We start from the raw sequence: 144,179 nt of genomic DNA on the forward strand, positions 1-144,179 counted from the left end.
TTATCAGCACAGGGAAGCATGGAGTGCTCTAAAATGTCCTGGTAAACGGCTGTGCTGACTTTGGACTTGATAAAACACAGTAAATCAGCACCAGTAGATGACATGGCTCCGCAAATCATCACTAACTGTGGAAATTTCACACTGGACCACAAGCAACTTGGATTCTGTGCCTCTCCACTCATCCTCCAGACTCTGGGACCTTGATTTCTAAATGAAATGCAAAATTTACTTTCATCTGAAAAGAGGACTTTGGACCACTGAGCAACAGTCCAGTTTGTTTTCTCCTTAGCCCAGGTAAGATGCTTCTGATGTTTTATCTGGTTCAAGAGTGGCTTGACACAAGGAATGCTGTGACAGTTGTAGCCCTTGTCCTGGATGCATCTCTGAAGCACTGACTCCAGCCGTAGTCCACTCCTTGTTAATCTCCCCCAAATTCTTGAATGGGCTGTGCTTCACAATTCTCTCAAGGCTGCAGTTATCCCTGTTGCTTTTGCACCTTTTTCTGCCACATTTTTTCCTTCCACTCAACCTTCCATTAATAAGCTAGGATACAGCACTCTGTGAATGGCCAGCTTCTTTAGCAATGTGTCAGCAGTCTTCCCCATGATTGTGTGGCCTACTGAACCAGACTAAGAGACCATTTAAAGGCTCAGGACACCTTTGTTTTGAGTTGTTTAGCTGAGTGGAGTGGGATACCAGGAGTCTACAATATTGAACTTTTTCACAATATTCTAATTTTCTGAGATACTAACTTTTGGGTTTTCTTTAGCTATAAGCCATAATCAGCCAAATGAAAAGAAATAAATGCATGAAATCTATAACTCTGTGTATAATTAATCTGTATAATATATGAGTTTCACCTTTTGAATTGAATTACAGAAATAAATGAACTTTTCGATGATATTGTAATTTATTGAGATGCACCTGTACTGGTGAGAAAATAACACCCTTGGGAACAATTAATGTACATGTGAAATAAATAGGGGAAACAAATACATGGCTACTTTTTGTAATTGAAAAATGGGGTGTACCACTGTTGAGACATGAGTGGCTGAAAGAGATACAGCTGGATTGGCAGTCAATCAAAGCCATGCAAACCTTAGAAAAATCAAGCAACCACTCCATAAATAACAATTTTAAAGAGCTACTTTCACAGTAAGCACAGTTTTCATAATGGCTTTGGCACATTAAAACTTATGAAAGCCCAGATTGAATTAGAAGATAATGCAGTGCCAAGGTTTCACAAGGTGAGGTCAGTGCCATATGCCCTGCGCCCCAAACTAGAAGCAAAATTTCAAAGACTAGAAAGGGAAGGCATACTGACAAAAGTGGAATGGTCTGAATGGGTGACACCAGTTATGCCAGTCGTAAAGGGTGATGGCACTGTGCGCATCTGTGATGACTTTAAAGTGACCCAGTGTTAAAAACTGAACTACAGTATATCTCTTTAAAAACTGTCCTTGCACAAACCTATCTACAAAAGGAAATAGAGGACTCATCCAAAAAGTATTTGACTATTAACACTACTGAAGCCTGTACCAGTATAACTGTTTGGTTTTTGGAGTTGCTTCAGCACCAGCCATATTACAAAAGGCCATAGAACAAGGCTTACAGGACTACCTTGATAACATTCTTGTTACAGGGGTTGATGACAGGGAGCACCTAGAGAATCTAGGAAAAGTCCTGAATAGATTAGTAGGCTTGAGAGTTAGCTAAAATAGGTGTGAGTTTTTCAAAAACTCCATTGAGTATTGTGGACAGCAAATTAATAAAGAAGGCTTACATACATGCAAAAACATAATTGAAGCATTCCTGAAAGCACAGAAACCCCAAAATGTAACTCCATTGCAGTCATTTTTGGGACTGGTTAATTATTACCACAAGTTCCTTCCAAATCTTTCTACTGTATTGCATCCTTTAAACAGTTTGCTGCTCAGTGGTGCTGAACTAAAGAGTGTGAGTGTGCATACAAAGAGGCAAAATCTCCTGTAACATCTGTCAATGTGCTAAGTCATTATGACCCCAGCTTGCTTACTCCAGATTGCATGTAATGCTTCTCCTTATGGTATTGGTGCCATATTGTCACATAAGTTCACAGATGGGACGGAACAGCCAATTGCCTTTGCCTCAAGATCCTTAACTCCAGTAGAGTGTAATTATGCACAAATTGATAGAAAAGCCCTTAGTTTGGTTCGGGGAGTTAAGAAGTTTAACCAATATTTATATGGGAGACATTTTACCTTGCTGTTATCCATCTTTAATCCATGTAAAGGTGTCCCTGGTGTGGCTGCTGCACGACTTTAATGATGGCCATTATTTCTTGGGGCCCACACTTACACCATTGAATTCAAAGGTACAGAGCATCATGGTAATGCTGATGGTCTGTTGCGACTTTCATTGGAGTTGTCACGCACCAGGAATCTAGCAGAACCAGTAGACATGTTCTACATGGCTCAGGTAGACTCATTACCAGTCACATGCTCTGACATCTAGTGAGAGACGTGCTGCAACCCAACACTTTCTAAAGTTTATGAACTGACAGTTAAAGGCTGGCCATCCAAAGGCAAGTCAACTTTATCAGCCTACTCATCATCACTTGACCAACTGTCTGTAAGTCAAGGTTGCATTTTGTTGGGAATACGTGTTATAATTCAGCCAACACTTCGCACCAAGGTCTTGAGGTGCTACATGAAGGGCACTTAGGGGTGGTAAAGATAAAGAACATGGCTCACAGCTATGCTTGGTGGGCTGGCATTGATCACCAGCTAGAAGACACAAAGACATGTAATGGGTGCTAGCAGACATAAAGGTCACCAGCGTCTGCACCACTTCACCCCTGGGAATAGCCAACCACACCATGGCAGTTCATACACATTGAATATGCAGGCAAGTCTTTGATAAGATATTTCTTATTGTTGTACATGCCCACTCTAAGTGGCTAGAAGTTTTCTGTACCACTTAAGCAACTGAAATAAAGAATGTGGAACTCCTACATAACTTGTTCTTGCATACAGGAGTACCAGAAGAAATAGTAAGTGATAATGGTAGCCAGCTCTGGTGTTTAAAACCTTCCTCAGGAAAAATGGAATACAACACGTTACCACAGCACCGTACCCCCTTGCAACAAATGGTCTTGCTGAGTGTTTTGTGCAGTTCTTCAAACAGTCCATTAAGGCAATGTCATCTGAAGGAATATCACTATAGCACAAAGTGTCCAAGTTTTTACTGGCTAATTTGTAACAGCACCAATTCGACTCCAGGACAAACACCTGCAGTGCTTTTTCTAGGCCAGCCCCTGAGATCCCAAATGGACTTGATGAAACCTGACCTACGTAGGCAAATCCAACAGAAGCAGGCGATCTGGAATCAGAGTCAAAAGTCACAAACCCTGCGTACCTTTTGCGTGGGTCAGAGAGTTTTTGCTTGTGATTATGTACAATGGCCGGTCTTGGCAGGAAAGGTGTCATTGCGTCACAGACAAGACCATTGACTTGTTCTGTAGATATTGGGGATGATGTTGTCTGCCATCGACATACAGATCAATTGTTAGACACTACTCCTTCTGACAAAAACCAACAGGGAGAAATTGCACAGCCAACTTTATCACAGGACATGGCTGTAACAGTGTGTGATGGTCAGGAGTTCACAATCACCACAGAAAACCAGGGGACAATGCAACCTGAGAGTCAGGACTCAGTTGGTAGTTCTAGCCCAACATGCACTAGATCTGAATATCTATATAGTGTCACACACGTACGTATGGGAGGAGGCTAAAGGGCTTGAGTGAAGGCAGTTTGGAGGCATGCCGAGATGTGGCAGAGTACACTGACTCTTTTTCTCCCATGCCTGGAGATTCCACCTGGCTCTCTTGACATCACTTCCGGGACCAAGCCAATGGAAGTCGACCTCACCAGCTCCGGCCCCTTTGATGTCACTTCCGGCTGTGATCCAATGGTTGAAGACCACGTGCTCGATCCTTATGACCTCACTTCCTGTCTCCCCCTTTTAAAACCTGCCCCTTTTCCCTTTTCCCTCAGTCTTGTTTTGGACTCCGTTGTATGTACTTCAGTGCTGGTTATTTTGATAAAAACGACTTTTGCAGCCAGGATACCAGATTACACGGGTGGCTGCCCCAAACCTTTATCTGTCTATGTCTCGTTTTTGTGACAGTGGCGTAGCCGGCAGGATGGAGAAGTCCCAGAAGAGAAGGGAACAGGACCTGCAATACACCCAGGTGGGAGCGTACCGGGACAGAGTATTCAGGCGGGGAGGGTGTCCCGTGGTTCGGCGAGACCCGGTGCGGGCTCTGCTCCCGGCACGCATAACTAGGCCACCTAGAGATGCCAAGGAGTTTGCGGGTGGGGCTCACAGAGTTGGGCTGCCCTGGAGGGGCGAGGCAAAAGGGGCTCAGTATGCTCTTTTGGGGGAGAGTGCCTGCCTCCCTGTGAAACCAGAGCCCCATTTACCACCTAGGGGTGCCCCAGACTGGCAGGTGAGTGAAATAAAAAAATGGAGGTTGGACCAAGAGCAGCCGACCAGCAAACAAGCCTTGTCCTTCTGGGCAATGGTAGGGCAGTGGCTACGACCATTTGAAAACAAGCCCCACCAAATAATAGAGCAGGTAGCTTGCTATCTGCTCCTGAAAGCGCTTCCCCATGGCTTCACCCAGCCGGTCTGGGGCAAGCAGTTCAAGAACATATCAGAGCTCATAGAACTTCTGGAGACACAGAGGGCGGCCTCACACTCTGGGGGAGCAGAACCGTCCTTATGTCGAACTCAGCCGGGGTACATCCCAAGACCTAGCCCCTCCCTGTACAACCCGGAGCTTGTATCAGCGTCTGCGGTGCCGCGGGCGCGCAAACCGCTTGGAGGCAAGGAGGAATGCAGGTGGAGGGCGAGGAGGGGTTGGTGTGCTCTGGTTAATCCATTGGCGGTCCCACATATTGGCGTGGTGATCGTCAACGGACACAAGACCACCATTTTGTTCGATTCTGGCAGCAACATTTCCATTGTTGCCCGCCGCTTTGTGCTACCGCAACAGTGGCTAACATTTAAGACCGGTATAACCTGTGTCCACGGAGAAATACGCTGGTACAGGTCCGCCGCTTGTGTCATCAGTTACGGAGGATCAGTTCGCAAACTCACCGTAGCGGTCCTTTCTGATCCTCCACACCCGGTGATACTAGGGCAGGACTGGTCTAAAATTAAAAGCGGTGAGACACATACCACTCCCGGGATTAATTTGGGCCTCGTTATGGACGGAGATGAACTGTCTCAAGCTGCCTCCACGCTGTGTAATCAGCCGGCAGAGAGAGACGAAGCGGCCATCCTGGGTGACGTGACAACTCCCGGGCCGTCGCGTGCTGACACGTCATCCACCAACGTCGCGGCGGAGCGGAGGAAACCACGCCCATTGAGGTCGATGCTGACCCTCTCTCCTTGTTGTGGTTCCAATTTAAAGAGACGCCGGCTTCTTTTAGAAGGGAGCAATGGAATGACGACTCCCTGAAGTTTGCAAAAAATGCAGTGGTCCTTGTCAATGGCCAGCGCACTGATCAGTCGATGCCACAGGGCCTTCACTTTGTATTAGACAACGACCTTCTTTACCGTGTAGCAATGCATGACGGGCAGGAGAAAAAGCTACTGCTAATTCCGCGTACCTTCCGGCGGCAGGTCTGTGAGCTAGCACACGCCCACCTCCTAGGTGGCCACTTGGGCACCGAGAAAACTCTTGAGCGGATTGAGCTCCGTTTCTACTGGCCGGGAATCAATGAGGAGGTTCGTCGCTTTTGCGTTTCCTGCCCGGAGTGTTAACTGCGACAAATTCCTAGGAGGGACCGTGCTCCTCTCGTTCCTATTCCCCTGATTGATGTTTCCTTCCACAGAATCAGGGTTGACTTGGTTGGACCCCTAGAGCCCTCAGCCCGAGGACACAAGTACATTTTAGTCCTCGTGGATTATGCTACACGATACCCCGAAGCTGTTCCGTTGCGCTCAGCTACCTCTAAAGCCATCGCACGGGAATTACTAGGGTCTTTTCATGCGTGGGATTCCCAAAGAAGTCTTGACAGACCAGGGGACCCCTTCACCTCGGAGACGTTCAAGGAGACTGCCAGATTACTGAAAATAAAGCATTTAAAGACCAGTGTATCATCCTCAAACCGACGGATTAGTAGAGAGGTTTAATCAAACTCTCAAACAAATGCTACGTAAGGTGGTCAGTGAGGATGGAAGGAACTGGGATCAGCTCCTCCCCCTCGTCCTTTTTGCCTATCGGGAAGTCCCACAAGCCTCCACGGGTTCTCCCCCTTTGAACTACTGTATGGGCGACAACCTCGGGCATATTAGATATTTTAAAGAAGGCTGGGAAGAAGAGGCTCTTCCCTCCACAAACATATTAGAGTATATCGCGCAGTTACGCAATAGATTTGGAAAGATTCGGCCTCTCCTTAAAAGTCACATGGAAGAGGCTCAAGCAGCACAGGCCCGTTACTATAGCTGCGGCATGTCTCTTCGGGAGTTCCACCCGGGAGATCGGGTCATGGTCCTAGTGCCTACCTCCCACTCTAAGTTGCTTGCCCATTGGCAAGGCCCCTATGCAGTTAGGGAGAGGAAGGGACTGGTCGACTATTTGGTGAGTCAACCCAATCATCACCAAAGGAACGGGTTTATCATGTGAACCTCCTGAAACCGTGGAAGGACAGAGACCCCGCTCCCTCCTCCGGCCAGACCCGCTCACTCTTCGCTCACACACACACCTTAACTTTGGTACGGACTTAAGTCCCAGACAACGGCAGGAGCTGGAAACAGTTATCCGGGCCGTTCGGGAGGTAGTCAGTGAAAACCCCGGAAGGACCTCTCTGGTTGAGCACAACATTGTGACAGAGCCCAGGGTTATTGTCCGAGAACGCCCATATCGTCTTCCCGAGGCAAAAAAGGCTGAAGTGGAGCTTGAGATCAAGCACATGCTGGAACTAGGTGTGATTGAGGAAAGTTATAGTCCCTGGTCCAGCCCCATTGTGCTCGTCGGTAAGCCTGACGGGAGTTGGAGGTTCTGCAATGACTTCCGTCGGCTTAATCAAGTCTCCCAATTTGATGCCTATCCAATGCCACGCATGGACGACCTCCTCGAGAGGCTTGGACAGGCTCAATACCTGACCACACTTGACATGACAAAGGGTACTGGCAGGTTCCTTTAACGGACTCTGCGAAGGAAAAAACGCGTTTAGTACCCCTAGCGGACACTGGCAGTATCGTGTCCTTCCATTTGGGTTACACGGGCTCCAGCAACCTTTCAGCGTCTGGTGGACAAAGTGCTTCGGCCTCATAACTCATACAGTGCTGCCTACCTGGATGACGTGGTCATCTATTCCAGCACATGGAAGGAACACCTACAGCATGTCCAAGCGGTATTACGGACACTTGGTGAGGCCGGGCTCCGGATTAATCCCAAGAAATGCTTCTTTGGATTAAGCGAGGCCAAATATTTAGGCTACCTGGTGGGTCGGGTACCGTAAGGCCACAGTGCTCCAAAATTGATGCCATTCTGAAATGGCCCCATCCGCGAACCAAGCGGCAGGTCCAAGCCTTTCTCGGGTTAGCCGGGTACTACCGCCGGTTTGTACCCTGGTTCTCGCCCTTGACTGATTTAACAAAGAAGAGGGCCCCGAACATTGTGGTATGGACTGAAAAAACAGGCGCTGCATTTGGTGACTTAAAGCAGGCCCTTACGTCCGCACCTATTTTGATGGCACCTAACTTTTCTTTGCCTTTCATCCTCCAGACGGACGCTTCGGACACAGGCCTGGGCGCCGTGCTGAGCCAAAGTGTCGATGGTGTGGAACACCCCATCATGTTCCTGAGACGAAAACTGTTGGACTGGGAGACCAGGTATGCAGCGGTGGAAAGAGACGCTTTGGCAATTGAATGGGTGATTACTCAGCTTAGGTACTACCTGTTGGGCCGGGAATTCACCCTTGTCACGGACCATGCACCTCTATAGTGGATGGCCCTACACAAGGAGTCGAATCCACGGGTCACCCGGTGGTTTCTTGACCTACAGCCGTATAAGTTTTTCGCTCGTTCATCGTCGGGGCACTCTCCATGCCAACGCTGATGCTCTTTCTCGGGTTCACGACCTTTCGGTTAGGGTCGCCCAAACCGATGGGTCTGGGCTAAGGGGGGGGCCTTGCCACACATGTGCGCATGGGAGGCAGCTAAAGGGCTTGAGTGAAGGCAGTTTGGAGGCATGCTGCGATGTGGAAGAGTACACTGACTCTTTTTCTCCCTTGCCTGTAGACCATTCCCAGGAGATTCCACCTGGCTCTCTTGACATCACTTCCAGGACCGAGCCAATGGAAGTCGACCTCACCAGCTCCGGCCCATCTGATGTCACTTCCGGCTGTGATCCAATGGTTGAAGACCACGTGCTCGATCCTTATGACCTCACTTTCTGTCTCCCCTTTTTAAAACCTGCCCCTATTCCCTCCGTTGTATGCACTTTAGTGCTGGTTATTTTGATAAAAACGACTTTTGCATCCAGGATACCAGATTACACGGGTGGCTGCCCCAAGCCTTTATCTGTCTATGTCTCATTTTTGTGACAATACATACATATATACATACAGGTATATATATATATTTTTTTTGATATAGCTTCAGTGCTGCATGGGAGGAGTTCTTATGTTTATTGTGTTAATGGATCTACTTTTTGTGGTGTATGTATACTGATCATTATGTCTGCATATGTGCATTGATATAACTTCTCTTGTGAATACAAGAAGTTATAATAAAAAGAAAAATATAGAAAGTGATTACCTCACAGTGTTTCTAAATTTTATTTAAGGTAGAATGTTATGACACAACAATGCACATGCTGTCAACTTCCCTTACAGGTGCATATCCATTTGAGTTTCTGCAGTGTGTAGATCTTCATGGATCGGCAAGCTTGTGCACAGGGGCAAGACATGTTGAGTGGATGCAGTTTAGAACATGTGAAGGGTATGGGGGACAGGAAAGAGAGAAGAAGGAGCAGTCGAAGGAGCCCCAGAGTAGGTGAGAGCCACAATTGTTGAGTATGTAATCAACCATTATCTACACAAGTTTAGGCAGGGAGATGGGTGCAGCCTCAGTTGAGCTGGTCTACTGCGTACATTTCAGAATAAGAACAACTACTGTACATCCATGTTCAATGATACACCAATATTGTACCTATTAACTGCTACAGATGCAAATAATTGCAATAGAGTACTGTAAAGTATGCCATTATATTTAGTATAGTGATCAAGGGCAGTGAGACCCCCCATACAGTTGTGTATGTTGATGAGGCAGGCTTAAACCTCAACAAGTTTTGACAACATGGCAGGGGTCTCATTTGGCTCAGGGCCACAGAGGATGTACCTGGAGAGCGTGAAGGCAACATTCCCATATGTATTGCGATAAACGAACAGTGTTTGCTCCACTGTGTTCCAACTATTGGGCCCTTCAATACAATACAATTACATAAAATAAAGGCTTCTACTATTTTTGGATGGGTTATTTAATGCTCTTATTCCAACTGTTGTGATGGTCTGGAACAATGTAAGATTTCACCACTCTACTCAAATAAAAGCTTTGTTTGGTGTCCTTACAAGGATGTTCAACTTGTTTCTGCCACCATATTCACCCTTCCTTAACCCAACTGAAGAGTTTTATTCCAAATGGAGGTGGAAGTTGTACGAGCACCAGCCCTATAACCAGATGGCATTACTGGAGGCAAGAGAGCTGGGTTTGAAGACAAATCACCTGTAGCATGTCGTGGGTGGGTATGACATGCTAAAGGTTTTTTCCCTTGTGCCTTGAAAGACTAACTATAAGGTGTGATTTGGATTTAGATCTGTGGCCTGAAGCAGAAGGAAAAATGTCCCATGAGGGGTCTCTTGATATTGTTTCATTTGCAGACACCTTTGTCATGACAGCAGTATTCCAAATGGAACGTTTTGATGAAGAATACATTTTGTGGTATAAGTCCGTAAATGACAAACAAGGTGTAATTATTTGGTCATAGTATTATAGTGACTGATTAACTTTATGCATTTTGATGCATGCCATGAGCGTTCAGAGTGTTTAGCACATTTTGCACAGCTTTGGTCCTGCCAGCCATGCTAGATCTTTCAAATTGTTTTGGCGGATATTTACTCGATATCAGTTCCCATATTTATGCTGATTCCGCTTTCAAAGTTTCTTTAATCCATACAACTGATTTCTTTTCTTTTACTGTTTGTATAATTAATTTCCAGCTGTTCCACACTTTCCCTCCCTCTACTACAAAGTTTTTTTGTTCTATACAGGTTATCAAGGGTTTATATACTTTTGGCATATTGAAGGCATACAGTCTTCTATTTGTAGTTTTATATAGTTTAAATTTCCTCCAAATCTCCTGTCCTGCCGCTCCTTTTTTGAATTATATTAATATATATAGCTGTATACCTCAGCTTCAGGATGCTTTTGGGTCTGGAAAAATCTATTTGTTTTTACTTTCCTACAGTATTTTTGTTAAATTTTATATTTTGACCCTTTCACATATTGAGCTCCAGAAGAAATACAAATATTTTCTTTCAATTCTCTCAAAAATATATTTCCTTGGTAGATAAACTGATGGAAAAAAATAAATTTAGGAAGTATAATTGACTTGAGAAGGAGGACTTTCCCCTCATAACTAAGAATCCTTAGCTTCCACATCCCTGTCACTTGTTTTATGTGTCTGCACATCCTTTTTTAGTCTCTCTCCCGTTCCTTTTTCTTCCCAAACCATGTTCCTAATATTTTTATTGCTTCCCTATGGATTTATATTTTTGAATTACTTTCATTTGTTCATTTTTCTTGGACCCTACACTCTGTTTTCCTTAGATTTATTAAATTTGTTATGTTTAGTGTTTTATTTACAGAGACTACCTCCCCAGCGATGATATATCAGCCATGTACAATATGCATGTGGCTTCCTTTCCTCCACTTCTGGGAATTACTTTCCCTTTGATATCCTGGTTCTTTCTAATTATGCTTGCCAATGATACAATGCCAATGACAAACGAAATCATGGAGAGTAGACACCCTTGTACACATTTAGCGATTTCTATGTCCTTAGTTAGGTTCCCATTTATCAGCTCTTTACTCGTTATGTTTTTATAGCATTTTTGAATTACTTCTATAATCTGTTTAGGTACTTGGACCTTTTTCAAGGTTTCCCACAGAAAGTCATGGTTTATGGATCTGAGTGCCTTTTCCATGTCGATATTTAACTGCCCTAATGGTATGTCTTGTTCTTTTGTGTATTTCAGTATGTCCCTAATCAAAATCAGACTGTCATTCATGGACTGTCTGGGAACTGCACACAATTGTTCTTCTTGAATAATGCCAGAACTTCTCTAAAGCGGTTTTGCTATGACTTTTGTTAGTAGTTTATAGTCCCGGCATAACAGGGTTATTGGTCTCCAATCTGTGATCTCAAATCTGTCCCCATCTTTGGGACTCAGGGTGATGACTCCTTTTTTTCCCATGATTTAGGAACATCTTCTTTTAATATTTCCAACAGATCTTCTTTTATTAAAGCCAAAAAGTGATGTAGAATTCCACTGTAACACCATCGATACCTAGTGTCTTGTATTTCTTACAAGTCTTTAGTGCTTGTTTTAATTCGCCCATTTCAAACTTCCTTAACATTTCTTTCTTTTGTTCTTTTTGTATCCTCCCCTCGATCTCTCTTAACACTTTTTCTTCTTTTTTAACATCTCTACTTTTGAAGCTATACAAATCTTTAAAGAAGGTTTCTACTATCTCTTGTTTTCTTGTTTCTTTGGTTTGTAGATTTCCTTCTTTATCTTTCAGCCCCTCCAATGCCAATCCTTTTGTGTACATTTCTCGTTCTCCTTCAAGTACTGTACTCTATTTTGAAATTTTAGTTTCTCCTCCTTTCTTCTCTAGATGTCCATCATTTCTGTTTTTCTCTGTTTCACCTGTCTTCCTGTACATGTCCCTCCATTTTTCCATTTGTAGTCTTTTCTGCTCCTTTTCTCCTTTACTTTTTTCAATTCCTTTCCTTTGGAAGAATCATTTAGCCCTCAATTCCATTATTTCCTTCCATTCTCTTCTTGTTTTACACCCTTTTTTAGGTTTTCCCATCACTTCTATTTCTTTTCAAACTCCATTCTGATTTCTTTATCTTCTAGCAGGAGTGCATTTCATTCCCAAATTCCTTTTCCTCTATTACCTTTACTTTCTCCCTCACACCATGTTAAAATAACACTTCCAGTTTCCTCCTCCTTCTGCTCTCCATGTATACCCTTCCTTTTCGATTTCTCCATAATTATCTTTTATTTGGTAATATTTCATTACATTTATTAAGAACCTAGAGGTTTTATCCAATTTTCTTTTCTTCTTTACCTCAGTTTGGCAGTTGAAGTCTCCGGCTATGATAACTTCTTTTTTGTCTCGTATCTCTACCTTTAACCTTTTGAAGACATCCCTTCTTTCATTCGTATATAAGGGGGTGCATATATATTTAAAATATTATGCTTTCCTCCATTTACTTCAAATGTTAGGGTGACTAGTCATCCCTGAAGAATAATTTCAAAATGTATTACTTTAATATAATTATTTTTAATTAAAAACCCTATCCCCACACGTTTGGTTTTGTTTGACCCAGAAAAGAAGGCTTTCCCTCCTTTCCATCCTTCTTCTATTTTAGAGTATGAACTCTAGAATGGTAGGCCACATTCTTGTATGCATATAATGTCCACTTGTATCTCTTGGAGGGCTGTAAAAACAATTTTCCTTTTATTTTTCCTTTTTAATGCCTTCTTACATTTATTGAGGCAATCCTCAGTTTAATTTATTTGGTTACCTTTGGTTACCTATTTGGTTCTCTTGTCTTCTTCTGGCGTTTTCTTTTTATTTTGAGTGTGCAGTCTCCTCTTATTCGGTTCTTTCATCAGGGTGATTTTCGAGAACACTTCTACGGATTCTTTCCTTAGGAAGGCAGCCTTTGAGCTGGCCGCTGCACCCTCACTTTCTTTTCTTTCCATCTGCTTGTTACTTTGCTCTACTATTTGGTACCAATCCTTTATTTCTGCGTTCTTTCCGACTTTGCTGTCTAATGCTGTTATCAGTGGTGAACCAAGTAACATGTTGGTCATCTGTTCCAAGTCCTTGTGGATGTTCCCTAAGCTGTCTTCTACTCTCTATTGTCTGCTGCTCAGGGAGATGACTTTCCATATTCTTCTCTTCCTCTACTTGAGTCTCATCTGGGACCTCACTACTCTCTGTTATTTCTTTTATTTTTTCAGTACTTGAAAACGCATTACACTATTTCCTTCTACTTTGTCGCTTCATTCTTCTTCTTCTTCTTCCTCTTCTTAACTGTATGTTTATTGTATCAATCTTTTTGCATTTGTTTGCGTATGTTAATGGGCAAATCTTAAAACTATGGGTGTTTTCGCCACACAAGTGGCAAATTATCCTCTCCCAACAATTTCTTGTCAGGTGACCAAACTCTCCAGTTTTTACATTTCTGTTGTTAACAATCCACTGTTATGTACCCTTCTTGTTCACACTTTCTGCACATTTTTGATTGTACATTATTGAATAATATACCTCGTATAGCACCACTTTGTATAGTTGTCAGCAAGTGCTTTAAATCTTCTGCCTCACTAATTTTGAATTTCACTTGGAAATTGTAATACCCTGTCTTTATACCATGTTTGTCTCTTCCTGCCGTACCTCTCTCTATCTTACAAAATCTTTCCAACAACTGTTGGATATCTTCTATCCTTATTTTTTCACATAGCATAGCGATTGTAATGGAGTTTGTATCTCTCTGTGCCAAAGGCTGCATGACCGTATCTGCCAAAACCACTTCAACACCCCTTTTCTCCATTCACAACTTAACACATCTTTCAACTAACAAGTCTCTATTTTGGGGATGAACGTGATGACCCCATCTTTCCAAGTCTGTGGGGCGTCTTTCCCTTCTGCTACTTCTTAGAGGACTTCCAGTACTCCATTCTTAATTGTGTCATAGCATGTGTTGTAAATTTGGGTTGACAATCCATCGACTCCTGAGGTTTTACTTTGGCAGTTTTTCAGGGCTTCTTCGATTTCCTGTAGTGTTATTGGTTTCCCCATTTTTCTGTTGGCTTTCTTGTCCAATTCTTTCTTGAAATTGCAAGTATTGGGTCATTATGTGCATTGATGTCTCCTTCGGGCGTAAAAAGCTCTTAGAAGTACTGTGTTATTACCTTCTTCTTTCCTTTTGCCATTTTGATCTACACATTCTTTTATATATTCTTTCCTTCTTCTCTCTTTATTCTTTTGGAAGAAGAATCTTATACATTTTTCTCCTTCTTCCATTTCTTGGTCCTGGCTTTGTAATTTGATCTTCTCTTCCTTTGCCTGGTATATTTTTCCTATTTTTTCCTTTATCTGTTGAATTTCTTCCTCCATTATAAAGCCTTTACTCTCGAGATCATAGATATTTTCTTTTTTTTTTTTGCAGTTGTTGAGCCTGAAAGCCCTCCTGCCTTTCCTTTGGGAGCTAAAGAGGGTCCTTGTCTTCTCCTTAACAAGGTCCCACCATTCACTGGTTTGCTTATAAAAATCCTTTAACGTTACCCATTTTTTATATTTGTTTTCATACAGTATCTGCCCTGATTTTGTTATCCTCTAGCAGTTTTGTGTTTAGCTTCCAATAACTTTTACCCCTTTCTTCCTTTGTGTTTTCCTCCACATAGAAAACTTTTAAACGTGCGTTTCATCTACAGTATCTGTCTAACTACATACCTACCTCTTCCATCATTAATGGACCAGAAGTTCATCTGTTTTTTAGAAGAACTCCTGGAATCTCTGTGGTACTGGGATTATGCCACGGCCTGGTAGAGGGAACCCCTCACCTGTCTTGTCCGCTGTTCCCTGACTTCTATTTAATAGAGTACTGGGCACAAATTTTAGAACACCTCAGTTTTTCCAGTTTTCTTTCAAATTTTATCAAATGAAATGCCTAAATTGCTGACAAAGTATGCAATAAACTGACAGAGGTTTAAATGTAAAGTTTATCGTGGAAAAAAACAAACAGAAGGAAATTCTGGAATATTACAAATTGGTCTTCTTCAGGGAACAGCCAGTAGGTTACAACCTAAAGATTTTCTGTAGCAATTAAGGGAAATTAAGTTTTGCAATTTGAAGCAGGCAATTTCTGTTGATTACTTAAAAACCATCAGTCTGTCTTAAAGCAGAGTGGGAACAGAATGTGTTACCACACCCTCTGAAAAAAAGAAAACGGCAATTAACAACTGAAATGACACAGGGCATTATTACCCACAGAAGTGTAAGCCTTTCAATTATAGAAATTGAAAAAAAGTCAAAGTATCAATGAGTACAGTGGTGTCCAACACAATCCAAAGGCTATTGGAAAATGGAAGAAACTGTGATTGGAAGAGATCTGGAGGACCTAAAGCCACAACCCAGTCAGAAGACGAGTTTCTGAAGGTTACCAGCTTGCACGATAGGCGCCTGACAGCACTTCCACAGCACTTCCACTTCCCACTTCTGCAGGATGCACTGCAACCAGGACATTCAGATGAATAGGCAGGAAGACATAAGGCACTTCCTCTTCCTGGTACCTACATTCAAATGTATTGTTTACCTATTCAATTTCCTAGCTAATGCTGCCTTTTTAATAAGTTGGCATGATGTCTTTTCATTGAAGACATTTCAGACAATCTTTAAATGCTCAACTGGTGACATAGGTAAAAAATCCAAAACAGAGAGAGATGGAGAGAGAAATGTCAGATGAGAAAAGAGGGTGTTTGCTGGTGGGCAAGTAGATGAGCCATCTCATCAGTTACACAGAGGTTTGACCCATTTAGACACATTTTTCTTCTGTATTTTTGTATTGTTAATAAAAGCTATTTTCATTATACTTGTGTCACTCCTTGAATGTATTCTGGGTTCAGGTGTAGTTCAAGAGTCCCCTCTGTCTTTCTCAAGTACAGTATAGTCACAAATTACACAGCACCTATTTTTTTATTACAGTGTTAGTTTATTTTGTAGTGATTAGTTGGTACTGATTAATGTTTCTTATTTTTGTTGCTGATACATCATTCAAATAGCATGACTTTCAAATAAAACAAAGGTTCACTGAGGGCCATCCTTTAAAGATTTCTCCTTTAGTTCTCTTCATTTAAATTTCATACAACTTCCCTGATCTGTATCATTCTCACAAGAATCATTTTTGTTTACATTGAAACCCATAAGATTATAATCAAACCAGATTGGTCACCAGACTGGAGAATCTTTCAGTGGATTTCAGCACACAGCTGGAAGGGCTGTGGGCCAGAAGTTAGGCCAGGAGATGGTGACAAATCAAGCTGATCAACAGCAACACCTGGTGGTGGATGGAATTTAAATTTTTGCATCAACAGAGTGAAGTACAGGTAGAGTTCCATCATGGCCAAGGTTTCTCCAAGACATGCTCTACGACCTGTTAAAGACGAAAGAATCGGAATTAAATAATGAAATGAATTACATGATCAATTTAACAAATCAGAAGGAAATGTCTGACTCAAAAACAGTCTATGGCCATGGCTTGATCCAATTGGCCTGGTTTTGCAGGAATATTGAAACATGGCAGATTTAATTTTTTTTTTACACCGATCAACAAAAAAAACTGTTTAATGACAAAATGAAAACAGATCTTTGCAAAGTGGTCTAAATTAATTACAAATATAAAGCACAAAATAATTGACCACATATGTATTCACCTCCTTCAACTCAGTATTTAGAAGATGCATCTCTGGCAGCCACAACAATCTTAAGTCTGTGTGCAGAGGTCTCTATCAGCTTTGAACATCTGGATGCTGTCATTTTCCCCCATTCTTCTTTGCTCTGTTCTGTCAGGTTACATTAGCACTGTGAGTGAAAAACCTTCTCAAGTCCAGTCACAAATTCTCAAATGGCTTGAGATCTTGACTTTGCCACTCGAGGGAGCTCATATATAAACGGTGCATGTGCACAATAATGTTGCGTATGAACGTTTCCACGCTCAAATCGTGATGTATAAAACCTAAACTTGGCGTAAAGCCACGCACATTTCCACGGTACCTCATACCCTGGCGTACGCAAGTTTTCCTCTTGGTTTTGCAGACTGGCGGCACCCAGCATCAAAGCAGAGCTACTGTTCCTGTTTGGTTACCCTTTCTTTTTCAGATCCACATTCCTGACGCGGCTTTATAAATACACTGAAATTAACTGCATATTGCTTATTAGTTTAATGCATTTGATTGTAATTAACCAGTAGCAATACAATGGTCCACAGAATTGTCTAAATACAATAGCTGCTTTAGTGTTGTTACTCTCACTGCACCTTCTTCTTCTTTCAGCTGCTCCCGTTAGGGTTGCCACAGCAGTATTTATATCACTGTATCTGTGTGGGGAATCAAAGATCTACAGAAACTGAGAAAGAGAATTATCGGTATACAGCATCAAGCACACACTTCCTCAGCCATGCTGTCTATTGAGCTGCTTCTCACATGGCAAACGTTTCAAAGCCTTTCCTGTACGGACCTCGCGGTTCAGAAAAGAATTTCATCCCAAGAACTATAAACGCACTCAATCGGTCCATCAAGTGCACCTTTTAGAACTGTTTGTACTTATAAGTAGAATTACCTCAATGTAAACTTGCACTGCAGTTATAATATTGCACAACCTGAGCCACTTTATAAAGCGCGTATTTACATATGATGACGATATCATTTTTAAGATGAAATGCAGCAAAATATGTTTATTATATTATGCAGATAAAACTTTAACTTCATTTAAATAATCTATATTGTTAATAATTAAACATGCCAGGACACGGTGCCGCAGCGCTAGCACCGTTGCGCTCCGTTCACGGATTGTTCCTGCCTTGCACTGTATTCTTGTTTGTGATGGCGCGACACTGGAAGGATAGATGGATGGAATAATTAAATACGTACTACAAAGATATTTCAATGTTCCTTAAAAGTTTTGAAGAATCAGCTTTCTAAGCTTACAGATGGCTTAACGTCGATTACAGAGCTGATTGTGTGGCAATTTGGTATTTGGAGAAAGAAAAGTAAGGACAGGAATTGGGGGTTAGTACGTTTGAAAGAGACAGTACTGCTACAATAAAGTATTTCATCGAAGGTCGCGCATGGTGCAGCAAGTATCTTGCGTGAGATGTGAACAATCTCTGCGCCACCATGTTCCCATGTTTAATAACATGATTTAATTCCTATCATCATGAAAATGATATCACGTATTCATCTCAGTATTTAAATTATTCAGAGAGCTGTAATATCACGAATGAAATGGATTCTGTGTCCTGTCAGAGGAAGAGAAAGCCCGGAAGCACGTAGTGATTCACACACATTTAATGTGCTATTTACTTATGATGGGATTTGAGAGTCTAGTAAATTAAACGATTTTAAGATGAAGTTTATGATGTTCTACTTTAATGACAAAATAAACTACGTGATTAAAGTGGAAATTTCGAGATTAAAGTTGACATTTCGTGCTTTTTTCCACTGTGTGCCTATTTTTTTTTTTTTTGTCTGTACCCTAATAAGCTTCTTTTTTATTTCGGGCACTGTGCTACTTTGTGAAGTTGAGCTTTCGAGTTTCTCCGACACTCTGTCACTTGATCAACTTCCTTTTGTTGATTATATCACTGTTTAAACCAACAAATAGAAGAATTTCGGCGAATACCAAGTGGAGGCAAGGAAAAACGTACTATTTTCCCCTGTGCTTTTTCCATTGTCTTTTTACAGAAGGCTGAGCTTAAGGGCTATTTATATTGATTTGCATATTCAAAGAGGCGTATTTCTGGGAGGAGTTGGAGTGAGACAGTAGCATCCTGGAAAAGCTACCTTCCCCCAATCTTCCATCTCAGGGGCATCCCAGCCGGGATGAGCTGCCAGCTGTCCGCCACTATATATATATGGAATATGTTCATCCATCCATTATCCAGGGTACCCTAACTACAGAGCCACAGGGGTCTGCTGGAGCCAATCCCAGCCAATACAGGGCACGAGGCTGGAATCAAACCCCTGATAGGGCGCCAACCCACCGCAGGGTGCACACAAAAACACACCCACACACCAACCAACACCAGGGCCAATTTAGAATCGCCAATACAACTAACCTGAATGTCTTTGGACTGTGGGAGGAAACTAGAGCACCCAGAGGAAACCCACGCAGACATGGGGAGAACATGTAAACTCCACGCAGGGAGGACCCAAGAAGCGAACCCGGGTCTCCTAATTGTGAGGCAGCAGCACTACCCACTGCGACACCATGCCACCCGAAATATGTTCATGGAACATGATATCATTAAGAATTCATTTAGTATTTTAGAGATTTTTAATGCTTCCTAATCTTAGTGATAAGCTTTGAGTCAAGGATAGTAGACAGGATGCTGTCTACATACAGTAGTTAGTGTGCCAGTGCACTGTTTGCCCTCTAGGGGGCTGTCACACATGTGTGAGTAAGAGGCAGCTAAAGGGTAGGAATAATTGTAATAAAACATCCAACCAGAGGGCGGCGGAGTGTGCTGACTGATTGTCTCAGTCCCCTACTGACTTTTCCTGGGAAATCCTGCAAGGTTCCGGCACCTCAGAAGACATCACTTCTGGTGTGGGGCCCTTTGCTGATGTCACTTCCGGTCCAGACATCATCACTTCCGATTCCAGCCGCTTTGATGATGTCACTTCCTATATGGGCCTTTAAAGCCTCCATCTTTGTCTCTTGTAATCAGTTCTGTTTTAGACTTAGTCTTGTGAATATCTCTGTGAAAATTTACTTCAATTGCAGCCAGGATAAATTATACGAGTGGCTGCCCCAAACCTTAATGATATCTGGCGTGATTCATTGTGACAGGGCATACATCTCTACAAACCCTAACCTAATACAACAACCTAGGAAGAGCGACAAAGCAGATCTTGCAGATCTTGATTAATTTTAGGCTTAATGGCTTAATGACAGTAGAAGGGCCATTAAATTCTAAATTAAAAAAATTACTAGACATCCAGTGAAATTAGTATCTACGGACACTGTGAATATGAACAAGTGGAGACAAAAATGCATGCCTTTCTTGACCCAAGCACTGAAATATCAAGGACAAGTTCCATACATGTTTTGTGTATCCCACTTGATAATTCTCTTTTATTCATCATATATTTATGCTACCAGCAAATTTGAAGTATCCAATGAGCCTACCAAGCAAATCATTGGAATGTGGAGGAAAGCATGAACTGACATGCACACAATACAAAGACAGTGAACAGGCCCAATTTTGTGAGTTGTGAGCAAGCAGAGCAAACTACTGTTCCGGAATACCACTGGTATATTACAGACCGAATTAAAAAAGAAATAACTGAAAATACTCCGAATATTAAACTAACAATGCAGTTTGTGTATACTGGCCACAGAATGAATAATAGCAAGTTGATTCTCCTTACTCCTGATAGAAGAAACGAATGCCTTCTTATCAGCACTGCTACAGTTTATATTTGTACAATTGCTATTATTAATATGTTATGGCCACAATTATTACAATTCCATAACAAGCTGTTTTCAAATCAGAATTTGAACATTTCTTAACACTTACCTCACTGGTCTACAAAATGATTTGTTAATGATTAGTGTAAATAAGGGTGTAGTGGTGCCTCGGAGACTAAGGTTCTGCACTGGTATCTGGAAGGTTGCCAGTTCGAGTCCCGTTCTTGCCAGAAGAGATCCTACTCTGTTCGGCCCTCAACCTGAAAATTGCTCCAGGGGCGCTGTACAATGGCTGACCCTGTGCTCTGACCACTAGAGTTCATGTGAAACGAAATTTTCCCCTCAGGGATTAATAAAGTATTTCAAATAAAAAAAATCTATAGATGAGAAACACCGAGTGGTATCATACTTTCCAGAAAAATAAAGGTCGATGGTATGGAAATTTCTTTATTATAGCAACTTTGTGGTGTAGAATGTGTGAAATAAGCTGTTGTGTTTAAGTTTTTCGTGTTATGGGCATAGTTATGTGTTAATGGCGGCAGAGTGATTTTAGCTTCCGCCCTAATCCAAGATGTACTTATTTATTTTAACATACAAGGGTTTCCTGATTGGAAGATAAACCATTGGAAACCATGATTTACCATTCTCTGCCTTTTCCTCTAACATTTATGGCACTTTTGATTAATCATAAAGGCTACATTGTCCTTCATTTTGTGGTAAAGCAGTTTCCAGCTTCTAATTCAGGAAATACCATTGAGTCCTGACATTCATTTAGACAATTAAAAGCATACCTGCTGAAAAGGGCATGAAAGCATCTTTCTTGACAAACTTGCCATCGGCCTCCAGGAAGTGAGCAGGGTTAAACTCAAACGGGGTGGCCCACTGGGTCTTGTCAAAGAGAACCGAGGAGAGGAGTGGAATCACTTTTGTGCCCTGAGTAGAAAGACAAATAAAACCAATCGTCACATACTGTATGTGGTATCTGGAGAGCAGTGACTACTCTGGGTGAGATCTGTAAATACAGAAAAACTTTCACACATTTAGTAAACCATAGGCTGCATATGTTATCTTATGATAGTAAATACTTAAAATACTATTTTAACAGACTGAAACATTTTCATCAATTTTTAGTTTTCATTGTAATTACTTTATTCTTAAGCGTGTTCATCTTTTTTTGTTTTCAATTTTGTAATACACTTTTTCAAGTGATTTTTATGCTTACCTAATGTTTTGGATAGGTTGTTGTTAAAACCTCGGACTTTAGCAATTATTTTTTTCTATGAGTAATGTCACACACGTGCACATGGGAAACAGCTAAAGGGCCTAAATAATAGAAATTCTATGCCAGACCAGGGGGTGGCGGATTGTGCTAACTACTGTATCTCTCTCAGTCTCTTGCAGACCATTCCCGGGAAATCCCGCTTGATTCCGGCACCACTGATGACATCACTTTCAGCTCTGGCGCCAACGATGACGTCACTTCTGGTCACGAATACGTCACTTCCGTTTCCGGGGCCAGTGATGTCATTTCCCCTACTCTTGCTTAAAATGGCCAGTCAGTTCTGTTTTGGACTCTGTTCTATACACATTGCACTTATTTCAAATCAACTTTTTGCAGCCAGATGGGTGGCTGCCCCAAACCTTTATGATGACTCATTCTTATGAAAGTAGTTATTGAGCATTTTCCATTTTGGCACTTAAAATTCTTATTTTAGTTACACTAAAATTAATATCATTTTATATAGTTGTTAGGTTTTAGTGCAACAAGAGTGTCAAACTTTATAAAATTATCTGAAGTAATAACCATGTGAACAGAAGGGTACGTGAAGATCAGTTTTCAGCAGGGTGATAATGGCATTTCCAAACTATCATATTAATACAGAACGTAACAGATTAATGGCAGAACTAAAGTTAATCATCACGCAACAGTTCAAGAAATGAGGTAGCTTATTAGCATTGTTAGCATATGAATTGGGTCAAATGTACTGTTTGGGGAAGACCTACTCAAGAGAAAGTGGAGTGCAAACAGAGCGTTCAAGAATGGCAAAAACCTTAAAGCAGACATGGATTTAGTTTGGTGAGGAGCATTCATTCTAAAGCAACGTTCAAACATTTTTCCATTCTGGAAAGACAACACAGCAGTGGCTTATATATGATGAATGATGCATCTATCATTGACAGGTCTGCTGAGTCTGTAGATGGAATAAACTGATGTTTCACTTAAAAGTGGTGGTGCAGAAAGTGAAGAGAAATGGAGACAAGTGGAGTGTTCCTGTGTTTCTGACCATATTGTTCGATACATACTGTAATCCCAGAGCAACAACAACTAATTCGATCACAAACTTTAATGAAATTGCATCTTACAAATGGCTGTTGTGACTTTACACTCTTTAAACCCAGGACATTCCTGGCTTTTACTAGAATTCATAATAAGAAGTAGCAGTGTATGGTGGAGTACACATTTTGGACAGGGTGAAAATAGTGCCAGGACTTCATTTCCAGTAGAGCTCATCCACACATTCAAAGTACTACAAAGTTCCTGGGGTGGCCTGTATTTGTAAAACTGGTATGGCGTCTATGAAAATAGAAACATCATAACACTGATAGGAGAGCAACGTGATCACTTGCAGAGTATGACTCAGTAAGGGTAAGTAGTATTATGCGACAGAAACAGCTACCGTTAGTGTCTAAATGATTAAATGGTGACTTAGTTTATGAACTTGTGTCCATCTTATTAACTACAAGTCAGGAACCATTCCTGGAGGTAATGTGAGCCTGCTGCAGAAGATAACATACCTACAATTATATATTTAATTTCTTTCTTCAATCAATCAATCAATCAATCAATCAATCAACATTTATTTATATAGCACATATTCATACAAAAAAATGTAGCTCAAAGTGCTTTACAAAATGAATAGAAAAATAGAAGACACAATAAAAAATAAACATAAGTCAACATTAATTAACATAGAGACATTAATTAACATAGACTTATTCAAGTCCAATGAAGCTGTTTCAGGTTATAAAGTAAAGTACTAATCTTCCCTCTGTAATTCCATTAACCATCAAAATGAAATACCTCAAAATAGTCATTTCCAGCTCAATATATTATTTTGTAGGTTCAAATTCTAGATTTGTTCTCAAAATTACAAAATTGTCTCTGTCCAACTGCTCTGAATGATCACAATCATTTTGGTCTTGTTTAGCTGTTATTGAAATGAATATTGCTCCTCACATACTGTAAAGTTCATCAGATCTATGACTAGGACTACTGGGTACATATTAAATCTCTCGTCTCACAGTTTCTATCGAGTTACAGGAGACCTTATATTAAATATTACATTTTTCTCCATGATGGACCTAACAGGGCCTATCTATTCCAGATATGGAGGTTTATCATCATGCCTCTATTCCCTAGCGACGTTAGGACTAGATCTCCTCTCCTGCACTTTCATTTTCTTGGTGTCTTATTGACATAAATCTGGTTGCCCCCAGCAATTGTATGCTCTTCCTTTGGCTTTTTTAAAACTAAAGCCCTTCCTTTCTATGTTGGGCCCTCTTATTCCATACACTGTAAAAGTTTGAGATGCGGGTCACAAAGCTTTGGGCACAGCTCCCCTCTGGCACACCACACTTCAATTTTTCATAATGATGCCCTCTGAATTGGAGGGCACCCCATTTCTTTTTCTGCCTGGGCTGATCAGGGAGTTTAAATTCTTGGTTATATTTTCAGTGGCATGGGGCTACGTACATCTCAGTCTTGAAATTTGAGTTTCTCTCTTTCTTCTGTCTCTTTTTACTTCTAACTTCAGTTTATGTCAGTTCTTGGGACTTGTGGAGTCACCCTCTCATAGGTTTTGTCTTTCCCTTTCCCCTTCTTAAAAGTCCATCTCCTGACTTCATGTTGAGCTATTCAAAAACTCTGAGATCTTGTGCTGTCCTGGTTAAGATTTAAGATTTGAAATTAAGGAAAAAAAAATAAGATTAGCACCATTTAGTGGTGTAGTTCAGTATTACTTAGGGAACCGCCTGTCTTAGGGCAATGATGTCAATAAGCAGAACCTCAGAGAGTAGCAACAAATGAAGAGCCCTTGCTTGTCTCACTTCTTGTGCTTTAAATGTTCAGTTTGGCTTTTGAAGGCATTGTCGATATGGAGAAATATTTTATAGATGTTTATTTCTTTATATTAATGCACATTTGTGAGTCTGTTAAGTATTTAAAGTTATTTAGTAAAGTATTTTTAAAGAAGGCAGCACGGTGGCGCAGTGGTAGAGCTGCTGCCTCGCAGTTAGGAGACCTGGGTTTGCTTCCTGGGTCCACCCTGCATGGAGTTTGCATGTTCTCCCCGTGTCTGCGTGCGTTTCCTCCCACAGTCCAAAGACATGCAGGTTAGGTGAATTGGCGATTCTAAATTGGCCTGTGTGTGTGTCCTGCGGTGGGTTGGCACCCTGCCTGGGATTGGTCCCTGTGTTGGCTGGGATTGGCTCCAGCAGACCCCCAAGACCCTGTGTTTGGATTCAGCGGGTTGGAAAATGGATGGATGGATTTTTAAAGTAAAAAGTTCTAGCATCTTACTGTTGTTATCAGAGTTTTCAAAGCCGTAAAAAAGTACTTATGAGCGTACCTTTTTCATACATTCTTATCAGGTTTGCCAGAGTATGCACAGATAATGTTTGCCATTCATTTGAATGTTATTTTTTATATATATTTATAAAGAATAAGTTAACAGAGCAAGATGCAGAGGACAGGAAGATAATGGAAAAAGATGATCCACTGTGGCAACCCCTAGCGGGAGCAGCCAAAAGAAGAAGAAGATTTGTAAAGAATAAGTAATTCTGCCATTAAGTTTATTGTGTGAGTTTGTATGTAAGGATTTCTCACATTATTATGTTTACGATTTACTTGTAGTTGTATCCTATTCCAATTGGTTTCAGTAAAGAAAGCAAACTGGAAATTCTTGTCTGCATGGTCATTAGAAAGGACTGTTGACTCATGGAGGGTGCTTGAGGCAGAGGGTAGGACAGATCTAATTTTTCTTTTTTCAGGTTTTGGCCTAAGGCTGAATATTTTTTGCAACAAATTCAGTTTTCTGGAAAGCACACAAAGCAATGGTTTTACAAATAAATCAACATAAAATATTTACTTATGACAAATGTCACTGTGTTTTATGTTCCATATTATTGTGCGAAGGCAACTGGCCACCACATAGCTGTGTTTGTGCAGCTGGCCGCTGACAGCTGCCCGCACCTGGTGGCAGCTGCGGGCAGCTACCTTGACACACAACAGCTGTCTCAGTCTGCAGCAACAGATGCCTGAAACCGCAGCTCCAGTGTAACATATTCTGCAAGCAGCATCCTGCTAGCAAAGAAAGTCGAACTATAACGTAACAGCAAATTGTCGATGTTTACAGCTGATTTCCACCCTCTACACCTGGATGTCGACTAATGTCAAGCCCTATGTGTTGACATAAGTCGACACCTGCCCTGAACGAATTAAGACCCATCCCTTTAAATTCAATATGGCAATGAGACCAAAAATCCAAATTATCAGCACACCCAATTACAAATCATTCATCAATTAATATCACCTCTCACAAGTGCTTTCTCTTCATCCTTTCTGTCAATCTGACCAATTCTCTCTACAAAGATTGCTTTTTCTCCTGTAAATATATATCTAGTTTTGGGCCTTTTTTTGCTCACTCTTATCTCCTTCCAGCAGAAAATCTTTTCATTGGGCACTTTAGCCGTCTAACTAGCCCTTGCATCTTGCTGAAGAGAGACTGATTCTTTATCCCTGAGTCTGTGGAATTCCTCCTTTTACAAAGTTTTGCTTCTTGAATTAACAGTCACAAGAATCAATGGAGCTTCAAAAAAATAATCAGAATATTGCATCAGGAATAAGATCACCTCATAGCACCATCTAGATTATGTAGATCTTGATATGGCTGCGTTCACAGGGTTCTGAGAGGAAGGTGGGATTTGGCTTGATTTTTTCTTCTTTTGGTTTGGGTATTTTACTTATCAAAAACTGTTTCTGTAATTTGTATATTCTACTTTTTATCTTTACAATAAAAAAAAAACAGATCACAAAAATTTTTATATTAAATTTCTAAGATATGCATCCGCCTGAACCATCTGGGGGTACACAAATGTGAATAGCAATAAATATGACAGGCTGACAGAGATGGGAGTAGATTCATACCTGGTAGCATGGATCATGGACTATCTTAAAGACAGACCTCAGTATGTGCGTCTCGGGAACTGCAGGTCTGACATTGTGGTCAGCAACACAGGAGCGCCGCAGGGGACTGTACTTTCTCTGGCCCTGTTCAGCCTATATACATCGGACTTCCAATACAACTCGGAGTCCTGCCACGTGCAAACGTTTCCAGATGACACTGCTATCGTGGGCTGCATCAGGAGTGGGCAGGAGGAGGAGTATAGGAACCTAATCAAGGACTTTGTTAAATGGTGTGACTCAAACCACCTACAACTGAACACCAGCAAAACCAAGGAGCTGGTGGTGGATTTTAGGAGGCCCAGGCCCCTCATGGACCCCATGATTATCAGAGGTGACTGTGTGCGGAGGGTGCAGACATATAAATACCTGGGAGTGCAGCTGGATGATAAATTGGACTGGTCTGCCAATACTGATGCTCTGTGTAAGAAAGGACAGAGCCGACTATACTTCCTTAGAAGACTGATGACCTTCAACATCTGCAATAAGATGCTGCAGATGTTCTATCAGACGGTTGTGGAGAGCACACTCTTCTACACGGTGGTGTGCTGGGGAGGCAGCCTAAAGAAGAGGGATGCCTCACGCCTGGACAAAGTGGTGAGGAAGGCAAACTATGTTGTAGACACGGAGCTGGACAGTTTGACATCCATGGCAGAGCGACGGGCGCTGAGCAGGCTCCTGTCAATAATGGAAAATCCACTGCATCCACTGAACAGGATCATCACCAGACAGAGGAGCAGCTTCAGCGACAGACTGCTGTCATTGCCGTCCTGCTCCACTGACAGACTGAGGAGATCGTTCCTCCCCCACACTATGCGACTCTTCAATTCCACCCAGGGAGGTAAACGTTAATATTATACAAAATTATTGTCTGTCTGTTATACCTTCATTGTTATCACTCTTTAATTTAATATTGTTCTTTGTCAGTATGCTGCTGCTGGAGTATGTGAAGTTCTCCTTGGGATTAATTAACTATCTATCTATCTATTGTGGAGGACTGCCAGCTTCGTGCTCCGGCCCTCACCCCCAGGCCGCCAGGAGGAGCACTCCCGACAGCAGGATTGTGCCCCAAGTTCCAGCAGGGCCTCATGGACTATGTAGTGTTTATACACAGCCCTGCTGGATACCTTGGGGGCCACCGGGAGTCGCTGTAGGGGCGCTCTTATGTGCCTTATAACCCGGGAGTACGTCACGGTCACGTGACAGGAAGAAATGACGTGCTCCCGGGTTAAAGAAAAGGACTGTTTACCCTGACCCGGAAGGAATAAGGAACTGTGGATTGATTGGGCAGGAACACCTCTGGGTCAGGGTGTATAAAAAGATTGTGGGGAAGCCCTGACACTGAGCTGAGCTGGGAGGTAGAGGGGCAAAGTGTCTGGGCGAGGAGGAGAGAATATCTGTGTTGTTTATTTAATCTATGAGTAGTGTGCAGGGTGCTTTGTGCAAATTATTGTTAATTAATAAAAAAGTCTTGGACTTTTATCCAGTGTTTGGAGTCGTACCTGAGGGTCAGAGAGGTGGAGAAGAGCCTCTCTATCACACTATCTATCTATAATTATTTTCAGTATTGTTTGCCAAACAATTCTCACATTAAAGTGCTAGATGGTGCATGCATAAATGGTCAGGGAGATGCATTAATTTACAACTTGTTTGACATGGGGACCAGATTCTCTATATAAATATGTGAATAAGTGGCAAATGTTGCTTAAGTACCACTGATAAATGACACCTAAATTATTATGAATACCAAATTATCTTTTAAAATGCCAAAAGGACTACACTGATCAGAGAGACTGCAGAGCACTGCAGCTGCTGGCTGACCTTGGGGATTTTGTATCCTTGGAAGGTTGTATCCCATGAGGTCTGATGTAACAGGTTCAGCGGCACCACGTCTCCAAACCGCTGGATCTCATGAAGAACAGCGTTTGTGTAGGGCATGTTCTTCTTATCTTCGTACTGTGGACAGCGCTCATTTCCAATTACATTTTCTATTTCTTGCTGTACTTTTGCTGAAAGATAAAAGCTCACACTTTTAGGGCAAACATTTTTATAGAGAAAAGTGCAAGTAATGCATGCAGTATCTAATAAAATAACTGTGAAGTTAGATTTGAAACAATATCCACAAAATATTGCAGAATTTTCAAGTGAAACGCAAAGTTAGTACTGTGGTGCATGCAATTTCATTTTAAGCTTAAGGCGGTGATTGAATGCAAGACCATTACTGTGATTTACTCATCAGTGACTCCTGCTTGCTGAATTGAAGAATGCAATACGATGGTTGCTAGCGTGAAAGGACAGAGTGGCAAATAGTTTTAGATGATAGCCCGTGCAAGGTGATAACATCATTGACAAACTGTGTTACAGTGAACAATTGAACATTAGAAAGTAGTGAACTTACCGTGTCATAGTTTCTTGATTTCCCATTTTTCATCATCTCTGGCAAGTATGTCTCTCGAGTGTGACTGAGAATCTGAGACCCGAATGTGAAGATTTTTCACTGTAATTGTTTATTGCAGTCAGAACTGTGAGTTCTTCTTAATGACTGTGTGGAATAAATTACCTTTTTATATCTGCATCTTCCATCTTTATTGACTTTATTTGGGTCCCAGTTGGTACCAAACTATTAACAGAGCACTGTGACTAATAAGATTCTTTAATACCAACTGTGCAAATGAACAGCTTGATAAAAAGTAGCATATGAAGTACTGAAATCACATATGTGGGTAGAACTGACCAATCTTTAGATCTGGATTTTCAGTAAACTTCTTAGGTAAGTGCATCACTTGAAATATTCCAAGAGCAAATTAAAGGATATTAATATTTTATAATTATTTACAGGGCTAAACAGTGGTTCAGCTGCCTCGTACCTCCAGATCCCTGGCTAAGCTGTGTCTGCAAAGGTGTAGACTGTTACTTCAGTTGTCCTTCTATATTCCAAAGACATGTTAGGCTAATTAGCAAAGATAAACTGACTCAGGGAAGCATGTTAGATTTTTACTGTGTGTTGTGGTGTGAAATTTTGTATATACGTTGATAAATATTTTGTATTTCTTTATTTGTAACTTAGACAAAGTAATGCAGTTTTAGTATTTCATTGGTGAGAAGCTTTTATGTTTACAGAACCCAGTCTTTAGGATTTACTGAGGAATTTTATGACAGAGTTGGGAGAAGTGCCTCAAACTGGTTTCTCTGCAGAACAGGAAGGATACCTAGTTGGAAAGCTTCAGTTTATCAGATGGTCTTGGATGGTGGTGTGAAAAAGCAGTGTGTGGGATGGAGGATCAGACCAGCTTTGGCAAGAGGGGCTGTGTCTGGACTGAGAGTCTAACAACCATAAACAAAGCAACTACCAACCCCCACAGGAAAGCCAGTCTAGCTAGCTGGCAAGCATCAGCTCAACAAATGGCTTTGGAGGAGGTGGGAAAGGTATTGTGTGCCCCCATTGGTCTCAAGCATGGCTGTTTGAGATTGGTGTGAATCAGAAGCCATTCTGTAGCATGACACCCTATTGATGTAAGGATTTGGACAAAGAATGTTTAAATTTGCTTGCTTTATCCCTTCCCCTCTCTCTGTCACCATCACGATGAAGGAGCATCTTATACACCATGGACTAAAAAGAACACCACACTGAGAAGCTCAGCTCAGCAGCCATATTGATACAGGCATGTGGCCTGTTCTGAAGAAAGCTGACTAAAATGATGACTTAACTAGAGACATTTTAAGTAACTAACAAGTCCGTGTGCCACCTGAAATTACACATCAGCATTTATCAGGTTGTATGGTTGCCAATATTCACTTGTGGTTTGCTTATTGTTATCATTTTATAAATATTATCAATAATACATTATTTAAAAGTTGTAATGTAACTCCTGCTTGTCTTTAACTCTGTGTAATTGCCTGAGGTTATAGATGTAGAAGGGAAGGTGGGGAGAAGCTACAAAGTACAATACCTTATAAACAGTGGGATTTGAGGCATTCTGACAAAGGCTACCCAATAAAGAATACAAAAAGGGAGAAGAAGAGTAATATAGAACTCTACCAAGACAGAATACTGCTTAACAGGTTAGGGTTCAAATCCATGCCCAAGAATTGTTTGTATGATTTTTGTATCTTCTCCATGTGGGTATTATCCAGGTACAGTAGAACCTCGGTTCACGACTGTAATTCATTCCAAAACTCTGGTTGCAACCCGATTTGGTCGTGAACCGAAGTAATTTCCAACGTAGGATTGTATGTAAATACAATTAATCCGTTCCAGACCGTATGAGCTGTATGTAAATATATCTTTTTTAAAGATTTTTAAGCACAAAAATAGTTAATTATACCATCGAATGCACAGTGTAATAGTAAACTAAATGTAAAAACATTGAATAACACTGAGAAAACCTTGAACAGAGAAAACTAACATTGCAAGAGTTCACGCTATAGCCTTACGAAGCGCTCACTGTAAACACTTTTTAATTTGAGTTTTAAGCACAGGGAAAAAAATGAACATTTGAAAAATCCATAATTTATACAAAAACTAACCATAAACAACCAAGAAAACTAACCTTGCAGTCAAGTTCTGGCATGAAGGAAGTGAGGCGGAACTGGGTGGAGAGGAGATTACAGTTTTGAGGTAAAGTCCCTCTGCATGAGAACAATGTACTGTGGAGAGACTGAACACGTGTGTAAATCACTGGCGTGTACGAACGTCAAGGGAAACGAAATAGAGCACAAAGAGTTCACAGCGAATGTACAGGGAGAGAATGAACACGTGTGGAAATCATCGGCACATACGAACCGTAAGGGAAATTAGCTTGTTCATCACCCAAGTATGTGGTCGTCAACAGATGCAAAAGTTTGGCCAACTTTTTGGTCATAACCCAATTTGTACATGTTTTGAGACGTTCGTGACCCGAGGTTCCACTGTATGTAGGTTACCTCCAATTCAAAAATAATCTCTGTTAGCTTGACAAATAACGTTTAACTGGCCCTGGTCAATCCTGTGTCTGCTCTATGATAGACTGGTGCATTAATAGTTGCTTCCTAATTTCCACACCATGGCTTTGAGGTAAACTTTGGAAGGTTGCCACCTTACTTATCTGTCTAGACCACTGGTTCCCAAATTCGGTCCCACTGTGGCTGCAGGTTTTTGTTCCAACCAGCTTCAGTTTTTCATTGGACTCCTAGCCTAATTAAGTGAGTCATTATTTCCCAGTTTCTGTGTTTTGGAGTCAAAGTAGAAATTACAAATTAAGTATGGTAGATTTTTATTAAAATGTAATAAGCAGTTATATGGGGAATATGTAGTTTTTTTAAGTCATTAACAGTATTTTCAACCTAAGTTTTATTCTGCCTTTCCAGGAGTTCTGGTTATTTAATTGATTACTCACTAATTGGTGGGTCTGACACTGAAGCTGTTGCAGCTTTCATCATCCTGGGTGTCTGCTATGCTGGTTGCTAATTGTCACTGTTAGGGGTAAATGAAGGGAGCAAGCTACACAGGAAAAGGGGAAAATAAATGGAAAATAACAAAAGAGAGTTAAGCATTCATAACTTTAGAAAAAAATAGAAATATTTCTAAATGTCTTATAAATGTAAAAGTCATACTGTTGTGTTTTTCTGAATGCAGAATAAGAGAAGAGTAAAAAAGACCAGCGAATTAAATGAGATCAGTTGTTATCGATTATTGTCACCGATTGTGAAATCTGGTTGGAACCAAAATCTGCAGCCACAGTGGGTTCCCAGGACCACGTTTGGGAACCACTGGTCAAGACTGTCATGTGCTCTCAGGGAGGTAAATACCAAATCAGGGCGGAGTGGTGGCTCTGAGGCTAAGGATCTGCGCTGGTGTCCCGAAGGTTGCCGGTTTGAATCCCTGTCACTGCCAAAAGAGATCCTACTCTACTGGGCCCTTGAGCAAGGCTCTTAACTTTCAATTGCTCCAGGGGCGCTGTACAATGGCTGACCCTGTGCTCTGACCCCAAGGGGTATGTGAAAACTGACAAATTCCTAATACAAGAAATTGTATAAGGCAAAATAAAGAACAAAAAAAAATCGTTACATTATGTGTAATAATACTAAGACTTACCCTGAATGTCAGGATATCTCATCATCAAGAGCAATCCCCAAGCCAGAGTAATTGCAATAGTCTCTATTCCAGCAGCATATAGATTTACTGCAACAACTTCAAAATTCCTTTCATTAAAGTAGGTGTCCTGCGAAAGACCATAAACCTGTTTACTGTTGCTTTTGATAATCTAATATCATAAAATCCTTTGAGAAGTTAATTAAGAAACAGCTACTAAACAAAATCCAAAGTTATGTGGACCCTTTCTAATCAGCATGCAGAGCAAATACAGGGGTAGAGGAGGCCACAGCAACACTTCTCAATATACAGTACTGTTTGAGCATTTGGAAAGATCACAAAACCATACAAGACTGGCTTTTATAGATATTTTAATACAATCCAGCCCCACATTTAGTTGATAAACTCATCAGTTTCATATGGAACCTAACCTAGTATTGTGTATTTTGGACTTTTTAACCAACAAAACACAAAGAGTGACTGTTAATGGCTGCCTAAATGATAGCCTGGTATAAAACACCAGGACTAGCATTGTGTTTTTTTTTTAACTTATATAAAACATTTCATTTTAGAGCACAATTTTGACTTTGAAAAAAAAATTTGACTTGAAAAATACCAAACTTATACTTCTTTAAAGGGGAGACAGTGGATATAGTAGAGCACTACAAATAACTAGGGACAATGATTGATGGCAGGCTAAACTTTGACCTTAACAAAGAAAACATTTGTAAGAAATGGCTTTCTTAGGTTTATGTTACATTACATGACTTTTCATGTGATTTTCAGGCATAGCCTCCATTCACATAATCTTAAACAGTTGGAAGCAGTCAGTAGCACACCCCCGAGGTTTGATTTCCTCTATGGCTGGAATGGTGGGTTCTTTGCATGTGAAAGTTGAGAACCAATGAGCTCTCAGCTGGCAGAACAATGCATAGAATGTAGCAATAAGAAATAAACCCAAGCGCGGTTTGAACCTTACAAACAGAAGAGATGTTCATCTGTCTAATTCAGTGTGTTTTATGTACTAAAACAGAATGGAAAAAAGAGATGAGAATGCGTCTAACTGCACTACAGCTAATAACTCTTCATACAGTGACGGTGCAACACCAAGTCTGTCAGGTAGCACTGGGGCTGTGGACCTCACAATCAGAAGATAAGCTTGTCTGCCTGATGTTTCATGCATCCTAAAATAATATATAAGATTACATTCTCAAATCCATTAATTCAGTTTAATGTTGTGAATGGGTGGAGGAAAATGATTCTGAATATGAATCTCACCCAGCAGCACTGGGCGAATTGCAAAACTCAACCCTGGATGGCACACTCAAGCATGGCATGGCTTTCTTATCTATATGGGTCAATTTTGATTCACCACTCAAAGCAACGTAAACATGTTGGAGATGTTTTTTAAGAATGTAGGACATACAAAGAACAGGAAAATGTGCTAACTTCACATACAGAGTTACATGGTTCATTAGTAAATAGCACTGACAACTGTGCCTCCATGTTGACCTTTCTTGTAAACAAATTTATATTAAATGAAACACACTTTTGCATCCTTCATTGTCACCATGTTGACAAGGCTGTAGTTCATGTGAAATGAGAGGAATGGATACAATCTTACTTCATGGGGGGATCTTTTTACTGTTGGAGGTACATGTGTAATCTTCAATTGTCAAGCTGAAAAAATGGTGTCCGTCATAGAATAAATTGTGAGTTTTCTGAGCCACATTTGAATGATTGATGTAGATGAGAAATTTCAATATTGATGACTTTGGTCTACATTGATTTCCATGAGATCCATGGCATATCTCTGTTACTGGGGAAGCATCATGCAGTGAAACAAATATAACTTCTTCTAAAAAATTAAATTATTTTAACACTTTTGTCATTCTCCATTATTATTCTTTCTCAATTAGTTCAGCACTGACAGCAATGACACAATCTAGTACTACAGCATTTTAATCTGTTATTTTTATAATCTTTAATATTGTACTGATGAAATCCAAACTTGTTCTAAAAGCTCTGCTGAACTGAACAGTGCTTAGTGACTAGGTGGTTCTCTACGGGTTTCTTCACATGTTCAAAGAGAGCTGTGATCTAATAAAATGTTCTGGTTGTCTCCTTTCAGAGGGTTTTTTTATTATTATTATTGATATGGGGACTTCAGCATGTTTTTATAACTCCAGGCAGCAACATGAGTAATCACAGGGGGAGTAGAAGTTTTAGTTATGTTATCAGTGAGCTTTCATGAGGGTGAAGTTACAAAATAGACTTCTGCCGCTACCATGAGCAACTACCTGCCACAACATCTTCTATGTTTGTTGGTATTCATTGTTGTTTACTAATGTTTGATAACTTTTTTTTGGTAATATGAATAACAGAAGTTGTGAGGCTTGGTATTCACCTGCAGGCAACTGCTAGACCTGCACCCTTTGTCTCCAAAAGCACCAAAGCTAATTGCCAGACTGCCAGCAGAACTACTGTGTAGATGCCAAGGAAAGAGTACAGGAGCCCGGCTCCATAATAAGAGGAGAAGGTATAGACCCTACCTGACTTCTGTTGTCATAGGCAATGTAAGATCACTGGTGAGTAAAATGAATGAGCTCTCAGCACTGATCAGGAGTTAAAGGGAATACAAACTCAGCAGTCTCATCTGTTTCGAGGAGACGTGGCTTTGAGCTTCTGACCTTCTGAAACTCTGGACCATGTGTTTACAGTGGATGGATTTAAAATTGCATGGGCTGGCAGAATCAGAAGCAAAAATGGTATAAAGAAAGTAGGTGGACTTGCTTTTCTTGTAAAATTGCCCTTGGTATTAGTAAAGTATATCTAAGCTAAAGAAAAATAGAAATGTAAAAAAACAGGTGGACCCATGGGGGATGTTCAAGCAAAACTAAGGGTCACATGGTTATTACTATAAAATAACATCTTGTTAGGTATTTTTCAGCAAACAAAAAAAAAATAGTTAATTAATTAAGAAAAGAGTACTTCCAGAATTCCACTGTAAAATTTTCCAATTCAAGGATTGAGCATATTTCTTTTCCTTCCAACAAAATGTAATACTAAATATTGATTGAGCCTTAATGGGACATTCTCCATCTAAAAACAATATTTTAATTGTTTATAGAGTTTAAAATTGAATATAAAAGTGTTTTAAACCTGGAAAACAAAATAAACCTTAGTAAAGAAAGGAATATGGAAAAGAAATAATGAAACTGAATAAACAGTAAGTAAACAGGAAAAAATTGTAAAAATTACAAGAAGAAGAACCCAAAAGAAAACCGTAAAACAAATGCCAAATTTCAAGGACAAATTGCCAAATTCTAACCAAGAATACAAAATATAATATGCTCTAAAGGAGTGCAAACCTTACAACAGGAACTGATCCAAAGGCAGAAGCAACCAGGGTGAAAACAACATGGCTGTGGCTGCAGATGTCTTAAATAGCCCTCGGGTAACTTTGTTCTTAATGAGTACCTGAGGGCTGAAATTTAATTAAAGGCCATAACTCTAACACAATTAAGCTACTGAAATAAATTAAATAACAAACAAAAGATAAAAGATTATTTGTAAGCTTGAAAGGTAAATACATACTAATGAATAGTTGCAAACAAAATGAAACATTAAACACAAAGGCAAACAGGCAAAAACAATTAACAAAGAAAAAGAAAACAAATTAGAATGCAAAGACAGAGGGTTTTTCAAAAAGTGTTGGATTCTGTTACCTCCATCTGCTGTTTGAGCAAGAAGGCATCTGTGAAACTCCTCAAGTCATTCTTGTCCACTTTATCTTTGTGATCATAATAAGCAATATTAAAGTATTTTCTAAAATCATTTACATTTTCAGCAGCACGTTTGAGGTCTGACAAGAGAAATCCCAGGAATGGAAACATGTTGTAAAGCTGAAAATAAGTGAGATGTGAACAAGAAGGTAAAAGAAACTTAACAGATCTTTAGTAATCGTGGACTATTTCTTTATATGTATCTATATACTCATGTCTCCAATATGCTTTGGTTAATAAAAACCATTAGTTTTGGGTTTGGCATTATTATTCAAGGCTAAAATGGATCATATCATAACAAATGTCACATATTAATTTGCCTGCCTAGTTTTTACCAAGATACATTAAATCCCTATTAAACATTGTTATCTATACAATAAAACAAATTTAAATATCTCCAAAAGATTTAGATATTTTTAAATTAAAAAACAGAACTCTTGTCAGCCACATAAAAAAGTTAAACATGTAAAAAGTCATCATACATGATATAGAAATTCCTTCAGCAGAGCTGAGAAATCGCCAAATGTCTGGCCTTGCGCATTTTGATAACTCACCTGCAGCTGTGGACTGCCAAGAAATCTGCGGTATTCGTCTAAGTGCTTTTGTAATCTGTGCAAATCAGAATCTTTATAATCGAACTGCCTTCCAAGAACAATGACGGAAATGATGTTGGAGGTTGAAAATTTTAAGATGCTATCTGGACTAAATGCTTGGCCTGTTCGGGGGAATAAAGGGGATAACTCATGTAAAATAAAGTCAATGCTTTGACATTACTTGAAAGGTGAAATTTCCAGAACTAAAACTTGTTCTAACAGGTTTTACATAGCACATTTGTTTTTGTAATATCAGACACATTCTCTTGGAGTATGTTTGTGCTATTTTTCCAAAAAAACAGAACAAAAATAAAAACCAGAAGGAGCCTTTAATCATTCCTATCAGCTCCTACTCATTCCAGAGCTTGCAGGTCCCTACATGAATATCACTAGAAAAAGAAGGTTCCTCTTTCATTCAAGCAAAGCCTAAAACAAAAGTTCCTTATCATTTCCTCCCCAGCTGGGGTTCAAATTCTTGTTTAATATCCGTTTTGTTAAATGGTGATATTTTTTCTATCTTAATGTTGTTATTTACTTACTTCTGTGCATCTACTGCAAGTAGCTTTTGTTACGTGCCTTGTGTTTTGTGGGTGCTTCTCCAAGAGGTGTGACCACCTGGCCATCACTGCTGCAAGTCCTACAAGGGTGAGGATTTCCCACAGTTTCTAGTCATTCATTTGAATGCACTAGGGAATCTGCGAATGTGTCTATGTGTTTCAACAACAACATTTATTTATATATCACATTTTCATACAACAGTGTAACTCAGTGCTTTTCAAGATGACAACGAGCAAAGAGAAAGTTACAAGAAAAGAAAAACAATTATGATTAGGCAATAAAATTAAAGAATCAGTAACAACAAAACAAGGTATGGTCAAGTGGCCAGGAGGACAGACAAAACAAAAAAAAACTTCCAGTTAGCCTGAAGAAGAAAAACTAACTCTGCAAGGGTTCCAAGGCTAAAAGACCACCCAGTCCCCACTGGGCATTCTACCTAACATAAATGTTCTTAAATCAGTCCCCTTTGTTTTCATGCTTCACATGATAGGATTCTGTTGGTCTTGTGGACAGCTGGGGCTTCAACACAGGGGGCAGCATGGTGCCTTGATCAGGTAGTGGTGGCACAGAGCACCATCATAGAAGAACCGGAAAAGACAGCAGAGAATAGTGGAGATTAGAACAGATTGCAGATCCCTGAAAAATATAATAATTCTATACCCATATAGTCTATTGGGAATAGAAATAAAATATAAGTACAAAAAAGCCAAATTAAAATATTGGGTTTTTAGACGTTTTTTTACAGTGTTCCATAGTATTAGCCTGGTAAATTTATATTGGTAAGGTACTCCAGATTTTAGGTGGATGACAGGAAAAGGTTGCCTCACCACGTCTTTTAAACTTGGTACTTTGAATTATAAGCAGACCTCCATTCAAAGGTCTAAGGTTACAACTTGGAGAGTAGGGGGATAGGCATTCCAAAATATAGGACAGAGCAAGATCACTTAACGCTTCATAAACCATTAGTAGTATTACAAAGTCAATTCTGAACAACACAGGTAACCGATGTAACGACACTGAAACTAGCGAGATGTCTTCAAATTTTCTTTTCCTAGTTATGATTCTGGCAGCAGAATTCTGCACTAATTGCAACCAATTGATGCCTTTCTTAGGTAGTCCTGTTAGGAATGATTTACAGTAATTTAGTCGACTAAAACAAAAGCATGAACTAATTTTTCAGCATCTTGTAAAGTTATAAGAGATCTAACTTTTGCTATATTCCTTAAGTGATAAAATGCAGTTTTGTAATCTGGTTAATATGTGATTTAAAGTTTGGTCAAAGTCAATAATCACCCCTTAATTCTTTACCTCCACCTTGACTTTTTAACATAAGAGATCAAATTTTATTTCTAATATCCTCACTATACTCATGTTTACTAATCACTAAGATTTCTGTTTTCTCCTTATGTAGTTTGAAAAAGTTACTACTCATCCATTTGGAAATTACTACTAAGATATTGGATTAGAGAGCCAAGAGCATCAGGGTCATCAGGTGCTATCAATAAATGAAGCTGTGTGTCATCTGCATAGCTGTGGTAGCTCACCTTATGCTTTGAGATAATCCGAACTAATTGAAGCATATAGATTGAAATCACCACCTCTAACAAAGATTTTTATACATGTTATGTAAGACTGAAACCAATTTAAGATGCTGCCAGAGAGGGCCACCCATTGTCTAAGGTGATTTTTAAGAATACTGTGGTCTATGGTGACAAATGCCACACTCAAGTCTTAGAGAACAAGAAAAGAGATAGCCTCAGCCTGCATTAACCTGCAGATCAATTACTATTTTAACCAGTGCAGTTTCTGCATTATGGTTTGTTCTAAAATCTGATTGAAACTGATTAAGAATAGAATATTTAATTAAATAATCATTGAGCTGCTTAATAATGGCCTTTTCTAGAATTTCACTTAAGAAAGGCAGGTTAGAAATTTGTCTATAGTTGTCAAAGACAGAGGAGTTGAGATTATTTTTCTTGAGCAGACGTTTAACAACTGCAGTTTTAAAGCAGTTAGGGACGACCCCCGTATCTAATGAGGACTTCACTATGTCAGGTACATTATCAATAAGGACCCTGGAGACTTCTTTGAAAAAGCCTATTGGTACTGCAGCGTCAAGGATGCCATTCTACATAGTTTGGGTTGATCTATTCCTGTAAAAGAATGTCACTCACTTAAAAGGGCATGCTAGGGGTCAATTGGATTAATTTTGGGGGATGTACTATATTATTTCTAATGTCACTTATTTTGTGTTTATGACATACTGAAAAAGCCTCACAAGTTTCACTAGTAGTTTTTAGGAGGCATTCCATTGAGTGAGCTGAAAATAAAACTCTTGGATTACCTGCATTATCATTTATAATTTTAGACAATATTTTCTCTAAAATCATAAATGATGTCTCTGCTTGTGCTTATTGTGTTTTCTTTGGGATTTTTGACATTCTGATCTGTTTTTTGATCTTGCCATGGATTACTGTACTAGAGCTTTGTTTGCCTTGTATTGCCTTTTTAGCCTGTTTGTGTTCCACAGAGCTTCATGTTATTTCAGATCATTTTCTTTAAGAATAAATCTTTTATTTTATAATAGATTCTATATGGCGCTCTTTGTTACTAGCCTGTTTATTGACGGGATTTCCCCCTTTTTGGAACTGATCAGGACTTATCTACTTTGGATCTCACAAGCAGCACACATGTACTGATGTTTTTAATGTTAAGGGTCCTTTCAGCAGTAAAATAAAAATAAATTTATTAATAAAAAATACCTTACTCAAGGTAAATTTCTGACACAGGGAAAAAGTGTGGTTAGTTTTTATACAAAATAACATTTGCGACATCATACACCGATATATGCATCTAGCAACACAGCCTGAGGCATAGAAACTTGTCTGCTTCATTGCTGATGTAAATTTTTAACCAAACCACAAGCATTAAGAAAAAAAGAGGGCAACAGAATGCAGAAAGAAACAAGTGAATGTCCTTTAGAGAAATAAAACCATGCTACAGCCAAATTGCTCCATATTGACCTTGGTTTGATTGTTATATCCATCCATTTTCTAACCCGCTGAATCCAAATACAGGGTCACGGGGGTCTGCTGGAGCCAATCCCAGCCAACACAGGGCACAAGGCAGGAACCAATCCCGGGCAGGGTGCCAACCCACCGCAGGACACACACAAACACACCCACACACTAGGGCCAATTTAGAATCGCCAATCCACCTAACCTGCACGTCTTTGGATTGTGGGAGGAAACCGGAGCGCCCGGAGGAAACCCACGCAGACACGGGAGAACATGCAAACTCCACGCAGGGAGGACCCGGGAAGCGAACCCGGGTCTCCTAACTGCGAGGCAGCAGCGCTACCACTGCACCACCGTGCAGCCCTGATTGTTATATGTGAGTGTTCTTTTTAATTTTGCATTAATTTAGCCATTCAATTAACTTTAAGGTCAATACAACACCAACAACAACAATATTTATTTATATAGCACTTTTTCATACAAATAATGCAGCTCAAAGTGCTTTACATGATGAAGAAAGGGAAAAAAAGACAAAGTAAGAATTAAAATAAGAGAACACTAATTAACACAGAATAAAAGTAAGGTCCGATGGCCAGGGAGGACAGAAAAAAAACAAAAAAAACTCCAGACGGCTGGAGAAAAAATAAAATTTGCAGGGGTTCCAGGCCATGAGAACGTAAAAAGACCATGTCGCCAATTATAAATATTTCTACCTATACTATTTATGGATTGCAAATTCTGGTGGGGCTGTTCAGTCTTGGAAGTGTGAGAGGGAGACAGAGAGAGATGATCGAGAACGTCAAGAACAACATCTACAAGAGCCACTCCTCTACTTAAATCAATTCACCTGAGAACTTAAAGGTTAGTGAGTCTCCACAGGATCCCGGGTTGTACCTGCTGACAATGTTGGGGAAAGTGACTACACAACTCACAACTGTACACCTTGCTGGGAAATCCCTTAATGCAGAGACACCACTGATTTCTACACTGGTCACAGTCTGTTATGATCTGTTTCCAGAATGTTTTGTAAACTTTGTCATTTTTTTGGGGGATTTATTCTTTCCAGAGGTTTTGTAAAGTGTAGAATTCATCTTAATTTTATTTTTTCTTAACTTTTATTTTTGATTTGGGATTAGAGTTTTATTTATTTGTTCAGTTTTGGAAAGAGTTTTTGCACAAAGCTGTTTGAGTCAGCATTACATCTCTCACCTTTTTTGTGAATTATGCCTCTAAACCCGTCCCTTGTTTGCCAGTTAAATTGGTTTTCAGGTAGTTAGGAACTGGTTTTGCTTATTGTACAGTGAACTTTCCTTACCTATTTGGCATTGACATTTTGATTCCATAACATTGTTTATGGTTTTGTCCTTGGCTAGTCTCCTGGTAAACGTTTCATCCTTCATATCCTTATTCTAGTTTTAAACTACCCATGTGCTCTGCCAGTTTTTTTACCTTTGGCAGAACACAATCAACTGATCAGTTTTCCTGTTTGCGTCTGTCCATCCTTATACTGATCCAATTATTATAATTTCATTTTGGAATCTTTGGCTTTTTAAATGTAATTGGCATTGTTTTATTGTACTGAGATAGAAAAAACATTATTACCCTACTTATGTATGTTTTGAGTATACATCTAATTTCACTTTAACTTTGTTAGATTTTGGGGTACTTTTCTTGACATATTTTGCTAGACACTTTCGTTATTGCAATGTTAAACAAAGAAAGAAATGAACTGCACAAATATGCACAATGCTTTACTCAAGCAATTATCTTAAATAAAGGCCCTCCCACTTTAGCAATATTCTGATATGCAAAGAATCTGGGACAATTGCAGTCATTCTAAGTGCACCTCACCCCAGGCAGCCCACAGAAGGGGGTAAAGCTGGATGTTTATGGTTGGGTGGACGTTGATGACACACTGTCTCAGTCTCAGTCATTTTCAGAACTGATGCTTATTTAGTTCAGCCACTGTCCTCATGGCAGCCTTTGAACGGAGTGAGGTTGGATGTTAGTTTTCACAGCTGGTGCTGCCGCATCCTTGTGGAAGCCTAGTTGTACTTATGTGGTTCATCTGCTGTGGTTTACTTACCTTGTCACATTTGTTGCTCATTTATTTTCTCACAATATCCTGAGTATCACAGCCCCAAAAGAGATTGTGAACTAGCTGGATAAGACCGAGGAAAAACAAAAAGGCCATTTCTCAAACAAGAAGCAATAAAGTCTAAGTAAAAGAAAAAGCTTTACTAAATATTATTTAATGAAGGACAATGCTATTTTAGGGTTTTGATGACTAATGTTATTGTTCAAATAATTTTGTCTCTTTTCATGTCATTTCGTGTTAAATAAAAATGAGAATTACTTTTGGGGACAGAGAATGCTTAAAATATTTTCAATTTAAATTAATTGCAATTGAGGATTTGCTTTACAAAAAATCATTTTATGAAGGGGTTTTCAGGAACAGATTAGCTCCTTTTTAAAGTGGTGGATACCTGCCTATCTCTGCTATAAGCGACCTCTCAACTAAATCAGTATACAATCATTGAGATAGCCACTCAAGCTGAATGTTCAAGCTGCAGTTGCTTGACTCATACCTTCATGACTGTAATAAGTGTAAATTATTTTAAACTTGTAAGAACAGGGACTGATCTTACATTTACTTGTACTTTTGATACTGAAGTACACTTAATATCAGATACTTTATAACTTCTACTTGAGTAATTTGCTCATGGTTGAATTTTACTTTTACTCTCTTCAGAAAAGGTATCTTTACTTTTACTCAGGTATATCCATCCATCCATCCATTAGCCAACCCGCTATATCCTAACTACAGGGTCACGGGGGTCTGCTGGAGCCAATCCCAGCCAACACAGGGTGCAAGGCTAGAAACAAACCCCGGGCAGGTCGCCAGCCCACTGCAGTGGCTCAGTGGTAGCTCTGCTGCATCGCAGTAAGGAGACCTGGGTTCGCTTCCCGGGTCCTCCCTGCATGGAGTTTGCATGTTCTCCCCATGTCTGCGTGGGTTTCCTCTGGGTGATCTGGTTTTCTCCCATCGTCAAAAGACATGCAGGTTCAGTGCATTGGAGATCCTAAATTGTCCCAAGTGTGAGCTTGGTGTGTGTGTGTGTGTGTGTGCCCTGCGGTGGGCTGGCGCCATGCCCCGGTCTGTTCCTGCCTTGCGCCCTGTGTTGGCTGCAGGGCCGGATTAAGGTGGGTGCTATTGATGCTGCAGCATTAGGCCCATTCCTGAAAAAGGCCCAGATGAAAACAGACAAGAATTTTCCGGAAGCTGAACAGTTTTTCTTTGCTATATTAATCTCAAAATAATTCTTAGAATGAAATTTGGAGTCCGACTTTCGGATACCTAGACACAGCGTTAATTATACAGTTGATATTGTTCTTTGCACTGTGACGTAACTATAACGTTGTTGTGTTTACTGTTAACCGAAGATTTCAAGTTAATGCTATCAATTTTACGTTAAACAGTTTATTTAGTAATTTAGCCGCATTTTTTGCAATATCTTGGGGATTCTTGCCACTTTATTATTGTTCGGTAAGTGCCACGTAGTAAATTTTTCACCTTGAAATTTAGTTGTACTGTAAAAATCAATGGCTATTTAAATGGTTATCTGTAAAGGTAAAACTAAAAGCCGGCCCGCGGGCCAGGCATGTATGTTTAGAATTTTTAAACCCCTCGACAGGATTCTGGTCGATTATGAAATTTAAATCGTGGACAAATTTTTACCCTCAAGAGCCTGAACTGAGTCACTTTGACCCAATGTCCCTGCAAATTCATTGTTTCTTACTCTGTTTCATAAGAGAATTGTGAAATTTTGTGTATTTCATTGTTAGGTATTTTGTATTAAGTGCACTTTTCAGACAATTGCTATTGAATGTTGATGTTGCATAGTTTGATGTTAATCTCGAGTTGTTACGATACTACGTCGTTATTATTATTCATGTTCAATAAAGGCTGGCTGGTTGCGTCGCAAGCAATTAGGCTCCTCGGTCGGTCTGAGTGTGCATGTACGGTGAGTGTCGAATGCACATGCACCAATGCTGAGAAAAAATAGGCCGTTTTTGCGCTGCAGCATCAGGCCCAATTTCATCTTAAAACCAGATCACCCAGAGGAAACCCACGCAGACATGGGGAGAACATGCAAACTCCATGCAGGGAGGACCCGGGAAGCGAACCCAGGTCTCCTTACTGCGATGCAGCAGAGCTACCACTGAGCCACTGCAGTGGGCTGGCGACCTGCCCGGGGTTTGTTTCTAGCCTTGCACCCTGTGTTGGCTGGGATTGGCTCCAGCAGACCCCCCGTGACCCTGTGTTAAGATATAGCGGGTTGGATAATGACTGACTGACTAATTTATGCAACACTGGTAACAAGTAAAGTTGAACTTAAAAGCATTATTAAGCAAATAAAAACAACAAATATAATAGTTCATTTTGTTAAAATTCACTGATTTTCCTAAATGAACTGTCAACATTTTACAAGCTCACAATGATGCTGCTGTGTCTATACTTTGATGAAACTTTGCAGGCATTGTGTCTTTTCAGTTGTCTTAACCTGTCATGAAACTTTTAAGAACTTTCAATAAAAAACAAAAAGATTGTCGCTTTAAAGTGAAAACCAAGTAGCAGATTTCTTTAGGGGTGACTGAAAGAAAAAAGTCAGAGAAGACTCCAATTTTGTTCCATGTTGTTTTTCTTTGTTTTTGTCATTATTCCCCTCTCCTTGCTTTCGGTTTGTGTATGTTCTGTCCTGGGTTGTCTTTTTATTTGCACTTTTACTAATTAGGACTCTTGGGCATTAATTTAATCTGCAGTTACCCAAGAGTTCCATTTTTGACTCCTGCATATAGCAGTCATTTTGCTGTGAAATTATTTTGCATCTTCAGCTTTGTTCTTCGGCTTCCTTTTGTACTTCCTTCAGTGAAGAGGCTGATATTCTGTTGAGACTTTTTAAATTATGGAATGCTTTGATTAAGAGTTATACTTTACTTTTCAAACTGTTTCTTTTTTCTATCTTTCTCTTTTTCTATTTGAGTACTCTTTAAATTAAATATATTTTTCTTTCAATAATTTTGTTTGAACTTAGAATACTTTTGCTTTATGTAATACGATAAATTAAATAAATATAAGTGTAAGAGCCAATCTTAGGAAGTTGGAGTTTTGAGTTAAACTCATATTAATGTTTGCTTAATTTGAATAGAACATAAATTTCTTTCATAGTCATAACTTATGGTATAGTCTTTTCCCCCTATAAGTTAGTAAGAGACAGAACCTTCTTACTATAACTGAGTAACAGTGTGATAATAAGCTTAGTTGTGGTAAGAACAGATCCCAGTAAAGAGGGACTTGAAAGACTCATTTTCTACTCAGAGATGGGATAAGCATACAGTTTTCTGACCATTTTGAAATGGTTCAGAAATGTTAAATAAATAGTAACGATTTGAGATGTAACAAGGTTAAGCTTAGAATTGAACTTTTCTTAACATTCATTTCTCCTTTTTTTCTATTTTAATTTTGCTTTTTTTTGTGTGAACTGTTTTACTTTAAAACTTAACTAGACTTTTAAAAGCGAAAATATTTTGTCTGTGGAATCATTTCTGCGCATCAGGCTTTTGTTGAATCCCATTTTTTGAGTTGAAGCTGCTGAACTTTGGTCATTTTGGAAAAACGCAGCTACAATAAGTATTGTGTAGGGCAAATTATTCGATGGTTTCAGGTTACTTGAGAAATATTTTTCTTTAGCAAGACAGTTGTCTCTTATTTTATAAACTAAGACCAACTTATCTATGACTGTTCTTGAATAACCTCAAACACACTTTTTAATGTCATATCACCAAAAGTATAAAGCAGAGAAGCCAGTAATGTCATCCAGGAAGAAAATATGAATATTATAAAGGTCAAAAACTATTTCCCACATAACAAATGAATAAAATAGACATCAAAACAACATTAATTGCATTCTGATCCTGACACCATACCGGATCCCTAGTACATGACAACATTTCATATTTGGAGAAGAAAGAACATGATATATTGTAATGAATTTGCATATACTGTAGCAAAGACACAGTTCAAACTGCCAAATAGTGTACCGGAAATTAAATGTCAAAAATATAATAGAATCACTGAGCTGTTTAAAGCGTTGTGTTTTGTTTCCTTTTGCATCTGTGTTGTTGTTTCCACTAACATCCTATACTCAAAGCCACTTAAGTCTTTAGTCTCGCCCCTTGTCCTTCTCTATTACAAACACACAAATCTGCTGGCATCTTGCTATTAATTTTAAATAATATTGTGTATTGAGTGAGTGAAGAGCTGCTTGGGGAGGGCATTGGACAACTTAAAGTGCAAGCTGAGTCTATGAGAAATTAAAGATGTGTAAAAACACAAGTAATCTTAGTAATATTAAGAAAGTAAAGAGTTAATTTATTTAAATCACAGTAGCTGAAAATATTAATTGTATTTCACATTGAACATAAAATTTCTGGCAAAAAAACACACCATTATTACCTTTGTATGACTCAAAAACTTCCATCATTTTTCGACATTCTTCAACAATTTTCTCCTCAAGGCTAACTCTGCCCATCCCAAAATTTTTCAGTGTGGAGATGGTAAAACGACGCATGGCTTTCCACGATTCTCCTTTGCCAAACAGAATTCCTGATGAATGACAAAATATTGTTAAGAACAAAGTAAAGCAGTGTCTCCAAACAAGTCTTATACAGGTGAAAAAATATCACCTACAGTACGTTTTTGTTTTTATTTTGACTTGTTTGACAATAAACATAAAAGTCAAAGATAACATAAATCTCTTTTTGCTTTATCTCAAGGCATAGACAATTTCTTTTCATTAGTTAATTTCCTTCTTTCAGTTGTAATGCATTAGCAGTGAGCTGCCAGGTAGGAACAGATGAGGACACTGCAATGGCAGCTGAGATTAAAGCCAACATGCCTGTATGGAAAGAAGGGCACTGCCAGAGACATACTGACCTCTATGTGGCCAGTGCCCATGAAACAAATTACCTGCTGCCACCAGACAGAGAAATTAGCAAACTGTGAGGAAGAGGACAATATGATGTGGAGGGTTGGAGCAGGCAGCTTTCACTAAGCTATAACTAAGAGAGACACAGAAGCCATGGCAGCAAGTAGGTTGGTGTAATTCCTGCAGGCCTTAAGCACAAGTATTCAAAATGTTAGGCTCATGGTTTACTCTTCTCAGAACAAGTCCGGGGTGTTGCCAAAGTCTCTGTGGTGACTCCAGAGATTTTAAAGCTTCGGGAAGTTTCATTTTAAGTTTTGTTTCTATATTATCTCCATTTTGGAGCTGTTGGTTCTATATGATACCATGTAGTTGCTTGACACATGATTCACAGTGACTATCATATAAAAGATGATGATATTTCACAGTGCTTGGAATTTAATTAATTAAAGAAATGTTTTTGCAAGAAATAACTTGAATAAATGATTATTTTAGGAAAATGACCTTTGGTTTTGATATTTGCCACTTAAAATAATGACAATTGTAAATAATTTAATTGCCACATGACAGTCCTAACTCATTTAAATGTTACACTGATTCATACGTTAAATGGTAATTAAAGGATACATTTAATTTATTCAATATTTGCATATTTACACATTATCAGGGTTGTCAGATGCCTGCAGGCTTAAAGGCTTATGTGAATTTAATTCTCCACCGAGACATGAGGTGGCACTGTGTAATAACGATCGCCCCTCTCCTTTCCCTTCTGTAGAAAGGAAGACAGATATATTTAAACCCATGATGTCACTTCTGGGGTAGGACCACCTGGACTCACTTCTTCCTCCAAGAATCCTTCATAATAGAAGTGCTGTCATTTTGGGCAGTCCGACTGAACCTCAGAAAGACCTAACCTTTAAACAGCTTGAATAAATGTAATTCCATGCTGGACCAGGGGGTGGCGAAGTGCACTGATTCTCTCACTCAATTCCTTGCAGACCATTCTCGGGAAGTCCCGCCCAGTTCTGGGGCAACCAATGATGTCACTTCCGGTTCCGGCCCTGATGACATCACACCATCTAAAGGCAGCAGTCAGTTCTGTTTTGGACTCAGTCGTGTGAACATGTCTGTTGTATTTAATCAATTTTGCAGCTGGGAAATATTATATGGGTGGCTGCCCCAAAACTTTCCCAATGGCTCTTGGTCATTCTTGTGACAGTATATTATATATATATATACACTGCTCACAAAACTTAAAGGAACACTTTAAAGAAACACATTAGATACATCAGATCTCAATATGAAGTTGGATATCTATACAAATAACAACAGGGCAATGTCTTAGGAACAAAAGGATGCCAAGTCTTTTAATGGAAATAAAAGTTTTCTGCCTACAGAGGGCTCAATTGTGTAGACACCCTAAAATCAGAGTGAAATGAAGATGTGGCAGGCTAGTCCATTTTTTCAAAAACTTAATTTCTGCTACTCAAAATGCTTTTCAGTATCTTGTGTGGCCCCCACGAGCTTGTATGCATGCTTGACAACGTCGGGGCATGCTCCTAATGAGACGACGGATGGTGTCTTGTGGCATTTCCTCCCAGATCTGTATGAGGGCATCCCTGAGCTGTTGTACAGTCTCAGGAGCAACCTGACGGCGCCTAATGGACCGAAACATAATGTCCCACAGATGTTCTATTGGGTTTAAGTCAGGGGATCGTGAAGGCCATTCAATTGTTTCAATTCCTTCATCCTCCAGGTATTGCCTGCATACTCTTGCCACATGAGGCCGGGCATTGTCGTGCATTAGGAGGAAACCAGGACCTACTGCCCCAGCGTAGGGTCTGACAATGGGTTCAAGGATTTCATCTCGATACCTTATGGCAATCAGAGCACCATTTCCTACGCAGTAGATGTCTGTGCGTCCCTCCATGGATATGCCTCCCCAGACCATCACTGACCCACCACCAAACCTGTCATGTTGAGCGCGTTGCAGGCAGCATATCATTCTCCTTGTCTTCTCCAGACTCTTTCACGTCTATCACAGCTGCTCAGGGTGAACCTGCTCTCGTCTAAAAAGTACAGGGCGCCATTGGCGGACTTGCCAATTCTGGTGTTCTTGAGCAAATGCCAGTCGAGCTCCACGGTGCTGGGCAGTGAGCACAGGGCCCACTACAGGACGTTGGGCCCTCAGGCCATCTTCATGAAGTCTGTTCCTGATTGTTTGGGTAGAGACATTTACACCAGTGGCCCTCTGGAGGTCATGCTTGCACAAAGGAGCAGGTATCGGTCCTGCTAATGGGTTGAGGACCTTCTATGGCCCTGTCCAGCTCTCCGAGAATAACAGCCAGTCTCCTGAAATCTCATCCATGTTCTGGAGATTGTGCTGGGAGACACATTAAACCTTCTTGCTGCAGCACGTGTGGATGTGCCATCCTGGAGAAGTTGGACAACCTGTGCAACTTCTGTAGGGTTAAGGAATCGCCTCATACTGCCAGTAGAGATAATTACTCAAGCCAAAACTGGCACGAGTGGAAAACCAGCCAAAAAAGATCAAGAGGGAGAAACTTGAAATGACCTCCACATGTAAAACCAGTCCTGTTTTGAGGGTTTTCTAATTGTTGCCACTTTAGTGCACCTGTCGTTAAGTCCATGAACACCAATACAGCTGAAAGTGATTAACAATGACCTCAGCTGCTTAACCAACCAGAAAATTATCAGGCAGGTTTAATTGATTTCATGCCAGGCCCAATAAAAAAAGTGTTCCTTTAATTTTTGTGAGCAGTATATATATATATATATATATATATATTACTAATAAAAGGCAAAGCCCTCACTGACTGACTGACTCACTCACTCACTCACTCACTCACTGACTCATCACTAATTCTCCAACTTCCCGTGTAGGTAGAAGGCTGAAATTTGGCAGGCTCATTCCTTACAGCTTCCTTACAAAAGTTGGGCAGGTTTCATTTTGAAATTCTACACATAATGGTCATAACTAGAAGCTATTTTTCTCCATTTACTGTAATGGAGTTGAGCTTGAAAGCCGTGGGGGGCGGAGTTTCGTGTGACATAATCATGCCTCTCACGTCATCACGCAGTACGTAGAAAACCAGGAAGAGCTCCAAAAACCGCTGAAGAAAACATACATTATATAATTAAGAAGGCAGCGAAACAATTAGAAGCGAGCGAGTGACATATAAAACCATATTCAGCGGCTCATGTGAACTGACGAGTGCAGACAAAAGCAACAGTTCCAAAGAGTGCTGAACAAAAACTGAATTACACTGCTACGCTCAAATAGACAAACCACATGCCGTGGCGCAATAGTAGAGCGCCTCTAGCGCCGACGTCCGAGGTTTGATTCCCGAGAGGGGATGCACTGAGTATGTACGCGCTTCCCGATTCATTTTAGCCTTGCATCCCCTTGGTTTGAGACGTATGAAAAAATATGCAGTTAACGCAGAAAGACAGATCACCAATTGAAGCTTTATGAACAATGGATACTTTATTAGCGATCAATGATTGTTTTGGTAAAGCCATACTCAGTGTATTCATTAGATGAACGGTGAAGAAGTAAGAGTGAGGGGAGGGTAACTTATTGAGGCACGCAGGCAAAACCACAATAGCACGCAGGCTTGATGTACAGTACTGTAGTGCGCATCAACTCGATCTGAATTGTGCGATCACATTCAAAAAAATATATCTTTTCAAGTTCTGTTTAGTCCATATGTGTCAAACTCAAGGCCACGGGCCACAACCGCCCAGTGTAATTATATCCGCCCGAGATCATTTTATATACTGTATTATTGTTATTAATGGCCCAGGGATATGAAGCACTGGTAACACAATAAACTACAGATCCCATAATGTAGAGCTTCAGCTGCCTTGCCGAACACTTACCGCGTTAATCAAGTCTAGCTTATGATGCTGCAAGTTATTGCGAAGCTAGCCCACACGATGCGAAGAGAAAAGGTGATTCTGAACATAGAGCCTTTAAAAACCGATGGGAGGCTGAGTATATGTTTACTGACATTGCCGGTAAACCCGTGTGTCTCATTTGTGGAGCTAATGTGGCTGTAATTACAGAATTTAATCTAAGATGGCACTATGAGACAAAACATCAAGATAACCTGAAAGACCTGAATGCAATGCACAAGATACAGAAAGCAGAAGAGTTAAAGAAGAATCTGACACTTCAGCAGACGTTTTTACCCGTGCAAAATCACAAAGTGATTTCAAGTGAAGCTACTTTTATGGGAGACACAAATGCACCAGTGCAACTTGCCCCACTTTCCCTGTTGCCAAGTAATGTTGAACCAAGTCGGCACTACGGTGTTCCCAAATACGCACTTTGCTGATAAACTGAGCGCACTGCGCACTGAGTTCGCACGGCGCTTTGGTGACTTTGAAGAACAAAAAAAGAATTTTGAGTTGTTTCGCAACCCATTTGCCGTCGATGTGGAAACTGCACCTGTGCAGATTCAGATGGAGGTGATTGAGCTGCAGTGTAATGGCACACTGAAGGCAAAGTACGATACTGCACGGCCCGCACAGTTTATTCACTCCATTCCCGCACAAATGCTCCAGCTCCATCTACATGCGGCTCGAACCTTGTGCATGTTTGGTAGCACATATCTGTGTGAGAAGCTCTTCTCAGTCATGAAGACTAACAAAACAGCACACAGGAGTCGCCTCACTGATGAGCACCTGCAGTCCATCCTGAGAATCTCCACAACACAGAACCTCACACCAAACATAAACAAACTTGTTGCCAAAAAAAGATGCCAGGCGTCCAGCTCTGATAAAATGACATAAGAGCAAAGACAACTGAATGATTTGATTTGTTATTGCTGAAAAGAACAAATTTTATTTATATTTCCAGGTTTTGTTATGCACCATGTTCATATTTGAATTTGTATAATTTTGACAGGATATATTTTTATGGAGAGCAAAATCTTTTGGGATATTTAAAATTTAAGTTTATTTTTTATATAAAATTACATAAGAGTAAAGAAATTTGAATGTTTGTTCTTTTAACGTTTACTTTATTTCTAACTTGTATAATTTAGACAGGATATATTTTTATGGAGAGCAAAATATTATAAGTTATTTAAGGTTTGAGTTGATTTATTCCGGAATAATATTCTGTCGACTAAATAAAAATTCCTTCTATTTAAAATTTAAATAGAACTTGAACAAATACGATAGTTCATAATATCCAGGCAGACTTGCACGTAAGAGCGGGAGTCATCCGTTTTAACAAACAGCGTATTGCACTGATACGAAATAGCCTGCCCATTTAATTATTTAGGAATGGATAAATAAATTAAGATTTTGTACAAATAATGTTTTTCATTTTTCTCCCTTCATGGATTCTGGCACCCCCAGCAACAGTTGCTCGCACCCCAAAGACTGTATATATATATATATACAGTGGTGTGAAAAACTATTTGCCCCCTTCCTGATTTCTTATTCTTTTGCATGTTTGTCACACAAAATGTTTCTGATCATCAAACACATTTAACCATTAGTCAAATATAACACAAGTAAACACAAAATGCAGTTTTAAAATGATGGTTTTATTATTTAGGGAGAAAAAAAATCCAAACCTACATGGCCCTGTGTGAAAAGTAATTGCCCCTTGTTAAAAAATAACCTAACTGTGGTGTATCACACCTGAGTTCAATTTCCGTAGCCACCCCCCGGCCTGATTACTGCCACACCTGTTTCAATCAAGAAATCACTTAAATAGGAGCTGCCTGACACAGAGAAGTAGGCCAAAAGCACCTCAAAAGCTAGACATCATGCCAAGATCCAAAGAAATTCAGGAACAAATGAGAACAGAAGTAATTGAGATCTATCAGTCTGGTAAAGGTTATAAAGCCATTTCTAAAGCTTTGGGACTCCAGCGAACCACAGTGAGAGCCATTATCCACAAATGGCAAAAACATGGAACAGTGGTGAACCTTCCCAGGAGTGGCCGGCCGACCAAAATTACCCCAAGAGCGCAGAGACGACTCATCCGAGAGGTCTCAAAAGACCCCAGGACAACGTCTAAAGAACTGCAGGCCTCACTTGCCTCAATTAAGGTCAGTGTTCACGACTCCACTATAAGAAAGAGACTGGGCAAAAACAGCCTGCATGGCAGATTTCCAAGACGCAAACCACTGTTAAGCAAAAAGAACATTAGGGCTCATCTCAATTTTGCTAAGAAACATCTCAATTATTGCCAAGACTTTTGGGAAAATAACTTGTGGACTGATGAGACAAAAGTTGAACTTTTTGGAAGGCAAATGTCCCGTTACATCTGGCGATAAAAGGAACACAGCATTTCAGAAAAAGAACATCATACCAACAGTAAAATATTGTGGCGGTAGTGTGATGGTCTGGGGTTGTTTTGCTGCTTCAGGACCTGGAAGGCTTGCTGCGATAGATGGAACCATGAATTCTACTGTCTACCAAAAAATCCTGAAGGAGAATGTCCGGCCATCTGTTCGTCAACTCAAGCTGAAACGATCTTGGGTGCTGCAACAGGACAATGACCCAAAACACACCAGCAAATCCACCTCTGAATGGCTGAAGAAAAACAAAATGAAGACTGTGGAGTGGCCTAGTCAAAGTCCTGACCTGAATCCAATTGAGATGCTATGGCATGACCTTAAAAAGGCGGTTCATGCTAGAAAACCCTCAAATAAAGCTGAATTACAACAATTCTGCAAAGATGAGTGGGCCAAAATTCTTCCAGAGTGCTGTAAAAGACTCATTGCAAGTTATCACAAATGCTTGATTGCAGTTATTGCTGATAAGGGTGGCCCAACCAGTTATTAGGTTCAGGGGGCAATTACGTTTTCACACAGGGCCATGTAGGTTTGGATTTTTTTCTCCCTAAATAATAAAACCATCATTTAAAAACTGCATTTTGTGTTTACTTGTGTTATATTTGACTAATGGTTAAATGTGTTTGATGATCAGAAACATTTCATGTGACAAACATGCAAAAGAATAAGAAATCAGGAAGGGGGCAAATAGTTTTTCACAGCACTGTATATGTGTGTGTGTGTGTGTGTGTGTGTGTGTATATGTATATATGTATATATGTAGATATGTATGTATATATATGTTTATATATGTGTGTATGTATATATGTAGATATGTATGTATATATATGTTTATATGTGTGTGTGTGTGTGTGTATGTGTATATATGTAGATATGTATGTATATATATGTTTATATATGTGGATGTATGTGTATATATGTATGTTGTCGGGGATGCCAGGGGCCATGACCTGGCCGGGACGCCAGGAGGGACCGGAAGAGGGTCAGAGCCCTGCCTGGATCACGTGGAGTTCAGCCTTCCGGGTTGCTTTGGGGGCCACGGGTCAAGGGCATGGAAGCCTTTCCCTGTAGGGGCCCGTGGTCACCGCCAGGAGGCGCCCCGATGTCTTGGAGACCTGTTGTCCCAGCACTTCCGCCACACCAGGAAGTGCTGGGGGGAAGATCTTGGGTGTTACCCGGAGGGCTGTCAGGAGGACAGCCGGCACTTCCGCCACGCTGGGGCGTGGTCAACGGAGGAATGCTGGGAACACCTGCTGCTCATCCGGGCACTGTATAAAAGGGGCCGTCCTTCATACATTCGAGGCTGGAGTCGGGTGGAAGCAGGACAAGGCAGAAGGAGAGGATGAAGGCGGCCCAAAGAAAGGCATGGTGAGGCCAGGACTTTGGGATAGGAGTTTGTGCACTTGAGTGGGTCTGTGTGACCGAAGGACTGGGGTCTTTGTGACCAGAACAATTGTATATATTGTAAATAAACGTGTGGTGGTTGTGCAAAACAAGATGTCTGCCTGTCTGTGCCCGGGTGCCGTTGACATCTGGCGTAGTCGGCAGGATGCTGCAACAAATAAATTTGTTGTGGACGGCCGGGCGCAGCAGGGCACACCACCCACGTTCCGCGGGTGCTGCGTGCACACAGCCCCGCGGAGAGAAGAAACCCCACGGACCGCCAGGGGTTTATTTGATAGCCATACTTCCCTGATGCGGGCGGGCGGTATGCCTGGCAGGAGAGCACCGGTCTCCAGAGAGCGCGCCGTTGCTGCAGGCCGGGACGGCATGGCGTCGGAAGAGGCCCCGCCGAGGAGGTGTCCTCGGTTAGACAGGTCCGGGAAGGTGAGTTCCCTGCCTAGCGGCAGCCGGCCCAGAAAGGCCGGGCGTGTTTTTTCTCTCAGGCAGGGACTTCCCGGATTCACATCGGTGGCGGGCGCATGCTGGTCTGCGGGGCTTTGGTAACACGGCGGCAGCCGCGAGGGCTGCGGAGAGGGAGACACTGCGTTCCGAAGAGCGCTGGCAACAACAGGGCTGCCGGCAGGCATGTCGGCGTGGGGAAAAGGGAGGCAAGATGGCCGCGGACCGGATGTCCCTCCCTCTGACAGGCACGCGGTTGGATGGTGTGTCTTGGGTGCCCGCCAATGACCGAAGAGAGGCGGGACCAAGGAACGCTCGTCACGGGCGGGGGGAGACCTGATTGGGCGGAGGAGAGGGCCCACAGGAAGTGGCGACGCCGGAGGCTGACGTACAGGTAGGCTCCGCGTCGGTTGACTTTCTGTCCTTGCCGGCTGCTCTGGCGGAGCTGGAGGCGTGCCTTCAACCTGCAGAGCAGGTTGTATTGCAGATGCTACGTACCCTCCAGGCTGAAGTGCGGGATCTGGAGAAGAAGGCGCTCGCGGCCTTACGGAGGTTTCGACTGACAACGGGACAGCGCGGCGCTGGAATCTCCAGCCGGAGTGGTACGGCGGATTCGGTGAGTACATCCGACTCCGTACAGCATGCGGGAGGGTCTGCCGAAAATGGCTGTGATAACAACGAGCAGTTTCGAGTAAGCAGCCCCCGACAAATAGTGCGGCGCTAACGGCTGTATGCGCGGCGAGGGGGGAGTCCGAGAGGACGCCGAATGGACACGGGCTGCTTAGTGCCCCGGGTCTTAGCGCCCTCCGCCCCGAGTTGGCTGCGGCCTCGCGCTGTACTGTAGGGACGCAGACGGGAAAGGGGCTCGTGTTGGTTAATACAGAGTCGCATACCGTCAAGGCGTCCGAGAGTGAAAGGAGGATTAAGCGGTTGGGTGCCGCTTCCTCCAATATGCTGAGACGCGTTGCTGGGTGCACGCGTACGGCTGTCCGCCCTCTGCGGGGGCAGAGGGAATCCCTGAGGCCGGCGGAGAGAGCAGGCGGTGCCGGCGGCTCCATCATCGAGAGGGACATGGAGGCCGCGGAGAGGGTGCCGATCAGGCAAGTGCTGGGGTGTTGTTTGGAGGGGGGAACGCTGCCCGTGTGTGGCCCTGTATTCTCTTTTGTAGGGACGGACCCCGGGCAAGCTGAAGGAACCCCTTCGTTGCGGACCAGCCCTCTGATGTCGGGCCGTCTGCGGAATGATCTCTCTGCCGGTGCGCAGGTGCGCCCACAGCTGGAGGAGCCTACGGGGGAGCGAGTGGCTCGGAATAAAGGGGCGTGGAGGTCTTGGAGGGGGTGCCGATCGAGGAGGCCCCGGGGTGCCGGTAAAAGGGGGGAGCACAACCTGTGCGAGGCGCAGGGATGCACCAAGGGCTGGTGCTCCGATTGTGTCTCCGCCCCTGTCCCTGCTAGGAGTGCGGGGCCGGACCCCGGCTATCCTCAAGTAGGACCCATTTCGGGACTCTGCTGCCCTCGCGGGACAGGTCGCTCTTTCCCACGGGTGGTCTTCGCTGGCTGTGGGGCACTGTCGGGATGCCAGGGGCCATGACCCGGCCGGGATGCCAGGAGGGACCGGAAGAGGGTCAGAGCCCTGCCTGGATCACGTGGGGTTCGCCTTCCGGGTTGCTTTGGGGGCCACGGGTCAAGGGCATGGAAGCCTTTCCCTGTAGGGGCCCGTGGTCACCGCCAGGAGGCGACCCGATGTCTTGGAGACCTGTTGTCCCAGCACTTCCGCCACACCAGGAAGTGCTGGGGGGAAGACCTTGGGTGTTACCCGGAGGGCTGTCAGGAGGACAGCCGGCACTTCCGCCACGCTGGGGAATGCTGGGAACACCTGCTGCTCATCCGGGCACTGTATAAAAGAGGCCGTCCTTCATACATTCGAGGCTGGAGTCGGGTGGAAGCAGGACAAGGCAGAAGGAGAAGATGAAGGCGGCCCGAAAAAAGGCATGGTGAGGCCAGGACTTTGGGATAGGGGTTTGTGCACTTGAGTGGGTCTGTGTGACCGAAGGACTGGGGTCTTTGTGACCAGAACAATTGTATATATTGTAAATAAACGTGTGGTGGTTGTGCAAAACAAGATGTCTGCCTGTCTGTGCCCGGGTGCCGTTGACAATGTAAATATATATATGTATGTATATATGTGTGTGTGTATATATATGTGTATATGTATATATGTATGGATATGTATATATATATGTTTATATGTGTGTGTGTGTATATATATATATATATATATATATATGACAGCAACACTCATTACTTACAACTGTGACAAAACAATTACATTGACAATCATGTTACATTATTTTCAAAATGTTTCCTTTTCTTTTTCATTACTTCTTTAACCCACTACTTCTCCGCTGCGAAGCGCTGGTATTTTGCTAGTATATATATATATGGTTGAAATAGTTTTACTGTCAAATAATGCAAAGAGTATGCGACACTTGCTGACCAACCACAAGCATTACCTGGTAGGTAATCACCCATACAATCAGATTGTGATTTAGACTACGAATGCCTTGAATATACAGGTATATATTCGATAGCCAGGAGTTGGAGAAATTCCATCCCCAATACGCTAGGTGGTAGTGGTCCTCATATGTTTGGGATATGGAATCTGGAAAATTCAGCCCTGTAAGGGTTCCTACATAAAAATAAAGGGTGCTATTGGGGGAAGGACCTCCCTACTTTACTTATGGTCTGGAAGTGCACTCCAGAAGAGTGGCACTGGAAGCATTCCTGGGTCTAGTTGCCTTACATGGCTGAGTCAGAGTTGGCAGGCAGCAGACAACACTCAGTGGAGGATGGAAGGAGTAAGATTTGAAAGACTTGTTGTTTTGTATTTCTTTGCAGCTGATTACAAGATTATGGAGAGGTGCCTGAAGAATAAGAATAAGATCTCATTTTTCAGAGGCTCTCTTTCACCCTCTTGTGGTCGTAATATGCTCAGATTTCAGTTTGCAAAAGTACAAATTATATTGTGTATTTCCAAAGACAACTGGTGCTTCATTTTGAGAATAATAATTGAATAAGATTATGTAGAAAGAAGTCTTCACATCCTGATCCTTACTGTCTCTGTGCTTTAACGTCAGACCGCTATTCAGAAATTCACTGAATGTCATGTCTTCTAATCCAGACACTTAGACCCAGCTGAATGGCCAGGCACTCATAAATAGAAGAGAATCTTGTTTAAGTTTCTGTTGGGCCAAAGACTCTTGTTCTGATGATGATGATGTGCTTTTTGTATTTACAGTTGACTGCATGCATGAAAATAGAGTTGAACTAAGAGCTATTTTTCTCAAAAGTTTGAATATTTTGTTTTGAAATGCAAATCTGTGTTTCTTTGATTACAGTTCAGTAGAAATAAAAAAACTTGGTTTTTTTGGCAGCAAATGTCATTCTGCAAAACACACAGCCACATCAGAAAGACAATGCAATGCCCTGTATATACAGGCCCAGCTGGGCCGCAGAGTTTTTTGTTTTTTTTGTGTGTGTGTTCTGTAAATTTTGAAAGTTTGTGATCTTCCTATTATTCATCCATTTGTTTTTGGTTAAATAAATACCCTCATTTGATTTATTTTGGAATTGTAGTGGTAAAGCTATAAAACAGGCATTCACAATCTACCATGAAATGTGCTCAATGATAATCTGCAGCAGTGGTTCTTAAACCTAAGAAAACTGAGACGATACTGGGACCTAAGAAGAGGACTATCACCATAATTACAAATAACAATGGCCATACAATAAAAAACATTTCTATTCAAGCACATTTTTTACATGACTATTACTAAAAAAGAAAAATGGAAAGCAAACATTAATGCAATAATCAAAATTCCAAACAGGGAATAGATTTCTGGGGTATATCACGGCCAGGGTAAAAGCTTAGTGTACGGCTTAGTTAAGCTAAGAGACATACATCTTTCTTTGATTTGATTTCTCTGATTTTGGAAAGGATAGCACAAATGATTACTTAACTTATTTACTTGGCTTGTGACTCCAGATACGTAAAACGTATCTGAAATTATAGTAGCATACGGCGGTGTAAGAATAGGAATTCAGAAATCAAGAAGAAAGAAATACTTCTTGAAAGACGCAGTTGTGAATAGGTGTTTTGCTGGAGACAACGGATAATGAGTAGAAAGATCTAATCCTAGAAAAAGCCACGTACAACTGACCATGGCTGAAGACTTGTTGTTGTAGATTAACGCATATCTTTGCAAACGTAATGCAAGGCAGGATGTTGGGGTCGTGTTTGAAGTAATTGACAATGGTAGCATGGAGAATCTCGGAAAGAGCTTGTATTTCAGCTTCACCACCATAACCTCCAGATGTTGCCATGTATTGATAGTACTCCTGACTTGTGATAACTCACTGCATTGGAAAGAACAACAGGAAGAATGTCTCCAAATCTGCCACAATGTGATGCAACGAAATCTACTGCCCTATGTCGTAGTGAGGAGTGCATTGCCTTCATCAACCGTTTGTGTCAAGAAATAACCTACTGATAGGAACAGGCAGTTGCCGGATCCCGGAATAGAGATGACGTTGTACAAAAACCCGCCGACAGAAAAGATACTGTCGTTCATTTTATAACAAAGGCTTAGGATAAAACCATCGCAGTATAACGAAAATAGCAAGGAGTGCAACCAATGCCAATGGTTGAGATAGTACCTTCCTGTAGCAGGCTACGGAAAACATAGACATATATAGATAGACACTGAATTCACGGTGTTGCCTAGTCGACACGATATGTCAGCTCGTCCACCCTATTGTGAGTGGCAAAAGTGCCATTTAAACTAATACAGGTAGATGTGGAAACCGGGTTTTCTGATGAAAAAACAATAACGTTTAAAACAGTATCATTTACAAACAGCAGATTTTGGTGAATCATTTACATGCAATTATTTATATCCATTTATGCACTAATAATGGCAATTAAATAATAATAATTATTATTATTATTAAATAATTCCTCCCATATAAGTAACATTTCTCAGACTGCCTTCTTCCATCTCCGAAACATTTTTAGACATCATGTTCTTATGCAACACAGTACTGAAGTATTGGTTAATGCCCGAGTCACCTCACGTATAGATTACTGTAATGCTATTCTATCTGGCATCCCACAAAAACTTATCCATCGCTTACAATTTCTTCGAAATTCTGCTGCCAGGATAATAACCTGTCCTGCAGTGGGTTGGCGCCCTGCCCGGGATTGGTTCCTGCCTTGCGCCCTGTGTTGGCTGGCTCCAGCAGACGCCCGTGACCCTGTGTTCGGATTCAATGGGTTGGAAAATGGATAGATGGATGGATAATAACCTGCTGTTCTAAATCCACTGAACATATCACACCTATTCTCTCTCAACTTCACTGGCTCTGTGTTAACTACAGAATACAATACAAAATACTGCTCTGAACATATAAAGCTCTCCACAACCTCATTGATCTCCTACAGACTTGCACTCCTCTCACTTACTCAGGTCCTCATCTTCAGCTCCACTTTCTGTATCACACATCAAACTCTGTTCTATGGGAGCTCAAGCGTCTATCATAGTGCTCTTCAACTCGGGAATTCTCTTCCCTCACATATACGTCAGCTCGATTCAATAACACATTTTAAAACTGCCCTCAAAACTGGCATACCAATTGTGAATTTTGCACTGTTACTGCCAGTTATCTTTGTTTGTTTGCTAATTATGGGAAACAAATGGGATTTTCTAATGGCCTAATATAACCAAAACAATTGTTCAGCCTTACCTATGAAATGTAATCCCCGGGATCTGGTTTGGAGCGTACAGTGGTTTGTACAATCCCAAGCAGCACATTATTCATTACTTTACTCCACAGCAGTGCCACTTGCAATATGGCGGCGACGTTGACATACGATGCTGCTGGTCGTGTGGCGTCTAGTAATTCTATGTCTATGACGGAAAAGACTCCCAGGCACACACATGGCCGAAGTGAAAGGTCACAAGATCAGGCTAGATACAGGGCAGTGACGTAACACCAATGGGATCATGAGAGAGGAGCGGGGAACGCGGTAGTCTGAAGGAGAATTAGGAATCGAGAAAAGCAGCGTGGGGGTGTATGGGAGGCTGCAGGCAGCGTGGGGAAGGGTTTGGAAGAGGGGGAATAGGAATCAAGAAATGCCGTGTGGGCTGTGTGTGGGAGGGACCGGTTTTGAAGAGGAAGCAGGATGAACCAATAGGAACCGAGAAATGCCGTGTGGGCTGCATGTGGGAGGGACTGGTTTTGAAGGGGAAGCAGGACAGACCAGAAGTAATAAATATATAAGAGATTTACCTCACCTTAAACAACATTTTTTTTGTTTTAAATGACGTTTTTCAAATGAGCTCCACCATTAATGCATTTCTCTGAATGAATCCACAGATTGTTAAGTACAAAGGTAAACCAAAAAGTCAAGGCAATTTGAAATTTACACAGTAACTGCAACAGTCAGAAGCGTATGCACTACAACACGCTTGTGATGTCTTCTGGGTAGTTTGAACACATATAGCACGGCACTCTGCTGTTAGTCTAGTTGAACCCAATGTCAAATGAATGTGGTTTGAGGTCTGTGTAAGTGGCTCAGTCTGCTGCTGCTGTGACAGTCATTAGGAAAACTGGGATGAAAATGACAAGAAATGACAAACAAAATCAACAAAAAAGCAATGCTCTTAATTTGAAAATCATACATACCATTTCCTCTGGTGACTTCATTGTGCCATACAGTTTCACCTCGTTCTCCAAATTCATCTGCCCGCTTGACCAAAGCTTCCTTTACTGCTTTGTAGCCACATAAAATAAGGTACTTTTCAGGCCCCATATGAAATGTATACATATTGCCATATTTTTCAGAGAGCTAAAATATAATACATAACAGAAAAAGTCAGTAATTCAAAGATAGTTTTTGCTTCAACATCTTAGTACATATTGAATGGAGAACGTAAAGAATACAGAAAATCATTTTAGACAAATATAATGTCTTCTTATGACCTGAAATTAACAGTGTAAGGGACAAATATGTATTTAGTCATTTTGTGAAATTTATTTTTTAAATTCAAAAGGAACAATAGGAAAAAACACAAAAAATAATAAATACACAACACTGGATACAAAATATCATCTAACATGAAATAAAAAACACTTAAAGGTAGCCTTGGGCAGGATTCTTAACCAAGAAACAAGGGAGGGAGGTGAATCTTCAGTTTAAAAAGTCAATGATGTGTGCTGATTTTTCCAGACGTATCTACACTGTTTAACGATATTTTAACAAAAAAGCATGTGTTTTGCATGTTTTGAGCAAATGACTGGATAACTGACATGTGGATAATGCAGCCTGAGTAACATGATTTTTTTTTATTATTATTATTACTTACCACGCTTATTTTAACTTCACCTGTTTGTCTGGTACAAATCTTGTAATAGATATTTAACCCACTTCCTATTGTCCAAATGACTTGAAATTTTGCACACATACTCACTTCCGATGGCAATACATGAATCAATAATCAGTTTCACTAACTGATCGCTTAATCCATGTTAATTAAGAAATGGAATTTTCATATGAAGAATAGTTCAAGATTTCACCAATAGATGGTGCTAGTACAGTAACTGATAGAAATAGTAATGGAAGTGTTAAAATATTGATTACAAAATTATGCTAAAACAAACCCAAGACTAAAAGTTGAAAATATATATATATATATATATATATATATATATATATATATATATATATATATATATATATATATATATATATATATATATATATATATATATATATATATATATATATATATACACAGTATAAAAAATACTTTTTAAAAACCATGCTTATATTAAGTTAAAAAGTGTACTAAAAAGTAAAAAACAAGTGTCTCATACATTACTTGTAAAACAAAAGTGTGGGTGCTTTTCATCAATCAACCTTAAAAAAAATTTTTTAAAATCTTAGCAAAAGCTAAGGAAATCTGAATGCAAAAAAAGGATCAGATTTATAAAACCTGACGTAAACATATTTCTATGCAATTTACCTTTATAAATCACAATGCTCTTGCAAATGTGCATACTTAAATGTGCCTCAGACACTGCCTGGTTGAGGCCCTGAAACAACCATATATATGAAGCATACAGCAGAACTTCATTGGCTATTAGTTCACCCTTCCTCTTGATGCATCAAGAACCCAACACCTGCATTCAACAGTACTTGGTTGTTGTGCTCCACAACTGAGCACACAAGGTAAAGCACACCATTATAGCACCTCTGCTCTGCATTCTGGGGGGTCAGGAAAAGGTGTAAGACACCAGTGCCTGAGCAGGTATCCACTACCAATATGATTGCTTTCACAATGAATAGTACAAGCCATATGAAAAATTGAGCATTTAGCAAGTTACCTTACCAACAAAACAGTTATGACATACAGCACCATCACATCTGTCAAAGCTACAGGTCAAGTCAGGTCAGTTTGGGGAGCATGCACTGGTACAGTCCCAACTTCCAGAAATGACCATCCATCTGCCACAACCAGGTGTTACGTGGGCATCCCCTTGGACTGGTCCAGCCACTCGGGAACCTCAGCAATGAGCTGATCATCCTCAGGGGATTGTGACACATGGCTGTGGTGCCATAACTGATGCTCCCTCACAATGCAGGTAATGTACCTTACTCGGGACTCCATAAACAACTGCTAACACAAAGTCAAACCAGCAGTACCCAAGCATTCTTTGAAGAGAGACACAGTACCGAAAGAGTCTCTTGCAAACCATATAGCAAGACAGGAAGCACCAGGACTCTAAAGACTTGGACCTTCGTCCTTTTGCATAGATATTGGGAGCACCACACACCCCTTTCCAGCGACCTCATGACCCCCCATGCTCTCCCAATCCATCTACTAACTTCATAGGAAGAGTCACCAGAGACATGAATGTCACTGCTAAAGTAAGTAAACCTCTCAACAAGGTCAACACTCTCTCCACAGATAGACACACTGCTGATGGCTGTGCCTAAGAGGTCATTAAAGGCCTGGATCTTGGTTTTTATCCAGGACACTCACAAGCCCAGACACTCAGACTCCTCGCTCAGTCTCTCAAGAGCCCCAATCAGAGCCTCCATTGACTCTGCGAACACCACAGCATCGTCAGCAAAGTCAAGATCAGTGAATCTTTTTTCACTTACAGATGCCCCACAGCCACTGGACCCCACCACCTTGCCCAACACCCAGTCCATACAAGCATTGAACAGAGTAGGAGCAAGAACACACCCCTGACAAACCCTAGAATCAACTGGGAAAAATGCAGAGTTTCTGCCTCCACTCTGCACAGCAAAATCTCAAAATTTCCACTTGAGTCATGTAGTTTATTTTGTCATTAAAGTAGAACATCATAAACTTCATCTTAAATTCATTTAATTTACTAGTTTCTCAAATCCCATCATAACTAAAGTAGCACATTAAATGCTTTGTTTTGTATTTGATCTTCAATGTGCTCTATGTGTGTGAATCACTATGTGCTTCCGTTCTTTCTCTTTCTCCTACAGGACACAGAATCCATTACATTCGTGATATTACAGCTCTCTGAATAATTAAAATACTGAGATGTATACGTGATATCATTTTCATGATGATTGGAATGAAACCACATTATTAAACATGGAAGCACGATGGCACAGTGATTGCTCGATGAAATAATTTACTGTAGCAGTACTGTCTCTTTCAAACATACTAACCTCCAATTCCTGTCGTTACTTTTCTTTCCCCAAATACCCAATCGCCACACAATCAGCTCTGTAATAGACGTTAAGCCCATCTGTAAGCTTACAACGACGATTCTTCAAAACTTTTAAGGAACATTGAAATATCTTCATAGTACGTGTTTAATTATTCTATCAGTCTATCCTTCCAGTGTCGTGCCATCCTCAGCAAATATACAGCGCAAAGCAGGAACAATCCGTGAACTAGCTAGTGCTGCGGCATCGTGTCCTCACATGTTTAATTATTAACAATACAGATTATTTAAATGAAGTTAAAGTTGTATCTGTATAATATAATAAACATATTTTGCTGCATTTCATCTTCAAAATGATACCGTCATCATATGTAAATACGCGCTTTATAAAGTGGTGCAGGTTGTGTAATATTATAACTGTAGTGCAGGTTTACAGTGAGGCAATTGTACTTATAAGTACAAACAGTTCTACAAGGAGCAATTGATTGAGTGCGTTTAAAGTTCTTGGGATGAAACTGTTTCTGAACCGCGAGGTCCGTACAGGAAAGGCTTTGAAATGTTTTGCCGTGGCTTTGGCAGCATATACTTGATGCTGTATACCGATAATTCCCATTCCGATCTGCTGCTGCTGCGATTCCCCACTCAGATACAGTGATATAAATACTCCGAGTGGTGCAGTGAGAGTAATATAGAAAAAGATGATCCGCTGTAGCAACCCTTAAAGGGACCAGCTGAAAGAAGAAAAAGAAGAAGAAAACGGTGCAGTAAGAGTAACAACACAAAAGCAGTTATGGTATTTGGAATACTATGGTTATTCCCTGGGCCATTATATTGTTACAGGTAATCTACAATCAGATGCATAACACTAATAAACAATATGCAGTTAGTTTCAGTGTATTTTTAAAGCTGCGTCATAAATGTGGTTCTAAGAAATAAAGGGTAACCACACAGGAACAGTAGCACTGCTTTGACGCTGGGTGCTGCCAGTCTGCAAAACCGAGCATAGAACTTGCGTACGACAAGGCATGAGGTACCATGGAAAAGTGCATGGCTTTAAGCCAAGTGCAGGTTTTATACATCGCAATTTGAACGTGGAAACGTTCTTACGCAACATCTCTGTGCGTACGCACCGTTTATGCATGAGGCCCCAGGTGTAAGAGATCATCAGGAAACAACATGGCGATGATCTGAACCACTCTCGGTCAAAACCACCTCCATCCCAGAAAACAAAGCCAGATGAAATACAGTTCTCACCAGCAAAACAAGTGGACTTTCCCAATGTCCAGCTTCCTCTCTATCTCTTCTAAAGAGGATGGACTGGAGAGCGACTGAGGTGAGCAGGAAATTCCAATAGAGCCGGTGGGACAGATAATTTCTGTTCACCCAGGTCATACCCGATCAGTTCTTTGGCAGTAAGTCGAATGTCAGAGTGCTTGGCAATCAAAACAAAGCAAAGAAATGGATCTATTCAAAAATGATCAACAAAAAGAAAACCAAGTGCAAGTAGATCCGAGAGCAATAGATAGAAAACCCAACAGAAACATCATCTTGTCCAAGCAAAAAATATATATGTACATAATATATAATATGTAATATATAAACTACTTGTATAAAAAAGGCCTATATACTGTAAACTGCCAGTAAACAAAAAAAAGTCCTTCAGTGCAAATACGCAGCATTGTTTCTCTTAAAAGGAAACTAAAATACACTATGTACATCATGTTTGTCACTTTTGAGGTGTAATATGTTTGTTATATCAACGAACATTATATAACCTCTTGGTGTTAAGAATTACTATATGTGTGAGTTATCAATTACCTGGTTTGACTGCATTTCCCTACTTTATGAAGGGTGTAATTTCCCAGGTTTTCCAAAATGTTACATGAGGATGAGTCAGAGTTGCCATAAATATACACACATTCCATAGTACATGTCATTCTTGGCTGCAATTTCACTGATAAATATTAAGCACAGGTTGCAAACTTTTTGTGCATATAAGGAAATACTATACCATTCATGTAGCTTTATAAAAACAAAGCCTATTATGACCACGAGTTAGACCCTGGGACATGGTGTGATGATTTCCTAGACTTAGCAGGATAAATCTGGCCATGAATTGTGAAAGCACAAGGAGAAAAAGTGTACCTTGCATCAGAACTATAATTTGGACTAAAACATGTGCAGCAGTGATTTACTCTCTATGAGATTTTGCAGAGCAAGTTCAAGAAAAAATCAGACAAAAACCTGAAGAAAGAACTAAATGGATTCTGTTAAATGAAAGAGGAGACAACCTTATCTCATGAGTAAAGTAAACATACCATTAACAGTCACTCATGATGAATTCAAAGATAAGAAATACTTTAAGAGACAAATATCTTGTGGAATGAATGAGTTGTTGCAGTAGTGGCTGACCGGAGTTCACCTCTGGCTCAACCAGCTAAGATGGCTGCTTTCTGCAGTTGCTACCTAAGTTCTTGTCCCTGGAACTAAATGAGGATGACCTCTAATGGGAGCACTGCCCAAGCACTGAGAAACTGGCCACATTGGTGAATGGACTCAAATGTTCCAAGCCGGCAGCTACACCTCCTAGACCTGTGGCCTGGATAAATTACTTAAGTGAATCTTATAAATCAAGCTGTACCTCTAACAAATATAATTTTCCCCACAATCGACGGATTAAACATAGGCACACAAGCAGATATGTAAAATAAAAGATTAAGTATATTAAATGAAATAATAACAAAAATACAAATTTCACACACGAAAATAAGTAAGTATATATAAATATGTATATCCCTCCACCAAACTAACAACACCATATATACAATAACAAAACCCTCCCTTGTCCCAGTAACATATAACAAACACAAAACACAAATAACGAATAATGGATATGGAAATGCCAATGATCATGAATTTGAGTCCGAGTATAAAACTGTCCTGAATACAGAAAAGCTAAAATTTAACACATTACAACATGGTTTAAACAGAGACAAGAGTTTTATGGCCAAATATGAGAATTCTTTGCATTTCTCAGACTGTCCCAGACAACAGACCCACATTGTTTTGAAAAACTCATCAGAAACTTCAAAAGACTATTGCACGGTTATCTTATCAAAAGATCTTGACTGTACACTGTTCTCCCCGCTTGCTAAATGAGTAGCATGGATTAATTTTTTGCATCTAAGATGTCTCACTTAAAGTTTTTCCTATGCTGTATCTGTCCTAGTGTCTATGTTGCACCTTGCCTGAAGAAGGGGCCTGAGCTGCCACGAAGCTTGCATATTGTAATCTTTTTAGTTATCCAATAAAATATGTCATTTTGCTTAACTTTTCATAACATCCATAATGGCTAACATGGTACAACACCCTAGTGCTAAAAATAAAACAACAAATTGAATCTTGAAAAGATTCTTGAAAGGCACACATACTGTTTAATGTGGGTTCTTTACCTCCTTGAGAACAATCGTCACAAATGAGGAATTCATTTCTACTGCACGGGGATTCTTTCTTTTTGATGGCTCATAACACATGCAACTCACTTGAATCAGGGTCTTCTTTGGAAGTTTCATATCCAGGATATTCAGGTTGCCAATCAGAGGCAGTGGTCGGGGGCCAGGTGGGAAGCTGTATTTGGAATCTTTAGACGAAGTCAGCAAGAAACAGCAAAATATTACAAATACAAGAAAACACAGTAAATATGATGTTATGGTATCTCCAAGCAGTTCACTGAAACTGGACAGCATTCTGGCAAGCAGCACAATCTCCTCATGCAGAATAAAGTCGGCGCAGCTCAGCACTCGCTACTGGTAAGTGCAGTCATTTTAATAAGGGCAGTCTCCACCTCTCCAACTCCTGACAAGCTGCCAACTTTTTTTTAAAGGAATCAGACCTTGCACAGAATATGTGAGGCTTTCAAGTGCTTAATAATCATTGCTTTATTACAGGGGTGCCAACACTTTTTCGGCTTGTGAGCTACTTTTAAAATGACCAGGTCGAAATTATCTACCTACATTAAAAATTATATATATATATTGTGGAATGAGCCCCGGACACAGACAGGCAGACAACATTTTCTCACCCAACACACACATATTTATTTATAGTATTTACAGCATTTTAAAGTGCACAACCCAGTGATTCCAGCACCAATCCCCCAAAATCCAGGCCTCTCTCTCCAGTGCCTTCCTTCAGGCCACCTCCACTCTTCTCTCACAAGACTCCCATCCACTTCCACCCGATTCCAGTTCAGTTCCAAATGAAGGGAGGCGGCCCCTTTAATGCAAGCCTGGATGGGCTCCAGGTGCTTCCCGACACTCCTGCGGACACTCCTGTGTGGCGGAAGTGCCGACTGCGCATCCTGAAGCCCTCCGGGTGTCCCCAGTCTTCTTCCCCCCAGCACTTCCTGGTGTGGCGGAAGTGCTGAGGTCCAGGGCTCTCCAGGCACCGGGGAGCCTCCTGGTGGTGATCACGGGCCCCTACAGGGTTGAGCTTCCAAGCTCTGCAACCCGTGGTCCGTATTGCAACCAGGGCGGTCGCCCCCTTGTGGTCTGGAGGAGGCGCAAGCCCTCCTCCGGTCCTACTGGGCATCCTAGCTGGGTACCACCCCCAGCCGTGTGCCACAATATATATATATATGTGTGACGATCAATAAAGTGCAGTCATTCAAAGTTCAATAAATAATCCATAAGAAAAAATGTGGAAGTAAAAACAATAGAAAAAACAATCCTTTAAAATCAACGGGGTTCAAATAACGCTGAAAGCAGTCTTCTAAAAACCAATGACAAGCCTGGTGCTTTTCTATACTAGCGTCTCACCTGCTTCTCCTGACTAGGTTTTGCAGCAGGCGAGACGCTCTCTGTAGCTGCCCTTTTCAACTCACACACAGGTCTGGAGACCTCCCGATCCTGACTTCGATCTGGCACTCATCCCAGGCCTGAGGCTTGGGCTCCTTAGTCTCCAGGACGCCCACACCAAGGACTACAACACCAAGTCTCCCGACTCCTGCTGCCGCCCCGGCCTTACGCGAACAGTCTTCTCCTTCTCTGGTCACTCCCGCTACATGATCGCTCAGCGGGAGCGACTTCAACTCCTGGGTGTCTGCCTAACACCCAGACTTCCTCACAGCTGTCCACGAGTGCTCGTTCGCTCGCTCACTCGCCCACACGTGTGTGTCTCTCTCTCTCTCACTTCTGCACTGACTTATTCCCTCACTTCCTGTAACCTCCGTCTCCTTCTCTTTTTGTTTTTCTGAACCTTTCCCCAACCGACTCGCGCTTCTTTTATATCAAGAGGGGATATAGCAGCTGCAGCATATTAGCCACAGGAACAATCACGGATGTGGGCAGTCCCTCACCTGTGCACTAGGTGAGAAACGCCCACACCGCAGATCGTCCTGCGGCTTGCCACGCCCCCCATCTCTAAGCCGTGAGCACGGTGATTATTTATTTAAAACTGAAACGGCCTTTGCTGGAAGAGCTGTGGACCCATAACACCACAATATATATATATGACGAGGTTGCCTGGGAGGAGTGGTGGTGTAAGGTGGAGACTTGTTGGTAAGGAATAAGTGATTTTGGGACTGTGTATTGCCTGTGGGGTTCATGTGGAAGACGTGCCCCACAGGTGAAGAAAAATAAAACGTCTTTGTATGTGTTAACACGTGCCTCTGGGTCAGGCTGTGCCAGGTCGGGAGCAATAAAAGCCCAAATATCACAATATATATATACATATATATACAGTCGCCTCAGACATTATGGAAAGTGGACTGCCTCTTGTCATGCCTGAGGGTCCTTCATCTCCGTTATCTACACTATTATTTTCATGATTTGGGAAGCTAGTATACGGCGTGGAGACAGTCGGATTGTCTTTTTTACCATCCATTACCAAGCCTTCCTTATACATAGGAGCAGTATTGTCTTTACCGCTTTCCATTTGGGACCAGTGACATCCTAATATTACGGAGTAGGGAGGGTCTATAATCGCCGCTACTGTTAGCAATTTCATGACTTCTCCCATCGTAATTATACATGAAGCCGCTTTATAATAATGGCTGTCCCCGTGTATACATTTTAGGCTAATTCGATGATTTTGCCATTGTCGCAGTAAGACAAAACGGCGAGCAACAATAGATATGTTACTCCCGAAATCAAATAACTTTGTAACCATTCAAAATAACTGTTCCCGTACATGGGGATGACAAGGGGTTAACTACGGCACAATACCTGTCTCCCTTTCCCAGTGAACAATCCATCCCTCCACACTTGAAACAGCTCGTTGGTTCTATAGTATTACGGGTGGGCTCAGGAAAAGGTACACAAACCAGTCGGGGTTGGCGAGAGAACTGATCTGATCCTTCCGATTTACAGACCGCCCAATGTCGATCCACTACCTCGACAAGACTATCCATAGAGGTTATGTCTTGCTTGAGGACTTGCTGGGCGAGTTTCTTGGGCAAAGCGTTGATGAAGGTTTCCATAGTTCGTTCCACGGCTGTAGCCATCTGCCCACTTTACCCCAGACTTCGTACACTTGTGTACATATGGGCCGTTCGGGGTCAAACCTCCATTCGCGCCACTCTCTTCCCTGCTGTGCCACTGATACACCGTAGCGTTTAAAAATTTCACATTTTAGCAAATCATAGTTGGCAGCCTGCTCCTCAGTCAGATCATAATAGGCCCTCTACGCTTCTCCCATCAGATAGGGTGCCAGTATGTAGGCCCATTCTGACTGCGGCCAGGCATTTCGTTTAGCAGTGCGCTCGAAGATCAGGAAGTACGATTCCACATCATCCCCTTTGGTCAAATATGTTTATAACGGTGGTACTGACTTGGATGTCTCCACTCTTACCGCTGCGGCCGCACGAGCCTCCGACTAGGCCAATCTGGTCCTAGTATCTGCCAGCTGGATTTTGACCTGTTGTAATTCGGCCGCCAAGGTGTTCAGTACAGCATTTATGTCCTGTCCCTCTGACATCCTGGAACTACTATCCTGCCGGCTACGCCAATTGTAAGAAATAACTCCACAAAATCCAATATTAAGTGTTGGGGAATTGCCCCGTGTAATCTCTTTGAGATTTGTTGGTCAAGATGATAATGAATTATCAGACAAATATAGATGAAAAGTGGATGGTTTTTATACAGAGTACAAAATGGCTACAGGAAATGAGTAATCGGAAGTGACGTCATCAGTGGGGACCAGAAGTGATGTCATCGGGAAGGGACAAGAAGTGACGTCATCGGGAGGGGACCGGGAGTGTCTTCATCATCGGAGGCCGGAAGTGACATCATCTGGAATAGACCGTTAGTGATGTCATCTAGAGGAGCCGGATGTGATGTTGTTGATGAGGAAGTGGATAATGAACCGTCTTCTGGATTATTGTCTGTGGATGGTAGGATTGATTCATTTTTCTTCTTTAGTTCTGAAGGGTCAGAAAGAGAGGCATTACTACCATACAATAACCCCTCATCTGTTACGTATTCACTCACCATTGGGCTTGTTGACTGTCTCCGAAGCGCCGTCTGTGACACACATCAAAAACAAAATCTTTCATAATCAAAAAATATTTTTCATGAAGCAAAACATATGAAATAATTTGCTGTCCAGTGATTAAATTGGACTATTCTAAATAGGTAGATGCATACTGTATAATAAAACTTTGAGGAAAAATTATAAAAACAATTACACACTAATTAGGCAGTTTATTTGATACTAGCAAAATACTTGTGCTTCGCAGCGGAGAAGTAGTGTGTTAAAGAAGTTATGAAAAAGAAAAGGAAATATTTTAAAAATAACATAACCTGATTTTCAATGTAATTGTTTTCTCAGCTTTGCTGTCATCAAGGATTTGATTATCATTATTTCTTTCAATCAGGTTTGTATTTGGAGGACGTGTTGTTATGAAGTTACATTCCATGTTTGTCAACCGTTGTAAAGATAACAGGTTTCATTCATCGAAGTGTTCACTACGCAAATCGCTACTCGTGAATGTAAGATGTTTAACAGGCATTCCCGGTATTAACTTGTGCTAAACGTACCATGGTGTGACATAAGGGGAGCTGACTGTAAAAAGGCAAGGAGGCGCATATTTTGAACGAAAAGGGAGAAGACAGCGAAGGAGTAGAAAAGTGAGAAGAAAAATTGTTTAAATAAAGAGCTAGGAAGGTGAATGGAAAGAAGCAGCTAGCGGTAAAGCAAGGAAGGCTACATTGAGTAGCCAGCTCATGATCATTGCCGCCCCCTGCAGCACTGCAGCCTCACTGTCTCTTGGATTGAGCCGTTGCACTAGACTAGCCCGCAAGTGGCAGCATTGGCCTCTGTGTGTTTGCGTGCAGCCAGTTCAAGCTCAGTTGAAGTCAGTGATTTACGGAATTTCATCAGTTGCACCTTATACATATTGTTCCAGTACTTCTTAAAATAGTTTTTACAGTTCATTGGCAGTGTGTAAAATGATCAGTGTTGCAATAATTGTGATGTTCTTTGCATGAAAAAAAGGTCGTTCCATTAAACTTTCATTCTTTCTTTGTGAATTGTGACATTTACTTAAAAAGTGCAGCAAAAAAGTATTTGCCATCCAGAGGTGCATTAACCCCCAATTGTGTGGCAGTTTAAGGATTAAGTAACTACAAGTCAGTGTGCCGCCTGAAACCACATACTGCTGTATGGTTGCCAATATTCAAATGTAAATTGCTTATTTTTATTATTTATGAATATTATCAATAATACATTATTTAAAGTGTAACTTAACTCCTGTTTGTCTTTCAATCTATGTAATTGCCTGATGTTTTAGATGTAGAAGGGAAGGTGGGGAGAAGTTACAAAGTACAACACCGTATAAACAGTGGTGAGTCTATGGGATATGAGGCATTCTGATAAAGTCTACACAATAAAGATGACAAAAGGTAAAATAGAGTAATATAGAAACCTACCAAGATAAAACAGTGGTAGTGTGGGTGCGATTGAGGTGGAGTCCTACCCCTGGGGTCCGAGATACAACAAGAAAGATGACGGGAAGATAACCAATCCAGGATGGTCTGACTGAATCTGCTTGAGGTAGTAAGATGGGACTCGGAGGGTTGAGGACAGCAGCGGCTGGTGTCTTCACCAGCTGAGCGAGCAATGGGTGAGCCTGGGATCTAGACGGAAATGTGCTGGGCTCATCTGGTGGAACATTTAGGTCTTGGTGACTGTGTTGGTTTTGCTCATTTTAATTTTGAATTTTACCTCAAGGACCATCACTGTTTTTAATGGATTATTTATTTGTGAAGATTGCACTTATTAACTGCTGACTGTTTTTAATTGCTTTAATAAAAGCATATGAGCACCTGCTCCTTGCTGTACAAATGTCCTCATTTGCCTGGTTTATTCTTTGTTATGTTATCAATGATGTTGGGTCTAGAGACTTCCAGATGGTACAGGTAGCATGGAGTAAACCCACATCGGCACATATATAAACACTATATGGACAAAATAATATGGACACCCCTCCTAATTATTGAGTTCAGGTTTTTCATTGTTAAGTGGTGCATTAAATCTGCACATAGCCGTGCAATCTCCTTTGACAAACACTGGCAGTAGAATGGACCATATTGAAGAGCTCAGAGACTTTAAATATGGCCACTTTGTCATAAGACACCACCATTGACACAAGTCAGCATGTGAATGTGCCCCCATAGATCTGCCTTGGTCAAATGTAAAAGATATTATTGTGAAGGGGAAGCACCTGGAAACAACAACAGCTCAGGCATAAAGTGGTAGACCACTCAGACTCACAGAGCATGGGTCAATAAGTGTATAGTACAGGGGTGGGCAAAGTCATTCCTGGAGGGCCGCAGTGGCCACGGGTTTTTGTTCCAACCCAGTTGCTTAATTTGAAAACAATCCTTGCCAGTAATTACATTTCATGGCTTGTTAGTGCTTTAACTCTACTTTGAAGTGTAAAATGGATGGATAATTCTCAATCCTTCACTTTTTTCTCTTCTCTTTCCTTCCAAGTATTTAATTAAACCAAATAGTGCACGATAAATACACACAGGTGTAAAGGGTAACGAACAAAATGGATAACTGCTGGTTTCTTTTGTCATTTGCATCTTATTGCCAATAAGGAGCAATTAAAAACCAAGAATGCAGCTGTTTAAGACTTAAATAAACAATAAGGGTTCAAAATCTTAACGAGGGAGATAACTAAAGTGAAGAAGAAGTGTTTCTAGGGCAATAAGTGCTTCTTATTAAGCAATTGGGTTGGGACAAAAACCTGCAGCCACTGCGGCCCTCCAGGAATGACTTTGCTCACCCCTGGTATAGTACATAAAAGTTGCCAATCCTACATTGCATCATTCACAAAAGAGTTCCTAACTGTCTCTGAAAGCAAACTCAGTTCAAGTACTGTGCATTGAACATCCAAAACCATGTGGAAAGCTTTCCCAGGAGAGTAGAGGCTCTTGCAGCCACAAGAGGGCCGTGAACTCCACGTTACATTAATGTATGTGGTTTAATAACCTCCACCTGGTCGCTGCTTGTGAGGAGATTGTCTACCACCCTGTGCTTATTTGCCTGTTTTCTCAGGCTTCTCTAATTTTCCTCTCACTTCCCAAAGTTGCACAAGTCAGGTTAGTGGATAACTCCTAACTGACCCTGCATGACTGAGTGGGAGTTCTGGGAAACGTTGCTCATTTTTGGTTTCCTCTCTGTATCTGATACTGCAGAGATGGGCTCCCCTGTGACCATTAAAGGAATCAAGCAGATACAACAAATAGATGAATAGATTTCAATTGAATTAAATTCAACTGAATTTTTTTTTCTTTTGTATTTATAGGGAAATCTGCTATGGCTGCACACTTAATTAAAACAGACCAAGCATTCACATACATCTTCAACAAATATATACATTACCAAACAAATCAATTCACATGTGGTAGTGGCCATGGGTATGTCGGAGAGAATGTCAAAACGTTCACAATAAAAAGTGAAATGTGTTTCAAACTGAGTTGGAACACCTGTTAGCCTAGAAGCTATTTAAATAATGTTTTAAAGATGTAATGAATTAATGTCTAGTAACTTAAAATTTGGCATTTCAGAGTTGTCTGTGTTAAGAACATACTCAATGTATGTTTACTGATCCGACCTATCTGAAGTCTTGCATTTTTGACAGTTCCACGTAAAATTCATTAACTTCAAGAGGCTGTCAACTTTTATAACAGCAACCCAGAGTCATTTTACGTTCAGCACAGCACCACTAGGTGGCATCACTACGGTAAGAGACCCCATAATAGCGGGGTTAGTACAGCACATGTCTGTCATCTTACTTCTGTACACTTGGTGCTGTGACAACCTGAACATTGCTTCTTCCGAGACGAAACTATTCGCTATACATAGTTCTGTTTCCAGGGAATTGTTTATTAAAAATCATGAAAACCTTAGCTCTGCATGTCTTAAAACCTAACGACTGAAATGTTCCACAAAGATTCTTCTGAATAAAGATGGTTAAAACGTATGTAATCGTATTTATGATTATCAGACATGTTTCCATTGATCGTATTCTGTCTACTTCAGTTTAAAGGTGTAGCTATAATAGTCTTCACCTAAACCACGGGCAACTGCCAAGAGTTCACATGGTTTAAGCATCCCCTCCCTCCATTCGTATTAGAAGGAACCTGTATGGTCTTGAAAGGGTAAAAGGGTTTATTTACTTTCTTTTTGTATTGCAGGCTTGTAATAAGTCTTTTTATTTAGGCACCATTACCACCACCCAAAAAAAAACTGCCTCAGCAGGTATTAAGTGCTAGCTATGACAGCATTCTTTGTTCTAACTAATAACACCACAGCATTTGACTGTCCTGTGCAACTTGGTAAACATAACATTAATACTAAAAAATATATATTAAATGAACTTGACTCTTTCTGCACCCCAGAGGTGATGCGAAAAGACAGTTTCCTCTTCGGGATTAACAACGTAAATCAAATCAAATTAAAAAAAATCAGAATGTTAACTAATTGCTCGTGAATCCTACAGGCGACCACAAAAAATAAAAGCATCGTTTTTCCAGCCCCCTGTGAAGCCGAGATTACTGCCAAAGTGCGCCACTGTGTCCGGCTGCCGCCCACAGGCTCAATCAAGTGGTTCTTTAGGCACAGGTGAAAGCGCAAGCCCCAAATCAGTCCTTATTGCTTGCGCCGAAACCGTTACCCTGAGTCAGTCCTATTCTAATTCGGCTCCCTTCTTCTCGGGTGAAGCTCTCCTCCTGTATCCCATTCAGGACATGTATTAATCAGACCCAATCACACGAGTCCCGTGAAGGGACATACCTTTCTACTGCAGACAATTGCCCCCAAACGTCTGCCAAATCCTGGTTAGTAAACATCGTTAATTACAGGATTTCTTATCGTACACCATTCATTCCCTGGAGCAGCGGCTCTTAAACGATTTCTTTTTTCTCACCACCCCAGAAACATTATCCGGTGGGGGGTTCCTGCTTGGAAACTCGCCCCGGACCAAAGTTGTTTGTGCATATAAACCACGTGGGGTTGGTTTCCACAAGTCAACTCAGACTACTTTTACGGACAGTCGCTTATATACGGTCTGCCACTAGGTGGCAGCATAACCCCTTAACAAAAGTCCAGTTGCACTAAAGCTTCACCGACGAATGGCGTCCAAGAGGTGTGTTTTAGGCAGGTTAGCGGCGATCCATCCCGACATTTCTCATTTACTACATTTGTAATTCAAGATTTAGCGAGACCCAACTACAGATTTCTACCCACCCATAGTTTAAGAAACGATGCCCTAGCGTGATTAGCATGCCTCATGAAACATAGGCTTTATAATCTTTATATTGCAAAGCACTGTACTCTGGACACGTATTAACAGTATTAATACAAACACAAACAATGTGCCTTTATATTGCTATATAAAGAAATCAAAGTTGTCTCATACGCTTCTGGTGTTACCGAAGCCACAATATGCTGCATTCTACAAGAAGCGCTGTCAGTTTTCTATTCTCTGCTCATCTACAGGACTCAAAACCCGGGGGCTGCAGGTTTTCGTTCAATTCAGCTTCTGTTGTCACTTGGACTCCCAGCCTAATTAAGTGAGCGTTTATTTCCCAGTTTCAGTATTTTGGGTTAGTGAAGAAATTACAAAAGTGTGTTAATACATTTTAACAAAAATTAAGCAGATATATGTTGATAATGTTTTTTTTTTTTTACCCTTTATCCATTCTGCCTTTCCATTACTCGTCACAAAATGAAATGGTGCGTTGTTAAGTAATAGTCCAACGAACAACCACACAGCCCAGCAAAGAATCATAAAATGCAATTAAAGAATCAATTTGTAAGAGTGTACATAAAATGGACTATAATATTAATATGTCACAGCCTCTCATTTTTACATATTCACGCTTTTCTGAAACATACTTTATTTCATAAGTTAACTAGTTTAGGATGGAATTTGGGCCAGTACTTAAATGTATAATATTTTATGTATCTCACTCTAAGAAGAAAAGTTAGAATTCTGTCTTTTTTTTCCCCAAAAATTATTAATTAGGCATAATATTCATGAGCATTCTTAGTCACAGAAATGGATTACATTTTTAAATTAGTTATTTCACTTCTGTCAAAGCATATATTATTTCTTTAATTTACCCATCACCTTATACTTGTGCCAAAGCTTAGCTTAGCAGCATCATGGAAGCCTGAAAGAGTTGCCAGCAAATTACATACATGTGACAATTTAGAGTATCAATTAGCAGAATTAGTGTAAGTGAAAATGTATGTTGCCAGTCAATAATCATTTTATGTGTCATTTTTTATAACTAGTGACATTGCTTGATAAACTAATTTACCTTACACAAGAAAAGCGATTCCTCCAATACAAAAATTATAGTATAAATGCAAATGAACAAATTTGCACAGATCTCCATGAATAATATTGTATAAGAATGTTCAATATTTACCAACTAACTGATTTCTACTCTGCCTTTTCGTTACTAATTAAAATTAGTGGGTCTGACACTAAAGCAACTGCAGCCTTTCTTCGTTTAGTGTTGTTCACCAGGGTGTTTACTTTGCTAGTTTTACTATTAAGATACAATGAAGGGAGCAGACTACACAGAATAAGGTAAAAAAAATAATAGGAAAACAACAAAACAGATTTAAGCATTTACAGCAAAAAATATATTTTGAAATGTCTTATAATATAAAAATCATATTGCTGTGCTTTTCTAAATGCAGAGTAAAAGAAGAGAAAAATAGACTAGCTAACTAAAATTAAATCAATTATTATGAATTATTATCACTTGTTGTGAATCTGGTTGGAACAAAAACCTGACGTCACAGGGGGTCCCCAGGACCGAGAGTGGGAACTACTTTCATAGGTGACCTCTTTTTTGGTTCCACAAAAACCCATCCACTTGAAGGTTCCAGAAACCTTTATGTATTAACATCTGTAACGGGCTCCATACGGTAAATAACCAATAACAGATGGTAACAGTTTTGCGAAATATCAATAGACCATTATTTTAAAAAGACCCATTGTGTATAAAATAACATTGTAACAATAACAGGCTAAGTGTCCTTCAAAGTAGCCTACCACGCATTAACGATTTCGGTTTATATATATCCATTATCCATCCCGCTATATCCTAACCACAGGGGTTAGCTGGAGCCAATCCCAACCAGCACAGGGCGCAAGGCTGGAAACAAACCCTGGGCAAGGCGCCAGCCCACCACAGTATATATATATATATATATATATATATATATATATATATATATATATATATATATATATATATATATATATATATATATATATATATATATATTAGGACGTTTTTGAAAGCAGAAAGAACCAACTTCATATTCAAAGAACACTTCCGAGAATGAAACGGTGCTTTGTCAATTAATAGTTCTGTAACGGAACCATTGAGTGCCATTAAAGAACCAGGATTTTTCAGAGTGCTGGCGCTATTGATTTGGGACAAGGGGCTGTTCACAGTGACAGAGCAGCGCACCGCCTCATCCTAACGACTATACTGTGATTTCAGACGAGTCTATATTGTAACCAAGAAATGCACAGTTCAGCTTGCAATATTCAAATATGGATTTTTAGCGTCATTGCTATGGAATTCTGCGGAGAGTTTGGGACTGGAGTGGAGGCAGACAAACGAGAAGGTGGGGCGCCCTTTTGGTGATTTCCTGTTGGCGTTCGATTTTAAATTCACCACAGTCGCCGAGATCGAAAGTAAGATTTTACAACACCCAGGAGATCGGTTCGGCTCCGGAGAGCACTGACATCAGACGCTGCCATTTTACGCGTGATCAGCTGCTTCGGGTGAGGGTGATTAATTTTGGAATCACTTCTAAAGCGACACGGGAATCACAAGCATTCTGCAAGACATCAGGTAGGAAACGAAACGGTAGTCGTGTGTAGTTGGTTCATTATGCGAAGCTACTAATTCGCTCCTGGCTACTTTTATGCAAGCCCGTCCTATGCTAATAAAAAGACAGACAATTGTACAACATATACTGTACCTTAATCCGCGTCATTAGAATCCATCATTTATTTGGAAAAATAAATATTCCACATTTTTCCACTGCATGGGTGCAAAGGGAAACATAGCGTCGGGTCACCTTCATTTTCACAGTTTTGAAGCAAATCTAATTTCTTTGTTAAATTGCATTTGAGTTTGTCCGGGCCCAGCCCCAGTACGTATAAGTCAGACTCACTGGCAAACTTGGCACACTTTAATGTCTAACGAATGGTAATTTTGACATTGAGTGGACAGTGCGCAATATTTCATCACGTTGGTCCCTCTGAAATTTCGGTTTTTGTTTTGACAAGATGTTCTCCTTTGTTAAATTGCACTTGAGTTTCTCTCGTCCCAGCATGGGGCAAGTTGAATGGCAAACGTGGTACACTTTAGTCATTTCTATATTGTATGCATAACGCTGAAGTAAATTATAGTTTGAACTTAATCAATGAGATAAACAGGTAACCATCTGAAGAAATGTAAAATGTCATGAAGATTCGGTTGAGTATATCCATCCATTCTTATTGCAGAGCAAAGAGCAGCCGTGCGGAAGCCTATTCAGTGACTCACTAACATTAAATGTTGTATTATCTGGAGATGCCATGACATCCGCAGCATTTACCATCACGTGCAGTGGTTCTTAAACGGGAACTCAATTTCTTTCAAAATTCACAAATCAAGATGAGACGCAGTTCCTGAATATTAAAATAAAATATTTATGCTCATAAAAGTGACACATTTTTTCTATGGTTGTTTTTAATTATATGTGATATTTCAAAAAATATGCGTTATTGATATATTTATTTATTTAACCACAAAAACATGAAAATATTATTGTTTTTTAAAACCATGTTAAAAACATAAGAGTTAAGTTAACTGGTTACTCTAAACTGACCTAGTGCGAGTAAGCGTGGAGGTGAATCTGTCTGTCGGTTAAGTACTGTATTAGAGGTCTACACATTGAAGGGGCGGCTGGATGACGAAAAAGGGTGTCAAATAGATAGCAGAAGAAATCCTTAAAGACCACTAAAGTCCTTGCGCTGTCACGGTATAATCAAAACTCTCGCTGTATTTGCGCATTAAACGTACATTTTCCAAAGTCCGATCTAAAGCAGATATAATTAAGTACTTTTGCATTTCACTTTATTATTATTATTATTATTAGTAGTAGTAGTAGTAGTAGTAGTAGTAGTAGTATGATAGCTTATTGATTAAGCGCTTAGCCGCAAGTTTGTATGACGTTAACGATGCACTTTCCAATATGTACTTCATATAGTAAACCAAACAATTCTTTCACTGTTTTAGTTTTTTGAAGTCGTGCATGGTCCTTTAAAGCAACGTTGGATTAAACCAATTAAGCAAAATAAGCTCATACTTAGGGCATCACGGGAAGGGGGGCACCACCACCACCAGATAGATAGATAGATAGATAGATAGATAGATAGATAGATAGATAGATAGATAGATAGATAGATAGATAGATAGATAGATAGATAGATAGATAGATACTTTATTAATCCCCAAGAGGAAATTCACATACTCCAGCAGCAGCATACTGATAAGAACAATTTTAATTAAAGAGCAATAAAAGCACAGTGCAAGTTAAAAAATGCAAGGTGGAGAAAGCAAGGCAGGTTTAACAGTCTATAATCTTGTATAGTGTTAACGTTTACCCCCCCGGGTGGAATTGAAGAGTCGCATAGTGTGGGGGAGGAACGATCTCCTCAGTCTGTCAGTGGAGCAGGACTGTGACAAAAGTCTGTCGCTGAAGCTGCTCCTCTGTCTGGTGATGATCCTGTTCAGTGGATGCAGTGGATTGTCCATTATTGACAGGAACCTGCTCAGCGCCCATCGCTCTGCCACGGATGTCAAACTGTCCAGATCCATGTCTACAATAGAGCCTGCCTTCCACACCAGTTTGTCCAGGTGTGAGGCATCCCTTTTCTTTATGCTGACTCTCCAGCACAACACCGCGTAGAAAAGGTTGCTCACCACAACCATTTGATAGAACATCTGCAGCATCTTATTGCAGATGTTGAAGTCACCAGTCTTCTAAGGAAGTATAGTCGGCTCTGTCCTCTCTTGCACAGAGCATCAGTATTGGCAGTCCAGTCCAATTTATCATCCATCTGCACTCCCAGGTATTTATAGGTCTGCACCCTCTGCACACAGTCACCTCTGGTAATCACAGGGTCTGGGAGGGGCCTGGGCCTCCTAAAATCCACCACCAGCTCCTTGGTTTTGCTGGTGTTCAAGTGTAAGTGGTTTGAGTCACACCATTTAACAAATTCCTTGATTAGTTTCCTATACTCCTCCTCCTGCCCACTCCTGATGCAGCCCACAATAGCAGTGTTGTCAGTGAACTTTTGCACGTGGCAGGACTCTGAGTTGTATTGGAAGTCCGATGTATATAGGCTGAACAGGACCGAAGAAAGTACAGTCCCCTGCGGTGCTCCTGTGTTGCTGACCACAATGTCAGACCTGCAGTTCCCGAGACGCACATACTGAGGTCTGTCTGTAAGATAGTCCACAATCCATGCCACCAGGTATGAATCTACTTCCATCTCTGTCAGCTTGTCCCTAAGGAGCAGAGATTGGATGGTGTTGAAGGTGCTAGAGAAGTCCAGAAACATAATTCTTACAGGACCACTGCCTCTGTCCAAGTGGGAGAGGGATTGGTGTAGCATATAGATGATGGCATCCTCCTCTCCCACCTTCTCCTGGTATGCGAACTGTAGAGGGTCGAGGGCGTGGCGGACCTGTGGCCTCAGGTGGTGAAGCAGCTGCCGCTCCATGGTCTTCATCACATGTGACATCAGAGCCGGAAGTCATTCACCTCACCAGGACTTGAAACCTTTGGGACTGGGGTGATACAAGATGTTTTCCAAAGCCTCGGGACTCTCCCCTGTTCCAGGCTCAGGTTGAAGATGTGCTGTAGAGGACTCCCCAGCTCCAATGCACAGGCCTTCAGCAGTCATGGTGATACTCCATCTGGACCTACTGCTTTGCTGGCACGAAGTCTCCTTAGTTCTCTGCTTTGTGGATGGGGGTGAACTCTCTCTGTCTCTCCTATGCTGGTATCAGCAGAAGGATGGGTGGAGGGTGCAGAGGTGAGAGTGGGTTAGGGAGGTCAAACCTGTTGAAGAATTTGTTCATCTGGTTTGCTCTCTCCATGTCTCTCTTAATGGTGGAGCTGCAGCCAGTGGTGATCTTCATCCCATCCCATCCCACACTTCCTTCATGCTGCTATTCTGCAACTTCTGCTCCAGCTTTCTTCTGTACCGCACCCTGAGCTGGACTCTGTGTTCCTTCTGCACACGCTCATGCTGATCACTGCGTTTAAAAGCCATTTTCTTCTGGTTAAAAATGTCCTTGATGTCACTTGTAATCCATGGCTTGTTGTTAGTATAGCAGCGTACTGCTCTTACTGGAACTACAATGTCCATACAGATGTTGATGTAGTCAGTAGTGCAGTCAACAACCTCCTCAATGTTCTCACTATATGAACCCTGCAAGATATCCCAGTCCGGAGTCCCAGAGCCTGCTCTGCCTCAGGGGACCACTTCCTGAATGAGCGTGTGGTTGTAGGTAGCTCCCTCACTCTTGGTTTGTAGTGAGACTGAAGCAGAACCAGGTTATGATCTGCTTTCCCAAGCGCAGGCAGCGGGGTGGTGCTGTATGCGTGTTTAACGTTTGCATACAGTAGGTCAATAGTCCTATTTCCCCAGGTGTTACAATCCACATATTGTACTGGGAGAAGGCAGGTAATGTTTTGTCCAGTGTCACATGGTTAAAGTCTCCAGAGATTAGCACAAGTGCTGTGTTTGTAGATTAGCAACAGTGGTGTGGATGATGTCACCCGCTATCTCCACATCCGCCCAAGGTGGGATGCCACCAGGAAAGGCTCTCTTTCTGGAATAACTGGACGTGATAAAGGATGACATGGATCAGTGTCAAGTTTCCTTTTCAGGCTCACAACTCTAGTTACAGTTTAAAAATCTCATGTTATGTGAAGACAAAATGGAAGGAATTCATGGTCATAGTTTAGAAAACAGTCAATAATAGCACATTGACCAATTTAGCATTGCCAATCCACCCAACCTGCATGTGTTTGGACTGTGGGAGGAAGCTGGAGCACCTGGAGAAAACATCATAGAGACATGGAGAGAACATACAAACCCCAACATCCAGGATGTGAACCCCAGTCTACTTATTGTGAGGCTGCAGCACTAGCACTGTGCCTTCCATGATAACACATTTCAATCCTCTGATACTGAAAATGCTCTCTTGGTTATGTATCTTGATTTAGGGCCTTTAAAAACTTTGATCATGCCATTTGGTAGCATAGTCCAGAATTCCACTATGCTTCATCATGTCCTTTGCTCTCAAGTTTTTAAAATATTTTTATCAAATATGAGGATTCTTGTAGCTTTGTCACTCCCACTCAACTAAGATTATAGAGCACTCTAACATTAAATTCTAAGACTAATATTACAGTACATAACATATCCTTCTTACCCCTTTGCTGATGATACACAGATCTAGGTATCCATTGTCTGAAAACACTTTCTTGCTTTATAAAGTCATGAGTACCATAAACCTTTTATTATATTATAGGACAGAAAGCAACCGTTCCTGACACTACATAATAAAATCTGGATCTGCTCTTAGTCTAAGAATAGCCATTTCCAAGGCAATTAGAACAATTCTTTGTGATAATGTGGAATCAACAGTCAATGATAATGCCTTCCCACTCTATGATACTAAAAATGCTCTGGTGATTTCATTACTTAACTTAGGGTCTTTAATACCATTGATCATGACACTTGACTGTACATAGGATTTTTTTATTTTTTATGATCAAGTTTTTATTCAATAGAATTCATTACTAAAGTATCTATCTATCTATCTATCTATCTATCTATCTATCTATCTATCTATCTATCTATCTATCTATCTATCTATCTATCTATCTATCTAAATTGTGATATTTTTTAAATTTAGATTTAAGATAATATTGGCAAAAAGAATATTAATCACTGAATGGCCAACAAATAGGAATTTGCCCTAAGGGTATGCAGAACATAATTGAGTCTGCAGATGTCTAAGTGAACCAGAAGAGGGAGCTACCTCCCAAACAAATAATAAGAATGAATGGGTTAAGGAAGTGAAGTATGGCCAGTATCCTCTGCCACCTGGCCCCTTAGGAGCTCAACATAATGGTGCCATTTCTGATTGTAAAAGCCAGATGACCCATTGAAATCCATTATCTAGAGTTCATAAAGGAGAATTCCAACAAATGCAGATTTCCAGACTGGAAAGGAAAAAGAGTTGTCAGATCTCCAAAAGAAGGCTAAGTCTTTCTTAGCAGTAATTGTTTACTACTTATGAGGCCTTTGCTGGAGGGAGAAGGCGAGAAAGAACAGAGAATTTCAAAAGAACAACAATCTGAGGGTGAAAGGAATTTCAACAGATACATTTGAGGACAGAAAAACAGCGATTGAGAGCCAAAAGGCAATAATATGGGCATTCACAGAATGTAAGTAGAAAGGAACCTGGGATCTTCAACAGGATAATGTGGAACTTTTATTATTTGGGTGTAAAACAAAACAACAGAAAGACAGTATGGGGGTGTGGTGTCTGGGGGGATAGCAGAAGTGCAGAAGTGATTGAAGTGGAAGTGCTTGAGCAGACTGCTGGCAACTATGTTTATAGATTGTTATTTACTTTCATTCCAAATCTTCAGTGGTGGGTCAAGGTTATACTGACTCATGCCATGATTTAGCGTTCAACAGGATAATTAGAGTTTTCTATTAAACAGATTTGTAACAAGTGAAAGAGATTTTGACCAGTCAAATCAGTACAGCTGGCAAAGTCACAAGCATAGTGTATACCCGAATATCTCTTTTATATATCACTACATTGAAAGGACACAACCACTCTGAAAGTCAAGGCAAAACAATATTAAAAACCTGTAACTTATCTCTGAAAAACCTTTGTTTCTTTTGTTTGCATTAATGCTGAATGTCTAGTCTGATCTAAGCTTGGATGTTTTGCAATGTGAATTGCCTTGTCACATATAACAAACACTGTGTTGCTTGTCAACGTTTTTTTTCACGCCCACCGAAAAAAAATATATATACAGTATATATTTTAATAGCATGTCAGATCAGACCACACATCACAGAATTAATTGCTAGAGAGTTCCTGATAATAAACCCTTCCGGCAATTGTAATAAATTTTCCTCCATAAAGAGTACATTTCTCACATTCGTGAAACAAAACAAAGAACTGGTTTCTTTCTGTTGGAATGCAGTTTGCATTAGTCTCTGATCCAGCTACTGTTAGTCCATGGACTGGCTGTGAAACTATGAAATCTCATTAGTCCTTTTGTATCTTCAAGATTCTCTGGTCTTGTTTATAATGTGTAATGTAAGAGGTTTACTGATAAGTAGCATGATGTTACTTCTGGAATCTGAACTGAAGACTGGTGACCCATTGTGTTGCCTTAGCCTATCCCATCAATGCTGCTTGAATTCAGTAGTATTCGAGAACAGCTGCTGTATCCGTTGCCCTTTGCTAACACTAACCAACCTATATACCCAACCATTCATTTTCTTGCCCGCATATCCAAATCAGGGTCACGGTGCCTATCCTGACAACATTTGGTGCAAGGTGGGTCATCATTTCACTAATACTAAAAGTATATTGACCAAACAAAACCAGATCAATTATATTTGATTGGATGAAGTTCAGAGAAAAACAGTTTTAATGGAGTTGTACTACATAAAGACAAACAAAAAACTTTTTGGATATTCACCAAATTAGTATAGGAGATGCTAAGCTTGAGATGTTCTTTTCATGCATCTTACAGCTTGTGCTAAATACAGTTATAAAAATTGGTTTTCCTGATTTTGATAGACCTACGCCTTTTACCAGATGACAGGAGAAAAAGATTTTGTATTTTACTCTGTAAAATATCAGTGAATCACTAATGAAGTAATGAGCACACCATGCAGTGATGATAAAGTTCAAAGCATTTCCAGAAGTGGCCCTTTTGGTGATGGTCTTTGCTTTGTAAGACACTCTCAAATTCTATAATTGTGACAGACTGAGCAGTTAGCTTTCTTAACTCTAACAGATGTGTTCACATTCCATTTTGAACGGGATGGTGCAAAGGAACTTGAAGATTTTTTGCCGCTGATCTATCACTGTATAACATAGCTCTTATGTTGCCTTAAGTACACAATGAATACTCTCTTTTATTTGAAGTTTCATCCCATATTACTTGGGAACCAGAAGCAGACCAATTTGTTTATCTCCTTTTTGGGGTATCAGCATTTTTACAGAATCCAGATTAAAGGAATCTGAAAATCTAATATCTCAAGAACTGATTGATAGCCATGTTGATCAATGTATTTACAATATTGTAAGGAATAACAGAGTTAAAAGCAGGGCTGTAGACAATATATAGGATTCTGGCAAATGTGCTGAGGAATTAATTCTAGGTGTTGACAAATATCATAATGGCAAAATATCTTTCGATTGACCCTCCATTGACTGGTATGGGTTGTGGAAGACGAATGTTCTCTTCGTTCCCTTGTACTAATTCATGTCTGAGAAGTAAGCTTTACGAAACCATGTAAAAGCATGCTTTGTTTTAGCAAACAGAAAAATATTTGTGCAAAGGACTCAAGGTCTAAGCATTCCACACATGAGTCTGCCTTATCACGTTTTTCCTTAGCTTACATCTGAACGCCATAACAAAAGGGCCAAGAAATCAAGTTGCACAAAGGGGCGTTGAAAGGGCTCAAGGATTATGTATAATAAACATGTTGACTGTTACATTTCATGATGATATTAAATCACGCGTTCTAGGGGTATAAAAACTTGCCCCACCCAACAGACGGGGTCCAGAAGAGCCCTGATGCTGTCATTTATTATTGAATGTCTGCTTTTCTGAAACTCTTCTCACTGTGACTCTGCAAAATAAAGCTGCTTTATAACCACACCTGCTGTCTGGTCTGAAGACTTCGTCCACAGGGTCCAAGTTCATTTTATGCACAAAGCTGGGTAAAGTGTAAGTCATTCCAATACCTTCAGTATGTTATGATCTACCAAGCTCTGAGGACTCAACCAGCATGCTTACCCAAATGGTAGACCAGAAGGCTCCAATGAGATATCTAGAACCAGTCAGTCAGTCATATTTATTTATAAAAGCACATTTAAAAAGAATGGATGTTTCGCCAAAGTGCTGTTCAAAGGAGCATTAAATTAAAACAAAGTACAAACAATCACAGAGAAGCAGATCAATAAAAACATCCAAATTAAAACCATCTCCCATGACCCATTATACACAGTGAAAGGCAGAAGAAAACAAGTAGGTCTTAAGCTGAGTTTTAGAAACTTCCATTGAGGATGAAGACCTGATGTGGAAAGGTAGGCCATTCCAAAGCTGAGGGGCACCAACTGTAAAAGGTCTGTCTCCCCGGACTTCAGGTGAGATCTTGGAACTGCAAGGAGTAGCTGTCAAGAGGACCTCAGTAAGAGTGAAGGAGGTCGCAGATGTATTTTGGAGCAAGACATGCAAGGCTTTAAAAACAAACAACACAATGTTAAAACCAATGTGACACTGCACCGGTACCCAGTGGAGAGAGGCTAATACATGACAGATATGATCCTTTCTTCTAGACCCAATTACAAATCTAGGGGCTGCGTTTTGAACCATCTGAAGGTGTGACAGAGCAGAACTGGGCAATCCCACATGAAAGGAATTACAATAATCCAGCCGAGACATGATAAAAGGCATGAATGACTGTTTCCAAATCCTTCTGTGAAAGAAAAGATTTTAGTTTTGAAATTTTCCTCAGTTGGTGAAAACTGGCGTTTAGTAATGAAGAAATTTGTTTATTAAAGCTTAGTGATGACTCAAAGACGATACTGAAGTTCCTGACATCATTTTGAGTGATTTTGAATTTCTGACAAGGAGCCTAATTGAGTGTTGATTTTAACTGTGGATGTGGCAGATCCAAAAATAATCACATCATCTTTTCATCTAATTATAAGAAGTTTTGCACCATCGAATATTTAATATCCTCAAAACCTTATCTCAGCTTTTTTACTTATGAAATGATGTCAGGATTAGCTGAGGTATAGGTATAGCTGCATGATAAATGATGTCATGTTTTTGAAAGGTGGTCCTGAGATGGAGCAGATAAAGGGAAAATAAAAAAGGAGCCAAAATAGGACCTTATGGAATTCCATGTATGAGAGGTGCTGGCTGAGTGCAGACATAGATCTACCATTAAGGAAGGACTCAAATCATTTCAATAACCAAACTCATGATATGGCACACCAGTTTCCTGCTGTTATGTTCAGCCTAAAAATGCACAAATATTTTTGTTTTCAAAAATTAAATATATATTTTTGTGTTGTTTTTTTTTTTGAGGTCTGTTAAGGGTTCGCTTTGAGTCTGGAGTCTCCCTTTCTCCCAGGAGTATCACTACACCAGTGATTCATACATATCATACATCATTTAATAGTGGTGTGCATAAACCAGGTAAACAAGCATTTGTATAATCATTTAGTGTTCAATTGAGCATTGAAATGGACCGAAGGTGTGACCTTAGTGACTGTGAACATAGCATGATCATTGGTAGCCGGGCTCTCCCAAATAGCTGTTGTCATGGGCTTTTCATTCAAAACTGTTTCAAGAGTTTAGTAAGAATTACCAGTGGTAGATGATCCTGTGAGTCAATAAACAGCTTGTGGATAAGCGGAGTCAAAGGAGAATAGCACAAATCATACAAGCGAAGAAACAGACTAAAACAGGGGAATCCCATCCAAGTTTAACATTGGTATGCATTATGTCATGAAATAATTCACTATTTATTGATCTACAAAAGTCAAAGAGCATTTGTAAAACAAGAAAGTGTCTTTAGTGGTCATAGAATCATTAGAACCAGGCTGTGGAGGAATGAAATACTGTTAATTAGTCATAAAATACAGATTCCTTTTCCATTATGCTGATGAAATTGTAATATTTAGAGTAAGAAACAGCATACATCCATGAAATAATCCTGTTTGGTGTCAACAGTACAGGCTGGTTGTAACAGTGTGGTGATGTGGAGAACACATTCGAGCCCCCCCATCTACCCAGTGAAGAATATGTGAATGGAAAGATGTATGTGAACATTGCTGCTGGCAGTGTTCATCCTTTCATAGTTACACTTTATCCACTCTCTGATGAACATTTAGTATTACATTAACATATAAAAATAATGCACCATGTCACAAGGTATGTATTGTCACTGAATGGTTCAGGAAACATGATATAATATTAAAATATAATAATAATGCACCATGTCACAAGGAAGGAATTGTCACTGAATAGGTCTGGAAACATGACAGTAAGTTTTCCGGTCCCCAGATCAATCCCACTGAGCCTCTTTGGGATGAGGTGGAAATGGCTGTTCAATTCACTCATTTCTATATGGCTCGACATTCATGAGCAATGGATCCATCATTTTGTAGGTCATGCTTAGATGAATTTATGGCACTCCTAATACCAAAGAAGACTCAACATGGCATTAGATAGGTGTATGTAATTAACTTACACATGCCTGAGAAGTAAACTGAGACAGATGTGCCTTGAAACACTTCTCTTTCAAGCCTTCAGTACATGTCAAAACAATACTATGAGAAGCAAGTTAGAATCTGTTGTATAAACAGACATTTTCAAAACTGTCCCGGAGGTCTAGATTTTGTAAATCTCTTCAGATGGGAACTAATAGACTCAATTCAAAACCGACTACCATTCAGTCCTATTTTTTAAGCCAATAATAGATAAGACCCTGTCAACCATGACCTGAATTAGATTCTAAGGCTTTAGAGTGTCTAGACATATGAATTGTTTGAACTCATGGGTATCACTCTGCATGTAATCAAACAGTAAGACTCACTATCCTGTTACTCTCCATTCATCCATTATTGAACTTGTTTATTCAGGTAAGGATGAAAGAGACTGGAGCCTATCCCATCAAAAATAACCATAAGGGAGAAGTCAAAACTGGATGAAATGCCAGCCTATGTCAGGTCCCACTTATATACTCAGCCACACCCTGTCACACAAAGCCACTTCAGGGTCAATTACACCTGCACAGACATCTTTTGTTATGTACTGTATATCTGTGCAGGCCTCAACACCAATTGATTTGGTTTTAATGAGCTATTTAAACACATAGAGTTGAATTTGAGAAACTTTTTATATTTTTTACACTTTGGCCTATTGTCTTCAATTAAATATCAAACATTCATGATGTAATCTCACTTTACCTTTCTAACTGCTGCTTTTCTTTTTGGTTTTAACTGTTTTATTATTACTTCATGAAACCTCACCCTGAAGAGTCTCCCAAAAATGAAATGATACTCAGGGCAGATTTTTACATTTTTCTCTCTTTTCCCGTTTGGCTATCTGAAAAGTCAGGGTCTCTGGCAGTCTTTTGATTTCTGTATAGATGAGTCACTTGCATGAATCATTTTCTTTTCTTAGTTTCATTTTTAAAAAAGGATTAATCGGGGAAGTGAAATGAAACTTGATTTATCTGTTTATTAAACCCACAAATAAGCAGATGTTTACACAAAATTTGGGATAGTGCTTCTCAGGAAATAGTAAATACTTCACATAAGATGTAATCAACAATATTTCAATTTTTTAAATGTTGTTGTGTAAGTAAAATGAACGTTACCGAGAAAGTTTTGCCAAAAAATTGTATTGTTAGTTATTTATTATATCTCACTATTATAAAAGTAAATCCTGAGACAAGACTTTCTCGGAGATAATTTCAACTCCCGCGAGAGATAATTTCATGTCTCATGAGACGAGACTCTTTGCCAAGAGATTCTGACAAGTCCAGCCCTCCTCTCAAACAATCCCTCGGTCCACTTACTTCTCATTCGTGTGAATGCTATTGTCAGACACAGTTAATGCGCTCTCCGCTGCAAGTGGGGTCAAAAATAAAAGACAAAGAGTAGAAGACAAAGTAGAATGTCATAAAGAGGCTCAAAAACATTGGCCCGATACACATGCAGAGCAGGTTAGAAATTATGAAAGTACTAAAATTCTAAAGTCTCAAAAAACTGATAGTAAAGATCACATTAGCGCTAACAAATAGAAATTATTACTCGGTGAAATAATGGAACAGTGAAAAGAGAGAGCATATATAGACATAGGTGATATGACATAAGTATGTAGATATTGTCTGGCTTTAAACTTTAAGTTGGACACTTGTAAATCGTCTAATTCGTGTTGCCATCAGGGAAAAGTAGTGTTTCTTTCCAATGAAGAGACCTATCCACGAGAATTAAAAGATTTGTTGTTTGGTGAAAGTGAAATAAACATATGCGAGTAGCAGAAATGCAAAGTGGCTGGACCATAGCGCCCGCCCAGGAGTTGGCGAGAGAAGCAAGCAGGGGGTAGAGCCCCCCGTAATATATAACTCAATGTATTTTCCTCAGAGTAAGTGACTGATATTCCTTCTTAGTTTTAAATATATATATATATATATATATATATATATATATATATATATATATATATATATAGATAAGTGCTACAAAATACCTTGTGCAACCATTATTCTAATTAACTGGTTCATTAATTCACTTAGTTTCAGAAACTAATTCCAGTACAGAGTCACAAGGGGCAGGAGCCTGTCGCTATATAGGGAGTATAGGGAGAACCTGTCACGATCAGGCCCTTGTTTCAGACTTTTAGTTGCATTCACATACATTGCGTGAAGCTCCTATTGGAAAAGCATCTGTCTGTCTGTTTGTCCGTTCGTCCGTCTGTCTGTCTATCTGTCCATGTGAAACAAACACTCCCTCCCAAACTGTGAACCAATTTTGTTAAGATGTGGCACACTTATTCTTTAAAAAAATTTGTCGAGGCAGTTTTCATTGCGATATCTGAAACTGATTTTGCTGTTCTAAGTTTTACATTTTCAATACTTCCTATTGAAAAACATTGGTGAAATTGTGAATCTTTTCTATCTTAAAATGGAGAAACATTCTGTGCGACTTCAAATGGGAATTAGTTTTAACTTTATTTGACAGTGGCTGCTTGAACTTGTATATTTTGTGTATTTTCCTCTTATACTCATCTGTCAGTTGCTTGGATGCCCAATGGAAGTCAGACAGACGTCGGGCAGAGCACATGCGCAAACAGCTCACACTGCAGCGCCCTCTCCTGCTGCTTTAGAAAACTTAACTAGTAGAGTCCAAAAACTCACTTCTTTAGAAATAAATGAAAGGGAAAGCAATTATGTAAGCATACAGAAGCCTATATAATATTATCTGCAGATTATTATTGTACCTGCAGCTAAATGACGTTTGAACTAATTAGTTGCACAAGAAAGACACAGCTGCCATAAGTGTTATAAACAGAGGAAGGGTTTAAAAATGGACAGTGGTGTCTGGAGGTGGGGGGCTTCAGTGGCTTAAGCCCCTCATGTCTGGTGCACAGCCCCTCATCTTTCAGTCCCAGATATACACATAAACAAAAGCAGCAAGTCCCTGATCTTCTTGCCCATCATGTACTATTCTTGTTCCCATTATACAATAAATCAGTTCATTTCCAAGTTCTGACTTATTTATAATTTTAACAAATTAATGTGTTTTAACTAATATTATTAGCTAAATGAAGAACTTATTTCAGTTCCTCTTCTCCTTTCATAGGGTGATATTTATACAGATTTTATGCTAGTATTGGTCATTTGTATTAAGTGATATTTTTCAATTGCTAATTATTGGATGCTACTCTATTGGATATACTTTCAAAAATGTTATGTTTAAGAAAACTGAACAAATATTAGTAACAGACCCTCCACCCCTAACACACATCAATCACTTCCATGTTCAGGTCACTTGAATTGCAGTCTACGGTGTATGAAAGCTACTGAGCAATCACAAGCCTCTTTGTTCTCTCTTTTTAACTTCATTGTAAAGTGTTATTAAAAATCACATATTTAATGTAGTCTACTAACACATACTGTTATAGCTATTACTTTTAAATACAACTTGTTGTTACAAAACTATTTAATAAACAAAAATGTAATAACTGACTCTGGGATGAAATAAATAAAACTGTGTAATTCTCCAACTTTAATATCATTTAATGTAGTCACCAAATGCATCAGAATGTTACGCCATTCATACATTGTCTGACTTGTCATAAATTCTCTTTTATGTTTAAAAATGATTTAGTCCTTGTTTTCTTGTTTGTGACAAATCCACTGTTACAATAGGATAAAAGTAGCCTGGGTGCCAAGCCATAGGTTCATGGGTTTCATTACACATAAACCTAAAAATTGTTTAAACAGTATAAAAAAGGCATCATCTTTATGAAATTGTTCCTCCCAATGACTCATCTGTCCAGGCACAATCCTTACTAAAACACCAAGTCTTACAGCAGTTTATATTTCCTAAAACATTTCACACAAGACAAATGTTTATAACGCAGTAGCAAAAGACTCTCTTCTGAACACTATTGGGTAATGCATAGTGCCTTGCAAAACAGTTATTACACCCGAAAACAATATATTTTAATAGTCATTACTTCCACAACAGTTTAAAATGATAAAATGCAGTAAATGGCAATAGTGATCCTCAAGGTAAATTGACAAACTATGCAAACCAACCAGAGCTATAGAAAAACACTACAAAATGGTACAAAGTAATACATCAGGGTAAAATGAAAAAAACATGGGAAGCATTTTCAAGGATAGTGGACTAGATGAATACTGGACAGTGAGGAAACAACACACTGAATAGCAGGAACCATGGAAGCTCATAGATAAATGGACAATGATAAAAGGGTTAGAGAAAACAAGATCTGAATGTTAATTTTAAGGCAGGGAAGCCTGTCAAGTAGATCAAGAAAGAAAATGTCAGAGAGAAGGAGTCACAGATCAGAAAAGAGTGTTTACCAAAGGCCATGTTACATTACATGACATTTCCAGAGATAATCAGTCATATCCTTCATTTACACCAGAGGTGTAAAACTCCGATCCTGGGGGCCTCAGTGGTTGCTTGTTTTCCTTCTTGCCATTTTCTTCATCAGGGACCAATTTCTGCTGCTAATTGACTTCTATTCCCTTCATTTTAATGTCCATGTTTTTAAAAACTCCATCCTCAGAATTGATTTTGTTTTCAACAAAAATGAGATGTGAAGTGAGCCAACAGATGACCAGCTAACTCCAACCTATTTCTCTCCAAGCAGTTTCTAAATAAGAAGATGAATCTTGTTGTTAATTAAACCTGATATTTACCTCCATGGCTTGCTGGTGCTCTCATTCTGCCACTGCAGACATTTCCAAAACAGTCCATTTTCTTTTTTCTAAGAGAACCATCAAAACGATTTATGCACCTGAGCAGATCAACATTACTGAGACCTTCACCTTACTTTATTTTAAAATATTGTATGATGGATTCAGGTTAGCTGGTCATATGTTGGTTCATTTTGTGCCTCATTATTGTTTGACTGGCAATTAAGGAAAAAAGAAAGTGGTCTGTGTCTTGAATAACATGTTAATTACAAATAAGGTAAAAAAAGTTAATTAGCAGCAGAAACTGGTCACTAATTAAGAAAATGGTTAGAATGAAAGCTTGCAGCCACTGCGACCCTCTGTGATTGGAGCTGGACGCCCCCGATTTACACAATCTTAGCGACATGCTCCTGTGAAGCCAGTAACGTATTGTGACATGCCTGGCAACACCCTCCTACTAATTTACAACTTGTTCTGACAAAATCAAACAAGTTTATCAACAGTAGTTGACATGTCTTACATACCCAATGACTAGAAGCCACATGATGTGACAACATCTTAAAAGCTTCAAAACAGATTTTAGTTAGTCAGAAGGCTGCTACCAGAAGGTCGTGACTAGATGATGGGTTTGTATGGTTTAAGAAGTAAAGACCTTTAGGGGTTTTGGAAGAAACAACTTTGTAAGTCAACCAAACAGTCTTGAAGACAATCCATTTTGTGAAAGAAAGCCAGTGTTATTGTGCTACCAGAGGGGCATTGTGGTCACAGCAGTTGGCGTGGGCTAAGACGGTGATAGGAGAATTCCAAATGGCTCTAAACTGTTGATACTTCACATACCAAGACCATTAGGGTCAGAAGTCTAGGAAATAAGAGATACACACAGGGTATGTGATCTAAATATTATGGTCAGACAATGGACAGTGTATTGCAATTAATAAAATAAAACTTTATAGTAGTAGAAATAAGGGATTCAAAGGTCCAGCTACTGTCAAGTGCATCACTGAAACAAGTCACAGTGAATATGAGTTAAAGGCCTGATTTCTGTGTATATTTAGCCTCTTCATTTTCTTGTTCACAGATTATTCCAGTACACACCTTTAGCTGCATTTGATAGTAAATTGTGTGCTTCTGAGAGATAACCTTGGCTGAAACTTTGGAGTGATGAGAAATCTGTACCCCTAGCTACAGAACTGGACTCAACGAGATGTTTCTTGTTTTTATCTGCAATCAGTGTTCAAGCCCACCCCTCTTTTATCCTGGGTGTCTAAGTAACAGCATGGTTGAGGTTTCGTCTTTGCGTAGCAACCTGAATAACCTCAGTGCACAAGTACAATTATCTGATCACCTTCATTTTTGATTATCTCTACAGCAGAAGATAAGAGATTTATTTAAGAGTCCAAATAGTTTTGTTTTGTGCATGTTGAGTCATAGAAAAAGGATTTTGGCCATTTAGTCACAGTGGCTGTTGAGGTAGTCAGTCAGGTTTCCCAAGGCAAGTGAGCATCCAGGAAATGTTTTTCACCAAGCGTTGGGTACTGAATGAACAAAAAGGTAACAAGAAGTCACTGTTGGCTCCACTGTATTAGACTTGGAATCCTGCAATTCCCAGAATGAATGTGTTAACAGTAAATGTTGGCCAAGATAAACTGTCCTGATCAATTCCTTTTTTCTTATGTCCTTACTAGCAAAAGTACGAGATCTCATAGCAAAATAATGTTTATCTGCTCGGCTTTAAGAAATTCCAGGATGAGACAAACAAATACAATGGGAAGCATAAACATCTGTGGCACTTTTTTCTGGATTAAAATAGTGCAATTTGTAACTCAGCCTATGAACTCTTCTTCAGAAGGTAATGTCTTTGATTCCTAAACCTATTTTCTATTTCTGTTAATCTGTTAATAAACATCGCCGTTGGAGGCTGTGATCAATGGCAACAAGTATGCTGCAGCTTTAATGTCAGCTGAGCAGCAGTAGCCTTTGTCAGCCTTCAGGGCACAGGGGTTGCTGTTTTTCACTCCATCCTGATCTAAGGCTGATTTTCATCTTTTACAGGACTCTGGTTTTAATATTTTTTTAATTTGTTTCTGTTATCTACAGATAAGTTAATGTTCCCTCATTATGTGTTCCACAAATATGAATGTGAGCAAAATTTAAGACCAATGAATACTTAGTCAGTCAGTCAGTCATTTTCCAACCCGCTATATCCAAACACAGGGTCACGGGGGTCTGCTGGAGCCAATCCTAGCCAACACAGGGGGCAAAGCAGGTACAAACCCCGGGCAAGGTGCCAGCCCACCACAGGGCACACACAAACACAGACACCCACACACCAAGGTCTCCTAACTGCGAGGCAGAAGCGCTACCACTGCGCCACCGTGCCGCCCTGTGAATACTTAAATGTTTCTAAAAACTGGTTTGATTCTGGAGAACAGACACAAATTTTAAGTCACCCTTATGCGTGTTTGCAGACAGGTTGACCATTGATAATCAGACTCTGCTAATTCTAGTACAGTTGTTGAGATTTGTCATTTAGGCCGCATTGGGTCAAAGCAAGAAGCAACCCTTTCAAGATCGACAGATCATTACATCACATAAAAAATTAGGCGCACATCCACTCTCATTCATTAAAAAAAAAAAGTACACTTTCAAAGTCATCCATTTAAGTACAAGTGGTGCCTCGGTATACGTCTGCTTTGGAATAAGTCCAACTTGGTATACATCCTGTTTAGAGGTGAAATATTTTGCTTGGCATACGACCTTTGTTTGGAATACGACTCGTGTGCTAGAACAACACGTGTGGTATGCCGGGCGCGCGCCTTCAAAAAAAAAAGTTTTAACCTGTACAGTAATCCCTCACTATATCGCGCTTCGACTTTCGCAGTTTCACTCTATCGTGGTTTTTATATGAAAGCATAACTAAATATATAACGCAGATTTTTCGCTGCTTCGCGGGTTCTATGGATAATGTGTATTTTTACTTCCTGTACATGCTTCCTCAGTTGGTTTGCCCAGTTGATTTCATACAAGGGACGCTATTGGCAGATGACTGAGAAGCTAACCAATCAGAGCACGCAGTTAAGTTCTCCTGACTGAGAAGCTAACCAATCAGAGCACGCAGTTATGTTCCTGCGTGCTGAATGCTGTGTTAACCAGGAAGTCTCGTCTCGCTCATTCAGCATCAACGTGTTTCGCTGTGTAAAGAGTTAACTTTTGTGTTTATCTTTGTGCATAGTCACAAAACGATCTGCTACTGCTTCAGGGGCCGTGCCCAAGTGCAAACAGAAGATGTTAATGTTTGCCGAAAAGGTAAATGTTTTGGATTTGTTGAAGGCTGCGATTCTTTTTATTTAAAAAGTAGGAAAGGAATATAAGATCTACGGCCACAGTGTCCTTTTAACCAGGGAGCAAAACGAGTTGTAAGTGGATGTAATAAGGCAGTAGTCTGTATGGAATCTGCTTTAGGGATTTGGATTGAGGACTGCCAGAAGAAGAAGAACGGCAGTGCTTCACATTTGCCTGAAGAGGCTCCTTTGGAAGAGCTGTAACGCTCTCCTTTGTTGTGCAGTAAAATTAAACTCATTGTTATCGGACAAGTCATTTTCATTTAATTCATCTAATTGCTTTTGTATTTATGTATTTTAGTATTAAGCAGTGTTTAAATTATTTTATACAACCCCATCAATGTATAATATGCCAATAACAATAGGATTTTTTTTTTCATGGGAACGAATTAATCATTTTCCCATTATTTCTTATGGGAAAAATTCGTTTGGTGTAAGTCCAAGGATCTGGAACGGATTAAGGACATATACCAAGGTACCACTGTATTTTCTATTGTACGGTAGTTAGAGCCTATCCAGAGAAAACCTAAGCACAAGGTAGAGAACAACCACAGAGTGGTCTTCAGGTCATTTCAAGACACAATCAGGCACACAGCTACACTCTTTTTGGGTTCACCGACAAAAGCGCGATAGACAAATGAGCGCCCACAAAGCCGGTAACTGGTTTTCGACAGTTTTGCGCGCCGACAAAATCGCGAGAGAGGCCAAGAGAGTGGGACGCCCTTGCTGCAATCCTTCCTACATATGCAGGGCGTGATCTTAAGGACTATCTGCGTGCCGTGCTGATGGCATGCCGTGTCTCATAATATTGACTTCTAAAATAAACATTATTATATATGCTTTAAACTAGTAATTCATATTTAATGAAACTTTCGCGATTTTGTTGGCGCTATTTTGACGGCGCGTTTTAACCGGCGCTATTTTGTCGGCGCGCATATGTCTATCGCGCAAATGACGGGTCACACTCTTTTTGTCCATCCATCCATCCATCCATTCATTACAGGATCACAAGGAGATGAGGCTTGTCCATGAGTGTAAAGCGGGGATCAACCCGCAATAGAAAGTCACCCCACTCTGTGCAACGGCACACACACATGGGCACAGATTAAAATCTAGGTTCAGGTTAAAATCTAAATTAACTTGATGGAGTGGCATGGAAGGAAAACTGGAAAAACAGGGAAATCCAGTCATAACAAGAACAAACGAACTCTGGCACTAGCCACTGTTCAACTCTATCACTGAATGGAGTTGTAAATACGTTATAAATAAAGTGACAATATGCATAAACAGTGCCTTAAATAGGGGTCACCATGTAAGGCACTAGATAATAAGGATGTAATTAATTAATAGAAGTCAAGCATGTGTGATCCATGAACACAAACATTTATTTAGTGAGAATAATAAGTGATATCAATGCCAACATCTGACTTTCCCAGGTTTTCAAATCTGTGCTTTTAACTGCTGACTTTCTCCATTTCTGTCTAGTGTGGAAGTTGTTTGACTAATACACAGTATGGGTTGTTGTCTTATCAATTACAATTGTAGAGAGCACTACATACCAATCCAGAGTCAAGTCTTTGTTTAACAGAACCATGCTTTGAACTTGAAGATGCTTATTTCTGGTTGCACCTCTTGTGATTTATATCTTTTTTTTTCTCATTGGACTTTTCATTCTTTCTAGATTTTGTGCAAATCAAATGCAATAACAGCACCAATGTTCGATATGGTGAACATTTTATGCTTTCCTGCTCTGCTGAATTCTATCAAAAAATATCTGATGTAGATGTGACAGTACAATGGCGTTTTGAAAATAACTCTCCCTGGAATGCTTCTAAAAGCAAAGCAAACAATATATCTTTTAAAATAAGCAATGCAACCTTTACACATCAAGGAACCTATGAATTAGCTGTTCAACCTATGAACATGTCAGCATATAGAAGAAAAATAAATGTTGCTGTTCTCGGTAAGTATGAAATAACTCAAATGACCTTCTTGAGCGTCAATAGTAGTATGATATGAATTGACTTAAAGACTTCCTCACATAATCACCATAAATACTGTGATGTGTTTGAAGGTGGTAACTTCAGAGAGTGCAGACCACTGCGTGGATATCTTAAAATGATAGGGTGCTTGAAGAGTGGGCAATGTTAGAAGTAGATGAAGCTGTATGCCAAAGAACAAAAAAATGAAAGGAAATGCTATCCCAAAAATAAAGGATGCTGTGTTATCTCATTATTAGAATTGTGGTCCAGTAGTTAAAAAAACTTAAAGCCCCAGGTTTGCAGAACCCTGTTTAGTAAGTAAACCTTTACTTTCCTAGGTACAGACCCTATGGCTGTTATTGTTCACCAACTGGAGCTGTTGATTTTAATTTTTATCAAGATATATCGTCATTATTTTCATCCTTCTTCTTTAACTGGTGAGAGTTAGGGCAACTCACTGAGCTGGGCTAGCTTGGCCATCATGTCCCTTCAGGATTTCACAGACATTATCATGCCAGTTAAGAGATATAACCATTTTGTCTGACCATTGGTCTTCTCCCAGTTGAACCATGACCAGTCGCAGCCTATCTACATGCCCAAAGCACCTTAACTGGCAACTCTCAATCCCATAACTGCTATAATCATTATCCAGATGATTCATTCTAGCTCTGTTCTTACAATGTTAGAAATCAACTGCAATACAGAGTTTACTTAACCATAAATTGAAAAAGTCGTAAATTCAGTTGATGCTACTTCTACTATTTTGGTTTGCCTCCAGGTTTTATTGTCACACACACTTATTAAAATTCAGATCCTTTAATTACTTAACTAATTACCACATATGACAGTGTGGTGGAACAGAAGTCTTCATTGCTGCCTCAAAGTTCCAGGAAATGTTATATTGACTACAGTGAAGTCAAGTTAAGCCCATTGCCTCCTGGTTGTGTTTATTCAGTCCACCACAGACTGTTAACTGATGACTTTGTATCAATCTCTCACTGTTACAGCAAGCATGACAGTCCACTGCTCTGAAGATCCTGTAAAGATCTCTTCGAACACATGCATCGCAAATATCAGTGCAGATGCCAATCACACACTAAAAATATATAATATAAACTGGAAAAGTCTAGAAAAGAATGGAACGATTAAATGGGATAAGACTTTTACAAACTTCCAACAGGAAAAACTGCCTTTAAATGATTTAAGAAATGTGCATGAGAACATCTATTATCTTGAAGTTAATACATCCTCTGGCATCTTCAATGCAACTACAGGAAACAGAGCTGGTAAGACTTCTTTTTTGTCCACGCCTGCTGACTAGGTTTAGTAAATTCTTTTCAATCCATGACTTTTTATATCTCTCTTATGTTCACCCTTTAAAATGTATTTTAATCAGACTAATGACTAACATTTGTAGCATGTGGAGTCTTGCAGCACTTGGCTCCCTGACTCATGTACCTTATGAGTGGAGTTTACAGGCTTGTACGAGTTTCCTAATTTGTATAAAAATTAATTCCCCCACAATGAATGAAGGCAGGTCTGAGCATTATAGAAAAGAGCTCAATTTATCAATGACTGGATTACTGAACACAGCTTTGAGTTTTAAAAACTTAATTTGAAAATCGCTGCATAAAATTTGGGACATCCTGAAAGTCTGTGGGATTCTCCCAAAGTTGCTGGGTATCATGGCCGGCCTGTACACTGGTATTGTGAGTGCTGTGAGAGTGGGGGCAGAACCTCTATGTTTTTCACTGGTTGATTCTGGGGTTTGTCAGAGGTGAGTTCTTGCTCCTACTCTGTTCAATGCTTGCATCGACTGTGTGCTGGGCAAGGTCATGGGGTCCAGCGGCTGTGGGGCATCGGTTGATGAAGAAAAATTTAGTGATCTTGACTTTGCTGAAGATGCTGTGATCTTTGCGGAGTCAATGGAGGCTCTGATCAGGGTGCTTGAGAGACTGAGTGAGAAGTCTGAGTGTCTGGGCTTGTGAGTGTCCTGATAAAAACCAAGATCCAGGCCTTTAATGACCTATTAAACACAACCATCAGTAGTGTGTCTGTCAGCAGAGTGAATGTTGACCTTGTCAAGAGGTTTACTTACCTCAGCAGTGATGTCCTGGTCTCGGATGACTCTTCCTCTAACGTCAGTAGACGGATTGGGAGAGCATGGTGGGGGGTCATGATGTTGCTGGAAAGGCGTGTGTGGCATTCCCGATATATATGCAAAAGGCAAAAGGTCCAACTATTTAGAGTCCTCATGCTTCCTGTTTTGCTATTTGATTACAAGACCTGGATGCTATTCAGTGACCTGAGATGAAGACCGGACTCCTTTTATACTGTGGCTCTTCTGAGAATCTTTGGGTTTGACTTTGTGTCGAATGAGTGGTTGCTCATGGAGTCCTGAATGAGGCACATTACCTGCATTGTGAGGGACTGTCAGTTATGTCACTACGGCCATGTGCCGCGATTCCCCAACCTTGATACTGTAACGGCCGACCCCTTTACCCAGCCGGCAGCTGTGACAAGACCTGTGGCCTGGATAATTTACTGAGAAATAATCTAACTATCAAGCCGTACTTCTAACCAATTAAACTTTTCCCCACAATCGACGGTGTAAATGTAAGTACACAAAAACAGGATGTAAAATTAAATGGATTAAATGAAACAAGACATGCAAAAAACAGAAAACAGATATAAATATCCCTCCACCCCAGCAACAACAAGACACCACCAAATATAAATACAACCAAAACCCTCCCTTGCCCCTGTAACATATAACACACAACACAAATAACAAAATGACTGATGAACTGAATGATTGTGAACTTGAGTCCAATTATAAAAATGTCCTGAATACGGATGACTGAACTAGCGGTAAATGCGTTGTTTGATTTTCCCGGCGTTTGGAACAACCTCACCGTGATTCCTCGGCGTATGGTGGATGGCGAATCGACCCCGGGGTCTCAGCAGATGGAGGTTGAAAGACAGTCCGGCAAAATGAAAAGCAAACTGGTGAAAAGACGCGATGTGAAAAAGCAGCAAGCAAGTTGAAACGTGGTTGAAACAAAATGGTCTCCTTTCTCCTTCTTTTCTCCTTCCCTCTCTCTTCTCTTCTCCTTCATGATTACTTAAATAGTCTATGTGACGGCTGTGATTGATTAATTAAGAACAGGTGTTTTCCAGGTTTGCGGCTGTGGTCTCCTTCCATCATCCGTCCTCCTTTACGGGGACGGCATTAACTGATACACATACAAACAGCAAACGGGACAATGAAACGAGACGCACTCAGAACTGACATTTAACACTAACTATGTGGCCCCACTACAGTGCGGTTCGCAGGATTGTCATTGTTGAGGACCCAAGTGACTGGACTAGGCCAAGGGGACACCCATGTAACACTTGGCTGCGGCAGATAGATGGTCATTTCCGGAGAGTGGGACTGGACCGTGTGTCTGCCTAGGTGGGTGCCAACCAGAATCCTGAGCTATTTTGTTGCGTGGTGGATGCAGCAACTTGATGTACCAGTGCATGTTCCCCAACCTGACCTGACCTGCATAAAATGTTCATTAAAATTTGTTAATTGTGCACTCACCACCAGGTACTTAGTGTCTTTTGAAAGATGCTTGCTATTCATTTGCTGACCACCATAATTCTTTTCACAGCAACAGCCCTCTACTTTAATCTGATTTACAGTTTTTAGATGTTTATTTTATTGACTTATCAATGTGTGTCATGCTCAGGGTAGAATCCTTTAACCCATCAGTTATTTCTGGCTCTTGTCAGGATTCAAGAAATGTATTTTTTGTTGTTTTATTTCACTGTTCCTACTAAGAAGTCAAGCAAAATGACACCTTTTATTGGCTAACTAAAAATATTGCAATTTGCAAGCTTTCGAGGCAACTCAGGCCCCTTCTTCAAGTAAGAGGTAATCAATTTCTGTCCCTACTAGTTATTACCACGATTTTGGGTACTGTTTGCTATGATGCCTCATGTTTTAGACATATGAGCTACTTGCTGTGCAACAGTAGATTAGATAACCAGTATTAATCCCATGAGAAAATTCAGATGTCATGCTGTTTGAATATTTTTGACCATGTTGTGAGTTAAAAGTGTGTGAACTTTATTTGTACTGTTTAGAGAAATTTGGAGAATATTCTAAAATTACATTGGCTTGTTTTTGAACATTGAGTTTTGTGACTTTGTTTTCGGATCTCAGATATGTAGCTCTTTGGCAACTGAAACATCAACATTTGCCTTCTTAAAACTCTGCTTCTCAGTTTTTCTGGTCTGTATCAATTTGTTTAATAATAATAATACATTTTATTTATACAAGGTGCCTTTCTGAGAAGTCAAGGACACCAAGCAAACAATAAATAAATAAAAGACACAATTATAAACAACTAAAAACATCAGAAAATATAAAAATTAAAACCAAACATAACCACTGTGATCATAAAGAAAAAGCCATTTTAAACAAATGCATTTTAAGTTTACATTTGAAGGATGAATATGATATGATATTTCTAAGCTCGGAAGGTAATGAATTCCAGAGCTTGGGAGCAGAACGGCTGAATGCTCTGCTCCCCACGGGCGAGAGGGATGGTCAGATGGATGGAGGAAGAAGATCTAACGTTACGGCAGGGAATGGCAATATGAAGAAGGTCAGACAGATATGGAGGGGCGAGGTTATGAATGGCCTTAAATGTTAATAGCAGAATCTTAAAATCAATTTGAAACTTAATCGGGAGCCAATGAAGCTGCTGCAAAACCGGAGTAATATGGTGAATAGATGAGGTTCAAGTAATGATGCGTGCTGCAGAATTCTGGACTAGCTGAAACTTGTGAAGAGATTTATTAGAGAGACCAAAGAGGAGTAAATTGCAATAGTCCAGCCGAGAAGTAACAAGACTATGAACAAGAAAGGCAGTGATATGGGGAGGATGTGATTAAAATTATGTAGGTGGAAGTGAGCAGACCGGGTGATGTTATTAATGTGAGATTGGAAAGACAGAGTACTGTCGAGGATGACACCCAGACTCTTGACCTGAGGTGATGGGGAAACAACAGAGTTATCAATAAAAAGAGAAAGATTATTGCCCGTTTGGATAATGATGATTTTGAACCAATGAGGAGAAACCTCGGTTTTGTCATGGTTTAATTTAAGAAAATTCAAAGAAAACCAGGATTTAATCTCAGCAATGCAGTCAATAAGCGAAGGTGGTGGAAAGGAAGAGGTGGGTTTACTAGCAAGGCAGAGCTGGGTGTCATGAGCATAAAAGTGAAAATTAATGTTATATTTATGAAAAATATTGCCAAGGGGAAGAAGGTAAATAATAAAAAGAAGAGGCCCCAGGGCACACCTGAAGTAACAGTGAAGGGTTGGGATGTGAAGGTTTACTTGAGATCATCTTGATCACAAAAAATTTCAGGTTCCTACACCACCCTATATTGTGGAAAACAGAATCAGAAAATGAATTAGTGAAGGGTGAATCTTAATTCTTCCTAGGAAGAAGAAACCTGTGAGAGGTAAATGTGGAATTTTTGTCCACAATCAAGGGTTGTTTAAGATTAACTCCTATTTTATGTCATTTAATAATCATGTCTGCTTTCTTTCCTTCTTTCTTTTTATCTACATTAATGAAATACTATTTTTTCTCCCTATTTCTTACTCTGCAATTCCTTTACAATATGAAAAAGGTGGTAAACTTTACTTTCAGCCTTGAAAAAAATTCTGCTTGAAACATCTTTAATATTGTGTATTTATTTCACTTGAAATGTTCAATTCTAATAAAAATTTTCTGTCTTTTAAGGATCACTTAAAAATGGAAAAAATGAAAGGAATAATTTTGCCCTGTTTCAAGCCCTTTTATTATTCCATGGGGTTGTCATTATTCTTCATAATTTCCCATGAAACAGAGGATCTACTCAGCAAAACCTTAAATTGACATCAGGCGAACGCTGTCCAGAATACCAGACCATAGGAGGGGCCACAAGGTTCATCTTGTAACACTTTGGCCAGTAACTTTTAAAACTGGTCTTTTGCATTAAGGTGTTTTTGACTTATTCCTTGTTGCCTGGTGACACTGAGAAACCCGAGAAGAGGAGCAGAACTAAAAAACCAAGGTGCTTAAATGACCGTGAAAGTGCTTTGTGTTCAACACAAGAGACAGTTTTCAGGGTCCTGCTGCTTTAATTGCTTTCTGCAAGGTTTATTATGTCAGTGGGAGGCATAGAATGATACTCACCATAATTTAACATTGCTTTTTTAAGAATCTTACTTAGGATTTTTTTATTACTTTGTCAAAAAATGTATTTCCAAATGTGAAGTGACTTTAATTTACTATAAATATTATCTGTGATATTGAAGACTCACTAAATATGTCACTGCTTTGACTTTTCTAAGCTGCACATCAAGGTAATAAAATGAATCTTACAAGCCTGGTGTAAGACAAACTGCAGATTAACTGGTATGCATTAAATTTAACAGTATAAAAGAGAAGAGGTGGAGCTTGGGGGAATTGTAGGCATTGTTTTACAGACCAGGTAATATAACTGCCTAGGAAGCAACCTGTCTAATTTACTGCCACACTTGCACAGTGGAACTGAGAAAGAATGTGTTCTTTACTGAAATGCTCAGCCTGAATCCTTACATTGCTCTGTCTCTGTCTCTGTATCAGTTTTGTATTATGTTCTTGTTTGTGTGTGTTTTCCCACAGGTATTTTGGGTTCTTTTAATACTCCAGAGTAGTGAGTGTCAAGAATATGATTTAAAAATACTTATTCCTGTCCTTGTTTTTCTGAGTGAACTGCTGGAACAGAAACTGAAACCAAAATACAAGAAGGGTTTGACTGATTTGGTAAACTCATGTTAAGGAGAAGAACAAAACCACAGTCATTGGATCTAATAGTCAGAAACCATTTCTCATACTTCTGCAAGATTGAGTCTTATTTATTCAAGTTCAGACGGTGTAAATCTGCAACTCCTTGGTCTCAAATAATCTGGAGACTACAATGTCACCAATTGCTGTAGGCGTTGCTGCATCACTGTAACAAGCGTCCCTAGAAATCAGTGCAAAACAAGTGACAATGACTTTACCAAAATATATAACATAAAATATAAATAAATATTAATTTCAAATAATGCAAATATGAACAAATATTCTAAACCTTTCTGAGTGGTTTCAAACATCTTTAAATTCTGCCAATAACTGGTAAGTCATGTATCCATCATGAGAGAGTCTGCCTAGTGATAGGCTAGGGTTTGTTTTTTGCTTTGTTCCTATTGGTACCGAAATAGGATCCTGATTCATGTATCAATTTCATAGTGTTAAGAATGAGAACAAGACAAAGATGAAGAATTGGGGTGATGCATGGTGAACCCCATGTAATTGACTGATAAATTGACCAAAAACAATCAGCAACCAGTGCTGATGACTTCTTTAGATGGGAATCATAGATTGACTGACTCCTTCTGGTGGTGGCATTCTTAAATATGTTCCTGACAGGAAAAGGCAGGCGTGTTGATGGAAATCATCATGGTTCCTCTTGCCTTAAATAATCTCTTCTGAGGGTAAAAAGGCGAGACAATGTGAATGACAGCTCCAATCTCTGGCTTAGAATGGTATTGTGATAGTGAATAGGCTCTGAAAATGTTCCTTATTCTTGCATGTGTGTTAATAATTTGAGTGGGTCAACAAGAACACCAATTAGACTTGATAAATACAATAGATAGATAGATAGATAGAGAGAGGTTAGGAGCCTGCACTGATACAGCACATTGCCGCACCCACCACATGACAAACCATCTCAAGATCCCAGATTAGGCTCCGAGTGCAGCCATGTGATAAAAAAAAGCAATAACTAAACTTGACTTGAGAGATAGTTGCACTGAATTATGGCAGGTCCTGGTGCTGTTCTATAAAGACATAATTTCTACTAAAGTAATTCAGTCAAAAGTGAGGCCTTTCTACAAGAGATATGATCTGGGAAGAAAAACGTTATGATGGCAATATAGAGTTATTTAACACAGCTGAGATGTAAGTTAAAGCTCTAGACATTTGTGACAAAGACTGACAGACTTACTAAGAACAAGATGAGCATAGTTGTCAGGATTTATTATTCTAGAAAGATAAATGTCAGGTTTATTGTGTTGTGTTGGAAATGGTGCAAAATTTGGTACACTTTTAGAACAATGGCTCCAGTCATTCCAATGAATGTCAGCAGTGAGCTCATTCTGGGCAGAGCTGCATCTGGGAATGATGTGTAGGTTGAAATGGGCTTCATCAGTGGTTATCTGATGTAAAGTACTTGTGCCTATGAGTTATTAACAATGTGAACGTCAAGTGGGAAAACTTTTTTTTGGACATCACTATGTTTAGTCACCCAGCCCTTATGATTGGCAAAGCAAAAGAAGACAATTTAAGAGTTTTGAAGAGCCAAAAAAAAACAGTTTGTATTGGCTTTAAACAAATGATGTTTGACTGAAATTATTTCACGTGAAGAAAAGAAAGCGTGCAATCTGTAATCAGGATAGCAATGTCATTGTTCTGATTCGATTTTGTTTGTAATTTTTTCAGGTTTAATTACAAATCTTTTTCAGGCTTTTTTCTTGGTGGTGAGAATTTTCACATATCTAATTTCTCCCTTTTAAATATATATTTAGAATGTATTTGAAGATGTTTATACATTTTCATGCCATCTTCAAGATCACATCTTCATTTTCACTAAGGGAATTGCCATTTTGTGAAGTGTGTGTCCTGTGGTTCTTAGGTCAATCGATCAGGACTTCACAGCGTATGAGATTAATAACACAATGGAAGGAAAGGCACCGCACACTCACTGGTCAATCAAGATTCGATGGAAATGTTACTAATGGTGTGTGCTCAGCTTTTGCGTATCAACATACTGCTCATAGGAATCCTTGCTTTTATTCATCAACAATGAATTTTGGTTACTGATTTTTTTTGGAAGAATCATAAGACAAGTTCCTGGTTTCAAACTCTTTCTCAATTTTTGACATTTTCTCTTTTCCTGGTTACTACCATCAAAGCATAATAGTTGTCTCTCAAGAAATGGTAAATTGCCTGTATTTATTTCAGAGGAAAAATGCACTTATTACTGAGAAACTTAACAAAAAATTGTATGTAGGTATTTGTACTTTAATCAGCCTACCAGAGTACTTGCAAATCTGTATAATGTGCTGTGTTGATGCATTATTATTATTATTATTATTTTCATGTTTTTTTAAATGAATGTGTTTGGCACGGAGGATTAAGCCGCTTTTCCACTGCATAGTACGGCACGACACGGTTCAGTACAGCTCACTTTTGCGGGGCTTTCCACTGGGAACAGTACCTGGTACCTGGTCCTTTTTTTAGTACCACCTCAGCCGAGGTTCCAAGCGTGCCGAACCGTTACCAAAATGTGACGTGTAAACTCTGCTGGTCACTGATTGGCCGGAGAAAATCGTCATTACTGCGTCACTGGCTATTCTTTTCTTTAAAGGTACAGACACGCGGAAGTTTGAAAGTTCTCCAGCCACTGAGTGTTTGTAAAACCGGGAACAATCACATCCCACCACTCTGAAGCACGGTTAAATGTCCAAACAGATGGTCTTTTGCGGCGACTTTTTTGCAAAATGTGGAAGATCTGTAATATACAGAATCAGCATTTTAATGTTACACTGGCAGTTAAGTTCATTTTATGCTTTGCAACAGTGATAAAAGTTAGCTAGTGATGTGCTTTTTTTAGATGCTTAACCTTGCGTCGTCGAGCTAAAGTGTTGTCGTTGTCTGCGTGTTGTTGTAAAGTTCCACGGTGTCACTGCAGTAGAGGCGGCGCAACTCTAACGACACGTGAATAATCCCACCCACTCTAAAGCGGTACTAAACTGCAGTCGAAACGCAAACCGAGCCGAACTGAGCCGAACCAAGGTGAGCTGTACTGAACCGTGTCGTGCCGTACTATGCAGTGGAAAAGCGGCTTTAGTCTAGCACAGGGGTCCTCAATCTCAGTCCTGGAGAGCCGCAGTGGCTGCAGGTTTTTGTTCTGACCTGGTTGCTTAATTAGAAAGCAATTCTTGCCAATAAAGCACTAACAAGCTATGACATTAAATTAACTCTGCTATGTCGGGTCATTCTCATATCCTAGGTTTTCTTTCCCTTTCTATCATGCAAATGATTTGAAGGCTAAAATGGACGAGTAATTCTCAGTCCTTCACTTTTTTCTCTTCATTTTTCTTCCAAGTATTTAATTAAACCCAATAGTGCAGATAAATACACACAGGTGTAAATGTAAATAAGCTAAATGGAGAAATGCTGCTCTCTCTTGTCATTTGCATGTTATTGATAATAAGGCGCAATTAAAATAGCTGTTTAAGACAAAATTAAGCAATAAGGGCTCAAAATCACTAAAGTGAAGCAGAAGTGTTACTTTAGCAATAAGTGCTTTTTATTAAGCAGGTTGGAGCAAAAACCTGCAGCCACTGCGGCTCTCCAGGACCGTGATTGAGGACCCCTGGTCTAGCATGTTTCTTTTCCACTTTCATTCCACATTTCTCTGTTGCCTTTCAAAATGGTAGAACTAAGTGCTTTCAAGCACAGAATACAAATAGTAATTAGACATTTTAAAAATTGTCTCAAATACCAAAAGTGACACCTTAGTTTTCACTGCTTCATTTTACAAGCACATATGACTTTAACTTGCCAGTTTAAGCTTTTAGTTAAGCCTTTATTTTAGTAATTCATAGAATGACCAAAAAAGTTGTACTGGGTTAACTGGGTTAATGTACAGTCTTAAGTTTTTCCCTTTTATCTTTGACATTTCTCCAGATACTGTAGTGCTCCACATCCCAAAGGTGTGCTTGCTCAGTTAGTTGCTGACCCAATGTAGGTTCTCTGTGAGTACGCCATGGGATGGACTGGCACATTTTGATCCTGTCATGTTGGCAGAATGTGCTCAGGCTTCCCACAGCCCTATAACAGAAAAGGCAATGTCAAGAGATAAATTGTTAGTTTCATAGAAATGTTTTTTGTGATTCTGAATGTTAGATGCTACTGTCTTATACATTACTGTTATATTTGTAGTGCTAGGGTGTTGTTTCCATGTAGTAGCGGTACATTTCTTGATTACATCTTGCCTGAAGAAGGGGCCTGAGTTGTCTTGAAAGCATGCATATTGTAATCTTTTTAGTTAGCCAATAAAAGGTGTCATTTTGCTTGGCTCTTCCTTACTGTTATATTTGTAAATCTGTGCTCTGAAGCTGTCCAATTAAAGTGTGCTATAATAAATAAATTGATTCAACAATATTGTAGTTTACACCACCAAGACTGAGCCTCAAAAATGCCATCTGCTCAGCTCTGGAGGACAGTGGTGGCCAATCTAGCAACTGTACAGCCAATTTTGTACTCCCCTACAGGCCGCACCTTGATTTCCCACTTCTTTTAGTTTGACCACAAATCTTTCCTGTGGTACCTTATCAAAAAGTTTCTGAAAAAGATAAGTAATGTCATATGGATACTTTTGTTGCTTCCTCATAGAATATATAGCGCAATGTGTGGAGTACAAGTCCAAGGTGGGTTATGTTCAAGTTTTATATCATACTGATGAGGCCTCATCTGGAGTACTGCATGTAGTTTTGGTCTCCAGGCTACAAAAAGGACATAGAAGCACGAGAAAAGGTCCAGAGAAGAGCAACTAGGCTGATTCCAGGAACAGAAGAGATGAATTATGAAGAAAGATTAAAAGAGCTGAGCCTTTTCAGTTTAAACAAAAGAAGATTAAGAGGAGACATGACTGAAGCATTTAAAATTATGAAGGGAATTAATCCAGTGGATCAAGACTGTTATTTTAAAATGAGTTCATCAAGAGCACAAGGACACTGTTGGAAACTTGTTAAGGGGTAAATTTCAAAGGAACGTTAGGATGTTTTTCTTCACACAGAGAACTATAGACACTTGGAATAAGCTGCCAAGTAGACAGTAAGACTTTAGGGACTTTCATATCTCGACTTGTGGACAGGACTGGCAAGCTTTGTTGGGCTGAATGGCCTGTTCTCGTCTAGATTGTTCTAATGTTCTAATGAACAACCTGCACTACCCAACAGTGTTGTCTTATAAAGTGTCTTTCTGTACTGTAGTGGGAAAGACTACAAGGCATTTCACAAGAACAATACAATTGTTTGAAGTGTGTACCTTGGTGGGTTAAGCAAGATGATTATGGAAGCACAGTGAATCAGTGAAGGGGATTAAACCTGTTAGTTTTACAGTTCAAAGTCTTACAAAGGGCGGCACGGTGGCGCAGTGGTAGTGCTGCTGCCTCGCAGTTAGGAGACCCGGGTTTGCTTCCCAGGTCCTCCCTGCGTGGAGTTTGCATGTTCTCCCTGTATCTGAGTGGGTTTCCTCTGGGTGCTCCAGTTTCCTCCCACAGTCCAAAGACATGCAGGTTAGGTGGATTGGCGATTCTAAATTGTGCTTGGTATGGGTGTGTGTGTCCTGCGGTGGGTTGGCGCCCTGCCCAGGATTGCTTCCTGCCTTGTGCCCTGTGTTAGCTGGGATTGGCTCCAGCAGACCTCTGTGGTTGGACAATGGATGGATGGAAGTCTTACAAAACCTAATAATGTTCTTTAATATAGTGCCTTGTCACACACATGCTTTTGAGACGTTTTACAGGCGCAAATAGTGTTATTTCTCAGCCAGACCAGGGGTTGGTGCTGTCATTTGATCCCTTCTTCCCTTGTCGTTCTGCAGACCATACCCCTCAGTGACATCACCACCGGCCCACCCACTGATGACATCACTTCCGGCACAATTTGGTGACATCATTTCCAATACCCAGAACCCATCTACCTGCCACATTCGTTCCTGTTCCACCCTCCATAACTCCACCCCTTCCTCTAATCCACCATATTTATAGCCCAGACTCATCCTATGAGTTAGTTCGGTGTTTGAACTCTGCCTTGTAAAGACATGTTTTCTTTATTTTGATGATTTTTCAGTATACGATGTGGCCATCCCCAAACCTTTTGCTGTCTTCTGCCTGTTTTTTCCATCCATCCTCTTCCACTTATCCGGGGTCGGGTTGCGGGGGCAGCAGCTTAAGCAGAGAAGCCCAGACTTCCCTCTCCCCGGCCACTTCTTCCAGCTCTTCCGGGAGAATCCCAAGGCGTTCCCAGGCCAGCCGGGAGACATAGTCCCTCCAGCGTGTCCTGGGTCTTCCCCGGGGCCTCCTCCCGGTTGGACGTGCCGGAACACCTCACCAGGGAGGCGTCCAGGAGGCATCCTGATCAGATGCCCGAGCCACCTCATCTGACTCCTCTCGATGCAGAGGAGCAGCGGCTCTACTCTGAGCCCCTCCCGGATGACTGAGCTTCTCACCCTATCTTTAAGGGAAAGCCCAGACACCCTGTGGGGGAAACTCATTTCAGCCGCTTGTATTCGCAATCTCGTTCTTTCGGTCACTACCCATAGCTCATGACCATAGGTGAGGGTAGGAGCGTAGATCGACTGGTAAATTGAGAGCTTTGCCTTACGGCTCAGCTCTTTTTTCACCACGACAGACCGATGCAGAGCCCGCATCACTGCGGATGCCGCACCGATCCGCATTCATTCTTCCCTCACTCGTGAACAAGACCCCGAGATACTTGAACTCCTCCACTTGTGGCAGGATCTCTCCCCCAACCCTGAGAGGGCACTCCACCCTTTTCCGGCTGAGGACCATGGTCTCGGATTTGGAGGTGCTGATTCTCATCCCAGCCGCTTCACACTCAGCTGCGAACCCATTCAGAGAGAGCTGAAGATCACGGCCTGATGAAGCAAACAGGACAACATCATCTGCAAAAAGCAGTGACCCAATCCTGAGTCCACCAAACCGGACCCCTTCAACACCCTGGCTGCACCTAGAAATTCTGTCCATAAAAGTTATGAACAGAATCGGTGACAAAGGGCAGCCCTGGCGGAGTCCAACTCTCACTGGAAACGGGCTCGACTTACTGCCGCAATGCGGACCAAGCTCTGACACCGGTTGTACAGGGACCGAACAGCTCTTATCAGGGGTCCGTACCCCATACTCCCGAGCACCCCACAGGATTCCCCGAGGGACACGGTCGAATGCCTTTTCCAAGTCCACAAAACACATGTAGACTGGTTGGGCAAACTCCCATGCACCCTCCAGGACTCTGCTAAGGGTGAAGAGCTGGTCCACTGTTCCGCGACCAGGATGAAAACCACACTGTTCCTCCTGAATCCGAGGTTCGACTATCCGACGGACCCTCCTCTCCAGAACCCCTGAATAGACTTTTCCAGGGAGGCTGAGGAGTGTGATCCCTCTATAGTTGGAACACACCCTCCGTCCCCTTTTAAAGAGGGGACCACCACCCCGTCTGCCAATCCAGAGGCACTGTCCCGATGTCCATGCGATTTTGCAGAGATGTGCCAACCAAGACAGTCCTACAACATCCAGAGCCTTAAGGAACTCCAGGCATATCTCATCCACCCCCGGGGCCCTGCCACCAAGGAGTTTTTTGACCACCTCGGTGACTTCAGTCCCAGAGATGGGAGAGCCCACCTCAGAGTCCCCAGGCTCTGCTTCCTCATTGGAAGGCATGTTAGTGGGATTGAGGAGGTCTTCGAAGTACTCCCCCGACAACGCCCAGTGAGGTCAGCAGCACACCATCCCCACCATATACAGTGTTGACACTGCACTGCTTCCCTCCTGAGACGCGGACGGTGGACCAGAATCTCCTCGAAGCCGTCCAAAGTCGTTCTCCATGGCCTCTCCAAACTCCTCCCATGCCCGAGTTTTGCCTCAGCAACAACCGGCCGCATTCCGCTTGGCCTGCCGGTACCTATCAGCTGCCTCCAGAGACCCACAGGACAAAAAAGTCCTATAGGACTCCTTCTTCAGCTTGACGGCATCCCTCACCGCCGGTGTCCACCAACGGGTTCGGGATTGCCGCCATCACAGGCACCGACCACCTTGTGGCCACAGCTCCGTCAGCCACCTCAACAATAGAGGCACGGAACATGGCCCATTGGACTCAATGTCCCCACCTCCCTCGGGACGTGGTTGAAGTTCTGCCGAGGTGGGAGTTGAAGCTACTTCTGACAGGGGACTCTGCCAGCCGTTCCCAGCAGACCCTCACAACACGCTTGGGCCTACCAGGCTTGACCGGCATCTTCCCCCACCATCGAAGCCAACTCACCACCAGGTGGTGATCAGTTGACAGCTCCTCCTCTCTCTTCACCCGAGTGTCCAAGACATGTGGCCGCAAGTCCGATGACACGTCCACAAAGTCGATCATCGAACTGAGGCCTAGGGTGTTCTGGTGCCAAGTGCACATATGAACACCCCTATGCTTGAACATGGTGTTCGTTATGGACAATCCGTGATGAGCACAGAAGTCCAATAACAAAACACTGCTCGGGTTCAGATCGGGGGGGCCATTTCTCCCAATCATGCCCTTCCAGGTCTCACTGTCATTGCCCACGTGAGCATTGAAGTCTCCCAGCAGAACGAGGGAATCCCCAGAAGGTACGCCCTCTAGCATCCCCTCCAGGGACTCCAAAAAGGGTGGGTACTTCAAACTGTTGTTGGCACATACACACAAACAACAGTTAGGACCCGATACCCCCACCCAAAGGCAGAGGGAGGCTACCCACTCGTCCACCGGGGTACACCCCAACGCACAGGCTCCAAGTCGGGGGGCAATAAGTATGCCCACACCTGCTCAGCGCCTTTCACTGGGGGCAACTCCAGAGTGGTAGAGAGTTCAGCCCCCCTCAAGGAGATTGGTTCCAGAGTCCAAGCTGTGCATCGAGGTGAGTCCGACTATATCTAGCCGGAACTGTATGTTCAATTTTCTTATAATAACTATTCATGGTGGCTCTAAAATCCGTACTGACCCCTACTCTCTTTTCTGTTTCTTTTTCCAGTTTCTTTGTGGTGGTGGCCTGCGCGTCCACGTCCCAAGAGCCAGTTTCTGTAGCCGAGGATCAGACCGCTAAGGTCCCTGCCTTCGGCCACCACCCAACTCACACTTCACCCAACCTCCTTGGACCCTCCCGTAGGTGGTGAGCCCATGGGGAGGAGGACCCACGTTACCTCTTTGGGCTGTGCCCGGCCGAGCCCCATGGGTGCAGGCCCGGCCACCAGGTGCTCGCCATCGAGCCCCACCTCCAGGCCTGGCTTCAGAGGGGGGCCCCGGTGACCCGTGTCCGGGCAAGGGAAAAAGTCGTCTAAAGTTTTCTTTCATCATTGAAGGTTTGTTGAACCGCTCTTTGTCTCATCCCTCACCTAGGACCAGTTTGCCTTGGGTGGGCCTACCAGGGGCATAAAGCCCCGGACAACATAGCTCCTAGGATCATTGGGACACGCAAACCCCTCCACCACGATAAGGTGACGGTTCAAGGAGGGGTGCTTGTTTTTTTATTACAGCTTTTATGTAGTGAAAAAGAGCTCAAGGCAGTGGTCCTCTAACTTAAACTATCTAATAATTTGCTTTTATGTAATTTCTTTCCTATGTACATTTTACTACAAAATAGATTACAGGTACATTATGTTGTAATTATTTCCATTTCTTACATGTGGAGTACAGTTAGGAGAAATGCTTCACCCAGGGTCATACTGAGGGAAACAAAAAGGATTTCAGCCTACAGCGCAGTGCACTACAATCTACTATTCTGCATCACCTTTAACTTCCATTTAGATTTCTTTTCCTTAGTAATCTTCATCAAAAGAAAACTTACAGGTTCAACGTAATTATTTCATACTTCCACAATTAAAATTCTGTCAGGAGAGGTGGTCACATGTAGAACTGAACCTGCAGCACTTGATTCACTATGCCAAAATGACACTAGTATTCCTTGACACTTAAATATACCTGGAAGGGGGCCCACAAAGAAGGGTCTTAAATTATTAATGAGCATTCTTGAATACAACCAAAATCCATATTTCCCATGTAAGTGCTGTCTAGATTTTTCCATCAGTTTTTCATCTCAGATTGCTATCTTTTTTCATCTTTCCTCAAATCTGCATTTTTATGAGAATTATCAGGATAGTCAAGTGACATTTAGATCAGATTTGCTTTGTGTGTCCCGTCAGAAAGTGGCTTCATGATATTTAGCCTACAGTCACAGTGTCCATCAAAACAAAGAATTATGTTTCAATATAATAAATAATAATGTTTAGGATCTAATCATAAAACAGAAAAAATATATACAGAATATTTTGGGACAGAGAGTATTTCACTAACTAGTGTACAATATAATACAATTAATATAAAACAAAATTTTATATAGTTTTAAAAATGTAATCATTGTTTAGTAATAAATGTCACCTTTTATTAACCTTTTCCATTGCCAGTTATTATTTTATTCTTTTAAAAAGATCATTCTTCAATGATTTCTGCAAGTACGACTCGTCTTAGGAGTCCACTGCTGTTTGCATGCTATGCACACAATGTCTATTTGTCCGCAGCTTGCCGTGGAACTTTGAAAAACAGACTGTAGAACTCATAATGAAATTAAGGGAAATTCCAAAACTTGGAATGTTAAGATGATTTTAGAGCAGATGTAGGAGTGCTCTGAAATGTAAGTTCTGCTGTAAAATTGTTTTTGCAAATGACTTTTTTAAAAAAATGAAATGTATAGATGAAATGACTCTGTATACAGTACACAGTTTATAAAAATATATATTATTAAAATATCTGAAAAGGATTGGGTTTCCAAACAGAATGCAATTTGAGTAAAAGAGAAACTGAGCAACTAAATTAACTAAAAGTGACTAAGGTGCTATCTCAGAATATACTTTAGAAAGAAATCAGAATACTAATGTAGTAATCAACAGTGTGCATTCACATGCATTCAAAAGCAGTGGCGTAGCTGGGAAGGGGGGCAAGTGGGGACATCTGTCCCCAGGCGCAGCATCCAGGGGGCTCCAAATTGATGTTACTAAATTTTAGAATGAAATGTTTTCCATTCTTAAATGCACTAAAAAGTAAATACAAAACATTTGCATACTCAGTCCATCACTCCATCAGTATGAGGATATCTTTTTCCTATGTTTTTTGTCTCTTTTTGATTTCAAAGCACGTATTAGTTCTATATACCCAACAGACAATAATTTATCCCTTCTACTACTCTAACATGCTTGACTCCCACCCAGAAACATTTTTGACATTTGACGTTTTGACACAACTGACATGAGGCATTAGTGTATCATTATCAAAGCTGTTGCAAACGCCATTTCTGTGTGCCAAGTGATTTGTGTTTGATAGAAAATTGATTGGGCTGTGGTGAAGTATTCTAGCAGATGGCTGCAAAAGGTTAGACATTTCCCCCATCATATTTTCGTACGAATAAATTGTAAGTAATGCAGTTTTTATAAATATATAATTATTTTGCTTTATAATTTGCTATATATGTGGTGGCCCGGGGTAAAAGACCCCAACAGCAATTTATTTTGGTTTATTGTTAAGTTTGTCACACCCCTTTGGGACCTCCGGAGCACAACAACACAGAGGGACCACACCCACACGTAGCGGCAAGTTCAAATACACATTTATTGAATGAGCAAGTTTTTCTACCCAGGTGGTAAGTCTCTCCCCTTGGTCCGGGCCCCCCCTCCAACCCACCCGTGATGAACACAGCAGTCCAAAATAACCAAAACAACCCTCAGTTCTTCTTCACACAGCACTCGAGTTATATCACCCTGGGAAAGCACAGCACTCAATTCTTATAACCACAACACTCAAATTATATCACTCAGGGGAAACACAGCACACTATAAATACCATTAAGGGATGGGGGAAGCATAAAAGGGGAAAAAGGTGAATAACTAAACTCCACAAACAATAACACAATACTTGAACATTAAGAAATAAATAACTAAACAAACTTAAACAGTTCTTGGGCCTTCGTGCTCTCACGCGAGGCCCTCACTTAAACCAAAATAAATAACTAAATACCAAAAACGTCTGGCAGCGCCCAATGTCCCCTGTGCTCAAATGCTCAGTTCCCAGTTCTCACAAGTCCCGATTCTCCAGTGCTGAGCACCTTTCCTATAATCCACCACGGTATCCAGTTGCAGCAGTCCTGTAATGGTATCCTTCCAACCAGCCAATCACTGTTGCTGCTCCACACCGCCATCGCCATCTCTCCTCCATCACATCACAGACCCTACGGCAAAGAGCCAAAAGAAAAACCCTCAGACCCTCTTTTCCCCCTCCTCAGCCATAAGGCCAGAGCACACACTCTCAACTCGCTATTAGCCACCTCCCTTTAGGCGGACTGGGGATCGCGGGAGTCTGAGTCGCTCTCTCTCTCCGTTCTGGTCCACCCGCCATCCATTCCGTCAGCCTGGTTCCACTCCCAATCTCTCTCGGCGTCACCTGATCAGCAACTGTTCTCGTTCACTCGCCTTGATCGGGTACCTGGACACAAAGAGAAAAAAAGGGACCAGTGGCGGTTTTAGGCATGGGCGAACGGGGCAGCCACCCGGGGCGGCATTTTTTCATGACACGTGGCGGGCGGCACACGAACTTGGAGGAAAAAAAAAATCATCTGTGCCGCTAAGCGGTTTTCTATTATCTATGATACCTGCGCCGCCCCTGCTGCTGAAGGAGCCGCACAGAAGCTGAGCGAGCGGAGAGGAGAGGGGATGAGGGGCGGTGGGGGGAGGAGGCGCAGAGTACAGTTCACCTCTCCCAAATGAAGCGGACAAGGAGGGGGGCTAAACTATGTCAGTGACACCTGACTTTCTTACAAATAACGCACATTTCATTCAAACTATTTTAAACACAGACCAATAATTGGCACATTTTTATTTATTTATTTAATTGTGTGAAATGGCTAATAAAAATAGGTAATAAAAAACGATTATGATGTGGAGGTGAATTAGTTTAGTCTTGACTTCTGGTCGTGAGTGACAGTGTTGGGGGATGATGGGAAATCTGTTGATTGCCGATTACTTAGTAAACACAGCGATGGAGAAAAAGGCCAAAGCTGTCAGGTGCCCAATTTAGGAAAAAAGAAAAGATGATGAGGAGAAACGGGCAAAAGATAAAGGTTTGCAACAATATTCTCTCTGTATGATTAAGGAATTCATGTCATTGTGTTAATTAGTGGTATAACGTTAACTCTTACTTTGTTAGCCTTCTTGCTTATGATGCATGCTATGTTTACCTTGCTAAAAAAAAAAAACACAGTAAAAGCCTAATATACAAACCATCACAGGAGTTGGGAATTCCTTTTGACGACTGCAGAGGTCAATCATATGACAACGAGGCAAACATGAAGGGCAAAAATAAGGGAGTTCAAGCCAGGCTCTTAGAAAAGAATCCCAGAGCTCTGTTTGTGTCATGTGGGCGCATACATTAAATTTAGTTATGTGTGATGCTGCTAAGGGATCTGTGGATGCTATGAGCTATTTTGGTGTACTGCAAAAGCTTTACACATTATTTTCAGCCTCCTCCCAAAGATGGTCCATTCTGAAGAACCATGTGAGCATCACCTTAAAGATGTGGGCAGAAACAAGGTGGGAGAGCAAGGTCAAGAGCATTGAGCCCACGAGGTACCACGGAGCTGCCGTGAGAGAGGCTTTAATTGAGGTGAGTGACAACACCAAAGACCCTGCTATAAAGGCTGAGGCCCAGTCTTTGTCTGAGGAGGTGGGGTCGTACCGCTTCAGCATCTGCACGGTTGTTTGGTATGACATGCTATCTGCAATACAGCATGTCAGCAAACTCATGCAGTCTCCAAATATGCATGTCGACCTAGCTGTGAATCTTTGAAGAAGACTGAGCAAGGTCTCCAGAGCTACAGGGCAAGTGGCTTTGTGACTGCACAGATGGCGGCCAAAGACATTTGTGAAGAAATGAATGTGGAAGCTGTTTTGAAACAAAAAAGGCTGAGGTCCACAAAGCGCCACTTCTCATATGAATCACATGATGAGCCTGAGCCTTTCAGTGATGCCCTTAGGAAGTTGGAGATTGGATTCTTCAATGTTGTTCTTGATGCAGCCCTGTCAGCCATCGCGGAGAGATTTACCACATTGGAAAATCTGGAAAACAAATTTGGGGTTTTGACAAATTTCCCTAGTCTTGCAGATGAGGAGCTGGCAGAGCAGTGCAATGCACTAGGTACCACATTGCACTTCGAAGGGCATTCTGATTTGGACAGTAGAGAGCTTTTGCAGGAAATCAAGAACTTCCCTCACCTGCCATCAAAAACCATGAGCCTCCTTGAGCTTATCACTTTCATGCACGATAAGGATCTATCTGAGATCTACCCCAACTTTTGGACTGCTCTCAGGATTGCACTTAACCTGCCAGTGACTGTCGCTCAAGCAGAGAGGAGCTTTTCCAAACTGAAGTTAATCAAGACATACCTGAGGTCAACCATGTCTCAGGAACGGCTCACTGGCTTTGCTGTCATAAGCATTAATCATTCAGTAGGGGAGCATATCTCATATGATGCCATTATTGATGACTTTGCATCTAGAAAGGCCAGAAATGTCAGATTTTAGTTTCAGTTTGTGTTTTCTGTTCTGCAGTGAAATAATTTAATTTTCTTTAGTGTGATTTATTCTATATTTTATTTGTATATTATTCTTAATAATTTAAAATATTTTTTCTTAAATAATATTGGTTTGTACAGAGTATAATTAAATTATGAGCAGTTTATTTATTTATTTTTTGCAAAAATTGGTCTGTTACGGAATGACGGAATTACTACAATAAAACGTGTGGTGTGTACAAAATGTGTAGTTTTGTCATGTTATTTTTTGGGAGGGGGGCGCCGGGAGGGAGTCTCGCCCGGGTAGCAATTTAATGTAGAACCGCCACTGAAAGGGACAAATATCCCGTGGCCGCTACCCCTGCTGCCAACGCCGCTTTTCCCTCTGGACTTGGACCACTGCGCCATAGTCCACTCTCTTCAGGTCCTGACGACATCGCCCTTGCAGCCAGCAGCAAACCACCTTACAAAAATTCCAAACATTTAGTCTCTTCGCAGCAGTTCGGGACACCTTTCTCCCAAGCGAGCACCCCGAACAAACAGCAGTGACCATCTTAAATCCTGTCTCAACCCCGCCCCAACTACCTTGTCAGTGATTGTCCAGCGAATCAATTGCATTAGGGGCGGGTTCACACAAGACCTGCATTGTTGTCCAAGGCGCTGCCAGGGTAAAATTAAAGCAACATGCACATAAAGATAAAGAAAAAGAAAAAAAAAAAAATGATGCTCCTCGCACCGGGACACAACATATACTTTCTTTAAAATCATTTTTAAATGTGAAAAACGATTTTTTTCTTACAAAAACTAATGACGGATTTAAATTTTTGTTTTTCAAGGTGGTGTTATCATTTTTGGAGACTTATTTGAAAGTATTTTCTTAAAATACTATTATTTTGAATACATTTTTTAAAATTTTCTTTCCCTTCCCCATTGCATTTTGGCAAACAGGAGGGGGCGCAAAATCTTCAGTTGTCCCCGGGCTGAAAACCCTAGCTACGCCTCTGTTCAAAAGCATTCACAAAATAACCTAAAGTGTTATGCAACAACCATTTTCTACATAATTAAGTTCCCTTTTTAACAGAAATTAATATAATTAACTGTATGTCCAAATAACAAAAATCAGAAAAACAAAATTCAAAACTTGCTATGAATTTTGTTATACAGCTCCACTTTTTCCAGATGACCAAGACAGTTAGGATGAGCTCTTATGAGACTTTTTCATAAAATGCTAAACAGTCCTGAGGGTGGGAAAACAATTACTTATATACTGGGCCAATCAGGAGCCATGGTGTTAGGATTTGGCCTTATCATTAGGGAAAGCAACTGTCACTCATATGCTGCAGCAAATAAACATGAGCCACATTTTCACTTGGCCTTGTCTTTATATCAGATCAGAAGGTGGAGCCATTTTATTAATACAGTCCAACATTTAAATATTATTTAATGCTTATTTGAAAGTTCCATGGCCATTTAGTTTAAACCAATTTCATTTCATTTGTCACAATTCAAGAGATTTATTAATTAGATTGTATTTGGCTGTTTCCAATCATTTCCCTGTCACCGACTAAATGAGTCGATAGCAGACCTATTGCAGGGGGCCATTGTCAAGCCTACACTGTTTTCAGCATTCGGCCCACTGTTGGGTTACAAGCGGCTGAACACCCTAATGTTGCCAACTTATCGGCAGCTTTTAAATGTCAGATCACAGATGGGAGTGGTGGTCAATTCAGTGAACGTCCAATAACAACATTATGTATGAAATAAAAATAAATATATCTGCTGAAAAGCAGCAACAGGTCTGTTTTCTGTAGGCAATGCTCTCCAGCCACCCATGGATCGACTGCCACTGGATGTCACTACAGCCACTAACGGTCCACCAGTAGGCCACCCAAAAGCAGATGTGAAAAATCTTAGTAGCAGAAACTCACTGCTGGTGGGCCACTAACGGCCAGCTGGATCTTTGGTAGCAGGGATTCTTCATTTATTTTTGGATATACAGTACATGAAATTTGCTGAGAAGGGCAAAATGATCTATTAAAAATGATGTGAATAATTGCCTGTACACTATAAATCCAGCTAGCCCTATAAGTATATAAATATGCTTCTGATATAAGTATAATATACAATACAATATAACACAATTTATTTTTGTATAGCCCAAAATCACACAAGAAGTGCCGCAATGGGCTTTAACAGGCCCTGTCTTTTGACAGCCCCCCAGCCTTGACTCCCTAAGAAGACAAGGAAAATGTAAGTAATAAAATAAAAATATGTGCGTAATGTGCTCAAACATATACTGATAATAAATGCTGGTACGCCATTTAAAAGTAAAATTACTAAATCCAAACAAAATTCATGTTTGGACTTATAAATATTGCAAATTTATGCTCTAGGAATGTTTCTCAAGTTTGGCTTTAGTAACAGTTGTAATTTCATGTTCCCATAATTTTTTTTTTTTTTGGACATCAACATTTTAAGAATATTAAAAGAACCTCAGCTATATAAGTTGCAGCAGAACATTCTAAGAAGCTAATGGGAACATTTGTGAATGTTCTGAGAACATTCCCTGTTAGCTGGGTACTGTATTTTTTAAAGTTTAACTGCTTTTAATGTGCTTTAGGGAGGCAATTCAACAGAAGTTCAATATATATAACTGTTTTGCTTAGGATCAAAAATGGACCAGATGTGGTCTTCGACCTTACAACCATACGATTTCTGTAAATACCTTAATTAGGTGATTATCACTTGAACTGCCTTTTTTTCTTCATATAACTACCTGCTCAGGAAGTTTAGAGCATCACATACAGTGCATGCAGATCAGGCTGATTAACAAGTTGCTGGATATCATGGCCTGTACACTGGTACTGTGACTGCTGTGCAGAGTGGAGACAGAACTTCTGCAATTTTCCCAGTTGATTCTGGGCTTCGTCAGGGGTGTGTTCTTTCTCCTACTGGATGTTGGGCAGGGTCATGGGGTCCAGCGGCTATGGGGCATCTGCTGGTGAAGAAAAATTCACTAATCTTGACTTTGACGATGATGCTGTGATCTTTGTGGGTCAATGGAGGCTCTGATCAGGGCTCTCAAGAGACTGAGCAAGGAGTCTGAGTGTCTGGGCTTGCGAGTGTCCTGGATAAAAACCAAGATCCAGGCCTTTAGTGACCTCTTGGGCACAGCCATCAGCAGTTTATCTGTCTGCTGAGAGAGTGTCGATCTTGTTGCGAGGTTTACTTACCTTGGCAGTGACATTCATGTCTCTGGTGACTCTTCTAATGAAGTCAGTAGATGGAATGGGAGAGCATGGGGAGTCGTGAGGTCACTGGAAAGGGGTGTGTGGTGCTCTTGATATCTCTGCAAAAGGATGAAGGTCCAAGTCTTTAGAGTCCTGGTGCTTCCTGTCTTGCTATATTGTTGCAAGACATGAACGCTATCCAGTGACCTGAGATGAAGACTGGACTCCTTTGGTACTGTGTCTCTTTGAAGAATCCTTGAGTATGGCTGGTTTGACTTTGTGTTGAATGAGCGGTTGCTCATGGAGTCCCAAATGTTGCACATTACCGGGATTGTGAGGGAGCGTCAGTTACGGCACTATGCGCCATGTGGCACAATTCCCTGAAGGTGATCCGGCTCACAGGATCATCATCACTGAGGTCCCGAGTGGCTGAACCAGGCCAAGGGGATACCCATGTAACCCCAGGCTTCAGCAGATAGATTGTAATTTCCTTGTCTCTGCCTTGGGAGTTGCCAACTGTGATCCTGAGGTGTTTCGTCTTATGGTGGGTGCGGCAACATGCTGTACCAGTGCATGCTCCCCAACCTGACCTGACCTGTAGATCATATGAATGTGTGCATTTGAATCCAAGGATTGGCAAGACTAAGACAAAATACTTAGGTTTTGTTAGACATAACTGATCACTAATTAAGAATTATGGGGGATCATTGGAATCACAGAATTCTGGAGTGTAACATGAAAGGAAATGTGTTTAACACATAATGCTAACGTTTTCAGTTTAGTAATTTATGGTTTTATTACTTTTTTTCTTTTCTCTCTAGTATTTTTTATGATAATAACTTTTATAAGTTATATAATTCATCTATATAATTTTCCATCAGGGTGTACAGTACCTATGTAGTATACAGTCAAAAATAATGTAATTTTGTAATTTAATGTAATTATTATGGTAATAAAAAGTGTTAAATGCAAAAAAAAAATGTAATTTTGTAAATGAAAGCTTACATTTGTACCAGGCTTTTTCTTTCAGGTTAGATTTCGGCTCAAGTCAGTCATAAATGTGCTTTTGTAATTGTGTAGTATAACTAAACATCCATCCATCCATCCATCCATTATCCAACCCACTGTATCCTAACTACAGGGTCACGGGTGTCTGCTGGAGCCAATCCCAGCCAACACAGGGTGCAAGGCAGGAAACAAACCCCAGTAAGTACATCTTTATATATGAAAGTAGGCTTTCCTTCATTAAAAAAAAAGATATATAAATTCAAGTTTTAAATAAATTTAAATTAATTACAAATGCTCAAAACAATTGTTTGTTTAAGTATTCACCTCTTTTAACATGAAACAGTTAAATCATCACTGACGTAGCCAATTAGTTTTAGGAGTCACATCATTAGTGTAATGGAGATCATCTGCCTGGGCTTTCAATAAGAGCCAGCTTGTCAGCATGGTGGCCTAACTTAGACAATGATGACAAAAAACACTCCAAGCAACTCCATGAAAAGGCGATTGAAAAGAACAGAAAAGTGGATGGAGACAAGAAAAAATCTAAGTCACTGAACATCCCTTTTAAGTCCAGTTAAAGATGTCATTAAGAAATGGAAAGAGAAAGAGGCACAGCTGTAAATCTGCACAGATCAGGCCATTCATAAAAACTTTGAGTGACTGTGCAAGAAGAAAACTAATGAGAGGTGTCACCAAGAGACCTGTGATAACTCTGAACGAGATAAATTCTCAATGAGAGACTGTACAGACAATACCAGGTGCTTCACTAGTCACTGCTTTATGAGAGATTGGCAAAGAGAAGCCACTGTAGAAAAAATGCACTTGACATATCTGCAGAAAGCCAATGGGAAACGGTGAAGTTTGCCTGAAGAAGGTTTTATGAGACCAAAATTAATTATTTGGGCCAACACAATAAATACCATGTTTAAACACAGCATCATTTCCATAAAACAATGAAATGGCAGTGTCATTCTGTGGGATGCTTCTCTACAGCAGGCCTTGGAGGGCTTGTGAAGTTAGTGGATAAAATGAACGCATTAAAAATACATGGAATCCCTGGAGGAAAACCTACAATGACTCCAAGACAAAGATACACAGGAATGGCTTGAAAACTACACTCATGATCTCCATTGAGACTAACAGAGCTTGAGCAGTTTTGCAATGTAGAATGAGGAAAATGGTCCAGATGTGAAAAGCTGATAGAGGGAGACCTCTTGACAGAAGACATAGAGCTGTCATGGCTGCCAAAGGTGCATCTACTAGATACTGACTTGAACGGGTTTAATCCTTATTGGATCAATTATTTTGTGTTTTATATTTGTAACTAATTTAGATGCCTTTGCAAAAATCTGTTTTTGCCATGACTTTAAAGAGCCTTTTTTATTTTGATCAGTGTCTAAAAAGCCAAATTAAATCCACTGTGATTTGATGTTGTATAACAACAAAATTTGGAAAATTAAACGAAATACAAATTATACCAGTCAAATACTTAGTCATTTCTATTTGTGACAAGTTATTCATTTTGTTTCTTTCTGTGTCTTACTGCATGGGTACACAGCATATACACTAACACACCAGCTGTTTACGTGATGCTCTTATTCTGAAGTTGAGTGAAATACTGTCAGCAGCATTTGATGAATTTAATATTAATTTGATAAAGCTTTATATTAAGCAGGTGGTATCTGCCATGGTATGCAACAACAACAACATTTATTTAGGTAGCACATTTTTGTACAAATGGTGTAGCGCAAAATGTTTTACAAGATGAAGAAAGATAAGTTTATAAAAAAAATTGAAATGAGATTAGGCAATACTAAATAACAAAGAATAATGTAAGGTCTGATGGCCGAGAGGACAGAAGAAAAAAAAAAAAAAACTACAGAGGGCTTTAGGGAAAAAAAACAAAATCTGCAGGGGTTCCAAGGCCACGAGCTGCCACTATGCAACACCTTTAATGCATTTTTAGGCCAGGTGAATTTTTATTTTTGTGACATGGACCTAATGGTCAATGCTGGTTTGGTGTCAGAGCATGACGTCTAGTCTTTTTGATGTCAGTTCATCTGGTAGCAGAACTGTAGGGTGTTTGCTTATAGTGGCACCAACCTCTTGTAATGATCCATGACATCAGTCTTGCTCTTGTACTACTATAGCTGCCCCTCATTTGTTTTACATTCTTTTGTCTTCTGCACTTTGCTAAATAGCTCCCACAACTAAGACCAGAATACATTTGATATTATTTTGGAAATTCATGTTGATTCTAAATTGTCTCTAGTGTGTGCTTGGTGTGTGTGTAGGTATGTGCGCCCTGCGGTGGGCTGGCTCCCTGCCTGGGGTTTGTTTCCTGCCTCGCACCCTGTATTGGCTGGGATTGGCTCCAGCAGACCCCCGTGACCCTGTAGTTAGGATATAGCGGGTTGGATAATGGATGGATGGATGTTGAAAAGTAAACACAAATGCCTGTGCTAAGATCTGGTTTGGATGACGGGTCTATTGTGGGGATATTAAAAAGAATGTATTTGGCTTTTATAAAATGTTTATCATGACATTAGTCAGCAGCCAGTGTTTTCATGTAAATAGCAATCACTTGTGTTTTTAAGTTACTGACTTACTGCTCACTTTCATCATCATCATCATCATAATAATAATAATAATACAGATTAGTATATCTGTCATTGATTAAAGCCATTTAAAAATATAGCCAAAAATTTACTGTAATTACTGTAATTCTTTACCTTCATGCAAAAGTGTTACAGATTTCTACTCAATGTCTTAAATTAAGATAAAGTCATTGCCCCAGTTCAAGTTTATACAGCTTTACTTTTTTTTCTACTTTGGATTCTAAATTATTTATTTATTTAGTGTTGCTGTCTGAACCAATCTAAGGGTCCAGAACATACAGTAAATGATATCACCCACCATAAATCTCATTATTGATGGGGACTGAGCACAAAGAAGTGTTTAAAGAGATACACAGTAACCATACACATGTTGTATAACAAAGCATTTGTTCATCAAAAATTGAAAATATTAAATCAAATAATATTCCAACTGTATAATTTCAGCATTTCCTAACAAAGTCTCCTTTCAGAAATTTGCTCTTTGCTTGCATTCTGTGCTCAGTTTACGGGAATTTACCAAAAGGGTCTGGCTGCAGACCGTGCACTCTCAGTCACATGCACGCTCAGCCACTGACGTCAGATGCACGCTCAGCCACAATTGGAAGTACAACCGGGGAGTAGTTTTCCGATTGCTAGGTTGGTACGTTTGCTAGTTATAGTCTTACCATTTATGAACAATATGGAATATTCTTAATATATTGTTGTATTGGTTTATTAACATGTTTACCATTTTAACAGATCAAGTTAGCCAAGGTAAATGCTTGCTTGTTATTGTAATTACTAGCATCATGGCCGTGGTAGCAAGAGCGCTGATGTTTACAGCGTGCTAGTTTAGTGTTCCCGCTGTTATCCCAAGGAAAAAACAATTATGCAACCATCATAACTTGCTAACATTATTTAAATTTAAAGTATACAGTTTTTATGTGTGAATAAAGAGTAAAATGAAAATAAAACAAATGGAACAATTCTGTGTCGTTAATAATCTTATATATCAGAACTGTAATAGGCCTACGTACTATACTTTACTGTGAGGATGCGTCAATACCGCCAGAAGTACAAGTACATTTTTTATCAGTTTTTTATATATCAATAATAATTGCATAAAACACATTTACATAAATACACCAAATTTTTTTTTCCTGTCTAAGGTATCTGTCCTTGCACACGCAAAACAGACAGACAGTGGTGCAGTGACAGCCAACACCAATTCATTGGTCTGGTCCAGTTGCCCCAGATACTGACTATGAAAGAGGAAGATGCTGGGAAGACTCTGCAGGAGTACGAAGCAATGAATGCAGAGGAAGATTCACTAGTTAATAGAGATGGGGGGTATTTTCCGTATGTCGCTTAAATCATCAGAGATCAGATGCCTCATCTTGGATGAGTTAATGCCGGTGAAGTTCATCTGGGATAAGTCAGTTTTTCAAACGTAGCCGTGTAGTAGATTAGTCTAGCAGAATCTGATCATCCGAGATGAATGCGCGCGCCCGCGCTGATTGAAAAGCCCATATATATTGAGTCTAGAAAACATGATCAGCAAGTCTTTGATAGGCTGCAACAAAATGACGAAAGAACGGGTACATTTTTTTTTACACAAGCAGAGCAGGACCTTTTATTCGAAGGATATGAAGAATTTCAAGATTTAATATGCACAAGGTGTAACATTGCAAAAGCAACCCAAACCAGAAAAGACAGCTGGCAAAAAGTGGCTGACAAATTAAACGCTAAGTAGTGTGCGTTGTACTTACTGAATGCAGCGCTTCATTTCCTATGTGTCAGATTAATTATTATTTAATATGTCATAATTCCAGATCAGACGTGAGCACAAGGAGAACATGGGAACAGGTTAAAGTGAAGTACAAGAATACAGTATAGTTCAAACTGACAAATATTGGTATATAACTATTTAAAGAATTGTTGACATAAAGAATCATATATAAGAAACATTAATTTTAAAGCTAATAAGAAGGCAGACAAGCAAAAAACAGATGGAAGTCCACGCGGTCCAGACCTAACCCCTGCAGAAGAGTTGGCTCTCCAGCAAAATGCCCATCGCCCTGTTTCTGAGGGATTTTTTTTTTTGGGGTTCAGTTGCATATCCCTAGAACCCGTGTCTGACCAACGAGATATTGACGAAGGTCAAATATTTGATGAAGACACTGTGTCTGCTTATTTATCAGGAGGAGAGGTATACATTTTCCAAATAATGTTTGATCAAACTCCACTCTGATCAGTCCCATGTGCCCCAATCACATTTGGAAATCCTGATGAATGAGAATGTTAGGCTGATTGTGTAGATTCTTTATGGAGCTGTGGGTATTTTTGCCTGTGTATTACCTACCTGCAATGGCATGAAACGCATATTTTATTGTCTGCGCACGCAGGTGTCCAGGAAACACTAAGAAACCCCGAAGGAAATATTTCAGAGCCAAACAGACTTCACGAATTGCCTGGCAAACTGCACTTTTAGGTAGATTTTCCGCATTGTCTACAGTATATAAAAAAAAGTGCCACTTGCAAAAAACTCAAAGCAATGCATACTGTCTGTGTGATTGTGAGAGCCCGACTTCGCCTAGTTTGACTTCGAATATAAGGTTCTAATAAATCTTTGAGTTACAATATTCCCCCTCGGCTAAAGCGGTATCTTTCGAAAAGAATTTCCTCCAGGAGCAATAAAGGATCTTGCCGATCGCGCAAAACCCTCTCTATATGATATTCTCTTCTTATAATTTTGCGCACCGATATCAATTAGTAGCTCATTCATGAACGGCAAAGCCATGACTGAATGAATTCCATGCATAGAAACTGATGAAGTGTGTGAGCTAATCCTTATATACAGTACATAAATCAAACCTGAGGATTTAGATCTACTGCTATGACAACACATCCAGCAAGAGTTTCAAAAAACCGACATATCCAGGATCAGGCCAAATCGTCAATAATTACACCCGTGGGGTATTGCACAAAAGTAGAATTAAGAAAGCCAGGATAACAGAACAGTCGCGGCTTGACCTAGTTTAATCAGTGCATCCTGGCTTAATCCGTTGCACGTTTGCTGAGCCAGGATGAGAACGCGCGGATATGTTAAGCCAGGTGTATATAGTTTGGATAAATGCGCGTTCATGGTATTCTTAAAAAGATCACGAAATCGATCACAGAATCACCGATGCAAAAATGGACAAAACCCGTGCGGCATACTTTTCGCCTAATGAGCAACAGCTTCTTATGGAAACGTATGAAGAAGTGAAACATATAATATGTAAAAAAGGCAATACAGCTGCTGTAATAAAGCAAAGAGAGAATGCCTGGCAAACAATAGCGGACCGATTGAATGCGTAAGTAGTCCAAATAACCAGTGCTCCACTGAAACCCTCATAATTACAATTCAAGGAGTTACTTGTCATTTTCAAAAATAATTGTATACTTTGCCTTAAATGTGTCCAGTGGACATGCATTTAACATGAAGAATAATTGCAAACACTTACCCACTATATGCATCTATTTGATATATTTAGTTTATTTTATGTCTCTAATGTGTTTAATCCTTTTACTCTTATCTATTTGTATGTAGGTTTTGTTTCTAATTAATTTGATGTAATCTATAATCAGATAATTTGCTCTATTTTTATCCATCTAATCTATTTTATCATTTGTATCTTTCTATTCCTCTTAAAGAACAAACATGTCTGGCCAAAAAAGGACTTGGCAGCAAGTCAAGATTAAATACAAGAATATTTTGCAGGCTGGTAAGTGACTTGTTTGCTGAGAACATAGGTGACATGTTTGCTGACATTTTATTATCTGTGCTGATTTTAGCCATAAAAAAGAAAAGTCATATTACTGGTACGGGGTGGCCCTCCAACCCAAGACTTCACCCCAGCAGAGGAGCTGGCCCTGGACTCAAATAAAGGGAAGCCAGTGATTGAAGGGATCCAGGGAGGGACAGCCACTGACTCTGGCCCAGCAAGGGATACTGGCCTCTTCATACAATGTACATTATTGCCATACTACTGCGCATGGAAAATATTAAAATCCATTTATATTTTGTTATGTGGACTGTGTGACTTTGCTTTACCTTGCAGTGGCTGGTAACACTCTTACACTTTTGGATCCCCCAGACTATGATTTGCCGGTGAGTATTCTTTATTAAATCATTGGCTTTGCGTGTTCTGTCAAAAATATCAATACCAGTAATGAATATGGCAGAGGGAAGCCACATCTACAGCAGTGGAGTGCACTTCTGCCGATGATGAGACCGTGTCGTTGGACTCTAGAAGGCTCGAGGTATCATGTCAATTTTGTGGAAATGGACACATTTTTTAAGTTTATAATAGATAAGAAGTCAGGGAAGTGGTACTAATAGAAAATATCATTTGTTAAAGGATCCTGACATTGGGCAGTCTGATAAGCAGCCTGGTAACATAGTGAGTATTGCCTAAAGTAAATTTACATTATGCAAAAATTGTGCTATGCTAACAAAAGGTGTTCACAGAATTCACAAACTGTCAGACATCTCTACACAACACATCTTAAGAGACAGATCGAGCTTTCAGAAGTCAAGATTGATGTGAACAAAAGAAAGCTGCAGGACATGGACCTTGACATGCAAATTAAACGCAAGACACTGAGGAAACTAGAACTGGAAATCCAGAAACTACAAACAGAAGTAAGTGACTTCAGTTCATACTGTAACCATGACTGTAACCCAATGTATTAATCATCATAATTTGTTCTGTCCACAGCTCCAAGCTGACAAGTGATAACAGCAAAATAATAAAAGAAAAATATTCCAAAACCATTGTGGTCTTCTACAATTTTTATGACTGTCAGGTACACTTTATAGTGATCGATCCAGTGAAGTGGAACTAGAATTTGGGAAGATAACCACAGTGTGTGCTACTGATGCCAAATAAAATGCATGTACACATGAAAAGTTATATAGCCTACATTATCCTTTATTAAGGGATGGGCTAAATCAAAACTAAATTAACTGAAATAATTTGCAATGTATTGTTCTCTAACAAGTCTACCATTTCTGTTATCTGGGAATATGGCAGCATTGTCCCAATCAACATCCAAAGCAACTCTGGGAGCCCTTTCTTTTCTTAGGCTGGCAATATTGTGCAGCACTGTGCAGGCAACAGTCACGTCGCATGCTCTGTCTGGGAAGACCCTCAGGTGGTGCAGGCACTGAAATCGGGATTTCAGGAGGCCGAAGGTCATTTCAATTCGAGCCCTGGTTTTGGCATGGGCATGGTTGTAAGCTTGCTGTGCTGGGGTTTGGGGGTCTGTAAGGGAGTCATCAGAAATGTCTCACAGGCATAACCTTTGTCCCCAGCAGCACACCAGAGAACTCACCTGTGAATACAAAACATAATTCTTACAAGTACTGTACTCTTGCTGTTCAAGGTGCTTAAAAAATGGGGTGGTTTACCTAGAGAGAGTCTCTGGTAAATTCTACTGGCCCGAAAGATTCTGGAGTCGTGGACTGAGCCAGGCCACTTTGCCTCTAAATTTGTGATAAGGCAGTCAGCATCACAGATCATCTGTAACAATATATAGCCTATTAAGGTAATTTAATGCACAGAATAATTATGTAGCTGACAGTAACCATTACTTATTCTTACCTGAACATTGACACTGTGGAAGGATTTCCTGTTCACATAATCTCCCTCATGTGCCCCTGAGGGCGTTGGATACGAATATGGGTGCAATCCACTGTACCAATTACATTAGGAAAAGCTATAACACAAAACAATGACTGTCATACTGTGACTGTGCTAATGTAACATTTTGTAGTAATCTGTTATTATTCATGTTACCTGCAATCTTGTAGAACTCCTCCTTGATGTGGATGAATCTTCTGTGGCCAGGGAAGGTGATAAATATGTGCACAAGAGATTTCAATGCCAGACTTACTTTTCTTATTGTGCGGCAAATAGTGGCTTTATTGAGGTTTTCTGCATCACCGACAGAATACAGAAACATGCCACTTGCAAAGAATCGCAGTGCTATGCAGACCATCTGTGGGACAGTGAGAGCATGGCTCCGTGCGGTCCTGTGCTGTATGTTTGGACCCAGCAGCCTACACAAATATCTGATGCCATCACTTGAGAATCTGTACCTCTCAGTCAGATATTCGTCTGAAAAGGCCAATGGGTCTGCCCTATCTCGGAAGACTCTTTCATGCCTGAATGCTCGTCTGAGTATTAAAACTTCCTCATCAACTACATCATTCAACAAAGGGCAAGCCATTGTGGATAGGAAACACACAAATCTTTAGTCTATATATACTACGTATTGACCTCGTTACGGACTTAATTGAAACCACATTTGCAAATTGAGGAGCCATTTCTTATTATCTCATCAACTGCAATAAAATATAATATATTGATATTTTTATCATTCAACAATACATTTCTACTGTATACTTGCATATATAGATATACATAGTCTATATTCTATTTCTCATATTGTATAGTATAGTTCTTTTGCACTGTGTTGGCATTCATTGTGGACAGCAAAGTAATAATTGCTCAGGAAAATGTGCTTTCCTCACTGGGTGTTTTAAATCTCTTTAAATCTCGAATAATATATATATTCATCAAACCTCTGACAGTGAAATGAACAGCAGTTTTCAATAATAACTAAAATAACAGTACGCATAAATAGATGAATGACAGTATATCTAGTTTTTTAATGCAGGACCATGAAATGACTAAAACACATTAATATCTAGTAGGATTTAGGGAGGAACTAGCCGATAAATCACTAAGATTAATCTTAGCCTGGTTGTTAGCCTGCTCTGGAGCAGGCTAGCTGCAAAGTGTAAATCTCCATAGTAACTTAATGTAGATTAATTTAGCCTCCCTTCATGCAACCGAGTCAGGGCTAAATTCAGCCCGGATAACCAGAAAATCCCAGCTTAATTCCTTATCTTGGTTTTGTGCAATACCCCCCCGGTTAAACGAGTAATCCACGTACGAAAAATACCCCATGATGTTCTGGCTCCATTTTGTTTTGGGTTTAGCCATGTGCAAGACATGCACAGATTTTTAGAAGAAATGGTGGATTGCAGGAAGTTAACTATGTACTGCTGCCTCCTTAACTAAAAATGTTTTTATTGGTATGTGTTTTGTTGTTGTTGGGGTTTTTTGAGGGGGTTCCTTATGGTTATATTAATATATAAACATTTGATTATTGATGTGTCCAATGTCCTTTTCCCTCTACCATTTATTAATCACAGTTTGGTACCTCATGACATGTTTATTGATTAATTAACGACACAGAATTGTTCCATTTGTTTTATTTTCATTTTACTCTTTATTCACACGTAAATACTGTATACATTAAATTTAAATAATGTTAGCAAGTTGTGATGGTTGCATAATTGTTTTTTCCTTGGGATAACAGCGGGAACACTAAACTAGCACGCTGTAAACATCAGTACTCTCGCTACGCTACCACTGCCATGATGCTAGTAATTACAATAACAAGCAAGCATTTACCTTGGCTAACTTGATCTGTTAAAATGGCAAACATGTTAATAAACCAACACAGGCCAGCCTGTATATTAAGAATATTCCATATTGTTCATAAATGGTAAGACTATAACTAGCAAACGTACCAACTCAGCAATCGGGAAACGACTCCCGGGTGCAGTGCCTGTTGTGGCTGAGCGTGCACGGTCTGCAGCCATACCCTTCTCGAATTTACGGCTGTAACATGGTTTGAAGGAGTTATTGTGTAAGTGGATGCTAATCTAAAACTGTTAGTAAATTATGAAAAAAATGTTTATTGACATATGTCTCAGCGAAGGAGCTTTTACCTGAGCTCATCATTTAGTAGCCAAATACAACATCACATTGGGAGTTTTACCAGGAATCAGTTCTAATATTCAGCATTCTTATATATAATAAGTCTTCCCACTTATAATTATAATTTCCAAAAGTTCACCTTGAAAAGTAAATGTTGTTGAACTATTAACATATTGTAGCGACCCGTGGTAGAGTCTTTAAAGATTTTAGACGCCGAACTCTGCCGTGCACCTCTCCCAAGCTGTCGGCTAGCGGATTGCCAGCGTTATGCACGCAGCTGCACCCAGCTCTTTAGATAACGAGCACTCGTGTCCCATACACCGGACGACTCCGAGTGTCTCGGCAATAATTACTTAAATAGAATCTTAGCAATGATACAGCGCTTGCTGCCGGGTCGTTACAATATTATTCCAGATTCCAATTCATAAACACATTTTATAGTTTAAGCATAACTCTGCTAGATATTGCAGTGGTGATCCAGGCCATGGCAAGAACGGCAGGAAATAGGAGGCATCACAAAGAAGAGCTTGAGCCATACTAGACCCTGACTATAATAGGAATTCTGACATGAGCAATATATGCTATTACTCCCAAGGTAATGGAAAATGGTTACCCAGCGGAGGTTAGAAAGGAATCAAAGGGACTTGTCACTTTCCACAACCAGTACATGTTTGACCAGTTGTAAGTAATAAAGTTAAAGGGTTGGTCAGACATATAGTGCCCATACTGCACCAATTACAAATCAAAAGGTGCTATTCTAAAGTAAGCTACAGGAAGCCCTTGTGAGGCCTCATCTGAAATCCTTCATGCCATTATACTCTCCATAATATAAATTGTGTATACAGTAGCTGAACTATACTGTAGAATGTCCAGAGACAAAGGACTACGCTGACATCAGGACTATGGGGCATGAGATATGAGGAAAGGTGAGGAGCAGAACCTTTACAGTATAAACAAATGGGGATAAAGAGGAAATGGATGCCATTAAATTAAGAAGAGAGTTACAGCTGTAGATGCCAGATGTAGATGAGTTTTTCAAGAAGATCATGATTGCAAAGATTATATATATAAATTCTGTAGTGCTGGCAGTATTTATCCATTTGTTTTCTCAACTGTTTATCCAAATATAGAGTTACTAATAATTTATGTTCCAGACACAAGAAAATTCACATTCTTGGTAATTTAAATTTGAATGCATGATTTCTGTGATTTGAGAGGAAACTGGCTTTATTAATAGAATTGATCTATTATATTGTGCATTTCACATCTATATTTCTTAAAAAATATATTTGTTTATAATGGAGCCAGAGAATGGATACTTGTGACATGCTGATTAGCATATGTAAATAAGAATTTCACAATAAGGACTGTATATAAACCTACAAACTTGTAAGAGTAGTTGTAGTAGCAGTAGTACAGAGAACAGTGACATTTTTACTGCATTACCAAATATTGTATAGATAAATGAACATAAAATGGCCATCCTCCATGATATGTGTAAGTTTTCAAATATGACACAATCAATGGTTTTAAGCTTCTATCTACACAGTACACAACAATAGCCTACACTTGACCATGGCAACTAATTTCTCCTCAGTGAAACAAGGGTCCTTCTCTAAGGTGGATGGAATCCTTTTCAGGAACAAAAAGAATTGGATGGAGGCAGATTTCTATTTCAAGGGCTCTGCAGCTGCTAGCACATGGCAGGCCAAATCACAATAACAACCTTGCTTCCTCTCAATGTCCCTTCAGATCTTGAATCCTTAAGTTTATTAACAATACTTTCTAACACATTACAACTTAAAAGGTAAATGAATGTTGCAAGTCTAAATGTAGGTATATACAGTTCATATCTCCATTCTAATATAATGAACATTTACCCCTCTAATTTAATTCTTAAATGGTAGTAGTAGTATAGAGAACAGTGACATTTTTATTGCATTACCAAGTATTGTATGGTGAAATAAACATAAAATGGCCATCCTCCATATGTGTAAGTTTTCAAACATCACAAAATCAGTGGTTTTAAGCATATTATTTAAGTTCTTAGAAGTCAGTGGCAGCCAACAGCTTTTTCCAAAGGGAAGATTAATGCCTAGAGCAGAGACGCTTTTAACTGAAGACACATCAGGAAATTCTCCTGTGTTTGGTGTTGTGAAATAATTGCAACTAACACTACAAAAAGGTTTTGGGCAGCCACCCAATATACTTGAGAAGTTGGCAGAAAAAGGCAAATGTTAAAAAAATTATCTTTACATACATTACTTCAAAACAGAACAAATATAGTGGTTTTAAAGCCAGTTAGGGGAAATGATGTCATTGGGAACTAGAAGTGACATCATCAGGCCCAGGCATAATTTCCCATAGTTGGTCTGCACAGGAAAAAGAGAAAGGATCGGTGCACTGTGCCACCCCGTAGTCTGGCATGGAGTTACCCTCTTTTGAGCCCTTTAGCTGCTGCCTCCAATGCACACGTGTGTGACAGTTTATAAAAAATGAACAGTAATCAAAAATGATTAGTACCTGTACATAGCGTACCGTATTTATTGTGCTATTTATCTTGTGCTAGTATGGAACTTGAAATTCTAGTATTGCAAGAAAAGGCAGGAGATCTTTTGAACGGATGGTGAGTGCTTGAGGCAGAAGCTCTGTTTTTTATTTAATCAGATAATAATCAATCAAACTGACACTGGTTTTTTTTCCCAACTATAAAATGAAAAACAGAAAGTTAGTTATGCTTACAGAGAGAGAAAGGGTTTCTGGCCATTTTATTAGGTACCCGTATGTAATACCAACAGATATCCTGGAAGCATGGACTCAATATGGTATGTGAAATATTCCTGAGGGTTTCTAGTCCAAGCTGATTCGATAGTACCACAGTCTTTACAATGGACAACAAAGGCAACAGGAAAAAAGAAAGCTGGTGCAGAGAAAGCAAAGAGTAAGCAAAAAAAAAGCGACAATGGAGGATGCAGCATAATGTACGAAAATGTCAGCTTTATTCATAACAGGTGAAAAATGTTGTCACCCATTAACTTTACAATACAGTACTGCATTTGTTCACAACTTAGTAGCACTAGGTGACAGTAAAGTAGTCTAGTAACTACAGTAGCAAATGTGATTGACATCACAGTCTGTCATATGACCTAAAATGCACAGAGATTCAAACATGCCATGTCTACCTGACTTCGATGTTCGGTGCTTCACATGACAATACTGTTAATGTTAGTTCAGTAAATAACCTAAAGGGTGAAACAAATAGAGTTGTAACTTAGCGCCGCTGCCCAGCTTTTGTAGGTAGCTTTAGGCTTTAGAATTTTGACTGTAAGGAAAATGCATAACGGATTTGCAATGCAAGTGTTAAGCAACCGAAATGCTGCCTGCTACAAAGCCCAGGGAGAACAAAACGCTGCCTGTCTGCTCCAATGGCAGCCATGAAGAGTCAGTCCACTGATGCTGATGAGGTGGGGCCGGAGGTCAAAAGAAAGGACAGCAACAGGTATGTGCAACATTGTTCAACAGGCGGAGTGGTGGCTCTGAGGCTAGGGGTCTGCACTGGCAATCTTGAAGTTTGCTGGTTCGAATCCCGTAAATGCCAAAAGGGACTCTGCTTTGTTGGGCCCTTGAGCAAGGCCCTTAACCTGCTAAGTGCTATATAAATGCAAAGAATTAGTGTTGTTGTGGTCTGATGATTAGATGAAGGGTTACATAAAATGTTCATTACAGAAAATTAAATGACCAGTATGAAATATTATGACTGCAGAATGTACAGAAAGTGTCAATGGAAGGATATGCAATAAAATAATATAACTATACAGGCATCATGTATTGCAAGGTTATAACTAGCCATAGTACATAATAGTACACAATACAAAGTAGTAGTCCTGTTAATTATTATTTTCATTGTTATTAAAGGTGGTGGCTCTGAGGCTAGGGATCTGCTCTGGCAATCGGAAGGTTGCCGGTTCAAATCCCATAAAACACCAAAAAGTGACTCTACTCCATTGGGCCCTTGAGCAAGGCCCTTAACCTGCAATTGCTCCGTCATGGGTTTGACGTTAATCTGCATCCAGCCCTGCATGTGGGCCCTCCAACCTGCAGCGAATAACTTGGGGGTTGGTGGCAGCATTGGCACTCCAGCCGCCATAAAGAAACCTCACACTGTTCCATTCCATCTGAACTCTTGTGGTGCTGAGGTATTACCTGTTGCATGGCTGCACTCAGGGCCTAATCTGGGATCCTGAGGTGGTTGGTCATGTGGTAGGTGCGGCAATGCGCTGTATCAGGGCCTGCTCCTAACCTCTCCTCTCTCTCTCTGCAAGCTTTCATTACTTTGCACGCGTCCAGCGCATAAAGTTTGATCTGTTTTTCTGTTAAAGAGATTGGAAAGCATGGCCATTCCTATTGAGGGTAAAAAGCTGAAACTACATATACTGTGACAGCCAAATGAGAAGTTTTCTTTCTTTTTAAATTTCTTTGTTCAGACCAAAGTATGTGTGTGTATATGTTTGTGTGTTTATTTATTTAGAGTGGTTCTGTAAATAGCCAAAATTTCCCCCTGGGGACAAACAAGATTCTATCTATCTATCTATCTATCTATCTATCTATCTATCTATCTATCTATCTATCTATCTATCTATCTATCTTTATAGTGCCTTACAGATCTATCTATCTATCTATCTATCTATCTATCTATCTATCTATCTATCTATCTATACTGTACACAACAATACTCTTGACCATGGCAACTTATTTCTCCTCAGTTAATATGACACTTGCTTGCACCAACAACTGTACTAAAAAGATGAAGAGACAGCTTATTTAGGACCTGCACGTTTTTTTTTGGTTTTTTTTGTTAGCAGCTACAATGGCAGCCTAGTAATAATGCCACCCAAGAGTGAGGGTGGACTAGTCTGTATTATGTCACTCCAGGGCTGTAAGACAGACTCATTCTTCTCCGGTAGTAGTTAATCAGTCTTAGTTTTATGGCATCTGATCTGAAAATTAAAATTTGAATATCGGGTTTGGATTTTTAAATATTTGCAGTCTAAATTTCTTTATTTAATATATTTTTCAATTCAGAGTTCATTATTTTGAGTTTGATGAACTATTAAAGAAGTCTTCATTATGTTTTCCATCATCATATATTTGCTAACCCTCCTTAAACACGACACCGCTGGATAAGCACTCCTCTTTCCACTGGTTGTTAGTTGTGAGTCTGGAGGCAGTGAATTGGAACAACTTGCTCCTGTGACCAGTCAGCTCTCTGTGGTCAAGTTAAAGAACTCTCAGTCACCTTCATCATTGCTCCCATTTGACTTAAGTTGCTCTTGCTGCTTGGTGTCAAACTCTACAGTTTATAGCAGTTCATATGAGTTCTATTGAATATATCAAACAATATGTAAGGTCTAAAATTAGTTCATTTTTTTTTATTGAAAAACAGCTTTCTCAGTTGCAAATGCATTTCTGATATATTTAATGTGACAAATCAGCACAATTTCAAAAACTTAGATTTAAAACATGGCACAGCATGTTTTCTCAGGAAATGCCATTTATCTCAGAGCCAGAATCGCTTTGCTGTAAGAAAGCTTCCTAATGTTTTCTATAGGCTTTGGCTTGAGCATTCAAGTCATGGAGACTCTGACCTCTATTATCACCTCTCCAGCTGCCAGCACAATATTGTCAAGATCAAACATGTGCATTTCATTATATGAGGGAAAATAATGTGACTGTTCCCTACTTAACAGGTACACTTAGTTTATCTGCACACTTTGTCCATCTTTTCTGCTCTTCCAACCTGTTGTGACACAACAAATACAAAACGTCAAAGAGACATCTGTGCTAGCTCCACAGGTTGACAAGTCCCTTCTCCATTTGTACATTTTAAAACACCTGCTTTCCAAAATTCTACCATTGTCCCTTACAATTTGTGAACATTGAATTTCCAGTTGAGTGTTCATTGGCTGTCTATGCTTGTATACATAAGAAGCCAACCCTATGCCTATAGCTACTCTCTACGATAAAATCAAGAAAGCTTGATTATTATCATGACAAGTTGCAGAGCACTATCAGTGATT

The 144,179-nt window shown here is 40.3% G+C and overlaps 2 protein-coding genes across 6 annotated transcripts; one reads left to right on the plus strand and one right to left on the minus strand.

Moving 5' to 3' along the window:
• Window positions 1-16,065: 16,065 nt before the first annotated feature.
• LOC120517491 (cytochrome P450 2K1-like) lies at window positions 16,066-81,331 on the minus strand. Of its 3 annotated transcripts, none has more exons than XM_039739847.1 (9): window positions 81,279-81,331; window positions 62,724-62,886; window positions 47,329-47,478; window positions 37,198-37,358; window positions 36,587-36,763; window positions 32,862-32,988; window positions 28,610-28,797; window positions 21,339-21,480; window positions 16,066-16,510 (listed from the first exon to the last, which is right to left on the minus strand). In XM_039739847.1, the coding sequence occupies exons 1-9, from the start codon at window positions 81,291-81,293 to the stop codon at window positions 16,326-16,328; spliced, it is 1,308 nt and encodes a 435-aa protein (XP_039595781.1). In that variant the 5' UTR covers window positions 81,294-81,331; the 3' UTR covers window positions 16,066-16,325. The 3 variants fall into 3 exon arrangements, with proteins under 3 accessions (XP_039595781.1, XP_039595780.1, XP_039595779.1); XM_039739846.1 differs by lacking the exon at window positions 81,279-81,331 and adding an exon at window positions 69,296-69,550; XM_039739845.1 differs by lacking the exon at window positions 81,279-81,331 and adding an exon at window positions 69,206-69,550.
• Window positions 80,786-108,696, plus strand: LOC120517492. 3 transcript variants are annotated; one of them, XM_039739849.1, is made up of 6 exons: window positions 80,786-81,148; window positions 90,726-90,836; window positions 98,286-98,449; window positions 101,623-101,904; window positions 102,931-103,209; window positions 107,731-108,696. In XM_039739849.1, exons 3-6 carry the CDS (start codon window positions 98,314-98,316, stop codon window positions 107,829-107,831), a joined length of 798 nt encoding a protein of 265 aa, XP_039595783.1. In that variant the 5' UTR covers window positions 80,786-81,148; window positions 90,726-90,836; window positions 98,286-98,313; the 3' UTR covers window positions 107,832-108,696. The 3 variants fall into 3 exon arrangements, with proteins under 3 accessions (XP_039595783.1, XP_039595782.1, XP_039595784.1); XM_039739848.1 differs by lacking the exon at window positions 90,726-90,836; XM_039739850.1 differs by lacking the exon at window positions 90,726-90,836 and having other exon boundaries at window positions 80,786-81,078.
• The last annotated feature ends 35,483 nt before the right edge of the window (window positions 108,697-144,179 follow it).

This window comes from Polypterus senegalus, chromosome 17, assembly GCF_016835505.1.
Source record: "Polypterus senegalus isolate Bchr_013 chromosome 17, ASM1683550v1, whole genome shotgun sequence".
NCBI classification, from domain to species: domain Eukaryota; kingdom Metazoa; phylum Chordata; class Cladistia; order Polypteriformes; family Polypteridae; genus Polypterus; species Polypterus senegalus.

Bases quoted from the DNA above. Each gene is read 5' to 3' on its own strand.
- LOC120517491 (XM_039739845.1), bottom strand. From the start codon at position 69,499: ATGCTGTCCAGTTTCAGTGAACTGCTTGGAGATACCATAACATCATAT. The intron at 62,887-69,205 runs GTAAAGAACCCA...ATTATATTTTAG, and splicing joins TGACGATTGTTCTCAAGGAG to CTCTCTGAAAAATATGGCAA. The intron at 47,479-62,723 runs GTATGTATGATT...GTCATTCATCAG, and splicing joins TGAAGTCACCAGAGGAAATG to GAATTCTGTTTGGCAAAGGA.
- LOC120517492 (XM_039739849.1), top strand. From the start codon at position 98,314: ATGTTTATCTGCTCGGCTTTAAGAAATTCCAGGATGAGACAAACAAAT. The intron at 98,450-101,622 runs GTAATGTCTTTG...CATTCTTTCTAG, and splicing joins TATGAACTCTTCTTCAGAAG to ATTTTGTGCAAATCAAATGC. The intron at 103,210-107,730 runs GTAAGACTTCTT...CTGTCTTTTAAG, and splicing joins AACTACAGGAAACAGAGCTG to GATCACTTAAAAATGGAAAA.